General features: G+C 33.0%; 7 protein-coding genes, 2 long non-coding RNA genes and 1 pseudogene across 12 annotated transcripts; 6 read left to right on the plus strand and 4 right to left on the minus strand.

Annotated features, from left to right (window-relative positions):
* The first annotated feature begins 4,033 nt into the window (after positions 1-4,033).
* On the plus strand, positions 4,034-11,742 carry LOC148626079 (calmodulin-like). Of its 3 annotated transcripts, none has more exons than XM_088569706.1 (6): positions 4,034-4,100; positions 5,387-5,476; positions 8,289-8,316; positions 8,947-9,090; positions 10,655-10,900; positions 11,560-11,742. In XM_088569706.1, the coding sequence occupies exons 2-6, from the start codon at positions 5,474-5,476 to the stop codon at positions 11,583-11,585; spliced, it is 447 nt and encodes a 148-aa protein (XP_088425832.1). In that variant the 5' UTR covers positions 4,034-4,100; positions 5,387-5,473; the 3' UTR covers positions 11,586-11,742. The 3 variants fall into 3 exon arrangements, with proteins under 3 accessions (XP_088425832.1, XP_088425831.1, XP_088425830.1); XM_088569705.1 differs by having other exon boundaries at positions 4,067-4,143; XM_088569704.1 differs by lacking the exon at positions 4,034-4,100 and adding an exon at positions 4,105-4,238.
* A 2,097-nt stretch (positions 11,743-13,839) lies between these two features.
* LOC148626080 (neo-calmodulin-like) lies at positions 13,840-20,555 on the plus strand. The gene is made up of 5 exons (XM_088569708.1): positions 13,840-13,906; positions 16,653-16,686; positions 17,788-17,931; positions 18,407-18,649; positions 19,002-20,555. Exons 1-5 carry the CDS (start codon positions 13,904-13,906, stop codon positions 19,055-19,057), a joined length of 480 nt encoding a protein of 159 aa, XP_088425834.1. The 5' UTR covers positions 13,840-13,903; the 3' UTR covers positions 19,058-20,555.
* A 136-nt stretch (positions 20,556-20,691) lies between these two features.
* On the plus strand, positions 20,692-26,059 carry LOC148626081 (neo-calmodulin-like). The gene is made up of 5 exons (XM_088569709.1): positions 20,692-20,787; positions 21,714-21,744; positions 23,536-23,679; positions 24,843-25,088; positions 25,836-26,059. The coding sequence occupies exons 1-5, from the start codon at positions 20,785-20,787 to the stop codon at positions 25,862-25,864; spliced, it is 453 nt and encodes a 150-aa protein (XP_088425835.1). The 5' UTR covers positions 20,692-20,784; the 3' UTR covers positions 25,865-26,059.
* Positions 26,060-35,061: 9,002 nt separating this feature from the next.
* On the plus strand, positions 35,062-41,874 carry LOC148626082 (calmodulin-alpha-like). The gene is made up of 5 exons (XM_088569710.1): positions 35,062-35,201; positions 38,055-38,085; positions 39,200-39,343; positions 40,463-40,705; positions 41,739-41,874. The coding sequence occupies exons 1-5, from the start codon at positions 35,199-35,201 to the stop codon at positions 41,765-41,767; spliced, it is 450 nt and encodes a 149-aa protein (XP_088425836.1). The 5' UTR covers positions 35,062-35,198; the 3' UTR covers positions 41,768-41,874.
* A 5,458-nt stretch (positions 41,875-47,332) lies between these two features.
* LOC148626083 (calmodulin-like) lies at positions 47,333-51,561 on the plus strand. The gene is made up of 6 exons (XM_088569711.1): positions 47,333-47,379; positions 47,616-47,657; positions 48,546-48,576; positions 49,540-49,683; positions 50,461-50,703; positions 51,331-51,561. Exons 2-6 carry the CDS (start codon positions 47,655-47,657, stop codon positions 51,357-51,359), a joined length of 450 nt encoding a protein of 149 aa, XP_088425837.1. The 5' UTR covers positions 47,333-47,379; positions 47,616-47,654; the 3' UTR covers positions 51,360-51,561.
* A 1,048-nt stretch (positions 51,562-52,609) lies between these two features.
* Positions 52,610-59,372, minus strand: LOC148626084 (uncharacterized). The gene is made up of 4 exons (XR_015919985.1): positions 59,313-59,372; positions 56,499-56,646; positions 55,208-55,258; positions 52,610-53,700 (listed from the first exon to the last, which is right to left on the minus strand). It is a non-coding gene; the product is annotated as an uncharacterized LOC148626084 (long non-coding RNA).
* Positions 59,373-70,524: 11,152 nt separating this feature from the next.
* Positions 70,525-76,035, minus strand: LOC148626085 (monocarboxylate transporter 12-like). The gene is made up of 6 exons (XM_088569712.1): positions 75,943-76,035; positions 75,001-75,214; positions 74,663-74,809; positions 74,012-74,176; positions 72,673-72,723; positions 70,525-71,769 (listed from the first exon to the last, which is right to left on the minus strand). Exons 2-6 carry the CDS (start codon positions 75,209-75,211, stop codon positions 71,516-71,518), a joined length of 828 nt encoding a protein of 275 aa, XP_088425838.1. The 5' UTR covers positions 75,212-75,214; positions 75,943-76,035; the 3' UTR covers positions 70,525-71,515.
* A 2,833-nt stretch (positions 76,036-78,868) lies between these two features.
* LOC148626086 (uncharacterized) lies at positions 78,869-95,912 on the minus strand. 2 transcript variants are annotated; one of them, XR_015919986.1, is made up of 6 exons: positions 95,559-95,912; positions 84,231-84,415; positions 82,250-82,413; positions 81,705-81,895; positions 80,926-81,027; positions 78,869-80,817 (listed from the first exon to the last, which is right to left on the minus strand). XR_015919986.1 is itself a non-coding variant. In XM_088569713.1 (5 exons), the coding sequence occupies exons 1-5, from the start codon at positions 95,863-95,865 to the stop codon at positions 80,984-80,986; spliced, it is 891 nt and encodes a 296-aa protein (XP_088425839.1). In that variant the 5' UTR covers positions 95,866-95,911; the 3' UTR covers positions 78,869-80,983. The 2 variants fall into 2 exon arrangements, 1 of the variants encoding a protein (XP_088425839.1); XM_088569713.1 differs by having other exon boundaries at positions 78,869-81,027; positions 95,559-95,911.
* Positions 83,735-90,889, plus strand: LOC148626087 (uncharacterized). Its single transcript, XR_015919987.1, has 3 exons — positions 83,735-84,014; positions 88,846-88,986; positions 90,646-90,889. It is a non-coding gene; the product is annotated as an uncharacterized LOC148626087 (long non-coding RNA).
* Positions 95,913-110,809: 14,897 nt separating the features above from the next.
* Positions 110,810-111,570, minus strand: LOC148626088 (uncharacterized; annotated as a pseudogene).
* Positions 111,571-128,878: the final 17,308 nt, after the last annotated feature.

Here is a 128,878-nt window from a genome sequence, read left to right on the forward strand (position 1 = left end):
ACTTCAGGAATCAATCTAAAAATTTATGAAATAACGAATACCTGACAAAAGTTTAATAGTTCTAGTGAATGAGCAATTTAAATACTGTAATTTTACTTATTTTTGCGTGATTTTAATTTTTACGAATTTTGCGGTCACGTACTATTCGCAACAAAAAGTACACGCGAAAAAGAATATCTACCATTATTCTTTGCACAAAAACTACGATTTCCGCGAAAAGAAGTACCAGCGAATATGTCCATATACTCTATGGATCTACAGTCCTACCACATTATTTGTTACTCCCGTAGTGGTATTAATTCAATGTGGGTCCTGAAAAATTCGAAAGATCTTTTGGAGACAATCAGTTCAAGACTATTATCTGAATATAATAGCATAAAAACCTATGACTTTTCAACACTGTATACTTCTGTTCCCCATACTCAGTTAAAATCCCGACTTAAAAACATTATACATCGTTGTTTTTTCCAAAAAAGATGGTACACCTAGATACAAATTTGTAGTTCTTGGTAGAGATTCCTCATAATTTGTAAGAAATAATTCCAAATCATCTTCCAAATATACAGAGGAAAATGTTTACAAAATGCTGGAATTTTTAATCGACAACATATTTGTCCAGTTTTGTGGACGTGTTTTTCAACAAACGGTCGGCATTCCAATGGGAACAAATTGTGCTCCTTTACTTGCTGACCTATTCCTTCACTCTTATGAGGCTGACTTTAGAGCTGATCTGATCCGAAAGAAAGAATATCGTTTCTCTCAGTTTCCGCTGTATAGATGACGTATTATCTTTAAACAATCCTAATTTCGGGGATTTGATACATCGCATCTGCCCCAAAGAACTTGAGATAAGGGATACTACAGACACTGTAAAGTAAGCCTGATATCTTGACCTACACTTAGAAATCGATGTTAAAGGAAAACTATTGACCAAACTTTACGACAAAGGTGATTCATTCAAAATTGTCAACTTTCCTTTCATCTGTGGCAACATCCCTTCAGAACCTGCATATGGAGTGTTCACATCACAATTCATACGTTATGCCAGAGCTTGCCGAAACTACGCAGACTTTTTGTATCGCGCTAGAACTCTACCAAATAGGCTTCTGGAACAGGGTTATGTTGCTACAAGATTGAAGTCATCACTACAGACGTTTTATGGTCGTCATCATGAACTCGTGGATCGTTATGGTGTATCCATCTGCACCATGAAAACTGATTTATTCAACGGGACATGGTTTTCCTTACCTCGTTTGTCTACCACGGACTTGACTTTTTATGAGCAACTCGGGGAGGGGGGGTGTTTCTAGAAAAGCAGAGGACGCTTACCCTACCGGTGCACTTGGTCCATGCTTCCAGTTTTTAGTGGAGTCCGAGTTGCTCATTTGCTTTTGTTACTTTGTATGTATGATTTTTGTTATTTATGTTCTATGTTGTGCATGTCTGTTTTCTATGTGTGGTCTTTTTCCTTCGATTATATTCTTTTGATTACCGTTATAACCTTGGTTCCCTTGATTACTCTTCCATAGACCAATAATTGCAAAATTAAGTACCCGCGAAAATAAGTAAAATTATAGTATTCGAATGTTCTTCTGAAACTTATCAATCATCTGTAGGATATTGTATTGTCATATATTTTACTTAATGTATGTTCTTGGCAAAAACTGCATAAGAAAGTGCAATGTCGGATTTTGCATTTCCTTAAAAATAATATACTGGAAAAAAATAACAGAGGAAGTGAAAAAGAACAGAAATGGAAAGTGTCATCGATGATACTGAAAACGTATATTTCACCCAATACCTGAGTGTTTGCGTATCACGAATACGCAAGTTAAAGTTGGTCATTTACCCATAAGGTGACACTGGTAGACGTTGATAAGTAAAACAGTGAAAAAAAAAACAGTTCTTACCTTAATATAGAGTTCGACTAACCAAATGAAACAAATTATGTCTGCTTGCATTAATCTTAAAATCATCAAATCACTTAACTGACCTGCATCACTATCTTTGATTGATTGATTGATTGATTGATTGTTGGGGTTTAACGAGCTGCAATGTCTCAGCTATATTCAGACGATGAACATGAAATGGATGATAAAATGAACATGAATGACGATGAAATGAAACAAGGGATGGGACACAAGGATAATAGGATCGACAAATTTTGATTGCCACTAGAAAAAAAGGGGATTGGTAGGGTCGGGCAATTTAGCCTCCTGTGGCGGAGCGCAAAGGTTCCTACTCCTATCGAATACCACAGCAGGGTTCTTTAACGTGCGAGAAAGGTGGCATTTTTCCCTACACGGTGCACCACTATAGTTTGCGGTCAGGTTTTCCGTATTATAGCCTGACCACCCCAGCATGTAACACGCCATGGGTACCCCATTCCACCACCTGAGGCACACATCCCAGTTGATCTGTTGGCAGAGCGCCTAGCCCCGGGCTAGGTTCCTGAGCACAATTTAGTCGCCTTTTACGACAAGCTTAGCGCTGCTGCAGGCCTATTCTTTTGACACCCGGACCTGCACGGGGTTGCATTACTATCAAATTATTTCACGAGGCATATAACAATTTATAATGGTAACTGGTTGCATTGAAGGTAGCTGACGTTTTGTTGGGGAACAAATGCTTTTAGCAAGTTTTGGTAGAATAAATTTGTCACTTGATATTCGACACTCAGAACATTGATATCAATGTTAATTGCTTAAACAGTATTCGAACACAGATTTTAACGGAAATCAAGATGTTATATTCCAGACAGGAAAAACAGACACAAAACGAAGAACATGAAATAACCAAACTACCGTACAAAGTACCTAAGGTAAATGAGTAACCCGGACTCCCCTCAAATTTTGAAGAATGGACCAAGTGGGGTAGGGTAGGCTTCTCAGTGACTTGGCTGTTTTATCTACCTATGTGAGTGCTATTTTTTATTTGCGATGTTACGTCATGGAAGGATGGAATATGAACTATTTGCTATAGTGATTGCTTGCTATGTGTTTGTAACACAAAGTAGATAAAATCTAAATGGTTGAAAGCTACGTTGTGCTGTTTCTTACATTGTTCTCCCGTAATAACTAGTAATGTCATAGACGGAGACGGACAATCGGTAAAATCGGTTTGCTTGGTCCAATCTCACATCATGTTATCAAAATATTCTATGTATACATACTTCCTGTGTTGTTTCTTTCGCATATTGAGAGGGTTTAAAGAAGACTAGTGTGGTGTCAAAACTGATTGCAATGGTTCCGTGAATTATTGTTTGACATAGTTTCGAAATATTAGTATGAGTGGTATTTTTGTACTAAGCTATCCACTCGATAAGCGATGCCAATGTTGGTTGACCTAATGTCCCCAAGAATATTCACCAGCCCAGTGGGTAGGCTTGTCATATATCATACTCTGTTTTTTTTTCTAAATTCACGGTATTGTATAATTCAAAGACGTTAAAACAATCAGACTTTTTTGCCTGAATTTTCTTGGGAAAACTTTTAGGTATTGGATATCACTTTCTTTTTTTCGATACTGTTATAGTTTTCGGGTCCTTTTTGTATACAATTTATTTTTGGATCAAAAGTTTCCAATGTAATTGGTCATTTGCTATTGATAAGAGATTACTCTTTGAAACACGTGTACAACAAACCGCAGTTAACAATATTGATATGAAGGGAATTCTTATTTTTGATAAGTTTCCAAATTCGAGAGAAGTTCGAAATATACCGGTGTTTCTTTTAATTCCCAGTAGAGCTCTTAAACTAATAAAACAGTTAAATCTATGATAATAATATGATTCCTAACCTGGAACTATTATTCATGATTGACATTGAAAAGAAACGATTAAGTAAGGTATTAATGTGTGTAATCATATAGATAATCCTGTTGCAATATACATGTACCCAAGTTGAAGTCTCTCATATAAAATACAATTTTTACCCTAAAAATGTTACATGTGGCATATGTTACTTAAGGATTATGTGCTTCAACAAGAATCACAAGGGATCAACACTATAGATTATATTACGAATAAAAATTTCATACATTTAAATAATTTCAAAGCTGTTCGTCCTATGCAAAGTTAATAGATAATATCGACAATATCGGTAGGTCGGTTTTACAGTGTAGATTTAAAATAAAATTGTGTATGTGAGTATAATCTTGTTTGTATGGATTGATCTCTATAGCATTCAAACATTGCAAGAGTTTTGAATGATATATGATTTCCTTTTTGAATTCATAAGGTAAGGTCACAATAATGATTGAGTCATTCACTTGTCAAACATTATAATAGTTTTGTTTTGTCAAATTGAATTTGATTTATAAAAAAAGATATATCAAATCGAAAGTCTAAGCGCTGCTGTGTAATAAAATCAATAAGAAAATGGTTTGATTAAATAATTTTCATGATGTGAAAAATCGAGATAGTTTAAACAAAATATACTTTTTTTCTTCTTTTAAAATGTAGACATTTTGTAATATGTACAGGCTTGTACATCAATGTTTCTTTAAGTAGCACTCCAGCTAAGGATCATGCAAAATGTGATTCATGGGTAAAAAGCCTGCATATTTTTATTTTTGATATTTTGTTTCAAATGTCATAGTAAACAGAAATTAACATGTGGTTTTCATATAGCTTATGCTCTTAGGAGATAAAATTTATATAGAATGCACTGTAAATTTCAAAATTAAGGGAGATAACTCAGTAAATGACACTCAAATACAATAGAATCTACTGGATTTTCAATGTTGATTATCTCCTAAGAGCAGGCAGATTTGAATGAATAATTACACATTTCATAGTATAGACCCATAAAACAACTTAATTACAAAAATAAAAATAAGTAATCTTTTTGGGGTTGCATCGCATTTTTTCTAGATTTTGCATGATTCTTACAAAGATAACTACTTAAGTTGTAAACTTCAACATGACACTTATCAAACTTTAAACCTAATATAAATCTACACCGGTGATATTATAAAGTATTAGAAATCCATCAAAGTGGAGGAAAAAGAAGACTACAATATATGTTTAACTCTTATTACAAACTTTATCCATATACTGCGTCCATTTATATTGATTTTTCATAAATGTTTTAAAAAGTAAACATAGTCACATATAATTGTTTACGACTGTTAAAGTATTATTGAAATTCGATCTATTGACTGTTATTGTCTATAATACGGTATATTTCTCTATGCGTTTAAATAATTGAAATCATTGGAGTAGACATCGTACAAGGCTAAGGCCTTCGAGGGTAATTTTTAAATGCATAAGTCATCTCAGATAATTGTGTTCATATGCATTATTAAACAGCAAATAAAGAAATATTTCCTATGAATGTATATATAGTAACTGGCTTTGTACTGGTTACACACTTTCTATTTACAGCCTTTCATAATAAGTTTTTTGTGTTATACCCGGAAAAGCCGTTTCCATAGCTCACCATTAAGGAAGTAGAGACGTACATATATCAAAATGGTAAGTTTTGTTCTCTTTACAGTGTATTTTATTTTGTATATCTGCCAATTTAGTCCTTTTTATCTGGCTATATGTAACATTTTTGATCATTATTTCCCAAGACTTCTGACTTCAAGCTGGTCAATCCAAGACTTCATGCTAGTCAATATAATCTTGTTACATGTTTGCTTCTTTGTCAATCAAGATTATTCATACAATTCAGATATTTGGATTAGAGACGGGGTCGTTGGAATTATCTTAGGCGTTGTGTGGAACTTTTTTCTAATGCATTAGTATTTCTTGCTAATTGGATTGTCTTAAGCGAATGTATCATTGATTTTCTTTGAGTCATATTGTATTTTTTGCTGACAATTAATTAAATGTATGTATATTAAATATGACTAGAAAACTGAAAAATATGAAAACAGGCAACAGGGACGATCCCAACATGCGGAACTTGCATATAAAACTGAAATTAGAAAAAAGTATTCTTTGTAAACTTAACACTTATCATAATCTAACAATGCAATCAATATAAAATCGGTTCGGTTTGTTCAACCCTCCCCCTTTTCACACACACACACACACACACTTTTCCATAATTTTTCATCAAAAGCAGCAGCATCATAGTTTTATACAGCCTTATAAATACTCATAATTTTTATACTTGTTCTGAAAACAGATGTGACATATAATATATATATGTTATGAATGTGAAACATGTAATGATGCATTAGACGTCTAAAAATGTCATGAAATATAATAAGTATGGTTTATATTCAACAAAAACGAATTCTACACCTTTACACGCAGATCAATTACAGTTGTAATTACTATAACCGTGAACCTCTTTCAAATGTAAATGGCCGAATTGATCAAAGCGGTCCTCGACATTCTGTTTTTGTTTGTACATCGAATTTCTGATATGCTTTGTTTGTTTGTTTGATTGATAATGTCTCGACCGGAAGGGCAATTACGTTTTTACTGTTTGACATAATGGTCATGGCCTAAATTAGAGTACCAATACACATGCATGTGGTGATCTTCATTCGTGATTGTAAGTTTTTTTTTTGTTTACTTTAATGTATAAAAAAAGTTGCTTTTCTTTTCAATTTCTTTAATGAACTATAAATCTAATGCGACTAATCAAAACTAAGAAGACCTCCTTCCCCTTACTTTGAATTCGTTGGAGTTAATAGTCTGTCCAAAAAAAAAACTAGTACATGTAGATAATTTACTATTTTTACAAGAAAAACGCAAGAAAGAAACTATACAAATGCACCTATAAAAACAAGTCAAATTACTTCTAGCTTTGAACGTTCGGTCATTAATATGCATGTCAAAAATCCACCAACTTTACTTTTATTTCACATTCAGATTCGGTTTCAAACCACATAATCAGTATTGGTTTTCATTTGTATGTTGCTCTTTTGAGAAAAAAATATATAATCAGTACAAGCAATTAGCACTTTTCAAGAGTTATTGTTCTTGATTTTGTTCGATATGGTTGATTTTATTGGGATATTAATGTCTGATGTTCTCAAAAAGTGCAGATTTGAATATGGAAAGGAAAACTATTACGTAAAAATATAGGATATAAAGATTGAAAAAGCACCGTTCGTTCGATGGGTTTTTCTTCACAATGAGCCCCGTGCAGGTCCGGGTGTTAAAGGAATAGGCCTGCAGCAGCGCTAAGCTTGTCGTAAAAGGCGACTAAATAGTGCTCAGAACCCTAGCCGGGGGCTAGGGCGCTCTGCCCACAGAGCAACTGGGATGTGTGCCCCAGGTGGTGGAATGGGGTACCCCTGGCGCGTTACATGCTGGGGTGGTCAGGCTATAATACGGAAAACCTGACCGCAAACCATAGTGGTGCACCGTGTTGGGAAAGATGCCACGTTCCTCGCACGTTAAAGAACCCTACTGTGGTATTCTCCCGGAGTAGGAACCATAGGGCTCCGCCACGGGAGGCTAAATTGCCCGACCCTACCCACCTCTCCCTATTTCCAGTGGCAATCAAAATTTGTCGACCTCATTGTCCTTGTGTCCCATCCCTTTTTCATATCATCATCATTTCATGTTCATTTTATCATCAATTTCATGTTCATCGTCTGAATATAGCTGAAATATTGCTGCTCGGACGTTAAACCCCAACAAACAAACAAACAAACAATCTTCACCACGAATCACTTTATTATGGAGAGTGTCTGAACTTTACATAGCCTGGTACTTAAAAATAATAAATATAGTCTTGAAAAGAACACTTTTTGTACAGTATTTAATACTGTTGTTTCATTAAGTATTGGTATCAGATTTCAAAACAAAAACAATTTTTGGACTTCTAAAAGTCGTGTTCAAAAGACGAAGAAGCAGTAGAAAAAAAAACGTATATGGTGAAACGCAGCATGCAACAGCGTATCACATAAATACAAAATAGTAAAGACATTTATCGATATTCTAAAGGTCTTGAACAAGTGTTAACACACCTTAAAGTAAGATCTTAAAGGCTTCGACACTAGACTCTTCAGTCTGCGGGGTAGTCGATGATCATGTATTATATACACTATAAATAAATACTAAGGCCTGGAGTCCAAAACAAAAAAGAATTTACCTAGCAGAAGAAAATTGGGTATGCACAGAGACTACACACTTTTTTGTGTCTTTATACCGATGGCACAACAAATTAAGGTAATTTCGTAGTAAACAACGGATATCAAAATGAGACTAGATGAGGAATAAGTTGCACAAAGCTACATAACTGAAAACGTACAAAAATATAAACATTTGTTTTGTGTGTACTTGAGTATTGCTACATCTTCTAAAACTTTTTTTTTAGACACAACTGACTGAAGAACAGATTGCTGGTATGGTTATGTTTCTCGTGTTTTATAATAATTATTTTCATCCTGTATTAGAACACTTGCGTGTTGCATGTTCAAACATATGTATAGGAAGTTATTTTAAAAGTAGCACTACAGATAAGAATCATGCAAAATGTGATGTGTAGACAGATTGGAATGAATAATTATACATTTCATCGTATAGACCTATAAAACAACGTAATAATAAAAATAAAAAATGTGTAGCCTTTTTGGAGTGTATCGTATATTACAGCATTTGTATGCTTATTATAAAGACTACTACTTAATTTATAAAATCGTACAATGTTCCTGTAAACATATAGCTGTGCGGAAAGACGTGATACACCAATTAAGAAAAAAACACAGAAAGAAACGTTAAACTGAATGTAAATCACACATATTCAGGAAAAAACAAATTCACTTATTTAAAAATCGAACAATGCCATCATAATCTATATGTGGTCCTTGAAGAGCCGTGTAGACAATAGAGCATGTATTCCAAGATGTAAGCATTAAAAAAGAAGAAAGATGGCGGCCTCCTGTTGTCAATTTCCTTTTATTGATTGTATCAGCAAATTCGAAGTTTAACTAATTAATATCAATGCCATGATGCACTCTGTTTTCTTTTTATAGAGTTTAAGGAAGCCTTCCAAATGTTCGACAAAAATGGTGATGAAAAAATAAGTACAGAGGAGTTAGGAACCGTGATGAGAAATTTAGGTCAGAATCCTACACAGAAAGATTTAACGGAAATGATAATGGAAATTGATACAAACGGTAAGTTAAAAATAGTTACAGTATATCATTTCCTGGTCTTAGGGTTCCGAAATAAAAACTTTCATTGCATTATAATTTTTACTTAGTCATTTGATTATAACGACCATGGCTGGAAGTTTTCTTGTAGACAATTATGGTAGATGGCATCCTCTTCTTCTCTAGTCGTTAATTATTGTATCCTCTCCTACCCTAGTCGTTAGATATTACATCATCTCAACCCATAGCTGTTTGATCTTGTATCAACTCCTTCCCTGGTCATTAGATATTGTACCCTCTCCTTCAATAGTCGTATGATATTGTATCCTCTCCCTGCCTAGCCGTTAGGTATTATATTCCTTCCTTCCCTAGTCGTTAGTTAGTCGTTTGATACTTTAAAGGAGTGCCGTCGTTCTTTTACCCTGAATTTTATTATTTTTGTTGCCGTGGCCTTAGAACTAAGTTGAAGGCGTATTTACAATCATGGAAGACCTTTTGGTGATCTCTGTAAGCATTTATTATTTCTATAAAAGTTATACGATGGTACATTTGTTGTGTTTCACCATATCTGTTCCTTTTTTCTACTATCTATAAGATATTGTATTTCTTCTGTTCTTTTTAATTTACCACCACCTTAATCCCCACCATACTGAGAAATTTCATAATATATCCCCACTATACTGCAGTCAATATATATTTTACAGTAAAACCTTTCCAAACCGAACCCTAAATAAATAGAGAGCCTGCCTTAACACTTCGTATCAGTCTGAATGTATTTGAACCTGAGGTATTTGAACACATGTATAAACGAAAAAAATGTATATCTATTGAGCACAGTCGTTAACAATTGATTGATTGATTAATTAATTGTTGGTGTAATACGTCCAAGCAGCAATAATATCCAGGCGATGAACATGGAATGGATGATAAAACGGAACTGAAATAATGGGGAAATGAAAAATAGGATGGGACACAAGGATAATAGGGTCGACAAATTTTTACTGGAAATAGGGGAGGTGGGTAGGGTCTGGCAATTTAGCCTCCTGTGGCGGAGCCCAAAGGTTCCTACTCCTATCGAATACCACAGCAGGGTTCTTTAACGTGCGAGGAAGGTGGCATCTTTCCCAACACGTGGCACCACTATGGTTTGCGTATAATGGCCAGACTTCTCCATCGTGTAGCATGCCAGGATTACCCCATTCAACCACTTGATGCACACAACCAAGTTGCTCTGTGGGCAAAGCGACTTTGCCCTAGGCGAGTGTTCTCAGCACTTTTCAGTTGTCTTCTTGGATAAGTTTAGCGCTGTTACGGGTCTATTCTTTTGACATCAGGACCCGCACGCGGGTGTACAATTGAGAGAAGTCTTTTGTTGTCGTTATTATAATTTTTCTTCCAACAAACAGTTGAATTAATTGAACGGTTGTTAAAACTCAAGGAAATTATTCTCCAACATCTATAACTCATTCACTTGGAAATGAGGCTAATTGAATATGTCTACGTCAAACCAGTTGGTGCAAGATATGCTTCTGTGACATTCATAATGTTTTGGATTAATTTAAATACGATGATTCTTTTTTTCATCCAGGAAGCGGCTTTGTTGAATTCAACGAATTTGTAGAAATGATGAAAAATAAAATGAAAAGTACAGAAACTCAAAAAGAGGAGCTTCGAGAAGCATTTAAAATTTTCGATAAAAACGGTGATGGATATATCAATCCCGCAGAACTGAAAGTAGCTATGACAAATCTTGGAGAAAAATTGTCGGATGATGAAGCGATGGAAATGATTAATGCTGCTGATAGAGATGCCGATGGAAAAGTTAACTATCAAGGTAACACAGTCGTTAGTCATCTTCTAAATGGGTGAACTTAATTCAAGTGACTTATTGGCTGTTCTTGGACTGTACTAGCTTGGTTTCCTTCGTTATCGTTATCATTGGTGGGCGTTACTGTCTTAATTTTAGACAAAAAACACTCATTACGTCACGATAGTAGTGTTCAGTAAATTTATACTTCCGGCTCCTAATTACTGGTCGTTTAAGTAAGGAAACATTTTAGGAGTGAATAGAGGTTATACACTTACAAAGAACATAGCTCAATTTTATCTGTAAGAAGTAAGGGTTTATACATATAGAATATGTTACATAAGGAAAATGTTTTAGTGAATAGTTAAAGGCATAGTATCTACTGCAATTCTTTACAAAGACAGACTACAAAAAAAAAAAAGAGAGAGAAAAATTGAAATCGAAAGTCATTATGTTTGGCAAAGAGTTTGGCAGATACGTTTTGGAAATCGCAATCCTTAAAACAATTGCACGTGTCGTAACTAATCTCCTCCGCAGACCTATAACCGCTTCCTAACTTATTATGGATCACTCCGCTAACTTATAGGAGGGCTGTGAGCTTTGAGACAAGACAAGTGAATATACTCTTTGCGCAGAAAGCTGTGTCATAACTTGTGTTAAGTTTGCTTCTTTTCTTTATTTTTCAGAATTTGTAGACATGATGACAAAATGAATACCAACGCAATGGATAATAGATACACTATAGAATGAGCAAATGTTTTGCTCTAAAAAACTAAAAACTTAAATATTTATTACGTGTCAGTTATAGGAATTCTTTTATATATTTATACAGTATTTCTGTAAACAATCATTAAAATTGTTGGAAACTACTCAGTTTTGAAGCCATTATAAAAGTTCTACCTTTGCCCGACCGTATGTGTCAATGACGGTAAGTAATTACAGTCAAACCTATCTTACGTGACTATCATAGGGAGAGAAAAATTGTGGTCACAAAAGACAGGTGGTCTTAAAGACATATCCTACTACTGTTTCTGTTGCTTTGAACGTTATTATTTCGCAATACGTCTATATATGACGGTGACGAGATCCGGGGAATGTAGTCGACGTGACGGTCGGACGGCCTATCAAAAAAAGTATAAACCAAAAGTGGAAAAATTGAAAACTGTATATAGGGAAAAGCAGGTTATCATATATATATATATATATATATATATATATATATATATATCTATATATATATATATATATATATATATATATGGATAAGTTTGTATTAATAATTTCAAAAGGGAGATCAGTGTATTTGGTAGGTTTATAAGAAAAATATTGTCGACTTCGAATTTTACGGTGGTAATAAAGAGAAAAGAACTAGAACTAGGGCACTAAAAAAAGATATTTCGATGGAACCAGGGACAAATGAAACAAAAGAACATTGTCATAAAGTATTTCATCGTTGTTGATTTGGATTAATTCATGATGCCCAACCAGTTAAGTTTAAATCTATCCAAATTTCAAACTATTCCACAGCTTTACATTAATCTAACTCAATTACCAACATGACATACTAAGTATAACTTTCTAAAGCGTGGAAAGTTAAGCCTATCTAAGTATGTTCCATTAAAAAGGACTTGGAAAATTAGTACCGATACAGGTGATACAAACAAGTAGAATTTTTAGGTCAAAACAGCATTAAGAATATCAAGGAGGACAACAGATGAATGTCAAATTGTACAATACGAAAAAACTAAAAATACAAACAGGAAAACGGAGAACAGCTTAAACCCCACACAAAACCTGGGATGAACACAGCTGACCCGGAAGTGTAAGCAGTTCCTGCTTCTTGCCAATCGGAAATGGCATGCATGAATCATTTTATGAAGACTGCTACTTAAAGTACATTAGTGAACATTAGTTATATTACTGTAACAGATAAAATCCCACAAACGTCTTCTTAATCTTGACGCTTTGTTTGGGTTCTCTGAGATAAATCATGTAAATTTGTTTGTAAACAATTTTGGTTTTCTTTTTTGTTTTTAATGTTAATAAAGTTCCCTTATTACTCCAGAATTGAAGTATTTTGAAGAACGCATATTTTCTTTGTGCATCGACCATGAAAACTCCATAAAAGATTGTTTTAGGCAAAAAGACTTTTTTTTGTTGCGTCATCAATTTAATTTGTACAATGAAAATATACAACACTTTACAGCACATTTAAGTGTGAGTCTCTCTAAGAATCAGGCAGTGGGTGAAACATAATATGCCAAAAATCACCATTTTGAAAGTTTACTTTGACTACTTTCACTTCTATCATGTTGGTGCATTGAGTTATAATTTCATTGAAATGCACTGAAAATGAATATTTCAGGGGGCAGATAACTCTGTCAAAAGCTTCATTTTTCTAACATTCTATTTAAAAAATTATGAGCAAATCCATTGATGCTGACATCAAACAAAGGTCTTTTCAAATAGAGAAAGCATCCTTGAGTTAAATTATATTGTCAGGTTGGTGGATTTTTGACATGCAGGTTTATTATTTTTCCCATTTTGCTTGATTCTTACAAATACTTACACTTAATATTCTTAATAACTATATTCAGAGTCTCAATATTATGAAATTGTTCATTTTATTCAACGGGGCCTTATGCTTTCAACAATGTTATTATCTGTGTAACAGTGTTGTCGTTATTAATAGGAAGACATCAAAAAGTCCATTGCTATTTATAGAAATTCCTTAATCGAATTTTCGTAATTAGTAACATGGAAGTGTTGGGGTGTCAGAATCTTGATACATGTTCAACTATTTAAGAGAAATTACGAAATATGTCAAATAGACATACATGTACATGTAAATCTCCGCCTTCACACTACATAGTGATTTCATAATACAACAAACAGTCAAAGTTTTGGTTAACGACGTTATCAACACATGTATATTTAAATACCCCATATTCTTTTTCATTGATTTATATATAAACTATAAAGACCACTAATACACATTGACTTTTGTCAAAATATCAGAGAGCTCTAACAATGGTAAGTGATCTCATATTTTTGTTTCAATTCTATTTTGGTTAAATATTATTAAGTTCTGAAAGGTAAAGAAGGGAGGGTTTCGGGAAACCCCCTTTTTGTTGGAAACTTTAGTTTTTTTTGGGTTTTTTTTTTTATTTTGTGCAAAATATGGACAAAAATAGCAAATGACAGCTTCGTACCACCCTTTTTTCTTGTAGACATCTTGACCTACCCTTTTCAAAATCTCTGGATCCGCCCCTGGGAAGTGTGTCAACAATAGCATATTTTCATTGTTAAATAAACTCTTCTTATGTTTTCGATTTAAACATGATTTACAGCTCTAGCCGTCCATTTTCTGGGTGTTCATGAAATAATTATGCTGTGTTTCTGTTAGAGAGTAATCAAGGGAACCACGGTTATAGCGGTAATCAAAAGAATGTAATCCAGGGGCAAAATCAGACATGGAAAACAGATATACACAACAAAGAACATAAAGTAACTAAAATCATAAATACAAAGTAACAAAAGCAAATGAGCAACTCGGACTCCACTAAAAACTGGGAGTATGGACCAGGTGCACCGGTAGGGTAAGCGACCTCTGCTTTTCTACAGTCGTTTGCCATGAATGAGTTCGCAAAATGGCCGCGTCGAACTGTCTTGATAATAAAATCACAACAATACCATGCATATTTCTATTATAAAAGCTTAAATGTACTTACATGAAAACATTCATACTTTGTTATATGTCCATGTGAACTTAATACAGTCCGTACTCTCTTGGGCAAACTTGCGTAAAGGCTTCTAATGTAGTGCAAAGGTAGACGAATCCAAATATCAAGAACCACTCTTTCCATGTCGGCAGCGTTATAAATTTCATTTACCCTTCTTTGAACCCGAGCTTAAAACCACTTCCACACATTTTCAATAATATTGATATCTGGACTTTGAGGTGGCCATGGTAAAGTATTTATATCATTTCCTTGTTTACATTGATTTGACCGCAACGAGACGTGGCAAGGTGCATTGTCTTCTTGAAAAGTCCATCGACAATTTGAGAAGTGCCGAGCAACAACAGGCCACAAAAATTCATCAAGAACAGATATATACTTTTCGCTATAAATGTTTCCTTGCACAGGTGTAAGAGTCCCCACTCCATAGTACGTTATACAGCCCCAAAACATCATTGATGCACGGCAATTAGTCTCCAAGTCACCACGAACACCAACACATTCTGGACGGTAGATTTGCGCCAGACATAAATTTTATTGTTTTTTCCCAATATTATCTTTGTTTCATCACTAAAAATGATTGAAGACCAATTATTTTGAACTGTCCAGTGAAGTTTTTCTCGGCAAAAGCGCCTCCGTTTCTCACGATTTATCACATATATTATGGTTTTCTTGAAAAAGATCCGGCGTTTGTGCCCCTCATGAAGAAATCGTCTACAAACAGTTCTGGTTGACAAATCACATCCAGTTCTAGCATTAAATCTAGCAGTAAGATCTCTTAATGTTTGTCTACGATAGGACTTTACTGACTGAAACAAAATCATGTCGTCCCTCGGTGTCTTCTTCCTAGGTCCTCCACTTCGAGGTAAATTTTCGATGTCTCCTCTTTCTCGCCACTGCTTGAGAAATTTTTGAATTGTTCTGCTATTCAGTTTGGTTGCGTGAGCAATCTTATAACTGGAAATTCCGTCATTTGACATGGCAATTATGATTTCTTTTTGCTCCTTTGTCATTTCTTTTCCGTGCCGAGCCATGTTGCCAAGCAGACGATAAGTCCCCTTTACCAGAGGGGAATAACCAAAATTCGGGTACCTGCCGAGAGGCGATTATAAGTTTAGAGTAGTGCAGGGAAAAATCCATGATGTATTTCGCTATTTAACAAGGAAGGAAGACAAAAATAATGTTGGTGGGGTCTGTGAGTTTTGATGATGTCGCCATTTTGCGAACTCATTCATGGCAAACGACTGTAGAAACACCTGCCGAGTTGCTCATAAAAAGCCAAGTCCGGGGTAGACGAACGAGGAAAGGAAAAGTATGACCCGTTGAATAAATCAGTTTTCATGGTGTAGATGGATACACCATTAAGATCCACGAGTTCATGATGACGACCATAAAACTTCTGTAGTGATGACTTCAATCTTGTAGCAACATAACCCTGTTCCAGAAGCTTATTTGTTAGAGTTCTAGCGCGATACAAAAAGTCTGCGTAGTTTCGGCAACGTTAGAGGACGTTAATGGTTGTAATATACATGTATACGAATTATTTTTTCCGTAAATCAGGAAAAACGGAAAATTTGAAATTTCGAAAAATGACTGGTACATGTGTATAAGTCTCTTTTAAGGCACGTCAGTCAATACGAGTATAATGAATTTGAAACATTTTAACTTAGAACATGGTTGGTATGAACCTCTTTTGTCATATAGCAAAACGATACATTTGAAACATTTTAACTTTTAATGACTCAATGACTGACCAATAAATACTAAACGACTGTTTATATCCGAGCTTTTAATTTAAAGTTTTGTCAAAATGAATTAGTTTAGTAGAATTAAAGATCCTTTCTGAAAGTCCCTTACTCAAGAAAAATCTTTGCAGAAGAATATCATATATCCCACCAAAGTGTGAAGGGTTTGATTCTTCTTTAACCCATCCTAATTAATGTAAAATTGCAGAAAACTCAGATATTAAAAAAACACAAATATATCTTTAAAACAGTATCATATGTATCTACAAATAAAGCAAAGATATTTACTTTTAGGCTAAATATGGATTGACAGAAGATCAGCATGAACGTAAGTATATGATTAGGATACTTGTTGAGCATTCAAATATGATACAACTAAATAAACAAACAGAAATCATAACTTAAAAAATAAGTCTGAAAAGTCAAGACAACCATCACAATCGGAACTACTCAGCCAATTTCGTTACACAGGAGAAAAAACTCGGATACACTAGGCGGAAGAATCGATCCGGAATTTGTCCGATCCGATTCTAAAATAACAGCTTTATTTAATAAACACATGTTGAATGTTTTTCTGCAATACTTTTTTTGTGGCTCCAAATTTCTTATTAGAGTTACTCTTCTTTGTTTATAGTGATATTGTTCAGGGTAACACTACAATGCCGGCAATTAATTCAATAAGAAATTGGCAATTAATTCAATAAGAAATTATCTTTTCTGCATACGAGAATATTTTTAGTGTAGCGGAAATGGCCGAGAAGTACCGGTTGGCAACCATCTGTAGTTATTATAATTATGAGACTTGCATATGATACAAGCATCGATGTACTAAAGTATATGACTTTCATCACATAAAATGTTCCATGTACCAATGTCCAAGAGCGGAAACCCTGTCACATCACTTGTTACGAGTAGCAAAGATAAACGATATGCTACAGCCAAACATGTTTTACTGCCCACCTGTATTCAACAATAACATTTCTTAAAAGACTATGACTTCGAGTTCCCTGCATATCGCATGTGAAGACCGCCCGACCTGTGTGACCAATATTTTACTCTCCCTTGAAAGGTCACTTAAATAGGTTTCACTGTATTTTGGTTGCGTTCTTTGTTATAAGTTGAATCTTATAGTGCTGAAAACTTATAAATGTCTGCTAATTGTAAGTCTCTGTAAGAATCAGGCAAACGGGGAAAATCAGAAACATTCATGTCAATACTCCACTGCTCTGACAATATATGTTTTCTCTATCTGAGAACAGCATTATTTGATCTCTGCTAAATTTTTCAATAAAATGTTAGGAAAAAAAGAAATTTTTGAGAGAGTTATCTGCCCTTTTAATGTTCATTATCAGTGCCTCCAATATACCATATATGAAAAATATTGTCTTACAGAGACTGACGATTAAAACGTATGCTTTTCATTTTTCAGATATTACTGCCACATTTAATTGGTTCGACAAAAATGGCGATGGTAAAATCGACGTCAAAGAAATGGGAATAGCTCTAAGGTTGGAAGGACAGAATCCGACGGAAAAAGAAATCCAAGATATGGTCGACGCAATAGATTTGAATGGTATGTATTATGAAATCAGTATTACAACTGATATTAGAAGTTCTGGTAATTGTCAGGTTAGCACGCATGTTAAATTGATGTTAAATCTATAATGTTGAACAAATACTAACAATGAAACAAAACACAATAAAGCAAAGATGAAAAATGAACGCCATAATAAAATAAGCACCCACAGAACAAGGAAAGAAAAAGTAAAACTTTGCAATGTTTCTTTTTTTTCTTATTTTCCCCCTTTTTTTTTTATAAATATCCTTACTGGAGTGTAGATTCAGCGAGTTTCAAAATGCTAATAAGTAGACATCATGAATGAGTAAAAATTCTATTTCCGGCAACGCCATGAAACAGAACATATTCATTTATGGAATAAGGTGAAAAATATGAAATATTGTATTTCATAAAATCAATAATATTAAGCATATATTTGTACAAGAATTGTACAAGAAAGGACTCAAGTAATATAACTTCTGTTATATAGGGGATGGGCTTATCAGTTTTGATGAATACATGAAAATGATGGCGGAAACGGTGCTTAAAACGGATACTAAGAAAGCGCTAAAAGAAGCATTTAAAGTATTTGATAAGAATGGTGACGGTAGAATTTGTGCCAAAGAATTAACCGAAGCCCTTACGAGAGTTGGAGAAACACTAACGAGAGAGGAAGTAACAGAACTTATGAAAAACGTTGATATAGACAAGAACGGATCACTTTGTTATAACGGTAAGTACATTTTATATTTACATTCTAGGGTTGGATCTAGGGGTTTCAAAAATGTGGGTTTCCAGAGAGGTTCTTAGAACAACGTAGGTTCCAGGCTGTTATTTTCTCATTTTTTTAAAATTTTGCACGAACTTAACTAAAATTATTAACAAAAAGAGGGTCCGACACCCCTTGGATTCGACAATGAATACTATTATATCAGAGTAGTTCATTTTGACGATATTATTACAATTACATTCTTACTTTTTAACGTCATTTTATTTTTAGGGTTACGTTTTTTGGTCGTATACATACATGTAAGATGTTAAATGCAAAATCTATTTTATTTTTCTTATTTTTTTTTCATTTTCAGAGTTTGTCTTGTTGATGACGGATCTACACCCTGATGACTCTAATAGCCAGAAATAAAAATTCAAACTTCCGTTAAATAACCAAAGTTTAACGAAGTGGAAAATTACATACTTCGCTATGGAATCAATTGCCATGTTGCGGGAGCAAACTGCAATGTTATTTAAAGCAAAAGGTCTTGCCATGACAGATCATTTAAGTGTTTGAAAAATTCTGAATAGCAATATTAATATGCAATTTAAATTATTTATCTTTATTGTTAATGTGTGTGTGTGTGTGTTATGATAAATTATTTCATAATGTACAGAAAAATTCTTACTTGTTATTGTTGCAAACCTAAAATTAAAATTTAAACCAAAGCATGAAAGACAATGCCCTTAATTCCGCTGTATGCATAGATTTTCAAAGGCAATATATGGCATAAAGTGTTGGTCACGATACAATTAAATGTATAAATCCAAATCCCTCGGGCATCATGCATTTAACGTCGTTCAACTTATTCGTAACCAGAGAAGAAAATCTGAAAATACACAGACGTTTTGTTCTGTGTTCAACTTTTCAAAGAAAGACATATTTACATTTTGTTTCAAGATTAAAGTCAAAGTTTCCAGAATATGAAATATGGCCTGGGTCATAACACCTAAACAGGTAAAATATTGGTTTCGCATACATACACTGTTTTTATAGTACGTAATGTCGATTTTTATTTTATGTCTGTTTATACTTCCGTTGATTTCTTTGGCTCCCTTTTATTCTCCGCTATTGGTATCGCTTTGTCTAAACCTTATTAAACACACAAGCAGTGTAGTTATTGGAAGCTTTACCTACCCTTGCTAATTGTTTTACGCAATGCATACAGAAATTGTACCAAATGTTGGTTTTTCGCGCTATAAATGCTTGTACCGAGTCGGGGCCATTTCGGTTGTTTCCGACTTCTCGGTTTTTGCCTTGATATTGCCATTTGTTCATTGTCCGTCCTTCTTTTGACAATAGCCTGAAGTTTTTACCAATTAATTCGATCACTTTGTTATTACCATTTATTTTCTTTAACAAGCAAACGTTGTAATTGTAGGCAATTTTTATTGGGTAGGAAACCATATGCCGTACATGTAAATCAAATTATTAACATGAATGATACTGACTAAATAATAAATAAATTATTAGAAACAGAGTCAGTCTCTTACCGATGGTACGGGTGCACCCAGCAATCAATTTCATGGCACATGAAAGCATATGCCTTACATCAAATTATTAGCATTAATATAACTGACTAAATAATAAATAAGTTATCTTAGACAGAGAGTCTGTCTCCTACCAATTGGTACGGATGCACCTAAGTCCACACAGGTAAACGTCCCCATACAGTGGTATAGGTGACCCAAACCTTCAGGAGGAATTTATTTTATGTCCTTAACGTGATAATTAATGCTTTTTTATTGAATGAGTGCGACGTATTCTCATCAAAATAACACATAAACAAAATATAAACTCAAGGTTTTGTATTTTTACTTCATATGTAAGTAGAAACGTGTTTATGAAATAGATGCGATCATTGCCAACATAGCTTAGTGATATGCCGCAATGCAGTTGAAAGTCAAAGGCCGCAATGCAGGTCACAAAACAATGCTTGTTTTAAGAGGTACACAAAGGTTTTGTCGAACATTTTTGTACTTGGTAAGTAAGACTTTAGTCTGTGAAAACCCTTATGTTCACTTTCCATAACTAAAAGCTATTCCGATTTATAGATATGTTTTCAAGAGTTGATACATTAAGAGCACAACCACAAGATGGTAAGTTCAATTTCTTCTTTTTTTGCAAACTAAAATGTATGCTAACTGCAGTATTTAAGAATTGGTTATGATGAAAAAAATTTCATAGCCAATTCTTATATATTAATCTTAAAACATATTTTTGTCTTTAAACATGAGATAAGTAGCTCTGAATTTAACTGAATAAGGGCGTGTCAATATTTTTTATCCATTGAGATATAACAGAATTATGTTAACCAATCAGATTACAATATCTCAAATTAATTTATATAAAATTTATTGGATTTGTAGATTGTTTTAGTGACCAATGTTACATGTAACCATTTTTAAAGAAAAGTTCAATGTTTATGTTAAATCAATGACTGACATATTGTTTGTGCAGTGCTTTATTTGATTCTATTTATACTCCAGAACCCTTATCGTACCCCAATAATATGTACAATTAAATAAAGAAGTCTCAATTTGCAATGCGTGAAGTGTTTTATGTTTTAACATGTATACCCGAAACACAACAAAGTGTCCATCTCTTGATCTGTTTCTTATACCAATAATGTTCCCTTTAAAGGTACTTTGAATTCTAAGAAATCTACTCTGCACCGACTATTTTATTAGCGGGGGGGATCTTTTTGAGAAAAAAAATAATGTTCTAAATTTTGGAGAAAAAAATATTTTATTCATCCCTTTAAATAAATGATGATCTAATAGTATTTCACAAAGCCAAGGCAGATTTTCAAATATATATATATATTTTTTTTTATTTCGGCTGCTGCCTAAACATAAATAATAATTAAAATTGCGATTGCACGAAAATAAAATTCCCTCACACCCTGTCTGAAGATAAAATGGTCGATACCCAATGATAGAAATAGATTAATTGATTTTAAAGATAGGATATTCAATGTGAGATTTACAAAAAAAAACTATTAATTATGGTTCAAACATTGCAGGCTGACGATTTAACAGAAAGTCAAGTAGCCGGTAAGTTTTGGGGTAACGGAATGTAAAGTTATATTGGATGCAACAATAGCGCAAATTGTATTTCATTGCCGAGGATTTGTTTCGTACATGTAGTGTATACGAATTGTTGTCAATCGACAACCATTAGCAATATATATCTGAATCTTTATCTTTATTTTCCATCGATTAATCGTGTTGCGTATATGATATAATAGCTCTTGCGTGTTGTCTATCGATTGGAATTATCTCCCTTTTGCCAAGACAAACATAGAGTTAAAATAGAGTGATCCGATTTACCGGTAAGAACCACGATAAGCACCAAGGGGTCTACAAGGGAACATTGAATGAATTTTGTCTTTATTTCGCATAATTTTGAATAAAACTTATCAGAAAAATCAATATCTGTGTGATTTAATCGTTTTCTTTATTGACGAAAGCTAACATAATTTTAAATGTGGTGACATTATATAGCACCACCAAAAAGAGCGATGCACCATATGCAAGCCTTTGAGCTTTTCTCAGCTCTTTTGTATCCAAATAGTTCGATGAAATATAAACATGACAAATTTATGAAAGTCCATAAAGTGATTTCAATTTTTCAAAAATGGTAAAATTATTTTTCCATGTCACAGCAAACACCACCGAAAACGGACAAAGCACCATAGTCTGTGAGTTAATAATAATTATTTAAAAAAATGATAGAATCAAGTTTTCTTTGTCGTGGTATCAATGTCAGCACCACCGTAAACGGGCAAAGCACCACAGCCTTTGTGACTCCATTTATGGCCCAGACGTCTCCGACCCTGGACTCAAATGGTCTATTTAACAACTGCACAGGCCATGCAACTCAGTCTAAGACCCCATGAGTTCATTATCTCAAAATGGTCAAATTCAGTTTTCCTTTCATAACAATATCTTCATTAGCACCATAAAAAAAACGGACAAAGCACCATAGCCTCTGGGACCCCCATAAATGGTCTAGACCTCTCCGACCCTGGACACAAATGGTATATTAGACCTCTGCACAGGCCATGCGACTCATTCTTAGACCCACTGAGTTCATTATTTGAAAATGATAAAATTCAGTTTTCTTGGTTACAACATCTATTTATTAGCACCACCAAAACCAGGCAATGCACCATTGGCACATGTCTAATGAACCCACTGGTCCATTTATATATCGATTGGACCATTCGCTTCATTCACAGGGACCATGGAGCTAAATCCATTTTTGGCGTTTCATATGCGTGAAATATACGAATATGTATTTACATGGTCCGCTGGGCTCAAGACCCTCATAAAATCCCTGGCACATCTTTAATGGACACACTGGCCCATTTTTGTATCGGTTGGACTATTCGTTTTGTTCACATGCCCCGTGGTGCTTAGTCGGTTTTTGGTGGTTCATATACGTGAAATACACGACTATGTACTTAGACCAATAGACTAACATTTTCCGCTGGGCTCTGGACCTTTATAAAATCATTGGCACATGTCCAATGGACCCAATGATTCATTTATATATCGATTGGACCATTCGGTTTGTTCACAGTCCCCATGGTGCTAAGTCCGTTTTATTTGGTTGTACATCGTAACTGGTGAGCTTCCCCTACCGGACCGGGTCCGGATTTTACTGGTGGTGCTTATCGTGGTAGTTGCCTCGTATCTGTATTACTATTATAAGTCGTCAAGAAATTAACAGAATAATTTTATGATGGAATGATAAACGAACAGCTAAATTAAAAGACAGGACAAACATCGAATTAACATTTTCGGGAAACGGTATATATAATTTCTTTTACTCCTTTTCAGAGTTTAGTGAAGCGTTCAAACTTTTTGACAAGGATGGAGATGGTACTATTACGACGAAGGAGCTTGGAACTGTCATGAGATCACTGGGTCATAATCCTACTGAAGCTGAGCTTACAGATATGATCAATGAAGTTGACGTTGACGGTATGTTAACCAAATATATGTCTAATACGTATACTTTTTTATCCAGTGGCGGGTCCAATGGGGGAAAGGGGTCCATGGGTAGAACTCCTCTTTCGGAAGCCCTGATATTCACGAGTAAAACTTAATTTGCACACGTTTAATACATAATTAGGGATAATTTGATGAATCTTAGAGTAAAATGCAATTATATAAACAAATAAATATACATGTGTCTCATTTGAATTCGAACAATGTAAACAACTTGAAACTACTGTACTCATAGAAAGAATAATCAAGGGAGCCAAGGTTATAGCGATAATCAAAAGAATGCAACCCAGGGACAAAAACCAGACATGAAAAACAGACATACACAACAAAGAACATACAGTAACTAAAATCATGCATAAAAAGTAACAAAAGCAAATGTGCAACTCTGACTCCACTAAAAACTAGGAGCATGGACCAGGTGCACCGGTAGGGTAAGCGTCCTCTGCTTTTCTAGAAACACCCGCCGAGTTGCTCATAAAAGTCAAGTCCGGGGTAGACAAACGAGGAAAGGAAAACTATGAACCGTTGAATAAATCGGTTTTCATGGTGCAGATGGACACACCATAACGATCCATCTGCACCAAAGTAGAAGAATTTTTATCAAACCTCATACTATTAACTAATCACACGTTGAACAATGACGTTTTTTTCCAATTTTGTCTTATCAAACCAAAAAATTAAAAATAAGAATTCAAATAAATGCATGTACATGTAACAACAATGACAACAAATAATATATTCTTAGCTCGATGTCGTAATTATTCATATTGCTATTTCCGTATGGGGGTCCCCACTTCAAATGAATCCGGGTGGAAAATTTTGAAATAAAACTACCATGTCACGGGGAGTTTCTGTCGTAAATTGAGGCTCAAATAGGGGGATACTTTTTTCAAACATCAATTTTCGGTAGTCACCCTTAGCTTTAAAATGCCTATAAACTACATATAATTATATGGGCTGCTGGCTTCCAAATTCGATATTTTCGGTCCTTTACTATTGTACATTGTTTTTCGTGAAAATACCTTTTTTATTATCCACCAATCGTAAATGTTCATATGTTTTCTCCTGGGCTTAATGTTGGGTAAAGAGTTGGCTGACTATTGCGCTATTGTAACTTCTCGTTTATCTTTTGATAGGAAATGGAACAATCGACTTCCCAGAATTCCTCACTATGATGGCGAAAAAAGTAAAAGACAGTGGTGATGAATCGGAAGAGCTTAAAGAGGCATTTCGGGTCTTTGATAAAGATGGGAACGGTTTTATTAGTGCTTCCGAATTGAGGCATGTGATGACAAATTTAGGAGAACGTTTGACAGATGAAGAAGTAGATGATATGATAAAAGAAGCTGATACTGATGGCGACGGCCAAGTTAACTACAAAGGTAAAGATCAATAAAGTTGTATTACATGTAGCATTATCTTCTATGATTACCTTTTCTCTGTCCCTCTTTTGGTTGTGAAGGAAGGGAAACTAGTGTCAGTTTCACAAAAAGTCCTAAGTGTAAAATTGATCGTAAGCAATGACGTCATAAACTAAAATAGCATTGTGACGTCATGAATTACGATCAATTTCACACTTTCGACTTTTTGTGAAACCGACGCCAGGACCGTAACCCTTGGCTAGCGACGATGTGTTTTCATCAGGTGACCTTAATTTTAATGGTCGATTGCTTCTCTTGTACACGTGATTCGAAGTGAAAAATATCAAAATTAAGTACACTCATTAACTATGTTAATATTCAGAAAAATGCCCGGGTTGCTGCATGGTAGATCAACACGAGGCTTTTTATTGTACAGTGTATGTACATCTACATACTTGATTGGACGTTGGTTATGTTAGTCCGAGTGTTTGCCGCTTACCGCGAGTATCGGTGGAAATTCATGATTTTTGTCAACGCAAAAATGGTATTGCATAAGTTCTTTCATTACAAACGATAATAGAAATAAATGAAAGCATTTTAATTTCTCGCCGGGTCCTTTACTTTTGAAATGAGCATTATAAGGCACATATGATAGAAACTGACGGCAATGTCAACCATTACTAAGGTAGCGTGAATCCTCATGGGATCATAAAAATGATCACGCATTCAAGTGGTTACCTTTCTTTGTATATTTTTCCTTATTTTCAGAATTCGTCCGTATGATGACAACGAAATAGACAGTACTTCACGATGCAAAGACACAAGCCATCTAGTCATGTTTCTATACGAGAAGTTCGATCAGGATTGTATAAATAATGTACATTTTTGTCAAGCATTCGATGTAAATTCGTGTTTTTTTGTATGTTTCTAGTCAACAATAAAATTATCTTGATATGATAGATTTGAATAAAATGGAATCATGGACTGGTGAATTCTGTTGTTATCTGCGTTTGTTTCGTGAATATACATTTGTATTTTGATGAAGTTTATTCTATTGAACCTTTGGGTTTTTTCATATATAGTTGGGCAGCAAAGTGGTGGAACTTTGGCTTAAAATCCGTTCGCGAACGAATTTGTCCAGTGGCATAGTGACGCTTACTACCTTCCGTCCGAAACATACTTATCAATTTGTTGCCCGCTTAGTCGATCAGACAGTTAACAACATACACTGAAGTACATTGACGTATACAATCCAAAAACACGTATGACTGACAGGTACGGTCTGAAACTCACAGCATGTACTTGCTTTCGCACTCCTTCTCATTTCCATCAGCGTCCATCTACTCCATGGCTATTTGTATTTTTGTAATCTTTAGTTCTGGGAAAAGTCACATTAAATTCTGTTATTCTAAAATGCGCCGTCTATTGATTTTTCACTTTCATATTGAAGACTTCTATGAAGCCCGTTGGTATACTGGGTAGTTTATATGCAACTTTTTTTTTTGGTTTTTGATCCTTCAGGATCAAAATACCTTATGTCACCGGTCCATCACTGGAACTTCCCTACTATTTCTGAACACAACACAAAAACATAGTCCAAATGTAATTCCTTTCGAACCATTCAATACCTCTTTCATAACAAGTAAATATGTTTCTTGCAATTTATCAGGTCAGTAATATTCTATTATTTATGCAAATAAAATTTAGATCTAGTCTTCATATCAACTCAAAATTTGAGGGACTCCTTTTGGCCTTGAAGATATTTAGTAATAAATTTACATTTAGGGAATTAATTTCTTGTAGTAATGTGTCTGGAAGGATAAAATGTGTTAAATATGTTCATTTTAACACATTAATAAGTCAAATTAGCCATCCTATCATTAATATTGTACCATTTATAAACATGAAGTGAAAAGCAGTGATTTTAACCAAGTAAATTTGGCGGGAAAATTCAAATTGATAAAAGTATATAGTTTTTGAAAATCTAGTATTAAGGAAATTATTTTCTTAAGCTGATTTTGGTTTTATATAAGTATATTGTTATATAGGATAAATATTATGTTAATATAGCTTTTGAACGTAAATGCACATTAACTTTTTGATAGATTTAAAATTGGGGAAAGAGGTAAAACGGAACAAAATATATAAATGTGCGTGAAGTTTGAGCAGCAGTATAGACTGACTTTCAGTTTATAGAAAAATGACAGTTCTTAATAGTATTTAAAATGCAATTTATGATCACAATTTTATTTACATTATATAATCTTTGAAATTTTGTTCATGCTACAATTTTCACAAAAATCAAAAAACCGGCAGTGCTATCAGCACTTTGATTATAAAAACGTGTATCTAACTTGTGGTACCAAGTTATAAAACCATCCTACTTGCAAAACCAAAGTAGTAACAACTTTCATGTATTTTTTTTAATGTTGAAGTAATCTTTCATCCATGAGAGACTCTTCGAAGTAGTTAATAACATTAAAAACTTCCTCAGTCTCCAATCTTAAACTTCAGGTCCTTTTTTTTTAAATTTTGCTTTGATTTTGGAAAGAATCTTTGATAAACCACACTTCCGTATCAAAGCAATGGGAATAACTTTGAACAGTTTTGCTCTGACACAATTGGGAACCATTGAAAGGAAAGGAGAATTGAAATTGGGGAATGGAAGTCGTCCACGATATTAAGTAATTCACAGACTGCATAATATCTTCGTATGGTTTAAATTAGTATCATTAAATAGCAAATTATACTATGTAAATAAGGAACACTCAGGGGCGGATTTAATTGTATTGTATTCATGTGAAGTAAAATGTACCAGTATAATTGTGAGGATCATCTTTATATGTGTGAAAAATATCTAGATAGTTGTGAGAAGCATTTACATGTTTTGCGAAATATCTAGATACTTCACAAAAGCATCTAGATGATTCTCACAACTGTCTACATACTTCTCAAAAGTATCTAGATACTTCTCACATGTATCTAGATACTTTGCAAAAATCATCTAAATGTTTCTCACAACTATCTAAATATTTCTCACACATATATAGATAATTCTCACAATTATATTGGTAAATGTACGTGTACTTCACATGAATACGATACAACTAAATTGTATCAGCGATGTATTTTTGTTGCTGTATACGTATATCTTAATTATACTACTTGTTTGTTTTTTTATTCCCCGGATGAATTGCCTGTCCATAAACGACAGGCTATTCATCCGGTTCCGGTCAAATAGCCACTGCTTAACAATTTTGCATTTACGTGAAAAAAAAAACTTATCCGACATCAAGTCCTAACCCAACCCCCTACCCCCAGGATAAAATATGGTCGGTGCCTAAGTATTCCGCCATTTTCAATATGCGTAAAATATTATAGAGTATCTGACTTAGCCCCCAAATGACAGGTTTGCGATCGTATTTTGTTGGCCTCAGCGTTCATGTAGCTCTCTAAAATCATTGTTTTACCACGATTCCACTACGATCTTCTACAGATAATGACGGTCTTGGAGACAGTTGTGAATCCCGGGGTTGGTGTTACTGGGTTGCTATTTTGCATCATTTGTATGTCAAGTCCGTTAGTGATCCATAGTGGAAAACTATGGTACAGGAAACAAATAAGTATGTCCTCAAAGCAGATATGATAACGCTATATGATCCTGCATTTTTCAATAAGTTCGTGGTGGCGATCATGGCATGTTAGATTAACGACATCATAGCCAAGTTACATCAGCTTATTTTTCAGAACAATGAAACAGTGAATTATATTGGCAGAGACGTCAATATTATTTCAATTTTTTATCCGTTTGATAAAATTTGATTAAATTTCTAGCAATGTCTAGATAGTTGTATTAAGTATTTTAATACATGTGGATAAGGCAAGCATGTAGATACTTGTCAGAAGTATCCAAGTGCTCGTAAAAAGTTTCTAGATAGTTTTGAGAAGCATCTTGAAGCCTTGAAAAGTACCTAGATAGTTGTGAGATGCACCTAGATACTTGTGAGAATCATCCAGATGCTTGTGCGAAGTATCTTGCATCTAGATACATGTGAGAAGTACCTAGATAGTTGTGAGAAATATCTAGATAGTTGTGAGAAGCATCTAGATGCTCCTGAGAAGTATCTAGATAGTTTCGAGAAGTATCTAGATGATTGTGAGATGTATTTTCCGAACGACCAAATATGTCAAGAACTGATGGAGAACAAATAGCCGAAAGGACCTCACCTAACCAGTAGTCAGAGCGAAAATGATCTAAGCACAGAGTTTTGTGTATAAGGGAGTTACTCATTTTAATATTTCATTATTTATGATATGTTTGTTTAAAATTACATCATTTAATTCAAAGTGTTTATCTAGATGTAATTATTACAATCTGAGTGATGTCAATAAAATTATAATACCTTTTGCACAGGACTTATCAAGACACTTTCATTTTTTCGACCATATTTTTCTGTTTGATTTTACAGCAAATATGAAATTTTACCTTTTTGGACCACTTTACTTAAGTCTTACACCTACCAATGTTTGTCAGAACATAACTGTTTAGGCAAAAGACCGCCTGAAATATTGCACAAAGCATTTCTAAACAGAATATAGACAACTCAGGGTACAACACTTCTAAACTAATGTAAAAATCAATAGCAGATAATTTTATTATAAAAAAAACAGAGCATTGCAACCCTCATTTGAGGTAGACATTGGCACACCCTTGACATGTCAACAAATCTGAATCTGAATACCCTACAAATGAGAACTGTAACTTTATTAAATAACACTAAAACAATATAGTTGAAAATGATAGCCCTTTCCGTATATCCGTTACATCCTTTATTCCGTGCATTATAAAGCTAGTACATCGTTGCTTCTAGGAGATAATTCGATTTTCTTTGTGGATATAAACCACTAAAATCCCTAAACATCTTTCGTAGCCAATCATTTGCACGTTAGGAGCGATGCTGACAATCAGCTGACTGTTCCCATACTTGGTTTAATTTTCGTTTTCGTGCTAACATACATGTATATACTCAATACTGTTAGACCTGGATTGCACTCATCTTGGCTATCCTTTGGGGTCTCTCACGGACGGCGTAAAGCATAAAAGCGTTTATACAGTCCCCGGGGCATAGTCAAACCCGTGAATGTGGGTAATTGTGTATTCGGGGAAATTAGTTCTCATAAAACCACGTTCATTCATTACGTTCATTAAAATTAATGCATTATAACGTGATTTAATGTCGATCGGTGACCTAGTGATTCAATTTGTAATATGCACGCTATATACAGTGTTGTATAACCTACAGCAGCATTTGCTGAATCTTTGACCCAGCAAAATATTTTTTGGGATAAAATCAACACTTTCAAGTGCATGTGAGACAGATATTGGTGCATCCCAGTCAATTGATGGGATATTTCCGAGGCCAAAAGAATAATGTTATGTTTTCGAGCACTATTCTAAAATTTTGTAGGGTCGGTAGATAGGGATTTTTATTTTCATTTGAAATTTTTTTATATGAAATAAGTCATCAAGATACAATGAAAACCAAATATGGAAAGACTAAACACGTAATAGACTTTTTGGGATTCGGCGCACGAGTATTGTTTTGACAGAGGTGGTATATACAAAAAAATATCTCAAGTGCCGAATTCCAAAAAGGGATTATCCATGACCAAGAGCACACTCATGGCATGTGTGTTTTCAATGATCTTTTTTTTTCTGAAAGACAATCGACGGCAGAATTTTTATTCTTCAAAATTTCAAATACAAACCTTTGAGTAGAGGTCTGAAGGAGGGTCAGTAGGATGACCGGAAACAGTTTTAGGCCTAAACGGATGGTCTATTTATTTACTCCAGTAGTGCTACAGATTGTCTGGCAAGCTTTTTTCTGACTTGGCTTGGGGTATCCCAACCTCTTACATCAATTGTCTATGTATATATTTACAAATAAAGATTCTAAAGAAAAGTTAATGACAGTTTTGTGAAGTACTGAATGTACATACGCGTTTTGTTGGTTCTGAAACCAAATGATACTGGCAGTGCCTCTTGATATATTTTATGCAACTGCAAAACAACGATACAGTTTTTGTCCAAAGAAACATTTTTCAGGCTACAAATGTATGTGACTATTTAGAATTAGATAAAATTGTTTGATACAAGATTTAGTTGAAATATTGATTTTGGAGTGTTAATTGTGATCCAGTACCGATGGATTTAACTTTAAAATCCTTTATATGCCGGTACTGTATTTTTGTTTCATAAGAATATCGAATGTTTTTCGTTGACGTGACTGCATGTGGGAAAAATTTCCATTATGCAGTTTTATTTTCCTTTGCAAGAGAACTATTTAACTAAGACTAATGTAAAACAAAGACATTATAGCTGTAAATTCTTAGCAAATCATACACTACTAATTTGGTCCTAAGGAAGAGTAATTGACAGGCTTTTTAGGAAATTGAAAATGGAGCATGTCCAAATTCCGACTTTGCCGAGCTTTCTGGGCGATGCAAAAAAAAAAACACATTCAACCTACCGGTGCACCTGGGTCATGCTCCCAGTTTTAAGTGGAGTTTCTCATTTACTTTTGTGTCATTTTAGTTACTTTATGTTCATTGTTGTGTTTGTCTGTTTTCCGCTAGAATTTTGGTTCCATTGATTACTCTTAATTCAACACAAAACGAATGTATGTTAAAATTTGCTCTTTGGGCAATAGCATTCTGCGTCCATACTTGCCGCTCGGGCAATACCATTCTGTGTCCACACTTGTACACTTAACATAAAATCATAACGTGAATCAGTAACATGCAGTGATGGAAAATGTCATGGTGTGTGTAACCCCTCCCCCTTTTGTATACAGCTCGTTTTTAGAGCGTAAGCAATACTTCTGAAGGCACAAGAATCCTAAATTTAACCTATACGCTGGATTTACTGTGTAAAGTTTCAAAATTTTAGGCTGGAGACGCTGTCATATTTTTAGAGTACGCTAAAATCAAAGGTCGGGGTACATCCCCATCATTCATATAAGTAAATAAGCATGTTAAAAACCTATCTGCTTAACTTAGTCATACCTTCTTGTCAATAAAAAGGCATAGGTATTGATTATCTGGATAAGATCAAAACAATGTATAACGAAGTATAAAAATATGACAAAAACACACAAAATATAAAAGCAAAATTTTGACCCCATACGCTACAAGACAAACCCATTCCTCCAAAAAATTGTTATTCAGACTAATACAGCCAATAACAAACCAACCCGTGTCTAGACAACATGACATGTAAAGACATAAGAATGTGTTTTTATTTAAGGATCTTAATTAGAATAACTTTCCGTTTACATAGAGTATATTCTCATGACTTCTTTGCATATCATTAGCATGAATCCAATACCTTCTTCTCAATAATTAAATGTATCAGGAATAATACACCTTTATACATCTGAAATAAATTTTGGTAATTGTGATAGAAGTTTACTCTATCATTTTAAAATTATAGTGCATCATAGCATAGCTTCAATAAATGTAAATAAACAGTGAATTAGAAAAAAAAAATCAATCCAAATGGAGCACATTTTTTCATTCTTTCTGGTTATCAAAAAATAAGCAATACCTGATCATTTAGTTCTTCCCCGGTCTTTCAAGTAAAAAATGTCTGAAACATAGATACTGGAATATATTTCGCATTGTCCAAATACTTCCAGAAAGTTCAAATTGGGAATCCTGAATAACCCTATGTTATATCTATATGTATGTTCCTATAGGGGACCATGGGTAACCCAATGTTATATCTCTATGTATGTTCCTATAGGGGACCATGGGTAAACCAATGTTATATTTATATGTATGTTCCTACAGAGGACCATGGGTAACCCAATGTTATATTTATACGTATGTTCCTATAGGGGACCATGGGTAACCCAATGTTATATTTATATGTATGTTCCTATAGGGGACCATGGATAACCTAGTGTTATATCTATATGTATGTTCCTGCAGAGGACCATGGGTAACCCCGGATTATATCTATATGTATGTTCCTACAGAGGACCATGGGTAACCCAATATTATATCTATACGTATGTTTATACAGGGGACCATGGGTAACCCAATGTTATATTTATGTGTATGTTCCTATAGGGGATCATGGGTAACCCAGTGTTATATCTATATGTATGTTCCTGTAGGGGACAATGGGTAACCCAGTGTTATTTCTGTATTTATGTTCTTAAAGAGGACCATGAGCAAACCAATTTTATATCTGTATGCATTTTGCAATAGAGGACCAAGGGTAACCCAATGTTAAATATATATGTATCTTCCTATAAGGGACCATTGGTAACCCAATGTTATATCTATATGTTTGTTTTTCTTATAGAATACCACATGTAACCCAATGTTACATCTTATGTATGTTCCTATAGAGGACTATTTGTAACCAATATTATATCTATTTGTATGTTCCTATGGCCATGGGTAACCCAATTTTATATCTGTATGTTTGTTCCTATGGAGGACCATTGGTAACCCAATATTATATCTATATGTTTGCTCCTACAGTGGGTAATCCAATGTTATATCTATTCTATATGAATATGTATATGCTCCTACAGATAGAATAAATACTGTCCTTTATAAGCAGTTTACAGCTATATCATCTACTGAGATGCTCTTAAGAATTAAAGTTTCTCACTTTTATATAAAAAAAGGATTCACTTAATAATTATATCTATCGGGCTTTAATCTAATATTTTACATTAATTCAGAAGTAAAGTATTGTAAATCCTTTATTTATATATATGTGTTAGGGTGCGTGCGTGTGTGTAATTATTTAGTGATAACTTTTCGGCAATAAAAAAACTCCTTTTATTTTCTATGCAACAAACCCACGTTTTTTGTAAAGTGGAAGTAGATATAAATAACCTCCAATATGTGTAAATTAGTACGCAATCATCTGGCACTATTTAAGGGGGGATCTCTGGTCATCGTTGAGCGACAGAAATATCCTCGTGCGACTAAAAACCGGAAATTGTAAAGAGTAAAATTCGGAATCGGACGACGGGATTGACCGTCAATCTGAACATTTTTTACTGAACCCAAAATTACCCATTGAGCATTTTCATATTTTTTACCGAATAACTAAAATGGGTATTTAACATACAAAATGGATTTGTTATACACATATTTTTCGAATACATGTAAAAGAAAAAAAAGCAGCACACAACTTTAAAATCTCTTTATTTAGTAATATAGATTTAAATAACACAACATATTCAAACATAGTCTATATAAAATATGGTTTCATATAATAACTAAATATTTATTCAAAAGATTGTTTGACAATTTTGTGTGTTAATACTACTCGCAATTTTACCCCCATCTTGGGTATTTAATTTTGCCGCAATGCGACAAATTGCCAAGGACCATATCGTTGTTGACAAGTCGTTAAGGTTTAAATAGTTGTTTATGTATCAATAAATCCTGATCTTTTGTTGTCACGCATACCAGATCTCATAACATCACACCTGCTTTTATTTTTATTTTCTGTGATAACAAAAATAAAATTCTATCTTTATCACCGTTTTATTAAAAAAAAACAAACAAACAAACAAATCATTCAAGCCAAACCCGAAAAAAAATTAAAACTTTCACTCAAGGACCTTTTATTTTTTTCGCCACTTTTCCCTTGTAGTAAATGAAGAAATTGTTTCTTTTTTATATAATGTAATACTTTATACAGAGAAGTTTGTTTAAACCGAACCTCGAAAAATCCGAAACAAACTGTCTAAACAAGACTCAGATCTTTCTGAAAATAAATTATTTTGATCCTTTTAAAATCACCTTGAACCTAACGTTATGCTTTTACATATATATATATGAATAATTTTAGATGCATGTGGCACAAGATGTTTAAATGGTTTACATAATGAAAATGAATATTTTGATACGAGTATCACCTATCAATATTAAATGTCGTCCCATTAGCTTCTATGCATGAAATGATTACATTCAAAATCAAATCATGCTTGAATGGTTAAATTCAAGTATACAATTAAAGAACTTATGTAAATATATGGTGAAAACTACAGACGAATGAAATCTCCACATTACAGGATTTAAACATCTTGGAAGACAAGCATGGTAAGATTTTGTTTTAACTACATAGTTTTGTAGGGTTGGTTCCATAAATTAATCCAATGAATGGTACCTTCACATTAGATATGGAAGCCATTCGAAAAAGACGATAACTAACAGATGAGAGGTTCTTTTTAATACAAAAGTTTGTATGGTCGTAATCATGAACTCGTGAATCGTTATCATGTATCCATTTGCACCATGGAAACCGATTTAATCATCGTGTCATAGTTTTCTTTTTTTTCTTTCCTATTTCCGGACGTGATGTGTTTATATGCAATTCAGTGGGTGCTTCTAGAAAAGCAGATGACGAGCTTACCTTACCGGTGCACTTTGTCAATGCACCTCAATGTTTAAGCGGAGCCCGGGTTGGTCATTTACTTCTATTTCTTTGTACATATTATTTTGGTTATTTCATTTTCTTTTGTTCTGTCTACTTTTCTTGTCTGGTAATCGTTATCCTTTTATTATATTCTTTCAATTACTGAATCATGGTTCCCTTGATTTCCCTTTCTAATGGACACACCGTAGTTCTAATATACATCTGTACCACACATCAATCGGGAGTTGACGATAATAAGTCATAATAATCTATGGCATGATGATACACTGTAGTATGGAGCACAACAGCAACAAAAATAATTAACATTTAATTTGTAATTTTATGAAAAAAGTCTTTTTAAGTCGCTAATATTGTTAGCGACGTCTTGCACTTTTATTTTCAGTACTTTACGTTCGCATATTATATGCATAATTATAATTTCTACTCCACATTAAGCTGCTGATCGGTGCCGTGTTCACCGTCATAGCTTGGTATTTCTAGTTCCATACGATATCATGATTTACCTCTTAAATATCATACACATGTGTTCTATGTGTGTGTGTGTGTCAGTTTCCGATTCAGACACAGGGGCTCGTTACAATTGACTGTATAGGTCATATACATTATCAGGGTCCCGAATTCTATATATAGCAATTGCCAGTTGTTAAATATGGTTCCTGGTAACTAATTGTTTTGATTGAAAACATTCGGGTCGTCACGGTTACGGAAGAGTTATCATATCAAGGGAACCAAGATTCTAGCGGAAGTTACCCGATTTTAGAGCATATCGTATTTGTGCCGTTTCGCGTCTTGAAAGAAAGCTAAACTCATTGGCATAGAATATTAAACGATTAGCGACTTAGAAGACTTCAGTCTTTGATATTTAAGAGACTGACTTTTTAGCAAGATAAACCAACATCATATGATACTCTTCAACGTCTATTGTCTTTCTAAGTACTAAAGTACTGCTTATTCGGTAATCGACTCAAAGCAAACAAATTACAAATACTTTTCTGTCCAGCATTCCGTGCTCGTATAGAATAGTTATTTAACTCCATGCAAATAAGGATTATAAGTGCTGACTTTTATTAGCTGTGTGTGTGTGTGTGTGTGTGTGTGTGTGAAATACAAACAAAAGGGAAAATCTTTATTTTTTACTGCACAGAAGTAAGTCAGTAAAGAAAAAAAAAGTTCTTGATTCAACACAAAAACATGGAAAGTCAGTTTATTTAAGATATTTTATCATAGTTGACCGATATTTGATTCCTTGTTTCGGTCGCACGATTACATAAACCAAGCTAAATTTTCTTTTCACCATGTAAGAATACTGCTATAATATTGTTTTTCAGTTAAACGAGGCTTCACATTGGTAAACTCAAATTTCATGATATACATTTTGTATGATTCGATTTTTTAGAAAGGTCATTTTACATGTAGTATCACTGCCATATTGGAACTCAATTACACAGTTCATTTTATATTGTAACCGGGAACCGATTGGTCCTTTGTTTAAAGCAATTATGAGCAATTAGCGGTGTGACATTGCTCGCCGTGCAAGCTTCATATTTTCAGTTTGTTGACGGTAATTTGGGTCAAAGTCCCATCAAACGTAGTGTATTTTTACTTAATCTTTATTTTTCAAAGTTCTTGTGTTAAAAACATTAAATGCTTTGATTTTTTGTCGTGCCGTCGCTTATTGCGCTTTATACATGTAGGAGTTTGTATCTCACTTTGAATGGGTTTCGGTAGGAATTCTAAGAGAATGTTGTTGCATGGAAATCAAAATATTTTGATTTTAATTGTCTGTGATAAAAAAGGAACAATATGAATGAAGTAAACCATGTAAATGATGTTGCTTATGTTCTGAATACTTTTTTATTTACAGACGAGATCAGTTCTAACCTCTCACAAAACTTTTAGTAAAACAGTTCTGTTACAGATTTAGAGCAGTTCTCGGGCAGTTCTAGAGCTAGCTCTTCTGACAGTTCTAGCAGGGACAGCTCTTCTGGCAGTTCTAGCAGGGCTAGCTCTTCTAGTAGAACTGTTGTCGTAAAACTGGTTCTACTATTAGAACTGTTGTCGTAGAGCCGGCTCTGCTAGAACTGTCAGAAGAGCTGACTCTAGTAGCAAAACTGTTCTCATAGAGTCTGTTCTACTAGCAGAACTGTTTTAAAAGCTGGCTCCAGAACTGTGCTATGTCACTTTTAGAAATGCCATAGAGCCGGCTATTCTGACAGTTCCCATGAGAAGTTAGAACTGATCTCATCTGTATGTACGAATACGGCAAATAAGCTTAATTTTCCATTCGTGCAGTCACTGAGATTTATTTGAGCAAAGTTCAAAATACGATGTCCAAGTTTTGCTCAAATGTGTTCTTGTTTTTTATTGCTGAGTTAATTGTTACACTCCGATGATTATTGGAGACTTTGACTCGTGTTTCCAGCCTACAATTTACCATACCTGCACACAAATTAAAAGTCCATTTTGAATTTTTAAGTCGAGAATGAAATAAGAATAAATTCGTATTATACTTTCAGGCTGACACCTTAACAGAAGAACAAATTGCCGGTATGTACTCATGCATGTTCATTGATACAATGAAATAAAAAATATATATGTACTTAAGTGTCAGTCCCTGTAAGAATCAGACTGTAGGTGAAACATGGTAAACCATAATAGTGTAATTTGACTATTTGCACCATGAGAATCAAGAAAAACAGACAAGACTTTCCGTATCATGCTGAACCATTGAACTCCAATTTCATTGAAATGCACTGAAAATGAACGTTTCAAGGGCAGATAATTCTGTCAAAAAAATCATTGTTTAAGATTCTATTTCTGAGCAAATCAAGTGATGCAGAGATCAAATAATGGTCTTTTCAAATAGAGAAAGTATCATTGAGTGATATTTTATTGTCAGATCGGTGGGTTTTGACATGCATGTAAAAGATTCTTCCCATTTTACCTGATTCTTACAAATACTTACACTTAAACTACAGCTTGAGAATAAAGATGCATAACAAATTTAAATAACTTGGTGTAAAGTTATTCAGTAACTCATTAGAAAATGTCATTTTAATGTGTTAATTTCCTCACGCACGGAGCATTTGATATTCTGGGGGATGTGAGAATCAATTTCCTCACGCACGGATATTCTGGGGGATGTGAGAATCAATTAGTCTTTTAAAGGCTGAGACAAACTAAGAAAGCTTCCTGTTAAAACGACAAAGTTATAAAAAAGAGTTGTATTCAAACCTAAGGTTTCTGTTGTTTTCATTTCTAAAGACTAATGTTCCGGCGATTGTTTTATCGGCCACATTAATACGTCTCTATCGGATAAATTCAGATAGTTTCGGTTTTGAGAGCTTCTTAAATACAATTAAATTTTGAATTAAGATCTTTCCATATATTTGGTTCTAATGGTGCTGTTTACTCCTTGAAACACGTGTACAGCATATCGAAATTTGCAATATATATGATTAAGCTTCAAAACAAATTATCGGAGCATAGTTATCTTAACCTTGGTGTACCCTGCACTCATACAAATGGTAGTAGCATAACCAGGTGCACTGATCTTATTTGCGCCAAATTAGAATCACCAGGTGTACTGATCGTAACTTCTAATCGATCGTTCATAAACGATAGACAACTGCTATTTATTGGATAATATTGCATATTACAGAATTTAAGGAGGCATTTAGTCTCTTCGACAAAGACGGAGATGGTACTATTACAACTAAGGAACTCGGGACTGTAATGAGGTCACTAGGTCAGAACCCAACCGAGGCTGAACTCCAGGATATGATCAATGAGGTTGATGCAGATGGTATGTAAATTATACAAAACCTACTTTGACCCACCGTTTACAATGGGAATGCCTGTACTAGTTAAGTTTGGGACCATTTCGGTTTATTTCCAACTTTCTGGTTTTGATATTGCCATTTTTATTACATACTCTTCTTTTGACTTTTGCCTAGAATTTATCAATTCGGTATAATTTTAATTTTTTGAATCAGCGGGGATGGAATTCCATTAAAGCTTTCTTAATGAAAGAATAGAATGTTTGTTCTGTCTGAAAGTCAATCAGAGAGTGATTCGTCAACAATTTGATAACGTAGCTTTCGTACATTTGATTCTGTAATTCATCTCTTCATAGCTATATGACACTGAGACATCTTTCCTTTTCAACTTGTTTTTGTTATAATCGTCTACTAAACTAACCATTCATGGACAATTTCACTTGTAAAAATATCGTCTGTAAGGTATTTTGAAAGGTTTCTAAACTAATTATGTTTAGTTTAGTATTTCCTATTATTTTCACTTGTGTATTGTTCGTATCTTCTGTAATGTTGTCTATTTTGACCGAGGTGCCAATCGTGTTGATTTATACGGAAAATAATGAACCTTAATGGAAGTAGGATCGAGTATTAGCGAGCCATAAAACCCGGTATAACCCACCTTCCCTATCGAAAATGCTTTTACCAAGTAAGGACCAATGCAGTGGTTTCCAACAGGTTTTTCCCTGATGTTCCCATTTGTTATACGAACCCTCCTTTTGTCTGTTACGTAGATTTGATGTTTGTATGGTAATTTTGTTTAGTTTATGTAAAATTTATTATTGAATAGCCCATCTTAGCATGATTCTTTGCTGACTAATTTAATCGCTCGAAAGCTTCAGCTTTAAGTGTCTTATTTGTGAAATATAGCTCCACCGCTGTGGATTTTGATAGTAGTACGTAGATATCGTAATAAAATAAATTATGTTATTACCTTTCAAACAGTTATTGAGAAAACATTCCTTTTTGCCTTATTTATACATGTATTACATAAAATGTAGTAATGTTTGTTTCTGCTTTATGTTTATAAACGTCATAGTTTCAGTGATTATTTTGTAAACTGTTGCCATTGGCTGAATTAATTAATTAATCGGCATTTATTATCATAGGTAATGGAACGATAGATTTCCCAGAGTTCCTGACCATGATGGCAAAAAAGATGAAAGACACAGATTCCGAGGAAGAACTCCGGGAAGCCTTCAGAGTTTTCGATAAAGATGGCAATGGTTTTATCAGTGCTGCTGAACTTCGTCACGTGATGACAAATCTTGGGGAGAAATTAACAGACGAGGAGGTTGATGAAATGGTCAAAGAGGCAGACACAGACGGTGACGGTCAGGTTAATTATGAAGGTATATCACTGAAACATTTTTTATTTTATTTTGCTGTTTCCTTTATACAATGTATTAACAGATGTATGCAAACTCTGTATCGACAACATTATCATTTTGAAAATATTAAAATAATTTGTATAACTGTTTTTCAATTTACCAATAGTAACTCGTGTCCCTAAGAACAGAAAGTGAGTTGAGAAACACATATTTATCATGAAAGAAAATAAAAGAATGAAAATATGTAGAATGGGTATTTAAGGCTAATATTGGCCTTAAATGAAACAAAAATTAATCAGCTAGACTTAATCTTAAGCGTGTCAATTGTGAATTGTTTGATCTGAATCCATAACAGCCGAGAAAATGCAAGGACCAGAAACGGACTGAAAAACTATTTCCACGCAGGATATTGATATATTCAGAAATATAGCTTTTGTAAACAGAATTTTAACGAAGGTCGTACCGCCAGGCTAAATTTGATACATGTAAAATTGTTTAAACATGCAATTTATCTTAATTATAAATAATCAATGTTTGTATATTTTCTCTGTTACTATTTATAGTTTATGAGAATGAAGTAAAGTAAAATTACCAAATTTCAGATATTCTGTTAAATTTTGTACATTTCGGTCTCTTTCTGGTCATATTTTCTGGCAAAGAAATGGTATCCACACCTATGAAACAACTTCATATTATTATTACACAGTTTATCATTGACGAAGTAAGAAAGGTTGTTTAGGTTTTTTTTTTTTTTTTTTTTTTTTTTGATATGGCCATACTCTGATTTTCTTTGCGTTAATATGTCATAGAACACAACGAATTTTGGAATTCTGAGCAGTTTTATGTTAACTGACATTTGATTTGTGGCACAACTTTGAAATCTTTGAAATGAACTGAAGCCACACAACATGTAATTATTTCCTCATTTTATTTATTAATTTCCAAAATGTTTTATGTTCATAGACTTATCTTCCTACACCTTTGATCTGATTTTTTCCTGTTAAGATATATTGGTCTTATTTTACATTAGGGAGCTTCATTATTATCTTTCTAGAATTCTGTGCAATGATGATGGCTAAGTAAAGAGGAGAAAGAGGAGTCCAGTGGATGTTAAGACTTACGTATGCATGCATATGTCGTAGTACCTCAAAGTATTAACTATTCATATAAAGAATAAAATCACAACTGTTTGTGACAATGTTTTTTCTTAAGTAGCATTCAGTATATAAATCATGCAAAATGTGATTCATGGTTGGAAAGTTTACAAATTTTTATTTTTTCATATTTTGTTAGAAAAAAGTTTGTAAACTTAAAGTAACATGTGGCTTTTCGTATAACCTTTGTTCGTGGGAGATGAAAATTATATATGTGCTGTATAAGAGAAATAACTCTGTAAATGACACTGAAATACGATAAGAGATAATCCACATGGAAAATCCAACAGTTTCTATTATATTTTTGTGTCATTTACAGAGTTATCTCCCTTAATTTTAATTCCCAATACTGATCATGGTATTTGCTGACACAATGAGGCGTTACTATAAAAATAGTTTTGGAGAGCTCCTTAACACTAGTCCATTTTAAGCATGATAATCCCAATAGCATTTTAATTCCAAATAATGCCATGCTCCTGTCACAGACAAGCAATGAATATGTCTACACTGTTTTATACTCTTATTGGATAAGTGGTTCATTCGCGAAAACCCCAAATTCTTTCTTTATATATTATATACTCTACTAAAACCATACATTTAAGAAAAATATTCCTTATGTAGGACGATAAGTTGCAACCAAGTTGCCATATAGACGACTAATAAAAAGTGAAACATAAACCATATTTGAAAGATAAAAACGGAACCCAAAACAAAAAATAAATAAATAAAACGTGACAAAAGAGTAGAGGGTTGTCCTTATTACGACCTTTGACAGGGGTGAATAGCACTAGTGGAGAGGAGAAACACATCTGTCAATCCAGACGGGCGAACAAGTCATCAAGGGAACCAAGATTCGAGAGGTAATCAAAGGAATTTGTTCCGAGGTGTAGACTAAACAGGGAAAATAGACACACACAACAAATACCATGAAACTGGGAGTATGGACCAGGTGTACCGGCAGGGTAAGCGTCTTCTGCTTTTCTAGAAGCACTCGACGAGATGCTCATTAAATGTCACGTCCGGGGTAGACGAAAGTGGAAAGGTCACGGTTAACAAATCAGTTCTCATGGTGCAGATGAATATACCATAACGATCCATGAGTTCATGATGACGATCATAACACTGGTGTGATGATAAACTTTAATCTAGTAATGAATTTAGACGTAAGGAAATTCAATGTAACAACGTTGTAAGAAAGATGGTTAATGAATTTTAATTCCCAGAAAATTAAGGCTTTGATCATTGCTAAACACTACCTTACGGAAGACTTTGGTAAATTATTTCAAAGTCATCCCATTGAATTCGTTTCGTCTCATCAACGTTTAGGTATTACGTTTAATCCGAACGGGACGTTTTCAACCAATTTAGACAATATTATGCAATCTCCTAGCAAAAAAAATCCGTGCATTCTTGGAAAACTTAAATATATTCGATGTAGAAAATATTTAGCTATAGTTTGTCTAATTTTCATTCATCCAGTCATAGAATATGCTTCAGAAGTCTAGGACGGGTGTGACCTTGTTGTTAGCATTAGTTTAGAAAAATTGCAACTTGAAGCCAGACATGTCGTATAATTTACGCAACAGTGCGGATTATACCATACCCCACTTCAGATTAACTAGTACTGTAAGGTCATTTTTCTATTCAACAATAAGAGACTGTCATCAGTTAAATTTAGAGACAGGAAATGCAGAAAAAACAACACAAGCATTTTCAAAAGAACCACTAAAGGACAACGGGAAAAACCCACAGAGTACTTTAATTTGGTGAAAGGAAAGTTAATGTTATGCATACCTGGCTAAGAAACATGTGCAGTTCCCTAAATGCTGATTTATTCCATATACATGTAGTGCCATCCCCGTCTTGTATAATATAAAAAATTGGCATTGGTGTCACTAAGTGGACGCGAATAAGTGTGACTCTTATCTGCGGTGCACTCACGCCACTGAAAATATAGGAAGTAGCCTCCTCCGGGTATTACAATACTATAATCTTTTACATATGAAGAACATATCCAAGTCAACACCCCTCTCTCCAGAAAACAAAATATAATCTTTTACATACTAAATACATATTCAAGTTAACCCCCCTCCCCCTTCCACACGCATACGTCTGAATATAGCTGAAATATTGCTGCTCGGACGTTAAACCCCAACAAACAAACAAATCCACACGCACACACACATACACAAATCTTGGCACACTTTGTAAGAAACAGAAATGAACATAATGTAATTGTTCAATGAATTACACTAAGATTGTCTCCCTTTTACCACAATTATTAGCCATCGTGAAGAGACCACGTGGAACGGGAACCATGAACAAATAACAAATGAGGATGAGAGGTGGTTGTCACAGTCAAAGATTAGTTCAGTCCAATTGAATTTTATGATACCATAGCGACGCATGTTGCAGTAATACACAGTTAACGAACCGATCTCCCCTGACTATATGACAATTATTATATCCTATGAATTGCCTTGGGTATTTAACTGGATCATCGCGTTGTATCGAGTATTATATGTATTTCAATCTAAGTTAGAAATGTAGCGCAATACGTTCAGCTAAGAACACTCCACTCAACCATTTCTGTCACATCTGGAAAGGAGAGACACGGTACAAGTCATTGCGGAAAAGCAATACACAAAATATTTGTTTATAAGCATTTCCGCCAATGAAATCTGTTACAGAAATTAATTAACCGACAAGGTTGCAATAAATTGCAATTGCAATCCAATCCAGCGCCCGGTGTCATTTGTCCATTTCACTTCCTAAGTAACTTCATCAGGTAATTGATGTGAATTGTGATTGATTGCTGGTTAAAAAACACCAAGCAAATTCTAAATGTAAAAAATTACTCTGCTTTTTTGTGAACCAAGCCACAAACATAAAAAAGTGAAGTCCAGGGTAGAAGAGAGAGGAAAGGAAAACTTTGACACGTTAATGAAATCAATTTTTATGGTGCAGATGGATAAACCGTAATGTTCTTTGTTGTGTATGTTCTGTTTTCCATGTCTGGTCTTTGTCCCTGGATTACATTCTTTTGATTATCGCTATAACCTTGGTTCCCTTGATTACTCTTCCACGAGTTCAGGTTTTCATTTAATAATCAAAGTATATACTGTAGAAGAAAACATTGTAATGTAACTTTTTATTGAAATGTATGTTACATTTAAATATTAACTGAATGCAGGTAAAATTCACAAATAGGGACTTTTGTCAATTACCAAAGTGTTATTTTAGTCCAAATATTGACATTTCAATGGCAAGCTTATCTAGTAAAGGCTTTTGAGGCGACAAGTTATCGGATAAACGATAAAGCATGTTCTGTAAAAGTTAATACCTTGTTTACTAGTTACGGATTTGACAAGTTATGTCGTTAAATAGATTCTTAAAGAAAGAACGCTATTGTTTATTGCAACACATATATTCTGCCTGTGGACAATGTAGAAGCGCACCATTAGCAATCTTCACGATTCAAGGTTACCGATGTATACAAACTCGCGAAGTTTAGTGAGATACATGCCTGACAATGGCAGTGAAATCAGAAACGCAGTTTTATTTCCGTAATGTTAAAAAAACCCAACAACTCGAATGCGAAATATAACACGTGTTTTCTAATAACGGTGTTAACAAAATACGTTACAATCATGTAGTTGTCTGAACTCAATATAGCGTTAGCATTAGCAAGGTTTTCAAAAAACGAAATTATATTTACTTTTTCCTGTTTTTCGATTCTTATTCATTTCTTCAGAATTGGATATTTGTATTTACACCGTGTACTTTGTATAGACAAATTTATATATGATATTAGTTTATCTATTAATAAGAAGTATAGAAACAACGCAATTTTTTATGGTTCCGAACGCAATTCCAAATTTTCGATACAGATTTTTCGAACGCCACTAAGTTATTAGTATTTGGCCAATCGGGGAAAAGAACTGCGATCATATGACTTGCGTTTCAATGGAAGAGCGTCCTTAAGGTCAAAGGGTAAAAAGCGATGCTATAACGGCTGCGTCGGAAAAAGAAAGTCAAAACAAGCTTCTTTTAACCTGGTGTTGCATTAGGTGAAAAATTTATGATTGTCCATACTATGAGTAGATAAAAGAGTGGACATTGGGAATGTGTTAAAGAGACATCCTTCCAAACTGCGATAAAAAACAGCAAAAATCGTATATGGGACTAAAATGAAAGACAGGAAATTTTCCACATACCGAGAATGCCTTGAACTTGCCCATAAAACATTTATTTCGGTTTGGACATCTCAGTAAACCTTAACTATACGAATAAAATTCAAAATCTCACAGTATTTACACAAGATAGAAATTCAGGACTTTTGAAAGACGCAAAATATGCGGCTTTGTTGAACTATTTTGATAGGACATCAATTGTTTCCTTATACCACTAACAAATGTAATCAGTCAAAAAAATACACAGGAAAACACGATAAACCCAGTTCAAGGGGTTTCAGTGCTGTCAAAATAGTGCATATAGCCAACCAAGCATAAAACACTGGACTACTCTATCAGTTACTGGCGTGTCACTCCGAACCTAGATTTAACTGATCGAAAGAATATGCCTCAGCTCAATCATAGCACTTCCTAGTTAAGTGTTTATCTAATTGTGATCTTTCTTGTTTTCTGATATTTTCTTTAATTTTATGTGCAATTGTAATTATATAATTTACTCTGTTGTCTATAGTGAGTATGTAGATCGTCTTTGTTCCTGTTTTCAAGTTTTGGCCATGTCTTTGAATTCTGATGTCTCGGAAATGTACTTATTTTTGTATGCTTTGGTATTCTTTTTGATACTTAGAATGCAATTCCGATGACTTGACGGTTTCTGAAAAATAATTTGCAAAAAAGAGAACGAAGATATGGAGGGAGAAATCTAATGCCGTAATCGTTTTAAAACAAATTCATCTTACACATTTTTTTCTTTGATTTCAGTTTTTGATAGAATTACATAGAAATATTAGAGGAGATATTTTCACTTTGAGAGCTTTTAATGTCCATTAGATCATGTTAGTTATTTTTTTCTTGTTGAGATTATGCAACATAGTTATAAAGAAGCCGAAAATAATAACTTTGAACAGATTCAACACGGCATGTATGACCATACAATTTATTAATTACTGAATTTTTTACCTTTGTTACCGGCTTGCTGGTTGCATACCAATTCAAAGAAAATTGTCGATGATTTTCGAAACTAAAGAAATACATCGGGTTTGAAATCTACGTAATCAGTTCTAGATTGAGACACAAGGCGAAATTACAGCAATACCGTCCGGAATCGATTGAGCAATTGATTATTTTAAAACCTGAACATAACAGCTAGGCTAATTTTACGATGTGATATGAATTATTAACAAATATGATCTGATACACTAAACAGGTTTGTAATCTAACCACCTGCTGTAATCATTTCATTTATCAACAAAAACAAAGCTGAAAACTTCAAAATTGACAGAGGGATAATGACCGCCCAACCACTTACATTGATAGTATTTCAAAATTGATTCATTTCTTCTAAGTAAATGTAAATATTTGATTTATGACCACTCTAATATTATCTTTATGAAAATCACCTCGTTGTAAACTGAAAGAAAAACGCAAAAATATTCGATATCCGATCGTTGATCCATTGTAGCATACCATGTAAAATACTGAATCAATATCGGGTTTAAATCGTTTACAAATGTATTACTAAAATATATCCGGTTTTTTTTTGTTTATTTTTCCGGAACGTTGTGTGACCATTCAATATTTTTACAGTGGCTGTCGGATAGTTCAGTGGAAATTCTTTAAAAAAAAATGGTAAGACATGGCGCTTAATACATTTGGTGAAATTGTTATTGATACTCTTAAAAATTCCAGATACATGAATCTGAATTATTTGAAAACCAATCCATATAAAATTCCGACACTGCAAACATGCTGCATAAAAACATCGAACAAATGGTGCTCTTCTGATTTACATACGCCATATATTTAGGTAACTATACTGAATTCTTTCTGTGTAGATCTGAATTTTGGAGAAAACCATAATTATATTAATAAAACTAATAAATCAGCTAATCCTTATAAAGAACTAGTATTCACACTTGTACGCATGCATTTTTATCAATTTTTATCACATACATTTTCAACTGAATTGAGCAAATAAATTGTGTGCTACAGATTACGCGAAAGAGTAATCAAGGAAACCACGATTCTAGCGGAAATCAAACGAATGCTATCCAGGGACAAAGACCAGACATGGAAAATAAACAAACACAACAAATAAATTAAAATAAACAAAATAATACACACAAAGTAACAAAAGTAAATGAGCAACTCATTCTCCACTTAAAACTGGGCACATGGACTAGGTGTACCGGTAGGGTAAGTGTCATCTGCTTTTCTAGAAACACTCGCCGAGTTGCTCATAAAGTTAAGTCCGGGCTATACGAAAGAGAAAACAAAAACTATGATACGTTGAACAAATCAGTTTTCATGGTGCAAATGCATGGATACACTGTACCGATCCACCGAGTTAATGATGACGACCATTAAACTTCTGTAGTGATGACCTCCATCTTGTAGAATAATATAACCTTGTTTTTTTTTTGTTATTTTTTTTTGTTTTTTTTTTTTTAAATTTTGTAATCAATTTTCGTCTTTGAACACAAAATATAATATAATATGTAATTATCTCTCTTTTAGAACGACCAGTTGTCAGAAGATCAAATAGCTGGTATGTTTATAATACGACTTTGATATAAACGAATATTATACATTTGAAAAGATGTCCAAATGTTTAAATTAACTTCTTATCAAATGAGGAGGATGAAGGTTAAGTGTCAGTCTCAGTAAGAAACAAGCAGTGGGTGAAACATGGTATGAAAAAAAAACCCATCATTTTGATAGTGTAAATTGACTATTTGCACCATCAGAATTAAGGAAAACAGAAAAGATTTTCCATATCATGCTTGACCACTGAGTTACAATTTCATTGAAATGCACTGAAAATGCAAATTTCAAGGGCAGATAACTCTGTAAAAAACCTTATTTTTCTAAGATTCTATTGAAAAAAAATTGAGCAAACCCAATGAAGCACCAATCAAATAATGGTCTTTTAAAATAGAGAACGCTGAGTGATATTTTACTGTCATATCGGTAGGTTTTTGATAATCATGTTTCTGATTTTTCCCATATCGGCCGATTCTTAGAAATACTTACACTTAATAACACAATTACTGAACTGGAAGACAAACACTAAGCAATTGTCAAAAGTAATAGTCAAAAGAAGAACATCCATATGATAAATTGCATTATCAAGGCAAAAATCGGAAAGTTGGAAATACCCGCAGTGGTCTTGACTAAGTACGGAGCATTTCCGATGTAAATACTAGTGGTTGGTTTAAATATGATGCTATATGTCAGCAATAAACACAAATGACATGAAAAACAAGTACTCAACAAACAGAACCCGAAAAATGAAAATACAAAAACATAACAATCGAAAATTGAAAACAATAATATATGAGTGTAAAAAGAACAAAAAAAAAAAGATTTCATAAAATAAAAAAGTACTTATAATTAATACATAGCAATATTTTCTAATTAAAATGATAATTGCGATTTTCGTATCAACTCAATGAAAAAAACGCAAAGTGGATTACATATGTAATCAATAGAAATGTTTGTGTCACCACAGAGTTTAAGGAAGCATTTAGTTTATTTGATAAAGATGGTGACGGTACCATAACAACGAAAGAGTTAGGAACTGTTATGAGGTCACTTGGACAAAATCCTACGGAAGCTGAACTGCAAGACATGATTAATGAGGTAGACGCAGACGGTAAGAAAAACGTCATTGTTGATATATCTTTTTAACTTTATTGAACAAATTCTTTTCATTAATTGTTGTCTTTTTTTTCTTTCAAATTGGACACAAAATAACGAATGGATTTGTTGAACTGTCATCTACATTTACTAGTCAAGATAGATATCTGTCTATAAGGTTGCTCTTTGAAACTCGTGTACAGCATATCGAAATTTCCAGTAATATGGTTTTTATTTTGTGGTTAATAACCACGTTGGCGATGTCGCTTCTGGTAAACCTAATGTCAACGAGAGTATTCTCCAACCCAGTGGTCAGACTTGTCTGACTCCCTATTATATATCAGATTTTATCAATCATATATTTCAAAATTTGCAGTATTATAAATTAAAAAAAAAACACCAAAAATCTGAGTTTTCGTTTTCTTGTATTGCACAAGGTAGAACTTCTCGGTGATGGATTTGGCTACCTATTTCGATAGTTTGGTTTACAGTATTTTTTTTTTATACAATTAATTTTTGGATTTAGATCTTCCTATATATTTGATTCTCATATCCTGCTGACCTTGAAACACATGTGCAGCATATGGGAATTTTGTAACATATGTTTGGTATTTTTGTGTCTAAACCGAACAATAAATAATCCGAAACCTGTCATCCAAACACTTTATAAATTTCTTTATAACAATCTGAATTTATTTCAAACCTTCGGAAACCGAACACTTATCTAAAACAAACGAATTCAAAATTTGAACAGGTTTTATTTTATCTAGTTATAGGCTATTTTTTTCTACAGGGAACGGAACAATAGATTTTTCCGAATTTTTAACTATGATGGCGAAGAAAATAAAGGAAGTTGATAGCGAGGAAGAACTTCGGGAAGCCTTTAAAGTCTTCGATAAAGACGGAAACGGCTATATTAGCGGTGCCGAACTGAGACATGTAATGACGAACCTTGGAGAGAGGTTGACAGACGAGGAGGTCGATGAAATGATTAGAGAGGCAGACGTTGATGGAGATGGCCAAGTAAATTATGATGGTATGTAAATTCGTAACTATTGTTTATATTAGTAAAAATGATTATCTGTTATTTAAAGTTAAAAATAAATGTTTGTAATCTTTATATGCATGCTGCCCTATCAAGATCTCTTGTAAAATAAAACAAAATGAAAAAAAAACGGGTCAGGAAAACTTTGCACAAGGTCGGGTCATTTTAGATAATATATAATGCCAACCTTTTCGTTGAGTAATGTACATGGTCCATATTGCTAAAAGGATTAACTGTTAAAGAATAATTCAATAACAAAAAAGACGGAACTGAGACATTTAAAAAAATAAACACAACAAAAAAACACACAGACCGTGAAATGTAAGTGACAATAAAATAATCGAAAGGAGTCGATGAAAGAATAGAATAAGGAAAGATTCTTGGATCGGTTGAAATAGTTTGTTTTCAAAATAAATGCCCGCGTAGCAGTTATAAAACTATGATGTGATGAGTTTTCACATATAATTTTATGATAAAAAGTCTGCAATAACAACTGTATGTGTGTACTTATTAAGTGATTTGTCAGGTGGTTTGAACATGACAAAAACCTAGATGAGCTTAAGGAGCTTTTTAGCACAGTATATTGCAGCGTACATTTCCATTTGATTTCTGTTTCAGAATTTGTCAAAATGATGACAAACAAGTAACAACAGATCAAATTAAACAGTTTACAGATGGAAGTGAATAATTTATGTGCTGCTGTTGTCAAGAACGTCATCGTATTTAAAGTCAATCACCTAAATGAGTTTTGTAATGTTTTGTTTTTTTTTTCATGTTAATTTTGTCTTTTTTTAATTTAAAACGATTTTGTATAAAATGGTAAAAAATCAATTAAACATTACATTGTTACGCTTATTAGGTTCATTTCTACAAACACATTAGGAGTTTATTTACCATATATGTATATATTGGAAATACTTCAGAAGTATTGGTCATCAAACTTCAGTTACTGGTAAAAAACTTGTATAAAAACATGTAAAGCGACATTTTTCTAAGATACTTGAGCTCGCATTTTTTGTCGCTTTGACATATTCATCGTATCCATTCCCATTGTATTTCATATTATTTTAGACAATGAATGTTGCCCATGTTTTTAGTGCCAATTAAATCTATAAGCATTACAACACAACATTTCTGCCAATCATCTCCCTTTGATTATGTTATTCTTCAAAATTTGATTACAGTCATTTACAAAACACTGTTTGCAATTCAAAACTCTATTTGCTTTTTGGATAATACAGTAAAACATCTATCTAACCCGAATCCTGATTTAACAGAAAACCTTCTAAACCAGGCATTTCTAAGTTTCTGTATATCAATTTCAACATATTTAAAACCTTAATAAAGCTAGCACTTGTCTAAACCGAATCGATATTTGAAATTGGCCGGTTACTAATATACAGTGACTTAAAATGCAGCATCACAAATTTAATTTTTATTTTGTAGCGTCCGAACCAACCATGCGCCAGACCTAAAAGTGTCAAATTACAATACAATTAACTATAAAACAATTGCTTCCAAGATTATCGGCGATTACAATGTCAAAGGGGTTATTGTCATAGGTTTTCCCACTACTGTAACCAAAAAAAGTAGCAGTCCATATAAAATTCAGACACTGTCTATGGTAAGATGATTCATGGTGTATAAAAAAACTTACGAAATAAAAGATGCTCTTTTGGTCTACATATGCTATATTTTTATGTGACAGTAGTCCTTTTTTCTGTATTTAGATCTGTAAATTTGAAAAATCACACTTAAACCTCACACTAAAATCAATGAAATCAAATTATTTACGATAACTCTTGGAAAGTGGTGATTTCATGTACAATTTCAATAAAAAACTGATTATGTGGTCAACAACTGTTTCTGAGCAAGAAATAAAACTGAATTTGGTGGGTGCTTGACGTGCATGAATCACCTCTTGTCTGATTTTTATAACGACAGCTACTTAAGTTAATATAACGTCAAAAAACTAACAAAATAGCAATCATTTTCAAACAGCTTTAAACTAAGCCGTTGGTTTATAAGTGCTATAGTCACCATAATAACCTCTGAAAGTTTTTGTTTTTCCCCTTCCGAGACGATAATTTCTTTAGTATGATACAGTCCATACTTGGAAAAGTACTTACTGAAACTAAAACTAAAAAAATACATGATAAATTCCAAACCAACGCATAATGATAGTTTTATCAATGTTTAAAAGTTTCGAAGGAAATCCAACATATGATTCTGGCATTATTACTATAGCATATACAGAAATATTATATCGTACCAAATAAAAGAGGACGCTTACCCTACCGGTGTTCCTGGTCCATGCTCCCAGTTTTTAGTGGAGTCCGAGTTGCTCATTTGCTTGTGCTACTTTGTATGTATGATTTTAGTTACTTTATGTTCTTTTCTTGTGTATGTCGGTTTTCCATGTCTGGTCTTTGTCCCTGGATTACATTTTTTTCATTACCGCTATAATCTTGGTTCCCTTGATTACTCTTCCATCACAATATAAAATAAACCTATGCAGTTCCAAACTTTGACAACTTTTTGTTTATTTTTCTTTCTTTTTTATATGCGTATAGCATTCTTGCATTATGTCAAAACCGAACCCCTTTTGTTACTTTTAATTGATTCCGTTGATACAGGTGTTTGTCTTTTTCTGTGTCAAAATAAATTAAGCTTTTTTTAATATCCGGTTCAGACAGGTTTTTCGATAGTTCAGGGTTCGATTTAGACAGGTTTCACAGTTTTAATTCATATCAATTGAAGATGGTGTTGATTCATCTATACCTTTCTTTTGTTCTACGCGCTCTGTTCCATTTAGAGGTGAAATCTCTATAGAAACATTGACATCACCAGACAATCTTTCATTAATTATTTTGATTTTATGGTCTTGTATGTTATCCACAGATAGAGTCAATTCTTCTGTTGATTCTTTTGTAGTCTTTAATGTCGAAGTGCCCAATATTACAAGAGATGCAAACAGAAAGAAACAACCTAAAACATAGAAAAAAGACTTAATTAACAAAATCTACCAATAAATGATGTACAGTGAAACCTGTCTAAACCGAACCATAAAAAATCGAAAACCCGTTTAAACCAGACATTATTTCAATAGTCCCTTTGTATTAAATTCAACGTATTTTAAACTTTGGTAAAACCAACACCTGTCTAAACTGAACCAATTTTGAATTTTAAAAAAAGTTCAGATTAGACAGGTTTCACTGCTTATATTTAAGTATGTTTTGTCTCAAAATCATGCAGAAATTATTTCATCGCCTACTAGTTATTTGACCTTATGTAGCACTCCAGCTGGGAAAAATTCAAAATGTGATTCATAGTTGGAAAGCATACATATTCTTATTTTTGAGATTTTGTTTAAAATGTTGTAAACAGAAATTAAAATGTGGTGTTTCATATAGCCTTTGTTCTTAGGGGATAAAACCTATATAGAATATACTGTAGAATTTAAAATTAAGGGAGACAACTCTGTAAATGATACTAATATATAATGGAAACTATTGGATTTTCAATGTGAATTATTTCCTTAGAGCACATATTTGAATGAAATCAAATTATTTACATTTTATCACATGGACCTATCAGGCAACTTGATACCAAAAAATAAAAATGTGTAGTCTTTTAAGGATGTATCACATATTACAAAATTTGCATGACGCTTACAAAGCCTGCTACTTATGAAGCCAAGATAATACAATAGACCCTTAAGATAATTATTTCAATGTTTATCCCTATAAATGCTTAATATGTATAAGTAATCTTTTGCCTGGTTAAAGGGTTATAAGGTGACAAAAATACATGGGAAATTTCTCTGTCCATATCACAGTTTTGAAGAAAATTTTTGCGGTAGGCATGACGCCTTCGTTATTGAGAACATTATCTATTCATCACACAATATTATTTTCAAGCAATATTTTCGAATAACGTATTGTCTGGTTTTTAATGAGTCTAAGGTTGATTATGCACACTTAATTATTATCAATGTTCATATCACAACTCATACGGTATGCCAGACTTTGCCGAAACAACACTTACTTTATGTACCGCGCTAGATTGCTACAATTAGGCTTCTGAAACCGAATTATATTCCTACAATTTTTAACCCATCACTACAAAGTTGAAGGCTCATCACTATGAGCTCATGGATCATTATGGTGTATCTATATGCACTAATTAGTTAAATCGGAGTCCGAATAAAGTTTCAGAGTTGGTTGACATGCCTAACTGAGTGCTGTTGCTTCTACGAGCAAGTATAATAAAGATCAAGCTTAGCGTGTCGAAGTAGTACTAAGATAGTTCTATATGATTGATCAATTTTTCATGTCCTATAATAAATGAAAAATCTGAACTAGGACGTTAAACTATGATAAATAAAGCTATCATCAGTCTATTCACTGTGCAGTCTATCTGTCATTTATTTTGGTCACAATTCTCTAGTTCTATTTAATTATGTAATTGGCAGGTTGATGCCCTTTAAACTCACCACATAAGTAAAAGCTGTACTCATAGGTTCCTTTCTTGTCAATAATAATACCTTCAATTAAAATAAATGTATGAAATCAATAATAAACGCAAAAAAACAATATTCATATAACTGTCATAAAAGAAAATAGGTCTTCACAAACATAATTTCACATCCTAATTACGTATTCAATATATATAGTCATAATCCAAAGATATTTCATTGAATCGCTTTCCCTACTGATTTAAAGTACTCACTAGATGCTTGCTAATACTATTTATGACTTCCCCAAAGGTTTAAATCAGAGAAAAGATAAACCATTGTATAGTTTTATGTTGGATGTTTATCTACGTTGTTTTACTTCATCCAAAATATCAAAGTTAAAGAAATCTTATATTAAAAATTAAACGAAACTGTTGGCAATTTAAATGTAGGATGTGAGGAAAAAAAAGTAAATTTTACAATACCTCAGAATCAACTTAGCACTATAACCTTCATTCCGATCTATATATCAATTATCTATATTACATTCTAGAAAAAAGTTATCATTCAGTTGTATATAACAATAATATTTCGTCTATTTTAGAAAAAACTGTTTATCATTTTTAAACACCATCACTGCCAAATCACATAATGTGCCATACGATGTAATACCATAAAACATTATTTGGTTATTTAAACACAATACCTGTAATAGGAAGTCCTCCTAAGTAGCCTATCCCTCCAAGAAAAAAACACCGTCCCTATACCACTTGCAACTTTTTCTATTCCTAGAATTTCTAAGCAAAGGGGATTCATTAAAGTTGATAATCCACCACCATACATACCAAATATCAATGCAAAAACTATTTGACCACCGAATGTTCTTAAATACCATGGAAAAGGAAAAGTTACAAAAGTCATAATGCTACAAAATCCAAAATTCAACAGTAAAGGATCTATTGTTCCGCTGTTTAAGGCCAGTCCTGTCACGATCCTGCCTATTGTAGATGTTATCCCTGCATATGTTATCAACATTGCGGCTGATTCTCTGGCAGTTCCCTGTACGACAGTAAAGTTTACTAAATGAATCATTATTATAGAAAACGCCATATTCCATAATAAAAACAGCAAACCACAGCACACAAATGCTTTGTCAAGAAATATATCAAAATTTAAAGTGTTTTTGATATCACTACATAACGCATTACTTTTGTTTTCTGTTATGACGGTTTGGACAATATGTTGTGTCACCCATAGTTTTAGGGCGTATTAATGTATCAAATACTACAGCATGGACTCCAAACCCCGCCAACAGCAAAAATGTACCTACCAGCCTATACGTATTTAGAAGATATTGAACAAAGGGACCAGTTATAAAGGTTCCTATTCCTGCCCCGCTCATCGTCACACCAATTGCTATTCCATGCCTCTTCCAATTGAAGTAACTGCATGAGTTGCAAGGAATCCAAGACTTGTCCCTGGAAAACCATTTGAAGAGATCTTGTGAATATAAATATCTATCAAAGATATTCAAGGCTTTAAACGTTACAATGTATATTAGCACGGTGTGTTCAATGAATCTAGAGTTTGCCGAAGACTTATGTTCCGTGCTTATCTTCTCACAGTTAAGACTTAGAGAAGGTTTATGCTGTTTTAAATTTAATGTCCCTATTCTAATATTGTTACATCATTCTATAACTTCGCCACTTTTAAATTGTGTCAATCTCCGTGCAAAGTTGAGTACTCGTTCTGTTCACCTAGTCACTACTATTTTCTTTGTTTTGTTTTGTTTTGTTTTGTTTTTTTTTGCTCCTTTTTTCGATTTGTCTTGAATGTTATGTTGTTTGTACATTGTTCTTCTTCTTTTTGAGTCCGGTTTGCTCATAAGCTTTTTTTGTAATTCAAATTGTACGTTTAACCATTTCTTTATTACATCTGTTAATTTGTCTTTATTAATAAAAGTTTAATTTTACGTTTATTAACTATTTATAGTCGAAAAATATAAAACCTTATATGCCCATCAATATATTATTTTTCGATTAAAAAAGAGTAATCAAAGGGAAACCAAAATCTGGCGGAAATCAAAAGAATGTAATCCATGGACAAAATCTAGACATGGAAACAGACAATCACAACAAAAACATAAAATAGCTAAAATAATACATTCTAAACAACAATAGCAAATGAGCAACTTGGACTCCACTAAAAAAACGAGAGCATAGACCAGGTGCACCAATATGGTAAGCGTCCTGTGTTTTTCTAGAAACGCCCATGCACCGAGATGCTCATAAAAGTCGAGTTCTGTGTAGACGAAAGAGGATAGGAAAATTATGACACGTTGAACAAATCAGTTTTCATGGTGATGATAAATACGGTTTTTTTCTGAATACTACGTAGTTTGCTACCGAAATTATGAAACAACAATTTACAACTAGTGAGAAGAAAAACTTTGGTAATAAAACATATATTTTTATACAATGGTCAAAACACTTTTTAAATGATACCTATAATACGTTAAAGAATAATTCAGTCTTAACGATATTTTTTTAACAGAATTTTGTATTGTGCCTTGATATCAGTTTATATGTTTCTTGAATATTAGTAAACCTAAACCACCTCTAAACGGAACCCTTAAAGTAGCAGTCCACAAAAAATCTTGCAAAATGTGATTCAAGGTTGGAAAGCCTATATATTTTTATTTTTGATATTTTGTTTAAAATATCATGGTAAATAGAAATTAACATATGGCTTTTTATATAACCCTTCTTCTTAAGAGATAAAACATATAGAATTATCTGCAGAATTCAAAATGAAGGAAGATAACTATCTAAATGACATTAGAATACAATAGAAACTTTTGCATTTTTAGTGTAGATTATATCCTAAGAACAGACAGACCGGGCTGGAATAATTATGTAATTCATCATATAGACCTGTAAAGTAAATTAATAACAAAAAAGTGTGTAGCCTTTTTTTGGTGTATCATACATGATTCTTACAACAAAGACTTCTATTAAAAGTTTAATAGAGTTTCAGTTTTAATATATTTTACTGTATAATCACACTATGAGTTACAAATTCTGGTTTGTCAAATGAAGAATATCCTATATGCAAAGTTGACCCAAGCATCACGAACACTAATTTTCAAATGACATGCATTAATTAGATGTTTCTTATACCGGTAAAGAAACCGTAACTTTAAGTGTTTAGGCTACACATGTTTCTTATTAGGGTAAATATAAATGTTTCGGCCACACATGTTTCTTATACCGGTAAAGAAACCGTAACTTTAAGTGTTTAGGCTACACATGTTTCTTATTAGGGTAAATATAAATGTTTCGGCCACACATGTTTCTTATACCGGTAAAGAAACCGTAACTTTAAGTGTTTAGGCTACACATGTTTCTTATTAGGGTAAATATAAATGTTTCGGCCACACATGTTTCTTATACCGGTAAAAAAAAGAGTAACTCTAAGTGTTTAGGCTACACATGTTTCTTATTAGGGTAAATATAAATGTTTCGGCCACACATGTTTCTTATACCGGTAAAGAAACCGTAACTTTAAGTGTTTAGGCTACACATGTTTCTTATTAGGGTAAATATAAATGTTTCGGCTACACATGTTTCTTATACCGGTAAAGAAAAGAGTAACTCTAAGTGTTTAGGCTACATATGTTTCTTATTAGGGTAAATATAAATGTTTCGGCCACACATGTTTCTTATACTGGTAAAGAAAAGAGTAATTCTAAGTGTTAAGGCTACACATGTTTCTAGTACTGGTAAAGAAATGAAATGAGAAACTCTAAGTTTTAAGGCTACACATGTTTTTCATACTGTTAGGATGAGTGTAACTTTTTTGTTAAGTCTACGAAGGTTTTAATACTCTTAGGAGGGACAAATGAATTACCCACCAAAAATATTTGTCCTTTGAGCACTGAAATCATATTTATTTATGATAGAGTTGTCTACCTTTCGATATTGAAATTACTAAAAAATACTTTTTATGTTTGGTTTTCATTGACAACATTGCTAAAAGAACTATCATTACCAGCAACAATCCCATATGTCAGCAAAATATAGTTTAGACTACTAATAACTAAGGCACTTAAACCGTAACCAAGGAAAATGAATATACCACCAACCATTATCGCTACTCGACAACTGTACAAGTTTATACAGGCTCCTGCAAGCGGACCTACAAAAAATAAATATTTCAATTTTATTCTTATGGATTATTTCATTGTTGATAGATTTCTGTTTTAATGTTGTTTTTTTTTAAATAAAAAAAAACGTTTGGAGAACAACGGCCTTTGACGCAAATTGTTATCAAAATATGTATTAGTTATAATGCATCTTATTGCTTTGTACTATTCCTACTAACAGCAATGGACGTATAAGTTTATCATTATTTTAGATTTTATTATTTGTGGTACCATTACAGTAACATCAATCTCCAAACAGCGTCTGACATTCGAAATTTACACCAGACGCTACAACCAACCCTCTCTCAGAAAAATGCAAGAATCTTGCAAAGTCGGGAAAAAAGTGAATGATTCGAGTAACGTCCGAGAATATCGTGAGGCCTGTCCGCAGCTGTTACTAAGAAAGAAAACGAATGCTTGTTGCTGCGTTGAGCTTGCACTTACATCTGTCTAAAAAATCTGTCTAAAAAATTGCGTTACATTTTCAATTATTTACAGTAAGTTGCTCTCGTATTGCAATTTGTTTATCATGTCCCTGTAGCGATTAATCTAAAAATAGTTAGAGAAAATATTTATTTTGGTGTTTTTATATTCAATATGAAGAACGTTATGGAAAGAGTAATCAAGGGAACCAAGGTTATAGCGGTTATCAAAAGAATGTAATACAGGGACAAAGACCAGACTTGGAAAACAGATATACACAACAAAGAACATAGAGGAACTAAAATCATACATACAAAGTAAAAAAGGCAAATGATCAACTGAGACTCCACTAAAAACTGGGAGCATGAACCAGGTGCACCGGTAGGGTAAGCGTCCTCTACTTTTCTAGGAACACCCACCCAGTTTCTCATAAAAAGTTAAGTCCGGGGTAGACGAAAGAGGAATGGAAAACTATGACACGTTGAACAAATCAGTTTTCATGGTGCAGATGGATACACCATAACAATCCACGAGTTCATGATAACGACCATAAAACGTTTGTAGTGATGACTTCAATCTACAATCGGAATACAGCAAAATGTCAAACGTGGCAAAAATGATAATGCGGGTGACCATACTAAGACAAACCTAAGACAAATGTCATTTCAACCGAACCGAAACAAATTAAAGATTCATGTTTGGAATTATTGTAAGTGTATAATAGTCAAACTTTTGTACTATATTTTTTGCTTTGATAACTAACATTTGCAAGACAAATAGCAGTTGTATGATTTAAGATTATTGGTAAAATAAAATTTTACATATTTCAAAACGCTGAGATATTCTTAGGGCTAATTAAATGTACACACCGACCAATGAAAGAAGACTGCTGTTTAAGGAACCAATAAGTGACGTGTAAGCATTGTTTCCCTGGTACTTCTGTAGAAGAGCAAAGTGTATCACCCCCGTACAGTATATCATAGTAGAAGTTATAACCTGGGTCGAGGTTGCTGCGAATAGAACAACCCATGCCCAACCGTGATCTATATCAGGGTCTGTCTTTATGGCTCTTTCTTTCATTGAGTACCTGTCCAATAAAGTATAAACAGTAAAAACTGCTTTAACAAAACCTTGAAAAATTCGAAGTCATGTCTATACAAAACACTATTTAAGTCTTTATTATCATTGTAGGGTCAGTGTCTGTAAGAATCTGGCAATGTGTGAAACATGGTGTGAAAAAAATCACCATTTGAAAGTTTTATTTGACTATTTGCATCTTCAGAATTACGATAAAAAGTCAAGATTTTCAATATCACAATTATAAATTGGGTTTTAATTCAATTCACGTTTATGTGGAGTGATTACACTTTTAAGTGTAAGTGTTTGTAAGAATCGGGCAAAATGGGAAAAAATCAGAAACATGCATCTCAAAACCCCACCGATCTGACGATGTAATATCACTCAAGGATACTTTCTTTATTTGAAAAGACCATTCTTTGATTGCTGCATCACTGGCATTGCTCAGAACTATTTCAATAGAATCTTAGGTTTTTGACAGAGTTATCTACCCTTTAAATGTTCACTTACTGTGCATTTCAATGCAATTATACCTCAATGCGCCAACATGATATGGAAAACCTTGTCTTTTTTTTTTTTGATTCTGATTGTATAAATAGTCAAATTACACTATCAGAATAATGTTTTTTTCATACCATGTTTCACCCACTTCCTGATTCTTACAGGGCCTGATACTTAAAATGCATTGCAAATATATGTTTTTTAAAGGACCAAAGAATGTATGGCTACTTGATTGCTTAAAAAGTCTTTAAATAACATTATCCTATATATATATATAGAATTTCTCAATCGAAAGATGAAACGGGCATATTTTTACATCACTTGACCTTTCGCTGAATACTTTACTCCATGAATCTTGACGCCAATGAATCATAAAGAGGCGGTTTTTATCTATTTCTCGTCGATATACAGTGAAACCTGTCAGAACTCTGAATAGTCCGAAAACCTGTCTATTCTATCATACATGCTTTCCAACATACAGTAAAACATGTCTAAACTGAACCTCCTATAAGTAAGTAGCAGTCTTTGTAAATATCATGAAAATTGTGTAAAATGTGATACACCCAAAAAAAGGCTACATATTTGTATTAATGTATAATTATTTATTCCAATCCGTCTGCTCTTAGAAAATAATCAACATTAAAAATCCAATATTTTCTATTGTATTTTAGTGTCATTTACAGAGTTATCGCCCTTATTTTAAAATTCTACAGTAAAACATTCTATGTATTTCATATCTCTTATGAACAGGGTTATAAGAAAAGTCACATGTTTACGTAAGCATTTTAAACAAAGTATCATAAATAAAAATAAGTAGGCTTTCTATCCATGAATCACATTTTGCATGAATCTTAGATGAAGTGCAACTTAAAGATATGTCTAAACCGGACACTTCAAAAGACATCAATAAGTGAGTTAAAATGTATATTGAATTGTGGTAAACCGAACACCTGTCTAAACCGAACAAAATTATGTCTAAACTGGTTCGGTTTCGACAATTTTCAATGAAGCATTTGTTCGAAAAACTGTTTAAAAAATCATGTGCGGTATACTATGATACTGTGTCAACTCACATATATAAAACTATGTGTCATCTGATCAACCACATACATGTGTATTCATTACAATAAATCGCGCTTCTTTTTCATTATTAAAATATTATAAATACATTTATGGGCTACCATTTTACCTTACTTGGTATTTCTGAAAATAGCATCCAGATTGTGTGTATAAACATATATTCAGTACTAGATACGATGACCTAGAATTGTCTATTTCGATTACAGTTTGTAATGAGGTGATTTTAAGGTAAAACGTGTACTTTACTAGTACATTCATCTTTCGGGTCAAGTAGAGTCACGGTGCTGTGGATAATAACCGTAATACACCATTCCCATGTACAAAACAATAACTACACGATTTGCTTAATCGACATTTTTAATTTGATAACCAACTGTATTTAAGTTGCTGAACTTCAAAATAAGAGGGAAGATTAAAACAGTTTTACTATCTTAAAAACATACGTAGTAGTCCATGTCCTGGGGTATCCACCGAGCACACCCACTCATTAACTCCTGATTATGATGTTTAGGTACCTTAGTGATAGCTCCCATTTACGACTCAATTTACCACCAAAGAATATTCCGAAACTAACCTTTTATAGTCTAAACATATATATTGTATCAACAAAACCCAAGATTTTTGTAATTTCGAAGTTTTTTCACTACATGTATGTAAAATTCGGTCAAATGAATACAGTCATATTTTTATCTCAATGCAACACAAAGTCTAATAATAACTGCGACCCCACGTTTTTTTTTTTTTTTTGTGGGGGTGGGGGTTATATGGAAACTGTACCCCTTTCCAATCCAAAACGCTTAAATTTGTATATATTCCATGTCAAATTCCTCGGAATATTTATGATTCAGTAACAAATTGGTTGTTGTTATTTTTGATAGTAATTTAAAGGCGTACTTTTCACAAACTTTGTCGGTATCTGCTTAATAATGCACATCATATGCATACATGTTAATATAGTGGATAATTTATCTCCAATACCACGGATATGGTTTCATTCAATAAGAATTCTTGCATAATAATAAAATACCTTGCATATTAATGAAAACAAATTTTCACATTAATGAAAAATGTTGCATTATGATATATAACACTGCATTATAATTAAAACCAATCTTGCATTTTAATGAAAAATATTGCATGATAATGAAAATATTTTGCTTAAAAAATAAGAAAATATTGAATAAAAATTGAAAAGTGATGAATTTTGCAACATATAACAATTTCTACACTGAACTGAAAACGGAATTTAAAACAATTGTTGTTGATAGTTCTGGACCGACATATTTCACGAGTCTTGTCTACTGCTTTATGCGTTTACACGTTAAAACAAACCCCATTCCGTATAAGGTTTTTTCGTTTGTGTTTATTTTTCATATTTCTGCACTGCATGTAACTACCTACCTTTATGAATGTATTGTATAAGATGTGGTTTATTTTAAAAGGAAATCTGCAATGCTCTAGTTAAATATTTGTACAGAAATATTTCCGAGCGCTTTTTTACTCTACTCTAACGCCAAGACGCTTTTTATTATGACCGCTCTGGTCGTTGACTAAATCTGACTGAAATCAAAAGAAAAGAATTTCATTCATATATTTTTATTAAGCTATGTACTATGTATTTGTCATCTCAAATCTACATGCTCTACGTCGATCTAGAACTTATCAGCTTTGTTTGAGAACACTAGGACCTGAACAACGTATCATTGATCAGCTGATTCAGGAACAAGATGACTCGGCCTTGAAGTCAGTCGGCCTAACAATAATGAGTTGTTTCAGTATTTAATAAACATTTAAAAATGCTTAAAACGTTCTGCTTACAGAGCGACATACGCATTTTAAACACTTTACTTCAGCACACCGAGTAGATGTAACGCCTGTTTTAATTTGTCAGTGCGTGATCTATGAATTAATTCCGCTATCTATGAATTCGCTGATGTATCCTTATGCAGCTGCTAACTCATAGATAACGGATAATTCGTAAATCAATTCACATATAACGGCATTTTAAATGAACTAACTAGAAATGATTATCATTAGCAAACGGTACTGATAATTAACTTTCTGTAATCTATGGGTTAGCGGGTTGCTAAGCCTTAGATAACGGAATTTATATATCGATCATAGGTGAAATTTTGAGAAACGGTCTATTAACCCATTGATAATGGTCCATGAACCAACAGATAACGGGGTTTTGGTTAATTTCGGGTGACGGATATGTAGCCTTTTTAGGGTGTATTACATATGCTACAATTTGCATGATTCTTCCAAACACTGCTACTTAAATATTTCAAAAAGAAAGACACACTGTTTTCATTAATTGTTGAGATACAAACGAAACAAATCAGTCATTCTTTAGCTAAATAGGCAGTTTTTTTTTGTCAAGGAAGGCTATTTATAGCTTGAACTTGACTTAGAGATCGTCGGCATGTGGGATTCAACCGGAAGTGGGATATTGCCACATGGAACCGCCTATAATTCCGCGGTATGTTCTCTTTACCCTCCCCCTTTTCAACCCTGCAAATTTACGTTAGTATATCGTTCCGCCGATCATTCAATTATCAACACTCCCGTGACAAGTTTAATATGTGATGTTTTATTTTTCGTAAGAGATGGAAGTATTATGACATCAAAGCTTTTGTAATATTTGTTGAATTGCAATATTACTTGAATTATGTGCTTATTTTAAACTATTTGAATTTTGCCTTAGCGAGCAGGACTATATTTTCTAATTGACCTGACGCAGGTCAAACACGGTACCTCCAATAACCGAAAACAATATGGCGTCCCTCCTTTTTATGGGAAAATTGTAATTTTCATGTGTAAAATTGACAAAAATGACAAATAATGTCCTAGCACCCCCTTTTTCTGAGGAACCCAAGCTGCCACCCCTCATTTTCAAAGTGTGTGGATCCGGCTGTGCCAGATAGGTCCTGAAGGTTTGAAATTTTTCCATGTAAAGTGTTTGTAAATTACAGGTATTTTTGTGAAAAATTTTGATAAAAAATATTTTTACATATGCTAAGAGTGTTCAAGCTGTTTTATATTTTATATACATTGTACTGCTAAATGCATGTACATGTACATGTAAATCCTATATATATCATGTGTGTTTGATTTGATGCCAGGAATTTAAACTGCAAGCAGTGCGTACATGTACATAAATAAGCATGCATGTAGCAAACAATATGAAGTATTTAAACTAGAAAATAAACATTCAAATCATGGAATTGTTAAATTATTATGATTTCAAAGCAGAAACATAAACAATGTCTGTTTCAAAGGTAAGAATGAAAGGCAATGTAATTAAAATTACATCTTAATTGCTCCCCCTTTTGTCTATGTCCTATGAAGTCATGCGACAAAGAAAAAAAGAGGAGCAATTAAAATCTACTCTGAATTAGATTGGGATGAAATGAGGCCTTGTGAAGCCAAACAAATGTTTAGAGCATTACGAGTCCCCGCTTATGACATTCCTGCTGAATTTTTTCCGACATATGTTAAATATGATTTTATTATATTTTGATTGTATTAGAAATTGTCCCATTCTCAAATTTTCAATCATTAACATTGTGGCTGACCTGTGATTTAAATACCCTATATCACACCCCTAGGCCTAGACCTTTTTCGCATTCCCCTAGACCTACAATGTATATTGCACACCCCTAGACCTATATGGCATACCCTATATCACACCGCTGGACTATATCGCACCCTTAGGCATACATATGCGCATCATATACCTCCCCTAGACATATATATACAGCATACCCTATATAACACCCCTAGACCTATATGGCATACCATATACCACACCCTTAGACCTACCGGGTATATGGCCTACCATATATCACACCCCTAGACATATATGGCATACCATACATCACACCCCTAGACCTATATTGCATACCTTATATCATATCTCTAGCCTATATTGCATACCCTATATCACACTCCTAGACCTATATTGCATACCATATATCACACCCCTAGACCTATATTGCATACCCTATATCACTCCCTAGACCTATATTGCATACCTTATATCACACCCTACACAGAACACACATGAAGTATAATTAAAATATATGATTAAATGAACATGACATGCCAAAATCTGTATCTGATGCAGGTATCAACCCTTGACCTATATCACCCCGCGACCAATAGCCCTAAGTGGGTTGATATAGGAGTCTTGTGTTGATACCGCATGTGATACAGATTTTGGCATGTAATATTCTGTATGGAATGTACATGTGTATTATATCCATATACATGTAAGTCATAATTGATTATCAATATGGTTCTTTTTTAGTGCATTGTCAAGATATACATTTAGAATGCAGATCTTAACGTTAAATACATATTTTCATGACACATGAAAGTCAGTCAATTAGTTTAGAAATTCTATGTCCATATGTCCATGAAAGTGGATTGAAAATATGATGAATATTAAGGCACCCAAAAGTAGATCTTTCCTAAGAGCTGATTTTCAGGGACATTCATACATGTACAATGTATTAGGTAAGTGAATGTATACATAAATTTGTTCATGTACTTCCAAAATACACAATGATTTAAAATTTTTAGAACTGGTGATAGGTCTACTGTAAACATTGCAGGAAATTTATACTGAAAACTACAAAAATACATGTGCATGTACTCTAACTGTGGTTACTGGCATATGCAGTACAATATTAATCAAAGATTTCATACATGAAATTATGATATTTGTAAAATAATACTGCATGTATCAAATTTGTTATATACTTTACAGTGTGATATTAATTGCTCATAAATAAATGAACATATAGGGAGGGATCCAGATATTTTGAAATGGGAGGTCCAGACATCATTATAAATCATCAGGTAACTAAAAACCATGCATGGGAGAAGCCCTAAACCAATATCATTAGTAAACTTTCCAATTTCTGTATTTAGAAGTTTTGTCTAGTACATCAAATGACTTTAATTTATTGTTTTAAACTCACCACTCCAAACCACTTTAATGATCTTCCTGGTTATGAGGGGATGTTGTTTTAACAATGACCACCTGTTAGTCAGGTGAAAAGTACCCTGTTCTACTCTTACTTATGTTACCTGTTATTAACAGTTATTGAAACAAAGATGTGCTCATGAAGTACACTGAACTACATTTTTGTAAAGTGTGTTATGTCTTATTTAAGATAAATTTGAATTATTTTAGAGAAAGAAGTGTTTATTTTTTTCTTAATTAATACAGCTGATAGAGATATTTTAGGAATAACATTTCAGAACACTAAAATATATATTTATTGTATCAACCAGTAAAAACCTGAAACAATGATAACCACCCAACCTCTTTTTTTGCCTGATTTTGTAAGAATATTTCTCATCAAGAGGAGGTTTCTCTACTTCCATATGATGTGTTAAAATACATGTATATTTTCATGCATTTACATATTGTAACATATTGCAATTATCAAAGGCACTGTTATCATTTTTTCCTGGATTTCTTTTCAGTTGTAATTCCTTTTAAAGTTTCACTAGATGTAGCGAGAAGAAAGCAAAAGCAAAATGGACCATTTTTGTGCTGAGACACTATTTAAGGAGGTAGACCTAGGGTAAGGGACACAATTCTTAAAAATCATTGGAACCTTTATATTCAGCATTTTACATCAATCGTATGTAAGCATCTAATTAACTTGGAGTCATTTTATTTTGCTTCAAACGGAAGTTTTAGAGGCTTTGTTGAAATTGAATATAATACAAACATATCACTGATATCATGAGTTATGTCCCTTACCCTAGGTCTACCTACTTAAGCATAAAACAAAGTTCATGATTCTCAAGTGCTGGTACAAGTCAACATTTCTTAATAATAACTACCAATATGAGTCTGATTTCGTAGCACTTATTTGTTGGCAAAACATTAGAGTTACTTGTATATTAATGTAATACATATTGGTGAAACAATCATGCAGAAAAAAATGAAAGAAATGCACAACATTATTCAAGGCACTGTATAAAACACTCTGTTTAAGTGCAAGAATGATTCATCTTAAAATGCGGTACTCATGGGGTATGGGTTCACTAGTAACCTTTTTTTGTTTTGGAAAGTAGAAAAGATGGATTTATATTCAAAGTGCATTTGTTATAAAGAAAATCATAATATTTCCTGTATTCTCTACATTTCTTTATCCTTGACTTTCTATTTTGATTGGAATCTTAAATTGCTAAAATATATGAGGTACAAAGTTTTTTTTAGTTTAAAGATCTTAAGTAGTTTTGATAACAAGAGTTTGTATCCTTGAAAAATTCCTGGAGAAAGGTAATCATTTATTGTAAAAATAGTGTATAGTTTAGACATTTTCAACTCAGGGCCTAATCTAGACAACAATGACAAGGACAAGTTTTCATAAATTCCGTTTGAAAACGAACAATATTGACATATTTGTTCATTTAATCTATCACAAATCACTGCCAAAGAGAGCACAAACAAGGAGAAGTTTTTTGTTCATTTCTCCCTTTAGATTAGGTCATTGTTCAACCTAGCTCCCCTCGTCCACAGGATTCATTTCTATTTCATGCATCTCCAACCCGAAGTTTCAAAATGTGGATTTATTCTTACCTTGAAAATCCATCAAATATTGAAAGTCAGTGATTGACAGTGGAGCTCATATTTTTGAAGAAATGCTGGTTTAGTTGTAAAGTGTCAAGAAATTTGAGGACAACAACATACACAGCCAGAAATACCAAAAACAATAAAAGAAAAGAAGATCCACAAATACATTAATAAACCAGTAGTATTGATATGCATTCATTAAAATAGTTGGTTCTCTTTACAATGACTAGGTTTTTGATCGGTTTATTTAGCTTGAAATTTGGTTACATGAGGTCCTCCTTGACTCAGTGCCTCAGCACTTTGATTTTATAAGAAGTCGTTATTATGGATATTTATTCTTGAACGTTCTGTAATCCTTTGATTCTTTAGAGGGAAAATAATAATTGACGTATTGCTGTCGTAAAACATTGAATTTACCTGCGTACACATTTAAAATATGTATTTATTATTATAAATTGATATGAAATATAATATTTTATGCAAGAAATTCTCCCCAAAACAATAGATAGCATAATAAGATGATAGTTTTGTTCCAGTAAACAAAGGTATGCTTAACAGTTGTTTTTGGATTTTTTCTGGAAGCTATCTGTAGCATGTAGAGTGAGTATCATGCGTGCTATATTTTTTATTGGTTTCTTTTTGTATAAGTTAGGTCTGGATTCCTACTTCATTTTAGGATAAACCATTTTTTTCTGTGCAAGCGTCATTTTTCAAGAAGAGCGGTCGAAGCAGTAAACCACAGGTTGCATCAGCATTGAACGCTTGCAAGATAATGTGTTTTCAAATAACTACATAAATATCCTAGTTCGTAGAAAAGGAAACAAGAAATATGAATAAGCATGCGTTCGGGGATACTGCTTTGAGTCCTATAGAGTTCCATGTGTTTTAAACTACCATATATATAAACTTTTTATAAATATCGTAAATTTAAATATACTGTATATGTGTTTCATGGACAATACTCTCACCAGGAACATAAGAACTAAATAAATTTGAAATTCGTCCATATATAAACGGTCTGCAAAAGTACTCATACCCAGACGAATCGAAATGGGAAACTTACTTTATTTCAAAGACATTCTATCGTGTGCTCAAGCAGTATAAGGAATGCAATTATGGTGTTTTGGGGGTTTTTAACTTTAAAATACTACACACTTCGGTAAAAAATCGATCATACAATTGAAGTCAAACAATGCTGACTTTAATACACTACTGGACAAGAGTAAGAGTACAACTGTTTCATTTATAGTATGGTAAACACATCCTTTTTAATGTGAGGTGTCATACGGAAAATAATCTGAGGAGTGTAATGGATATGTTTAATAAATTTCTGAAACGTTTATAAACTACTTATTTAGAGCTTTTTATAATAAATATGTGGGAATAGTAAAGCCATATTTTCTCTCCAATCCAGATTTGTTGTATTGAGTATCAGTCTATATAAAAATCAGACAGAAGGTGATACATGCATGTCATAAACCAACCGAATTTATTTTTATTTCTTGTTCAAAAACAGTTACTGATCACACACACATAACCAGCATTAGTTTTTTATTAGGTCGTTGCACTTTTAAGGTAAAAATTATGTAGACTGAACATGAAATTGGCACTATACTTTGGTTTCATTTGGTTGATTTTGGTGGGAGATAAATGTATGATTTTCTAAAAAGTACAGATTTGAATGCAGAAATAATTATAGATATGTGAATGTATAGCATATATAGACTGAAAAAGCATCGTTTATTTGGTGGGATTTTCTGCACCATGGATCACTTTACCATTGGTAGTATCTGAATTTTTTATGGGGACTGTTACTTAAATTAAGACTACGTGATAAAAGCACTTTTCCATTTTATACCCAACATATTGCCACCGTTATTAAAATATGATAAAGAAAAAAAAAAGATTAATCTGTATTTCACTTGTGTTGTGTTGTTGTTTTGTTAGTTATTGCAACAGTAACAATACATTTGGTCATAACAAAGAACTAATATTTTTTACTTCATCAGATGTTGACCAATAAGACTGATGACCTTTCCGTTTAAATTATCCTTACATGAATGGACGAAGTCTTTTGTTCTAAATAATAATCTAAGACATATACAGTTTGCTCTTTCAGTTTTTATATTTGTACGTTATATGTCAGAAACTGTCCATGAATATGGACCCTTTTGTGCTAACTATAGGGTAGTCGATGAGCATGCGTCATGATCAATATACACTTCCGCGAGCAAAATTCTTTTGTTCTACCCAATCCCTAACTCGCGGAAGTGTATATTGAGCATGCTCACCAACTTACTTATTTCGGTGTTTTGCTCATTTTCATTTTTGCTATTACCTGCTGTTCGTCAGTTTTAACACTTATTTATGAAAATCTTGTATCGTAAGTCATTCATTATTGTTTCTTTGTTTTTAAAGCTGATTAAAGTTTCAACATGTAGTATGTGTAAACAGATACTGGTTATGAAGTCAAACTAGTTGAAAATGGCGTTGTCTCATTGATTTCCTCGAATAACCGTTCCTCACACATTGATTCTCTCTGTGGTAATATTTCGATAGAGACGTTGACATCTCCTAGCAATCTATCGTTAATTATTTTTATTTTTGGGTCCTGCAAATCATTTAAAGACAATGCTAGTTCTTCTAAAGATGTTTCTGAAGTTTTAAAAGAGGCTGCTACTAAAGTGGTAAATGAAGCAAGCAGAAATAGGCAGCCTGTATGAAACAAAAACATGTAATAAATCAATAATTTAAGTGCACTACATAATACTAAAATGTAAATTATTTTATTTGTTTAAACTTTATATCATTTATTTATCATCAACGGAAATGTTGCAATCGTTGATGGTTAAAACAATTCATATTGTATTTAATTTAAAAAGAGGAAATTGTCTAAAATCAATATGTTATTCTGAATGTTTACCCAATACCAGTATTTTTTTTTCTGAAAATTGTATAATATACTGAATACTTTTTGATAAGGTACGTGCATATACTTATACTGAACTCAGCTAGAGCTGATTATGCTTAACATATATGTAAAAGTATCTATCTTTTATGTTAAATAAAAAAGGCAAGCATCTAACACCATTGAGGATCACAGACATAGAAGTTTTCTACCGAACATGTCGGATATTTATTTGTCTTTTTGGGGTTTTTTTCCCAGGACCTTTGCTTGCAAAAATGTCTCTTGAATTTACAAAACATCACTACACGTTTTTAATTATGTCACAAACGTCGCGTATTTTATCTAACCTGTCGATTAGACAAGGAAATCTTGCATAACTGAAAATATTATACTTGTCTTAAAAGTAAGAAATTTGAACGTCTGTCATTTGTTGTCGTTTACTTTTTTAATGTTACAATTATTTTTTTTCAAGAGACGCACAAAAAAAATCTATAAAATATTACCGGAAATTGATAACCTCAAAAAATAAATCTGTACAGAAGAAAAAGAAAGAAAAAGAAAATTGAGAAAATATATAAATGAAGCCTACATGTACACATGGGTAGGTGTAGAACTTATCCCACTACATACTGATGAAAATAAAACAACTAATATTTAAAAAGTAGCTAAAAATATAATCACATCATACTTATACAGTGGAATATACTCACCACATAAGTAAAAACTATATTCATACGTGCCTTTGCTGTCTACAATAATACCTGAAACAGAACATTAAAAATCCTTTAATTTTCTATGTACTTTTGTCCTCTATTATAAATCCTGATGTGATAAATTTATAAGGAGAGTAAAACTTCTTTAATTCCAAAACGTATTTCAATCTATGCCTTAAAGAAAGTTTAAATTTTTTTTTTTTTTTTTTTTTTTTTTTTTTGGTTAACTACCTTAAGAATTTCAATAGTCATTCAATCAATGGATAACCAGCTCTAATTTATTAAGTGAACTATTTTACTCGTCTTTAAAAATCCTTGTCATGACCCTAAATCGAGCTAGCATGATTATTCTAAATGAATAATGAGATTGCTTAAAATAATACTTTGTACGTGTTTTTTGACATCATATCAAGGTAAGCGTATGACACCTTTGTATAAATGTTTAAAATCAGTGTAATTCATTTTTTTAGCTGACACTGTAATGTGTCTGCTTACACCTGTGTCAAAATTAACATAAAAGGTTATCTTGTCGACTTTGTCTATCACTTTGATGCATCCAGTCTCTGACTCACACGAGCTCAATCATATAGTGTTAACTTCCTATGAATTTTCCTGAAAAAAACACTTTGTGTAATTTATTGGCAGCTTTGTAATTTTTGTTTTTCCTATCATTCTGTCATCAATTTGTTTTTGTTCAAATTTTTAAATTTGTAACCTGCTATTGGTGGTCCTGCCATATATCCAATTCCTCCTAAGAAAAACAGCGTTCCGATACCACTCGCTACTTTTTCCATGCCGAGGAGTTCCATACAAAGTGGATTCATTAACGTTGATAACCCACCGCCGTAAAGACCAAATAGCAATGAAAATATAACTTGACCTCCAAATGTTCTTGAATAAAAAGGAAAAGGAAACGTTAAGAAAGTCAAAATACCACAAAATCCGAAATTTAAGAGTATAGGGTCTACACCGTTTTGATTTATCGCCAATCCTGTTATAATCCTTCCGAATGTTGACGTTATTCCTGCATAGGTTATAAGTAGAGCTGCAGAGTCTCTTTCTGTTCCTTGCATAATGGAGTAGTTAACCAAATGTAACATGATAATAGAAAAAGCCATATTCCAAAGTAAAAACTGTAAACTGCAGCACATAAATTTTTTATCGAGTAAAATATCAAAATGTAAAATATTTTTCATATCAAAACAAGGTTTTGAACTTTCCTTTTCTTTTTTGTTCTTTTGGTGTATTGACGATTTGTCTCTTGTGTATAAAGGACGCATTAATGCACCGAATACAATTGTTTGGCTTCCAACCCCTGCTAATATGAGGAAAGTACCTTCCAGTCCGAAATTGTTCAGTAGAAACTGGACAAACGGACCTGTTATAAAGGTTCCTACTCCAGCGCCACTCATCATAATCCCTACTGCTATTCCGTATCGCCTCTTGAAATAATAACCGACCGAGGATATGGCTGGAGTAGCAAGGAATCCAAGACCTGTACCTAATAGAATTGTATATATATGTGTTCAATCATAGTTTGAAAATATGCTTAAGCAGAATTAGTAGACTAACATTCATGTGTAGTTACATGTAGAATATTTTTTTTTTCTGCTTCCTAGATATGAATGAAATGCAACAGAAACGTTACAATAACTTTTAGGCTATTTATAATTGTTAATCCAAATTTTAATCTGCATGAAAAACAGAACACATTGATTTTCTTGTTTTATTATTGCATCGATGTATGATTGTCTTGTATTTCTATTTCATTTTTTTAACCGTTAAAATTCATTTTTAAATGTTTTGTCTGCATTTATGATCTTGTGAACGAAATGCGCATTTTTCTATCTTGTGTGCTGTGTATTTATTTATTTTTTTTTTTTTTTTATTTGTTTCTTTATGCTTTGTTTGTTTGTAATTTAAGTTTTGCCAATGTTTGCTTTATTTTCTTTAAAAATGTATATGTTTGTAGTACTGTAACATTTACCAGCCACGATTCCATATGTCAGCAATATATAATCTAGATCACTTGTGACGAAGGCACTTAAACCATAACCAAGGAAAATTATCATGCCACCAACAATTATAGCAACCCTGCAGCTAAAAGCATTTGTACATGCTCCAGCAAGTGGACCTTCAAAACAGGTAAATGATACTGTAGATCATACATGGTATGTAGGGATTTTTTATGATTATAATACCATTGCAATGATATGAGTTCTTGTTAATCATTGAAAGCAGACAATATTAATGCACAGTTGTGATTATCCTTTAGCTTTTTTAATTAAAGACTAAAGACCTAATTGAAAATTAAAGAAAACGTACCAACAAGGGACATTAAACCGCTATTTATTGAACCAATCATTGACGTGTATGCATTATCTCCCTTGAACCTCCGTAGCAACGCCACATGCATTACACCGGTACAGTATATCATAACGGAACAGACTATCATAGTAGCAGTTGCAGCAAACAGTATGACCCATGCCCACCCACTGTCAATGATATCATGGCCTCCTTTCTTGTTATCAGTCATCTTCTGTAAAGTATAAAGTTAGATTGGGATCCTACAATTTTACTCATTCCTCCATACCAGACCTTTAAATACATGATTTAAAGGCATTCAATTATGGCTCTACAGTTCTGTTATTGAATATACGAAACTTGCAATATCTGAACATGTTCATAGAACGGTTGGATTTTGTTACTCTTAAAGTTAAACTAAACTGAAAGCTTGTAATCCGATAAGATATTATAAAATTCTATTTTTGGATACAGTTTTTCCACCACTGTTGGTTTTAGGAATATAATTGATAAACGGATCTCTCTCTCTCTCTCTCTCTCTCTCTCTCTCTCTCTCTCTCTCTCTCAAACCACACACACACACACACACACACACAAACTAGTATATATTTATATGCATTGCATATCATTTAAACGTGAACTATAAAAAAATAAAAAAATAATTGGTAAAATGTTTTTAATTTGTGAACTGGTCAAAGGAAATAAATTGTTATGGTCACCTTTTAATAAAATGATGTGGGCCAGTCTACACTTTTGCAAAAAAAAAACAAAAAAAACAATAACTTCGCATACCTAATAACATGGTGTAGTTCACTCTACACTTCAAAAACAGCTTTTCATACGAAACAACCTGGTGGCCGTCTTCAATCTTTATAAATGTAACCGGCTGCAAACCATGTTATTTCGTATAACTTGTTCAAAAATTTAAAATATTCCCTAAATAAATCTAGAACATATTCTTACCTTATTCAAAACAAGAAATGTCAAATTTAAATGTAGTGCAGCGCACTCATTGATATCAAGTTGCTCTAAACGAGGACAGGATAACGTGTCAATGTTTTACCAGATAAGAGTTTATATATTGGGTTAAAAATGATAACGATTAACATTTTTAAGTTTTTCAACCCATCCAGCTACCTTGTTGTGATCTATTAAACACGGAATAAAACGGTTTTTTTAAATGGTTCAACTCTGCTATAAAAGAAGTGGAAGAGTAATCAAGGAAAGCAAAGTTATGGCGGTAATCAAAAGGATGTAATCCAGGGACAAAGAACAGACATTAAAAACAGACATACACAATAGAGAACACAAAGCAACCAAAATCATACATACAATGTAACAAAAGCAAATGAACAACTCGGACTCCACTAAAAACTGGGAGCATGGACCAGGTGCACCAATGAAACAATGACCATATTTCTAAACTTCTTTTTCTTTCTGTTAATGTGGATATTGATACTGTGAGACATGTCGTAATTGAACAACTTTTCGACTTTAAAATTGGTTTGTTTTATGTATGATTTTACAGAAAATGTTTCGCTTGCTTATGCGTCAGGAATGAAACTTAATTGAGTCATTTCAGATCATTTTTTGATGAATGCCTATCTTATGTCAATAGGTATTTCGCTCTAAAGGCTGAAGTATGGTATATTAGTAATGTTTTCTTTTGTCCTTATTTAAATATTTGAATGATTCCCACATGGATAAAACCTAATTGTTTTTCATACGCGTTTTCTTCCCATATTGAGTATGACATGGCTTCTTCAATTCATCTTAATCAAATTTATATTTGGACAAATAAGTCGATAGACTTCATTAAGTTGAGGCTGCGAAACATTTCCTAATCCCATATAGAAATGATATCAAGGAAGGTAATCTGGATTTATTTAGAAGATAAATAAAAAGAAACATAATCAAGAGACAACGACCAAAGAAGGAAATAGACACACACAGAAAAAAAAAAGAAATTACCAATAATTGTGGCGACAGTAAAACCTTTGTAGTCGTCATCACTTTAATCTTGTAGAAACCTAATCCTGTTCCATTACCCTTATTATAAGAAGTCTTACACGGAGCAAAAAAAAAAACTGTGTGGTTTCGGCAAGCCTATGCACGAGTTAATTGTGAAATAAAAAAAGAAAATGCTTACAACAGGAGTTAAAAGGATGTAGCTACAGATAAAAGGGAAGTTGACATTACGAAACGAGAAGTCTTCGTGTTTACATTTCAATTACATTTCCCTTTCTAAGAGTTGATCAAGATACGAGGCTAACTCCAAAGCGTCTGTAGTATCTCTCCTTTATTGACTATGTTCAACAGGGTCCCTATCTTCGTGTTTAAGATACCATGACCTTACTTGACCAACTGGTAGAATTCATCACATTAATCGTATTACAATTTCACATTTAAACTATCTGTGTATATAATGAAAGTATGAGATGATATTTAAATAAATAAATGATAATTACAATCAATATTAATGACGATAAATTGTCATTTGATAATCAACAATGAAATCTTGAAACAATATACATTCTTATCAACTTACGTACCCTTTAACAACCTTTACTGACTTACTTCGTATATCGGCTTTCTATACAGAATCGGGTAATCAATAAGGTATGAGCACTACCCATTACAAAGTACGAAGCTGTTTCCTTGTACTATACTTATTTGCAATTGCATAGGGAGTTTAGAACTGAACATGACAAAAGTGTTGAAGGTTTTGAAATAGCGAATAAACCTTTTGTGCAGGAATGGAAGTTTGAGGCATTGCTTTATGTATTGAAGTAATAAATTGTTTATCTTTAGTTTACATGAAATTACTTGGGCTTCTCTTAAAACTGGAAACATGGACCAGGTGCACTTGGTAAGGATCATTATTTCACAACACGTGGTACTTTTGTATGCACTTAACAAAATAAAGATACCAGAAGACATGGTAAGAAGAATTATTTTATTGATTGAAACGCCCTGAAATATGTAACGGGTTTAAAAATAAATGCAAAGAAATTAGAAATGTTTTTTTTTCTCAACATTTGTAATACTTCTCATACCCAAAAGAAAGTTCCAGGTCATAGGGATTCCTTAATCCATTTCATATTCAGCCTCTCATTATAAAAAAAAAACTTCAGGGGTTGTTGCAACATTCAGACCCTATCGCGACTGCAAGTTTACATTATCCTTTGTTTTGGGTGTGTGTGTTTTATCATTTGTTTGTTTGTTTGATTGTATTTATGTGTCCTGATGAAATATTGGAGTTTCTGGTTGAAGTATGTATTGAAAATAACAAAGACTCCATGGAAGTCGATAACACAAATTTCATACTGCAAGACGAAAAGAAAATTAAAGAATAATTTGTAACAATGCACCAGTAAGCTCTTCTAAAAAAATTAATTAAGACTGAATAACGACGATAACAACGACAAAGGCAATGTACTGATAAAAGTTTAATAGAAATTTAATGAAGGTCAGTAAACCAATTACACAAAAAACTACATGTGATGCATAAGATATGTTGACAGACAATAACGGAAGAATATAATAAGTCAAGGCATGTACTCAAATTTGAACAATTAGCTGATAAATTGTTTATAAAATGGACTAAAGATACAATGTAATGTCATATTGACTATGTCTTTCTAATAAAAGATGGCGTGATAAATATATGTTGCAATAGTATTGTACATATAAACTGTATTAAGAATTATATTGATATTGAAATCAGACTAGATGTATTTTGTCTGTTGAAAAGCTAGAACAGTGTGTATTTTTATCTTATATAAATATAAACGAAAAGTCCTGACGATGCTGCACAAACAAAAATAATAATACAAGTCTAAAGGATTGTACAACGATACCGATAAAGATTAACACACTATAATATATATGTGTGTGTGTGTGTGTGTGTGTGTGTGTGTCAATACAGGATTACAAAGCTTGTTTTTGGTGAATTGAAATCTAGGAATATTCAAATGAGTTGATGTCACATGACGAAGTTATGTACTTGAATATTCAAATATACTTTCCAATGCTTTGTCAAAAAAAATAAAGAATCAAGTTGAAATCTAAATTCATTTTTGCCACAAGCCCCCATTATTCAAATTTCCTTAGCCATTCTTAACATAGTAACAAAAATAATATGGATCCTCATTCGTTCGTGAATTGTACACAGGGACCGAAATTGTTACAATTGACCCGTGTTAAAAGTGTTTGTTAATTACAAAGATGGCGTGTTAATGAGAATAATAAAACTTTGGCCACAATTGGTGACCCAATTTTTTCCAATTGTGGGTTAGTTGTATTTAATAGTAAATAGAAGGCAAAACTTGTTACTTTGACCATGTATTAAGGAGGTAGCCTAGGGTAAGGGACAAAACTCTTACAAATCATTGGAACGTTTGTATTCAACATATTGCATCCATCTCATGTAAGCATCAAAGTCACTTGGACTGATTTCATTCTGTTTCAAGTGAAAGCTTGATAGGCTTTGGTGAAATTGAAAATGATGCAAACATACCACTGATTTCAAGAGTTATGTAACTTATCCTAGGTCTACTTCCTTAAATCATACATAGAAATATTTGTCTTTGTTAAGATAAAGTTCTGGAAATATTTCCCATAGTTTGTACGTACGGCAGAAGAAATATTTTGACAAATGAACTTTTAAGAATTTTTTTCCGAAGATTAATAAAACTCAAACTTAAAATATTTATATTTATACATATATCATTGTTATAAAACATAATTTTCATTTAGCGTTTATGTCACTATTACATTAAATGTTTTACATATACATATACATATGAAAATGTACACAAATTTTAAAATAAAGATACCGGAAGAAAAAACGTATTGCGAGACAAAATAACAGATATAAAAATAAGAAAAATTAACTTCATTTACTCAACTTTCACTAAACCACACAGTTGAAAACATTGGACTTAGAAAAAAAAACAATGTAGATTTGTTAGAATGAAGGGAACAGTGCTACAACAACCAGGGTGAATTAATGTGCTTCACTGCAACTTAAGTAGTAGTTTTTTTCGTAAGAATCATGCAAATTCTGTAAGATCTATACGATGAAATTTATAATTATTCATACCAATCTATCTGCTCTTAGGAGATAATCCACATTGAAAATCCAAGTTTCTATATTTTTAAGTGTCATTTATAAAGTTATCTCCTTTAATTCTACAGTACATTCTATATATCTTATTTTATCTCCAAAGAACAAGGGTTATAAGAAAAGCCATCTGTTTATTTCTGTTTATTTTAATTTTGTGAAGAAAATATCAAAAGAAAAATATACAGGCTTTCCAATCATGATTCACGTTTTGCATGATTCTTTTCTGGCGTGTTATTTAAAATATGAAATACGTGTTTCGGCTTAATTTTCTAAATCATGTTGTTTGCTTACAGAAACTAAACTTTAAATACTTGAAGATTTTCACAGATTTGTTTACTTTGTTCGTTGTCTTTTTTTCAGTATACTGCCGTTGATTCAAATTTACCTTTAAATTTGCTATCTTCAGTTTGTTTTTATATTTCTCTTATATGTAGCTAACAAATCTGTTTTACACGAAAAAGTAATCAAGGGAACAAAGATTCCAACGGTAAACAAAACAAAATATTCAAAGGATTATAACTAGATAAGAAAAATGGACACACACAACAAAGAATATGTATTACAAAAATAAAATGTACAATAAAACACTTGACTTGACTCCACTAAAAAACCGGGAGCATGGACCAGGTGCACCAAAAGGGTAACTGTTTGATTGGAATTTTTTTTAAAAACTGTCAACCGTAAGCAATGCAATATGATATAAGTTATGCCTATTAAACCGTCAGTTCACATTTGTATGCAAGAGGTCTCCAAGATTTTTTTTTTCAAAGATACTGGTTTCTCAAAGAAACTCCACTCTGTATTTAAGGAAGTTAAACATGAGTAAGAAATGCATGACAATCGATTCTTAACTATTTCTGATGCTGTTTCTATAAGTCATCTCCTGATATATATTGCTAAAACATCTGCTCCTATTCTGTCTGTAAATAAATAAGAGAAAAACCACAGAGGGATAAGATAACAAATATTACGTATGTAGATTTATTGTGCGTAATTTCATTTTTAATCATGTTCGACTTGTTTTTCGTATGATGTGCTGTTGATATTTCGATCCTTGTGCCTTATTTTCATCTGTGTTTATTGATCAATGTGTTATATGAACTATCGTTTCTCCAATTCTTAACCGATGATTAATCTGCACGTGACTTTTTAACCACCGGACGGTGATTAAGGTTTGTAGAGAGTTTTCGCGCGTTTCGTTTACCAAATTTTCTACAAATTTACTGGAGAAACCGATTCTCCTTTAGTCTATTAATAATTATTTCTCAATCTCTATGGTAAAATTAAGATTTTATCATCCTAGCTTGCATTTTTCGGGTAGAGAAATTATAATTTGAGCCACTAATTACTAAAAACAAATCTATATAACAATCGTGATTATATTCAGTTTTATCATATTATTCGCAAAGAAACAAATCATTAACCATATCTCATAGTTCAAAACAAACGTGTCAACTTTTCATTTCAGAATGAAAATGGCCTTTAAATGTTAAGAAGTTAGATAAACATGTATAACATATTATTATTATTATTATTATTATTATTATTATTATTATTTTATGTCAGACGTACACTAAACTGACATTCATTTTCCTACCTGTTGCATAAACGCCTTTCGTGTTATTTGGTAGGTAAGCAAAAAAAGGATATTGCAGTCCTTCTTCATACGGACAAATTGGTGCACCTGTTCCGGTAAGATCTTTATCAAAGACGCACAACCAACCGATATCACCAGGGCAACCATTCCAGAAGGCGTTTATATAAAACATTCTCTGAAGGTTTGAGTTTCTTTTAAAAAAAATGTGATATAGTGTTATGGCGTTTATATTTGTGAATATTGTCCCGAGCAGATATCATATTGGTAGAGCTTGCTATACACTTCATATTTGAAATACTTCAATATACATCTCACTTCCGATTTGTTGAATGACTCAGCCATTTAACTCTAAAACCACTGTTAATTGACATTAATCTCATTTATTTGATATCTATCTGGCATTTTAAACAGCAAATAAAATGCGTTTGAGAATGATCGGCATCTTCAATATTACATTGACACTTAATAACGATGCAATATAATTGGAGTTAATTTTCGGACCAAAACAATCTCATAGAATCTATTAGAATAAACTCAGATCTTACCCCAACATTCCGAAATAGTTGTAAAGTGAATTAGATGTCATATCGGTAAAGGAACTGCTGATAATTTGGTTGGAAGTAAACCAGCTGGTTTTGTCGTCAGTGACTAAGTTACTAAATGTTATGTTGACAACCGATACACTATTTGTGTACAGTACGAACTTTACCTACAATGTACCAAACTTAACATATTACAGGCAGTTAGAGCATGTGTTTAAGTATTAGTCTTTTGAAGAATCAGACGACGATGATATATGCATGTCAAGTATCAGTCTTTCTACAAATCAGACAGAAGGTGCTTCATTCATGTCAAAAACCCACCAAGTTCAGTTTTGTTTCTTGTTCAGAAACAACTACTGATCACATAACCAGTCTTAGATTTTCATTTGGTTGTTGCACTTTTGAACAAAAATCATATAGATTGTACATGAATTTGAAACTTTGAAAGAGTTATCATTCTTTATTTGGTTTCATTTGTTTGATTTTAGTGGGAGTAAATGTATGATTTTCTAAAAAGTAATGATTATCTTTATGTGAAGTATAGCATATGAAGACTGAAAAGGCATCGTTTGTTTGGTGGGTTTTTCTTCACCATGAATTACTTTACCATTGGCAGTGTCTGAATTTTATGTGGACTGGTACTTAATTTTTGAATTGATATACAGCAAAACCTGTCAAAACCGAATTCAGGGTGATCCAAAAACCAATGTAAACCAGACATCTTTTGAATTAAGTCCCTTTTATACACATGTTCAGTACTTTTGAACCAGTTTAAATGGAATACCTTTCTAAACCGAACCAATACCTCAGTCAAAAGAGGGTTCGGTCTGGACAGGCTTCATTTTTTTTGTTTTTTTGTTTTTGTTTTTGTTTTTTTTTGTTTTTTTGCTTTTTGTTTTTTGTTTTGTTTTTGCTTACAATGGTTAAACTAGTTTTTTTAATTATCTTAATGTATAACACAAAATTACTTGGAGTAGAATTCCTTTTGGAATATTTGCAAATCATTATAGATGTACTATTATTCCATACAATGACCAAAGGTACATACATTTAACCTTCTCTCAATATCATATCAAGAACGTTATGCAACAATAAATATTGGCTAATGAGGTAAAGACCTTTTCTTGTTAATTGTTCTTAAAGTGGCGGTAGTTGATGACTATGCGTCACATATATTTCCATAAGGTAGGGATTAGGATATAACAATCCCTTTTTTTTCTCGCGGAAGTGTATATTAAGCATGTTCTTCGTCTTTGCTGAAGACGAATATATTATAACGTTTTCTCAATGTTGTTTGAAAAAAAGATCCTGATGACATTTTTCTTTATTTGTTTGTTTAATCCTGTTTCATGTGGAAATAGCGTTTACCATATGTATTTGTAGTCAGTAATCTTTGTTCTTGATAACTTAGTTCAGCAAAACACATTGATAAGATAAATGTATCAAGATGTCAACAATTAAATATCGACTAAAACCGAGGTGTCAATAATGGGAAATTCAGATACTACATATAAATGAATTCAAAATGCTATTACATGCGCTAAATCTTATCAAATGACAAGCTGCGGTTGAAGTTTTGAAGCATTGAATCATGATGTAATATATCTCAGTAGTCTACATTTTGTATATAACAATACAGATACATCGACCATTTGGCTAAATGCGAGATAATGCGAGATAATGCGAGACTCCATAACACATTGTGTGCGTCTGTGTTACAAGTTCAAACAATCACAACCTTATTACTGGAAACGCCACTTCAGACAGCGTAAGTAACATATTTAAAAAAGATAGCGGACGCAGTGAAATCTTGTAACTTTTTACATTTCTTTTTAAAAATTATAACACACGAGAGACGCAATTTTAGTTTTCGATACAGCTTTTTGAATTATATAAAAATTATTTTTGGCCAATCGGAATTCCGATCAGGTGACCCGTTTCCATAGAAGAGAGTGTGAGTCTGAAAATAGCTATGATAAGTAACCTGTGTAATATGCTGGGCCTGCCAATCGTCAATAACGGTAGAATCTCTGTAATGTGTCATACAACCCAGTGTGTGTGGAAGCTTGCATACATCTGTAGATGTCTGGAGAGTTGCGGTTCCCATATAAGCTGAATATGTCGGTACTCCAATACCAGCCGTCGCCCGAAATATGAGGTGCCATAGTTCTATTTAAAAAATTAAAAAAAAACAATAAATGATATGATATAAATGTATATGGTACAGCCATTTTAAAATTAAATGGTGGATAAAACTAGTTTTTATGGCTAGTTAAAACTCCTGCATCAATAGTAGCCACAAGAGTTCCAAGTAAGTACCAAATGATCAAAACAAGACTGAAGTCTGACTTGTGTAGCGAAAAATCACATATGTTATTATCACATATGTTAATACCACATATGTTATTATTTGTTCTGTTATTACGAAACAATCATCAATTAGATATTGATATCGATAAGATGAGCAAATTCTTATGATAATAAGTCGGATGACAAGATCGCAACTGCTTTTTTGCTTTAGAAATCTATATTGCTTTAGCATAACTTATGGGAAAAGTAAGGGAAATATTACAACCAACCACAATTTTAATATGAGTAAGGCAGAGCCTACAACCGAACATTTCGCTAAATATACATATTGTTGAAGACCAGGTCAGTTTTCTGTTGATCAGTTGCCACTGTTAGTAGCAGAAGACATACGTTTTGCAATAACATAAGCGACACGGAATTTTATTTTTTTTAATTAATATTTGGTAAGAAATTGAACTTCAGAATCTGATGATTAATATTCTTTTCTTATTCATCTCTTAAATTAAAACTATGATTATGACATTTTTCTTGTGTTGTTACGCCCTAAAAATGGAGCGATAGCTGAAATAGGATAAGTTAACGTGTGTCCATTTAAAAAGATAATTTAGGTACCGTGTATAAATACTGTAAAAGATTCTTTTTTCTGTTTGTTTTCTTCGTTTGTGAACTGCATGTTCCAACATTGATTTATATTTAAAGGTTACCTTCACTCTGAATTCATTTGTTTCGACATCAGAAACCATTAACAATATCAATTTGAACATTTCATTGTTTTTAAGGCAATTACAGCACTATTCATACTAAAATGTTTAAATGCAAAAATAAAAGCAACTCAACGATCTAATTCCTTATTTTTTTTATATATTATTAGCATAGATTGTTTGATATTAAACAAATAATCATTCCCATTTACAAATTCTTAGATAGCTTAGTTAAACAATACTTCAATCTCAATTAAAAAATCGATTAATGAGTAGTTTTTCAAAATGATAGTGTTTCATTGAATTGATTGTTTTTATTCTTTTGTTTTACTGTGATCCTCATCTTGACATCTAAAGCTTTGAGTCTTATTTATATAATACGTTCAGACTATTTTCCAAGATGAACATGCATTGAATTTTCTGTTATCCATGTTTTTCTTCCATAGACATTTTTTTTATTTACTAATTTGCTATTGAATTTTACATTAAGTCATTAACGAAAAACATTTATCTGTCTATCAATACCTAATAGGGTCGGCCCATTGTCTCTAAAATAATGACGTTAACTAAGACCAGTATCCCAAGTTATTTCCTGTATACATACAATAGACACTGGAAATCAATTGACCCAACTAAATGACAAACAGGATGACTTTTCATCCTGTCCTGTCAACTTCCCTTTCATCTGTGGTAACGTCACATTCAGCAACTGCGTAAGGAGTTTTTATATTACACCTTATACGTTATTCCAGAGTTGCCGTAACTACGCAAACTTTTTCTATCGCGCTAGACACCTTACAATTAAGTCATCACTACTGAAATTTTATGGCCATCATCATGAACTCGTGAATCATTACAATATATCCATCTGCACGGTTGGAACCGATTTGTTCACCGTGGCATAGTTTTCCTTTCCTTAGACTTGACTTTTCATATGCAACCCAGTAGGTGTTTCTAGAAAAGCAGAGGACGCTTAACCTACCGGTGTACCTGGTCCATGCTCCCAGTTTTTAGTGAAGTCTAAGTTGTGCATTTACTTTTGTTTCTTTTTACACGTTATTTTGGTTCTTTTATTTCTTTTGTTGTATATGTCTATTCTTTTTCCCTGTATAGTCTTCATCTCTAGATTGTATAAATTTGTATTTCCACTAGAATCTTGGTACCCTTGATTACTCTTTTACGTAAAACGTGTGGACAAAGCAACTTGATACATACATAATTCCACAGAGTACCTCTCAATAACAGCATAAAGTAATACGTAGAACGTTCAAGATTGAAAAACAAGTTGAATACCAGAAATACTCAAAACCAAAAATATCGAAATAGGAAGAGAAATCCAGCACCGATACGTTTTACTCGAGTATGACAAAGGAGATACATTGTAATACACCAATGTTTAATACAAAGTACGTAGCCTCAGCGTTTCAGGGTTGGTGAGTACCTGCGCCTATGGCTCAATAGCAGTGTCATTATCCTAGGCCATGGGTTTCTAAATTCAAATATACCAATTACATAAAAATGCAAATTTCGGTAGGCAGTACACATGGTTTCAAGAATTAACCTCTTGTTAGCAGCGTTGAACCCAAATACGAAGGAAGTTCAAGATTCAAAAGTAAATTGTATGCAAAAAGCACTCAAAACAAACAAATGTTGAGTATTACAAATGAGCTACAGTTTGTGATTTTAACGTTCTGTACCTTAAGATGTCTGATTCAAAGCGATGATATCAAAAGTTATAACCGTAAATTTCTTTTAATGGAATCCAATTTGCTCATTTACGTTTGTTACTTTGTATGAATTATTTTAGGTTCTTTGTTGTGTATGTCTGTTTTCCTTGTATGGTCTTTGTCTCTGGATTACAGTCTTTTGACTTCCGCTAGAATTTTGGTTTTCTTGATTACTCTATTACTATTTTGTCCCACTGCGCACGCTCTCAATTTCACAACATAGATGGCTAAACTGAAATCTTTTAAAAGTTTAAAAATTTACGAGAGCAGCAAAATGCTACGCATTTTTATTTTTGTAATTAAGTTGTTTCGTGGGTCTATATGATGAAATGTACTATCATTCATTCCAATATGTCTGCTCTAAGGAGATAATCTACATTTAGAATTTAATAGTTTCTATTGTTTTAGTGTCATTTACAGAGTTATCTGCCTTAATTTTTGAATTCCACAGTACATTCTGTATATTTTTTCTCTCTTAAGAGCACAGGTTAAAGAAAAACAATGTGTTAATTTCTGTTCACTATAACATTTAAAACAAAATATAAAAAATAAAAATATGTTGGGTTCCCAAACTTGATTCATTTTGCATGATTCTTACCTGGAGAGCAACCTTAATATCTTGATGAAAGTTAAGGCACTCTTCGTGAATCTAAGGAAACAATTGCATAGCTTTAATAGTTGCACTTCTAAAATGTGTTTTAACATCGAAAGGTGGCTATTTCATCAAAACGTTTGAAATTTAATTATCTCGAGAGTGCTTTCATTGTAGGAGCATCCTTATTGAATAAATCCATTGATTTACGACTTACTCGTATACACACTCTATAGTTCTACTACCAAACGAATCTTATGCTGTTTTCGTGATCCCGACTTAAAAACACATTATACATCGTTGTTTTTTCCCAAAAAGATGGTACACCTAGATACAAATATATAGTTCCTGGTAGAGATTCCAGTAAGAAATAATTCCAAATCATCTTCCAAGTATACAAAAGAAAATGTTTACAAAATGCTGGAATTTTTATTCGACAACATATTTGTCCAGTTTGGTGGACGTGTTTTTTTAACAAACGGTCGACATTCCAATGGGTACAAATTGTGCTCCTTTACTTGCTGACCTATTCCTTCATTCTTATGAGGCTTACTTTCTGCATAGTCCTCCACGGCATCCATAAGAACTTTAAAATTATAATTTATGGAGCGAGGTTCACGGTACTTTGGACCTTTAGAAAGGATATCACGCAGAGATTCGTTTTCGATGATGGTTAAATTTCAAGTAACGACGTGACCAGAAGGACCATATTTGAAAGGAGAGTTTTTGCAAAAACAGTAAGGTGCAATACCCTTTTATAATCGAAAAATTTTTTGATGCAATGGGTGAAGTATTGGAATATGAAATAATTGGTATGGATTTGTCTTTGAAATATGTGGGAAAGAAACGACAAAGAATTTTTTTAACCAGTGAAATATAACCCGATCCCTGATCTGCAAAGAGTATTAGTACCCTTTTATTCCCTGAAAACAAAAATTTTGTTCGCTTTTTCGAGGAAGCGCTGCCCTTTCTGGAAATATAGTAAAAAAATACGTTGAATTTTCCTTTGTTTTAAATATGACTATGAACGTGCCTTCATTGGTTAAGAGAACGAGTGAAAACAAACGGTCTTGTTCTCATCTCACACGGGTCGTCTCAACTCGCACTGTGATATTTCAGGAAGAATATAATTATTGTTCGAATATTCACTTCGGTAAATCAAATATTTCTCAAAAAGAAAGATGAAATATTACAGCATCATATGATATATTTCATATTGTAAAACGGATGTTTTCTTACCTATCTGATCACTGTTTTGTATTTTACTAGGATTGTTTTCTAACGGCACGCCAGACCAACGACGTTCCGGTCCTTCTGGTACGTCGTCTGAGACAAACTAGTTGTTACAAACAAATAATAGAGTATGAAAATCGGCGGTAAACCGGAACGAATCGTACTACCGCATCCTAGGTATATACACTGCATGCCTTAAGTCGTCGATTGGGATCAATACACAAATCGTTAATTCTTCAAGTATGATCTAAAATGTGTAAACTGTAACTATAACCGTACCAACTTTTCCCCGTACTCAATAATGTATTGCCGATTTTTTTCCATTATTACGAGACATTTCCAGCTAAAGTTTGTACACATTTACACAATTACATGATGGATATGATGGAATCAATCAATTGTTATTCGATTTTCTGTTTTCAAAAGGTCTAAAATCCCCGTATCGTAAATTAAAATTCGCAAAATAAAGTTATCTGTAAAATTTTAATACATGTATATATAAGTCACATTAGGACACGATAATATTATCAAAGTACTCAAAGATGATAAATAAAAAAACCGCATAAGATTCTTTTTATGAGACTTTAAATTGAGGGTTTAAGTTGGTACGGGTACGGGTTACATATTTCAGACCACACCTATTTCAGTTAGATTAAGTATGCAGTCTATCTCAATCTTGCATTTATAATTGTACATTAAGATAATTGGATTTGAGGCAAAGGATGAAAAAATGGCAAAATTCAAAGCTCCAACTTTTATTCCGTGAGGAATTTGACTATGTGCCTTTTGGTAATAAAAAGACTCATTGGTAATTTAAATTGTTTACTACGTCCTTTTTTGTTTGATTATTCAAGTAATAATAAGCATTAAATTTTGCAATCTTGGTGAATTCTAAGAATTAAAATCGTTTAATTCAAAGATGAAACATTTGTGGTTTCATTGTAACATGTTCGCCTTGAATACAACAAGTCTTTGAAATGATCCCCAACCGAATGATACCAAAGATCAAATTGGTAGTCATTGTTTCTTGGTTAAGTGCCTTACAAAAGTAATGACTGGTTGGCTCGAAGTCCTGAAATATATCTGTCATTGAATGTTTAATTTCACACAGTTGATCAAGAACTTGGAAAAACGTATGAGATTTTAATTTACTCCATCAAACTTGGTATGAATAATGAAAGTGTTCATGCGACAACTGAACCAAAATTTGGCCCGTTATACTTAAATCCCATATTAATTAAATCTATGATTTAGATCTATGAAATGAATAAATATTACATACGTTCTCCTATTTGAATAAACCATGTTTAACAGTTGATTCATGAATCTACCAGAAATAAAACCAAAACAATATAAACATGAAATAAACATGTTAAAAATTTACTTGTTTATCACATAGTTATGATCATCTATCTAATTAAAGTATAAAAAAAAACACAAATTGTGTGAGTTGATTGAAGAAATATGCTTATTTATTTATTATTGTATTATTCAATCTTTCTTCTCATCAGTATAATTACCCGCTTTTAATAAATCAGTCTTTGAAATTTTATATATTGCTTTTTTATGATGATTCGGGGATAATTTGTACAGCTTGTACCATTTCAGTAATTCAGATTATTAGCACATCAAAATCTTAGGTCGACTTATATCAAATCATACTATAACGGCTATGATTGTTTTTTTTTTTTTTTTATTTCATATCGTTAATCTTCTATTTTATGGTTGTAACAGGCTTTACTCGTATGAAAAGAGCTTTCGTTCCCTAAATTCAGTTGGTATTCGAAAACTTGCAGAAGTTCCATTCATAATCAAACAGCTTTACATTTATTTCAGATCAGCTTTAAATTGGAGATTTGTCAAGTTAAGCCTAGATTATTTAGTAGCAGTCTATGTAAAAATCATGCAAATTATGTAATATGTGATACATCCTTAAAAGGCTACACATTTTTATTTTTGTTATTAATTTGCTATATACAATGTATTGGTATTCTGCAGAGTGCATTTTATCATTAGAAATGAAACTAATCAAGCAATCCAAATTATTAAAATTATTGCCTTCATTATTATTATTGTTTGTACATCATGCACATGTATAACTATTTCTATATTTGTATGCATTGAAGATAAATATACGCTAAAATTACTATGAAAATAAATATTTTTTGGAAATATAAAAGCTCCAGTATATTTTTGTTGTGCTTTGAACATGGTCTATTTGCAGAATTTCCTATTAACATAATACTAATTATATAGTATAAAAGTAATCAAGGGAACCAATGTGCTAGCGGTAATCAGAAGAGTGTAATCTAGGGACAAAGACCAGACATGGAAAGCATGACAAACACAACAAAAACATAAAATAACCAAAATAATACATACAAAGCAACAAAATTAAATTCTGACTCCATAAAAAAAAACATAATATAAAAGAGTAGGATTTTAGATCTATCATTTATGGATGTAACAAAAATATATTTTGTCAAATGTTAGTATCAAAGTAGGTCGTATCTATGAATTATCGCAGCTTGTCTTTGTCAGTTTAATAATATCAGTAATTATTTCTCCCCGCAGACATTGGTACCTATGAATAAACCAAAGCACTGAACAGAAACTACATCGACCGAACAATACATTCCTTTATTCACAGCAAACAAACCCTTCATGATGGATTTTGCATGTGTTAAAACATTTTATGATGATTTTGCAATATTTATATGATTGATATTGTTGTTTTAAACAACAAACCAATTATGATTTAATAGCTGTCTTAACTCACTTGATTACTCTGTCGATTTCATTGAAACATAAAACAAAATAATGTCAATAATTAATTGAGATTCGCATTCTTTCATTTGACACACTGCAGTGATTCAGATTGATTGAACGTTATTTTAAAAATCAGGCAATTTAGTTTTTGTTTGTTTGTTTGTTGGGGTTTAACGTCAGAGCAGCAATATTTCAGCTATATTCAGACGATGAACATGAAATTAATGATAAAATGAACATGAAATGATGAAATGAAAAAGGGATGGGACACAAAAACAATGGGGTCGACAAATTTTGATTGCCACTGGAAATAGGGAGAGGTGGGTAGGGTCGGGCAATTTAGCCTCCTGTGGCGGAGCCCTGTGGTTCCTACTCCGGGAGAATACCACTGTTAGGTTCTTTAACGTGCGAGGAACGTGGCATCTTTCCCAACACGGTGCACCACTATGGTTTGCGGTCAGGTTTTCCGTATTATAGCCTGACAACACCAGCATGTAACACGCCAGGGGTACCCCATTCCACCACCTGGGGCACACATCCCAGTTGCTCTGTGGGAGGAGCGCCCTAGCCCCCGGCTAGGGTTCTGAGCACTATTTAGTCGCCTTTAACGACAAGCTTAGCACTGCTGCAGGCCTATTCTTTTAACACCCGGACCTGTACGGGCAATTTAGAAAATCAAAAACGTGCATATCAAAACCCCACCGATCTGACAATAAAATTTCATTCAAGGATGCCTTTTCTCTTTTCTTTATTTCTGCATCACTGGATTTATTCAGAATTTATTCGATAGAATGAAAGAAAATGATGTTTTTGAGACAGTTATCTGCCCTTGAAATGTTAATTTTCAGTGCATTGCATTAATATTAAAACACAGTTCACTGAACTTGTCATTTTCCTAAAATCTGGTAGCACAAATAGCCAAAATGCCCTTGCAAAATGGTGCTTTTTGTTCATACCATGTTCCACCCACTGTCTGATTCTCACAGAGAATGATACTTAAGAACTCATGGATATGCGGTTAAATCAACTCTGTGTCTAGAACTTCCCAGTAAACGGCAAATTATAAAGCATACTATAAAGGCTAGATTTTTTTTTAAATTTCATATTGTTAATCTTCTATTTATTTAATTATGTCAGGCCATCCCTGTATTGATAGAGCATTCATATTCAGAAGCTGGGAAAAATTACATATATAACCATGGAGTTCTATATTTATTATAAATCAGCATTAATTTGAAGATTAGTCAAGTTATGCACAGATTAAACATTTAAAAAAAGCACTCATGACCATGAAAGTCATGATTGGCTCAATTTGTAACTCAAAAGTCTGGAAATAAACCTAAACAGCAAAGCTTTAATTGTTCCATTGTCATTCTTTTTCAAAGTAAGTCCTAACAATCAGTTTTGTGTGTTTGTCTTTTGTCTTTATATTCTTCATTAAAATTGTCTTATTGTTCTATGCTCACAAACGTAAATGTCAATAAAACATTTATTTTATTCTTGTATATAGTTATTTAATCCAACTGTTACCGCAGGTCTTTACCCGGTAGAATTAACAACAAAAACAAAAACAAAACGTCCATAATAATAATAATAATAATAATAATAATAATAATAATAATAATAATAATAATAATAAATACCCGTAAATATTGATACAAATGCATAAACAAAAGCACTTGACAATTACTAGGTAGTCAAATTACATTCTTTTATTCACAGTGAACAAAATTCCCCACGATTGCGTTTTCATGCCATTAAATATTTTAATTGGTATATTTACATTATTTTTTGGTTTTTTTTATACAGTATAACAATTATGATTATATAGCAGTTAACTCAACTTATTACTCCGTCGTTTTCATTGAGAGATATAACAAACATTATGTCAAAAAATTATTGAAATTCGCATTCATTCTTCCACTTGACTTTGTATCTCCTCAGTGATTAAGACTAAGTGAAAGTGTTCGTAAGAATCAGGCAATTTTGAACCATGCATGTCAAATCCCCATCGATCTGACAAAATGATTTCACTCAAGGTTGAATTCTCCATTTGAAAAGCCTATTTTTGTATCTCTGCATCACTGGATTGCTACAGAAATGTTAGAAAAAGGAGTTTTTACAGAGTTATCTTCCCTTGAAATGTAAATTTTCAGCGCATTGCAATGAAGTTATAACGCACTTCACAAAATTTGCCTTTTTCATTAAATCTGGTGGCACAAATAGCCAAACTACACTTGCAAAATGGTGGGTTTTTTCATACCATGTTCCACCTACTGCCTTGTTTGTATTGATATTTTTATCTTTCTGTTTATATATTTGTTTTTTGTTTATTTGGTTTTTTCTCTGTTTTAAGTTTTCTTGTACATACTTATTTAACCGTAGGTTTTTAGGAACCAAAAGTAACAACAACAACACAAACAAAAAAAAGGTCCAGAATTAATACAATGTATGGAAATTGAACATCAGTGACATAAATGCTCATTTCAACACTATCTTTTCCATTTCCAGCCTGTCTTTTTTTTATTTCACAAAGCAATTCGAAATGTTTGGGTACAAATTTGTAGTAGATTTGGCATCATAACAAAAAAATGTAATTCAATAATAAATGCGTCTGCTGAATTTCATTTATTAATCGATATTATATCAATTATTGAAATGTAACTAACTTTTACACTCACACCTTTTCCTTTTCATGAGAGGGTAATAGACAAAACATTATCACCCTCTGAGACATTTGATAGAATAGAATATTACCCTCGTATAGAACCAATCAAAATTCAGCAAATTGACATGAAGTATAATGAAATTGTATAGTTTTTGGCCCAAAAGACAAAGCAATATTCAGGCTGTTTGAAAGCATTCAATGTGTCGCAATGATAAACACTAGTGATACTACAGTATTAACCTCATCGAAGACCTTAATCAGCAAAACATTGGAAGCCTTCAAGGATGGTTCAATTGATATCCCTTTACTACGGGTCAATCTGTAATTAGGTAATTTAAATTGTAAACTTAACTCTTGAACCTTAAATCAACTCAAACTGTACAAATTATTGTATTGCAGCAAAAGAAGCGCACTCAGGTTAAACCTATTTCTTCGATATAAGATTTGTATGGGTTTTAAACAAATGATGGATAACTTTAAGGGATCGACTTAGATGAGAAAATATTATTAGTATTCCATGGCTGCTAAACTTTTGAATGTCCCTCTTTTCTTGACCTATTTCGTGTCTAATTATGCATTGTTATATTAGTGTACAATGATGTAAATAGATTAATACAAGAGGGGCAGAATATCTTTTTTTGGGTCGTATAGAGTGATGTTTTTTCGTATCAAAAATTTTTAAATCAGATAATAAGTTTGTCTTTCTTCAGATATTATAAAAAATGTATTAACAGCCCTAAAAATATACATGGTCTTGATATATCTGTGCTTTAAAATTTGAAATAAAATCAGTGATAATTATTATATAGATAGCAGTGATTTACAGATTGTTCCCAGTGTAATTTTGTCTTCGATAATTCACACTGTGAAATATATTCGGTAATTTCACTCCCGCGCTTTCTCTCGCCAACACGAATATCAATACGCCGTTCAAAAAATTTTAAATTTGTGTTGAAAATAACAATGAATAATGGAGAAAATTTAATAAATAGGATCATCAATCGGTTTTCTTGAATAACCAAAAACTGATCACTCGTGCCAAGAACGCATTAAGATTTAACACTCGTTAAATCTAGGCTTTCTTCGGCACTCTTAATCATTTTTTGGTTATTCACTCTTTCCAATTAATTATTCTATTTTTCTTGGTAACTCTTGATGATATATCTTGGCCAAGTAACGAGCGTCAATGTTAATATCAGTTTTACTAAATCATCAGTATATGTCATCAAATAAAATATTACAGAGGAAAGCACAATGAAAACATATAATAGAACACTACAATAGTTATAACTAAGTACAAAACCATACTTACGATCCACTAAATATATAATTTTCCAGTTTCCATCTTCTAAAATGGATGCCGCTTCCTGCATTGGATCAAAAGCATTTAATTCGCATAAATTGAGAGCATTGTTGTAATTAGCTGAAACACAAGAAGTGTCCTTTTGACACTCCGCAGCGCAGCTTATTGTTGTTTCAGTTGTAGAGAGAGAACGATAACTTCCGGAAACTCTCAACCCGTTGAGAATATTATAATTAATCTCTCTGAATTCTTGACAAAAAATCATGTGTATATGTATTGCGAACGTAACTTTTCTTATATCGCTTATAAGACCCATTCTGGAAATACAATTAGTTATGATATAGTTTTCAAATATGACATGTTAGTAATATTATCCCGTTTAATCATAAGTATTGAAATTTGTCAGAATAATAACCTCGCTAATGATTACTCTCAGCAGACATTGAGATACTGATCTATAAATTAAAGCACTGAACAAAACCAGAAAATCCGAGCGATCATATATTTTATTCATAGAGATCGAACAAACACGTCATCTGTGAGTTTTTGTAAATATATTCTTATATTTTTATAAGGGCATTTGCTATATTAATATGATTTTTATTGTTGTATTTAAACAGCAAATTAATTTTTAATAGCCTTTAATCAATAAGTGACCATCGTTTCTGTTGAACGTGTAATCAAGGGAACCAATCAATAGAATATAATCTAAGGATAATGACTAGGCAGGGAAAATAGACATACACACAAAGAAATACAACAACCAAAATGAAACGTACAAAGAAACAAAAGGAAATAAGCAACTTAGACTCAACCAAAATCTGGGAGCATAGACCAAGTGTACCGGTAGGGTAGGCGTCCTTTGTCTTTGAAACACATAACAATAATGGTTGCTACGAAACTATTGATTTTGCAGTCGTAAGGAATGAAATAATTGTTATTTTCAGTAGTAACGCTATATATTACTGCGCGAATCGAATCGTTTAAATACTGCTGGTCCAAACTGGCAAACAATCACTATGTATGTATTAAAAAAAATACTTAACATATAACCAAGGTTTATTTTTCGACTACCAGATTTTTTTGTATCTACCAACAATTTACCTGAAAAATGTGGTCAACATTCGAGGAATACTAGGGAGAAAATAGCAACAAACAAACGAAATAAAAAATACCCTAGGAATTTTGGTATTGATGCACATCTAAATATCCATCAATAATATATAGTGAAGTTCCTGAGTTGGTTAAATAAGAATGATAAATTGGTGAACAGTATCCACGGTTAAATGCGAAATGAAACTAAATTCAACTGAAATAAAGAATGAAGAAATTTCGGCCTCCGTTTATTGTAAGTTTATTTGGGAATATTTGAAGATTTCAATTTGGGAGGGTTTGTTTTATTTGTTTTTGTTTATGTTTTTGTTTGCTTGTTTGTTGTTATAATTTTCTGAGTAAAGAACACCATACTAGATATATGGACCGTTATGGTAATTTAGTATGAGGCAGGTATAACCTGTTAGTATGAGGTAGGTATAACCTGTTAGTATGAGGCAGGTATAACCTGTTAGTATGAGTTGAATATATTGATATTTAAAAAGCAATTATGCTTTTTGCAGTTTTATAACAGCTAGGATTTATTTTCCTCATAATTCAACAAATTTCAAGATGTGAGCTTTAAACAAATGAGCAGTTTGTTTATGTTAAAGATACAAGACTGGTAAGGATCCTTGGTATCAATCGTTAACTTCCTTTCAGACTAAAATCAGGATCTCAGTGCTTCTTAGTTCAAAGATTTAATTTGTAATAATATACTTTATCCTCTATAATAACTAATAATAACTATAATATTAATTTTGGCAGAATCACTTTCATTCAATGAGTAATCAAGGAAACCAAGATTCTAGCGGAATTAAAAAGAATGTGATCCAGACAAAGACCAGACATGGAAAACAGACATACACAACAAAAAACAGTAACTGATCACGTAACCAGTCTTAGTTTTTCATTTTGTTTTTCTTTTGAGATAACAATTTTATAGATTCTACATGAAATTCGCACATAAGTATAGTTTATGTAGACTAAATAAGCAAACAAAGAACATAAAGTGACTAAAATCATACACACAAAGTAACAAAAGCAAATGAGCAACTCGGACTCCACGAAAAACTTGGAACCGGACCAGATGCACCGGTAGGGTAAGCGTCCTCTGTTTTTCGAGAAACACCCGGCCGGCGAGTTCAAGTCCGGGATAGACGAAAGAGGAAAGGAAAACCATGATACATATCAGTTTCGTGGTGCAGATAGATACAACGTTACGATCCACGAGTTCATGCTGACGACCATGAAACTTCTGTAGTGATGATGTCAATCTTGTAGCAACATAACCCTTTTCCAGAAGCCTAATAGTAAGAAGTATAGCGTGATATAAAAAGTCTGCGTAGTTACGGCAAGCTCTGGCATAACGTATAAGTTATGATATGAAAACTCCATACCTATGTGCTGAAGGGGTGTTGCCAAAGATGAAAGGAAAGTTGAAATTCTGAATGAAAAGTCATAACGTTTTTTGTAAAGTTTGGTGAATACTTTTCCTTTACCATCTCTCTCTAAGTGTAGGTCAGGACATGAGGCTGACTTCACAATGTCTATATTATCCTTTATCTCAAGTTCTTTGCGGGTAGATTCGATGTAACCAGGATTGTTTTACTTTAATACGTCATCAATATAGCGGAAACCGAGATTAAAGGTTCTAGCTAAACGATGTTCTTTCTTTCGGATCAGATCAGCAATAAAGTCAGCCTCATAAGAGTGACGGAATAGGCCAGCACGAAGAGGAGTACAATTTGTTCCCATCAGAATGTCGACCGTTTTTTGAAAAACGCGTCCGCCACATTGGACAAATAAGTTGTAGATAAAACATTCCAGCATTTTAAAAACATCTTTTGTATATTTGGAAGATGATTTGGAATTATTTAGAACTATAAGGAATCTTTACCAAGAACTATGTATCTAAGTGTACTATATTTATCAAAAAACAAGGATATATAGTTTTTGTTTCTTGATTTTAACTGAATATGGGGAATAGAAGTCTAAAGTGTTGAAATATCATGCTATTGCATTCTGATAATAATCAAGAATTGAGGGTCTCCAGAATATCTTTCGAATTTGTATTAATGCCACCATAAGAGTAACAAGTGTTGTGGTAGGACTGAAGACCCTCTTTGTCAGCTGTGAGTTTAGAAGTTAAAACTTTTGACAGAGGTTTGATGGTATATTTTGCAGATCCAGATATGTAGCTTTTTTTGTATGGATTCTTGGGATTTTAGGAATCCAGTACATAGGCGGTAAATCACAATCCTCGTTCTTTATTCGAGAGACCAAAAGAGGATATCACAGATTTATGATTTTCCACTATCTCTTCTTTGGAGAGTGTAGTGGCAGTTTTGGTCTTATCACTTATTATTTCATACGTCTACCTCAGATAATAAACATCGGATGTAGTACGTTTAGCAGACAAAACAAACAATGTTGTTTTGTGCTTTGTCTGCTGGTACGACAACATATTTGTCATGTATAGTAGACAATGTTTTTGCTTCATCGGGGTCTTTGAAAACAAATGTAGCATTGACACTCATTGACCTCCTGAAAACTTTCATTTGTTTCAAATTTAAAGACCTCACGGTCTTCAACCACTCTGACAGAGAATCAATGTCTTCTTGCTTCCGTTTTATCCATTTTCTGCATAGGCCACGGCATCCATAAAACTTTATTAAAGTTATTATTCTAATATATGGAGCGTAGTTCACGGTACTTGGGTCCGACCTTTAGAAAGGACCTTACGCAGAGATTCGTTTTCGATGATGCTTAAATCTCGCGTAACGATTCGACCGGAATGGAGAGTTTTTTTTTACAGGAACGGTCAGGTGGTTAAGCCTTGAAGTCCTCAATCTCGATGTTCTGCAATAGCATTTTATAATAGAAAATTTTGGATGCAATAGGTGAAGTAAAGAAATGTGAAATAATCGGTATTGATTTGTCCTTTGAAATGTTTGAGAATTTTATTGGTTACCCTTTTTGTGATGGAGGATGTTAGCCAAATCATTTGCATCCATACCTTTGTTGACAAACGATAGTGGAAGAAATTATCGTGTTTCTTCATCTTGAATATATTCAAACAAAAAATTATTCACATGCGATCATCGACTGTCCCGAAGTTAACATGAAAAGATCGGAATTACAACTACAAGTGTCCTTATTTTGTAAATAATATATGAACTATGTGAACTCACTAAATATAAATCAGAAGATGTTTATCGGCCGGAAATGATTATTTTTGAAGCAATAAAACCGTTATAGGACGATCGTTTACGCTTCGTATCTTTACAAGGTAAAATTATGAACAACGAATACAAAAAAGCAAAGAAATTTAAAATCAAGAACTGAATTCAGTTTGTGGAAATTTTACAACAATTCTACTTGAACTTTTCGGCTATTTCTCCTTTATTAAAACAACTGTAACGAGAGAAGCTGAGTAGTACCGATTGCAATATTGACGGACACAGTTAAGGATCTTCATGAGATGGAGATAGAGAAAAAATAATCCCCTTCTGAGCCATGTGATATGGCAAAATCTGTCATCGTAATAAACCAATCAGAATACAATAATTTGACATGAAGTATAAAATTAGTTGTAACATGGCTGAACATTTTTGTATCCCTATTTGGAATTCTGTATCATTTTCATTTTAAGGTCCCTTGGATAGTTTGTATAATAGTAGGGATACCCTCCTTTTGAAATGTACGATAAGGTGTATATAATATCGCAACCTCTGAATCACATGCTGTCATTATCTTCGGTCGAAGTTATCCTTCGGACCAGAAGCCCTCGTGCTAATATAGATATCTAGGAATGATTGTATTATTCTCTATATGAATATATTAAAAGATGAAACTACTTATAGGGTGTGATTTTATAAATTTGTTCTGTTGTTGAGACTGAACTGGAGTTAATAATTACAACAGAAAGAGTCGCCTTCGTGCTAATAAAAAAGCATTGGAATGATAGAAAGCGTGCTATAAAATTTTGTCAGGTATAATCAAAAATATGAAATGAATAAGTCATTTTTCACAATTACAACATTTTCGTTTGTTTTATTCTATTTATTTTATTGTTTGTTTTGGTTGGTTTTATTTTCAATTGTCTGCTTTTTTTTGTTGTTGTTTGTTTGTTTGTTTGTTTTTTAATTTTCTCTGTTTGTTTTTGCTTCGTTTTTTTTCTAATTCCCTTTTCTTCCATTAGCACTATTTCGGATAAGTATTATTTTTTTATAAAAATATTTTCATTTCATTTTATTTCAAGTTTTTAGCAATAATTTATATGTGGTTTAGATATGTAACTCATTTACAATAATACTTCGAAATTACGTAGGTCTTCTACGCGAGATTATTACACTGTCAATGACACAAAAACTCCCTGTATTATAAGATTCCGGTTTTTTAAGTCTAATGATACGCGTACGTTTTTTGTAAAATATTAAAATCAGTCTTGTAATATATAATAGAGGCGTTATTTGGTTTCAGTCTTACTACTACTATATGTCAATATGCCAATATAATATAAATGATTAAGTAACAGTCTTTGTAAGAATCATGCTAATTCTGTAATATGTATTACACACCAAAAAAGGCTACATTTTTTTATTTTTGTAATTAAGTTTGTTTTTGTTGGGTTTATCTGATGGTATTAGGTATCAATCATTCTAAAAATCAGACAGAAGGTGATTCGTGCATGTCAAAAACCCACCAAATTCAGTTTTATTTCTTGTTCATAAACAGTAACTGATCACGTAACCAGTCTTAGTTTTTCATTTTGTTTTTCTTTTGAGATAACAATTTTATAGATTCTACATGAAATTCGCACATAAGTATAGCTTATGTAGACTAAATAAGCAAAGAACATAAAGTAACTAAAATCATACATACAAAGTAACAAAAGCAAATGATTAACTCGGATTCAACTAAAAACTGGGAGCATGGACCAGGTGCACCGGTAGGGTAAGCGTCCTCTGTTTTTCTAGGAATACCCGCCGAGTTGCTCGTAAAAAGTCAAGTCCTTAGTAGACAAACGAGGAAAGGAAAACTATGACCCGTTGAATAAATCAGTTTTCATGGTGCAGATGGATACACCATAACGATCCACGAGTTGATGATGACAGCCATAAAACTTCTATAGTGATGACTTCAATCTTGTAGCATAACCCTGTTACAGAAGCCTATTTGTTAGAGTTCTAGCGCGATACAAAAAGTCTGCGTAGTTTTGGCAAGCTCTGGCGTAACGTATGAGTTGTGATACGAACACTTTATACGCAGGTGCTGATGGTATGTTGCCACAGATGAAAGGAAAGTTGACAGAATTATGGTATATATACAGTTATAGTTTGGTAAGACAAAAGAATTTTCCTCGCGAAAGTATATTGAGTATACTCATCGACTGTCCCTTGAATAACCACGAAAGGGTCTAATCATTACTTAATGATCATTAACAAACTGTTACGATCGCACTTCACTACTGGATCGCCTGAAACGCATGTACAATTTGCGTGACCGGTGATGCTTTTTGGAGGGGGTAGTTAAAAGTGTTCAAAAGATTGTGATCTTGTTTTCTTGTACAAGTGCTTGCATAACTGTTGTTTTGAAGAAAACCAAAATAAACTGACGTAATGTAAAAAACAAAGGCACAATTTGCTTCTGGAACTTTATGTTATCATTTAATCTGAGACTAACGTTTTACGTAAATAATAATAATATGATGAACAAATACAGTAAAAGCTGTCTAAACTGAACCTTGGGGAATCCGATACTATGACTAAATCTGACACTTTTCAAATGTTTTCTTATCATTTGTAAACTAACAAAAAGAATTTGGTTTCGACAGGTTTCATTGTATTTACATAAACTGAATCAATTTCCAAATAGAAAGGAAAACAAATACATATCCATCGAGAATAATAAATAGATTTGTATTCTCTTAAACAAATCTTGCTACAAAAATGGGGAGGAAAACAACGCATAACAGTTTTAAAATTCCTTAACATTGTATCTACAATATTTACATAGGTTTTACATTTTGAGATATTACCTTTGTAAGTGTACAATTTATATAAAAAAACATTGAACTTACATCATCAGAGGGAGGTAATTCACTTTTTTCTATCATTATGTTGTAACTTTGCACCCTATGTTACTAAAAAGACGAACGAACTGTCGATTCGACTTTTGTAACTTTTCACTATGTGTCCATATTGTCAAATTCGTTTCTTTTTTTTCTGAGCCTGACTCATCATTTTTCATTTTTGCCAGAATCTAACAGATTCCATCCCATAAAGTAACGCAAAAAAAATATTTGATATTTAGAAGTGCCTCGAACATTTGTCTATCAAGGACATATGTATGAAAATCTGTCAATATAATCAGCCGTTAAGGCAGTTACTGCTAGAATTTTACAAAATACCAGTGTTGAATATAGTAATTACATGTTACGGATAAATACGGGTGAAGGAGGCAACAAGTCCAACGTCATGAACAGATAAAAAACCAGTCATTTTTTATTATGGTAAATAGTAATTACGTTTTCAAAATGTGTTCTTTTGTGTCTACCTCACGATATTTATTCTAAATACCAATAATCTTGTAATCTTGACATTTTAATGATTCTGCGATGCACACCAAACATAATTCTTAGTTTTAAGTAAATATGGTTAAATATGAATTAAGTTTTTTTTTTGACATGCTAAAAAACCAAATAAAGCAAAATAATCAATACTTTTATTAATTTACCAACACCCCCTCCATTTCTTTCTGGAACGATCGTTTCTATATTTAGTTCTATATTAACCTTTTAAGGAAGTAGACTATGGTTAGGGACAAAATTCTTCCAAATCTTTAGAACGTTTATATACGGCATATGACATGTAAGCATCAAAGTAAACTGGACTGATTTCATTCTGTTTCAAATGAAAGCTTGATAGGCTTTGTTGAAATTTGATATGATACAATAATATCACTGATTTCAAGAGTTATGTCCATTACATTAGTTTTTCTCATTAAATGTGGTTACGTTGTACTTATTCATTATTAAAAAAAAAGATTGTTTGCACCGAAAATGCCTGTAACGGCTTTTTGTCTTCCTTTCACGCAAAGAATAAATTTACGAGCTCTTTATCGCCCCTTCTCCACCCAATCAGAATAACATGATCGACCAATCTCCTGTGCATATGTCATAAATATATACTTTTCGTTCCTTCAATATGAAATGAAATAATTTAGTTTTAACAGTAATGAATGTGTATTCTGCTGCATTTTCAGATTGGCATAAGTCCATTCAATTCTGTATTAATTTATTTTCAAAATTACATCCATATGGATCAAGCAAATACAAAAAAATCACACACACAACAAACATCAAAGAAGACAATACTATACATCTAGATGTAGCGGAGAACTACTGACCGGTATGGACCTCCTATCAGCAATTCTAAAGTTGCTTATTTATGGCAAAAGTTCAACATTTGGATAAGAAGTGTTTAAGTGGATTGGATTTTTGATCAGCACTAATTAATAAAACAGTATCACTTATCTTAAAAAAAAAGATTCCTCAGTGCTATATTTTGTTCACATTAAAAATGAAACTCATCATCAAATTACATAGTGCGTAATCTATTTTATTTCGGGAATTTCTTATAACGACCAGTTTCAAATGCCAGTGGACAGTAACCTACCATGAATTCGGTTATAAATTGTCTAATTTCAAAACTTGAATTCTTCTATTCTAAAATCTGTTTTTAGTATGTTATACAGAAATACTTCCAACCCTCCTCTATCAGTATCCAAATTAATTAGAGGGGGTTGTCGGGTCAGAGGAAATTCGGACTACGTATGCCCCATCTATATAAAGCGATACACCAAATTTGAATTAAATCCATTCATTTGGAAAACCGAGATTTTTGTGACGAAACGTATGTTCCATCTATATTAATCCACACACAAAATTTGGAATCAATTCATCCATGTGTGTGTGCAACTCGGAAACACCCGCCGAGTTGCTCATAAAAAGTCAAGTCCGGGGTAGAAGAAAGAGGAACGGAAAACCATGACATGGTAAACAAATCAGTTTTCATGGTTCAGGTGGATGCACTGTAACGATCCACGAGTTCATGACGACGAACATTTAACTTCTGTAGTGAGGACTTCAATCTTGTAGCAACATAACCCTGTTTCAGAAGCCTAATTGTAAGAAGTCTATTGCGATACAAAGAGTCAGCGTAGTTACGGCAAAATGTATGAGTTGTAATATGAAAAATCCATATGCAGGTGCTGAAGGGATGTTGCCACATACGAAAGGAAAGTTGACAATTCTGAATGAAAAGTCAACACGTGTGTCGTATAGTTTACCTTTAGCTATAGGAAAAGAAAACTATGACACGTTGAACAAATTAGAATTCATGGTGCAGAGGGATATACCGTAACGATCGACACACGCATGTATTTATTCTTTACAAGTACATCTGTATTTGAGAGACCCCGTGCAGGTCCGGGTGTTAAAAGAATAGGCCTGCAGCAGCGCTAAGCTTGTCGTAAAAGGCAACTAAATAGTGCTCAGAACCCTAGCCGGGAGCTAGGGCGCTCTGCCCACAGAGCAACTGGGATGTGTACCCCAGGTGGTGGAATGGGGTACCCCTGACGTGTTACATGCTGGGTGGTCAGGCTATAATACGGAAAACCTGACCGCAAACCATAGTGGTGCACCGTGTTGGGAAAGATGCCACGTTCCTCGCACGTTAAAGAACCCTGCTGTGGTATTCTCCCGTAGTAGGAACCATAGGGCTCCGCCAGAGGAGGCTGTTGCCCGACCCTACCCACCTCTCCCTATTTCCAGTGGCAATCAAAATTTGTCGACCCCATTGTTTTTGTGTCCCATCCCTTTTTCATTTTATCATCATGTCATGTTCATTTTATCATCAATTTCATGTTCATGGTCTGAATATAGCTAAAATATTGCTGCTCGGACGTTAAACCTCAACAAACAAACAAATGTATTCGAGAGTGGGTTTCTTATATCGGTTGTAAAATTTTGTGAATTATTTTATGAGTTTTATTTCGAAAACCTTGATGTAGTATTTTTTCTGTTATATAAAAATTCCAAGGTAACTTTCACTCCGAATTCAGATTCTTTTTCGACAGCATATAGATAGATAGATTTATTTCGATTAAATATCAACATACACCACATGTACATATACAATACAATAAAAAGCAATACATCACTAGTGAAAGCATGACACTTAAAGGTACAGTGATACAGATTGTTAAAAATCAATTTTGGCCCATAATTGATATTTGACCGAGGATATCGTGAATGCCCTTTCGGCTTATTTCCAACGGGGTCCCCAGCTGAAAGAAATAACTTATCTGTTAAAAAATAATAATGAACAACAACCGGCTCAAGACTTAGGCAGTGCCAATAAATAATCTGGGATTACCAGATATATAAAATCTAAAATTGTATTATAATTTACTATATAGTGAAAATATCAAGAAAAGTTTGCTTCATTTTATCAAAAAGAAAAAAAAATTACCTTAGATTTAATTGCATGTGAGCTTTTGCTTTTTTTTAATATCAGATGGGAGACCATTCCAATCTTTAATGGCTTTATGATAAAAAGTATTTGCTGATAGTCCTTTTACAGATGGTACATAAACATTAAATTCATTGTGCCTAGTGTTATAAGAGGTAACATCTCTTGCTTTAACAAAATTAGTTCTCATATAGTGACATATGTTATAAAATATTTTATTAGCTTGGTTCAGTCTCATTTGTCGAACTCTATTGCTGACATTTAAAAATCCAACACTGTCAAATACATTATAATCAACTCTACGTCTATAATCCAAGCCTTGTAGCTTGCTTTGTAAAGTTTTGTTGATATTATTAAACTATGCTGAACAAGCGTAGTCAAAATGGCATTGTATTAGTGCCGCAGATACCATTAACATTATGAATTTGTAATTTTCATTGTTTTAAAGGCAATTACAGAACTATTTACACTAAAATGTTTTAATGCAAAGAGCAACAATCTTATTTCTTTAAATGTTTTTTTTTTTTTTTTATGATTAGCATAGATTGTTTGATATTTAACAAATCATTCCCATTTACAAATACAGAAATAGCTTATATAAACAATACGTCAATATCAATTAAAAATCGATTAACGAGTAGTAATAAACAATGATAGCGTTTCGTTTCATTGATTGTTTTTATTCTTTTGGTTACATATCTTGATATCTAAGTTTTAATTCTAATTTGTATTATACGTGCAGATTGTTATCCAATTTTTGAATGAACATTGAATATGCTGATATCCATGTTTTGTCTTCCAAAGTAAATTTGTTTTTTTTTTCTAATTAGCTAGTGAATGTTACATTAGGTCAAAAACGACAAACAATCATCAGTCTATCAATACCTAATAGGTCGAAACATTATCTCTAGAATTATGACTGTTACTAGTTTCCAAAGTTGTTTTCTTGTATACATATTTTAGACACTGGAAATCTATTGACCAAACTATATGACAAACAGGACCACTCTGCATCCCGTTTTGTCAAATTTCTTTTCATCTGTGGTAACACCTTCAGCACCTGCGTATGGAGTTTTTATATCACACATCATAAGTTATGCCAGAGCTTGCCGTAACTACGCAGACATTTTTACCGCGTTTAACAATTAGGCTTCTCGAACAGGATTATGTTGCTACAAGATTGAAATCATCACTTCAGAAATTTATGGTCATCATCATGAACTCGTCGATCGTTACAGTGTATCCATCTGCACCGTGAGAACCGATTAGTTCACAGTGTCACAGTTTTCCTTTCCTCTTCCGTCCACCCCGGACTTGACATAAGCAACTTGATTGGTGTATCTTGAAAAGCAGGGGACGCTTACACCTCCTGACACGTGTTACGTTCCAAATCCCACGCACACGAAGCGCACGAAACACGATCCCACGAAACACGCACACGATACACGAAAGCCACACGAAACACGTTGCACGAAGCACGATAAACGAATGATCGTGTCCGCCGGAAGTATTCTTCTCAGTAATTGGTATATTTCGAAATCTAACTTGCAAAACGAAACTAATAATAATTCATGATATACAGTGTACGTGTTCGTCGTATTTTGTTTATTGCTAACATCTTACATGTAATTTTACATTAATGTGTATTATACTTTAATAAACACATTCGATATACACAATTTCAAAATGTCTATGAACAAAGAATGTTCGAATGTTTGAAACCAATTAATTCCTAAAAGTATTTATTCCTGGCAAAATATTGTCTTTTCAATGTAAAAGGAATATTGATCTTGGCATAGAAAACGAAATTACAACGATATTCCGTAAAATTGATCTACCATAGCAGCTATTTTTATCATCTAATCAGAATACAGAACCGTTGCACGAAGAACGAAGTACGAAGTGCGCACACGAAAGGCACACGCACACGAAGCCCACGCTGCACGATACCACGAAACAAGCACACAAAGCACGCTAAAATGAGTTTTTAGTGAAGTCCAAGTTACACATTTACTTTTGTTTTGTTTTGTTTTGTTTTTTGTTTTTTGTTGTTTTTTTTTTTTTTTTTTTTTTTGCTTTATTTTGATTATGTCATGTTCTTTGTTGTATATGTCTATATCTTTTCCCTGTTTAGGTTTCAGCAGCTGGATTGCATATTTTTTTTATTCCCACTAGAATCTTGGTTCCCTTGATTACTTTTTGTCCTAAAACATGTGGAGAAAGCAAGCTGGTGCATCGTGTTGAACAAGAAGCACACTAAAAGAACAAAGGACAAAAAACGTAAAAATGGTTACAAAAGATATCTTTTGATATAAATTTAAAAAATATAAATATTGCACACTTCGGCAGGAGAAAACGTGATTCAAAGAATAACCTCCCAACAGCAGCATAAGCTAATACATACATGTTTTATACAAGATACAAAGCCTCAGTGTTTTACGTTTTTGAATTTATTGCTATGGCAAGTTCGGTAAATAATATATATGATATATACTTAATGGTCAGACAAGTCTGACTACTGGGTTGGTAAATACCTCCGCTTATGACTCAACAGCAGTGTCATCGTCCCATGCCATGTGTTTCTAAATTCAGAATCACATTAAAACAATCACATAAACAATGCAAATTCGGTATACCGTACACTAGGTTTCAAGAATCAACCTCTAATTAGCTGCGTTGAACACAAATAAGCAGGAAATTCAAGATTCAAAAGTAAATTGTGTACAAAAAGCACTCAAAACCAACAAATGTCTAGTAAATAAGCTAAATACAACAAAGTATTCCAAATGAGCTACAGTTTCTGCTTTTAACTTTTTGTGCCTTAATGTACTATTATTATTCCAATATGTCTGCTCTTGAGAGATAATCCACATTATAAATCCATTAGTTTCTATTGTTTTTAGAATCGTTTACAGAGTTATCGCACTTAATATTAAATTCCATAACACATTCTTTATAACATTTAGCTTCTAAGAGCACGGGTTACTTAATATATGAAAAACAATATGTTAATTTCTGTTTACTATAACATTTTAAACAAAATATAAAAAATATGTAGGATTTCCAACCATGAATCACATTTTGCATGATTCTAACCTGGAGAGCTACTTAACTATTTCCAGGAACAGGGACTTATCCAGGGATTCCGCAAGGATGTCATTTTTTCTTTTTCTTTTTTTGTTTTTTTGTTGTTTGCTTTTGGTGGTTTGTTTGTTTTTGTTTTGTTTTTTGTTTTTCGCAATGCAGGTTTTGTAGGAGGTACTTTTCATCATTTTGTTTAATAAAAATGTATGAAATTTTAAAATTCTGGAGGTACTTTTCAGTAGTTTAGAAAAGTAAAAGTACCAGGTACCGCCTCTTAATGAAAGGCCTGAATGATTGACTCCGAGTGTTCGAAACCCCCTTTTCTAGGAAAATTATGTCTATGGCAATCAAAATGTGGGCAAAAATGGCGTATACATACTCCCTATTTCCGCTATTTAACTTGATGACAGTAAATGCAGTCTTCGTGATTCTAAGGAAAAAATTGCATAGCTTTAATAGTTGCACTTCTATGTTCAAAAAGTGGCTAGTTCTTCGGAACATTTGAAATTTAATTTATCGTAAGAGTAATTTATAATTATCAAATATTTACAAAGTATTTATTATGTGCTTTCTTTTTAGCAACATCATTCTAAAATAAATCCGTCGATTTACGTATTAGAAATCTAATTTCAAATTAATATGCTGTAGGTAAAGATTTGAGATTGGGTTATCTTTAAAGTGTTTGAGAAATTCAAGTCTTTTTCACGAGTGGGGCGAAGCAGGACGAGAGAAACGACAAAGAATTTCTTTAACGAGTGAACTATAACCCAATGTCTGATCTGCAACGAGCATTAGTATTGTTTCTTCCGTGAAAACATATAAATTTTTTGTTCGCTTCTCCTGGGGAGCGCCGCCATTTCTAGAAACATAGTAAAAATTACGTCGACTTTGTCTTTTTTGAATATGTCCATGACCCTGCTTTCATTGGATAAGAGAACGAGTTAAGACGAGCGCTCTTGATCTCATCTCACACACGTCGTCTCAACTCGCACGGTGATATTTTCGGAATACTATCGTTATTGTTCGAATATTTACTTTGGTCAATCAAATATTTTGCAAATAGAAAGATGAAATAAAACAGCTTTTATGTAATTATGTACACTTCAACATTAGCCTTTACTTTCTAAATACAATAAAACAAACATAAGTTTGGATACTGAATGGCGCAGTGACCACCTCGATCTTACAATTCTTACCTGTTTGTTTACCTGTCGTAAATCTAAAATCAAACGACCTTTACCTGATTGACTTCTATATACCGTTAAAGAATTTACAACAAAAGGTACGTACGACTCTTCTCTGATCAAATTAGCATCTAACAAATCCTGGATAGCTTTCTCTACAAAATCTGAATTATCAAATGCAGATTTATTGTTTTTCAAAAATATTCTAAACGTTCATTGATAAAAGGAATTTTATAACCAGAATTGATTACATCTAGAATAAAATCTGAAGTATTGATGCTTTTCCAAAATGAAATAGAATGCTTCAGTCTATAATGAACATTAATCAAAGGTGAACCGGATTCATATTCAAAATAATTTTCTAAGCTTTGTACCTATAAAATGTCTGAATTGCGGAAGATCCTCTTGGAGCTGTGAAGTTACTGTTCCCTCCTTTCTTGCATTCTTTGGCCTAATTCCCATACAACCCACACTTGTAGCCGATGTCTTTGGCTTTTGGATTACGGCCCGATGCCCCGCCAACACGAAAGGGTGACTGTGAAACAACTGTACCACCATCAGCTCCACACGCAACTGAAGACGAGCCAACTGCAACTTCAGTGGGTCTTTTATTTTCACTCCAGTTACTACCCTTTGTTACTTTCATCTTCTTCACTGCTCTGGTTTCTGCAGCTCGTATATTCTTTTTCATCTTCTGAATTACTATCTACCTCGTTAGAATGATATTTGTCAACGGTTTTCCGTCCTGCTTCTGACTTGTCCGCTATACGAATCAATTTGTTTCTCTTCTTAAACACCTTTTCCGACTCCTCCAATAAAGAAACGGCCTTAGAATATCTCTTGTGATGCAAGTTGTCTAAAGCGCTACTAACATTGTCTAAAATGTCTGAATTAAGGTCAAACTACACCTGATTTCCTTTGTATCGTAAATTATTCTTCTTGACTTAACGGGCTAAATCCTCTGTAGTGTCAGCAAAATTTCATTGGATCCCCGACAATTTTTTACCAAAGTAGTTTTTCATCAGAGAAAGCATTAGAAATCTCATCTTCAGGAACCCTAGCATGTGAAGCAACTTCAGGTTGAATATCATTCAATAAATTATCAGACTCAATATCGGACATGATGAATATAAACTTCTACCTATATATATTACGTGCGATTGTGTGGTAACTACCCACTGCTCGATAACTAAAAATCCGTGCATTTAACTTATATACTGACCGCCAAACCGGTTAACGACAATAATTATCCAGCTTATAGGAAATCCCCATTAAAAGATTAATGTGCAATCTTTCAAATTCGTTCCGCATACTGCACATAAGTATGAGTTTATATTGACTCAGTTGTATTGTCTAAAATTTATTTATATAACTGTACCCATAACAGTACCAACTTTTCCCCGTACTCAATATATTTTGCCTATTATTTTCATTATTACGATATATTTTCAGCTAAAAGTTTGTACACATTTACACAATTACATGATGGCTATGATGGAATCAACTGTTGTTTTTTATAAAGAGTTTTCGAAAATTTGATTTTCATTTGATTTTTTGTTTTCAAAAGGTCAAAAGATGTGTAAATTCCCGTACCCAATATTAAAATTCACATTAAGTCAGGTTATTTTAGTATATGTAAATCACATTAGAACACAAAAGTATAAAATATTCAAAGACGCTAAATTGAAACCACATCAGATTCTTTTTTATGATACGTTAATTTTTCATTCTGGATACCAAGATCGTATCAATTTTTTGCTGGTACGGGGATCGACGCTAGGTGCAGTACGGAATTCGAACTCCGACACTTCTTTTCTAAAACAGTATCGAATCTTTCAATTCTGAATTAAAGTCTTTTAGTGGCGTTTAATCCTCTGAATGTTTTCAGAAAAACGTAACCATTGGACAGAAAAGTGAGAAATAGTCAATTATTAGTTTGATACTCTATCTCCCGGTTACATATTTTAGACCTGTGTAAAACAGAAAACCGTTCAAGTAATAAATATTTGAAAAATATAAATCGTTTTTATTACTAAGAAAGAATTGAAAAATACTTTTGCACATCTCATACAATTGTTAGAACTTAAAAAATCCGTAGTTATGAATAATACGGCAGAACATTATGTGGGTATGGGGTAAAGTTGGTACGGGGACGGGTTTCATATGTTAGATCATACCTTTTTTAGTTAGGTTAAGTACGCAGTCTGTCCCAATTTCGTGTTTATAATCGCACATTAAGAAAATTTGATTTGAGGCAAAAGATGAAAATTCAAAGTCTAAATTTTCATCCCCTGAGGAAGTTGACTATGTGCCCCTTGGTAATAAAAAGACAGGTTCATTGCCTTAACAGTTTAATTTGTTTATTACGTCCTTTTTGTTTGATTATTTAAGTAATAATAATCAATAAATTTTGCAACCTAGGTGAAATCTAAGAATTTAAGTCGGATACTTCAAAAAATAAACCTTGGTGGTTTCATGGAAGCATGTTCGCCTTGAGTGCAAAAAGTCTTTGAAATGATCCCCAACCGAATATACCAAAGACAAAATTAGCATTGCTTCTTCGTTAAGTACGCTACAAAAGTTATAACTGGTTGACTCGAAGTCTTTTGAAATTTTATATTTTGCATTTTTTTTTAAATGATGATTCGGTGATAATTTGTACCGCTTGTATCACTTTAGCAACTTTAGATTAAAAGCACATGAAAATCTTAGATCAACTTATTTCAAATCATACTATAAAAGCTATGACTTTTTTCCATTTCATATCGTTAATCTTCTATTTATCTGATTGTAACTGGCTATACCCATATAAAAAGAGCTTTTGTTCCCTAAATTTAGTCGTTATTTGAAAGCTTGCAGAAGTTACATCCTTAATCAAACAGCTTTACATTTATTCATATCAGTTTTAAATTGGAGATTTGTCAAGTTAAGCCTAGATTATTTAGTAGCAGTCTATGTAAAAATCATGCAAATTATGATTGATTGATTGATTGTTGGGGTTTAACGTCCGAGCAGCAATATTTCAGCTATATTCAGACGATGAACATTAAATGGATGACAAAATGAACATGGAATGATGATAAAATGAAAAAAAGGATGGGACACAAGGATAATAGGGTCGACCAATTTTGATTGCTACTAGAAAACGGGGGGATGGGTATTGTTGGGCAATTTAGCCTCCTTTGGCGAAGCCCTATGGTTCCTACTCCGGGAGAAAACATCAGTTGGGTTCTTTAAAGTGCGAGGAACGTGGCATTTTTCCCAACACGGTGCACCACTATGGTTTGCGGTCAGATTTTCCGTATTATAGCCTGACAACCCCAACATGTAACACGCCAGGGGTACCCCATTCCACCTCCTGGGGCACACAACCCAGTTGGTCTGTGGGCAGAGCGCCCTTGCCCCCGGTTAGGGTTCTGAGTACTATTTAGACGCCTTTTACGACAAGCTTAGCGCTGCTGCACGACTATTCTTTTGACACCCGGAACTGCATGGGGTCATGCAAATTATGTAACATGTGATACATCCTAAAAAGGCTACACATTTATAAGAAGCAATCTTTGTAAGAATTATGTAAATTCTGTAATATGTTTTTTTCATACCATGTTTCACTAACTGCCCGATTCTTACTGAGACTGACAGTTAAGAACTCATCGACATGCTGTTTAATCATCTGTGTGTCTAAAACCTCTCAGAAATAAGCAAAGTGCAACGCATACTATAAAGTCTTGGATTTTTTAATTATTTTTATTTAATTATGACAAGTCATCCCTGTATAAATAGAACGTTCATATTCAAAAGCTTGCAAAAATTACATCCATTGCCATGGAGTTCTATAGTTATTTCAAATCAGCTTTAATTTGAAGATTGGTCAAGTTATGCATCGATTAAAAATTTTAAAAAATTCACCATGAAAGTCAATATGTAACTCAAAAGTCTGGAAACACACCTAAGCTTTAATCACTAGAATTGTATTTGTTTTAGACACGCTATCCTAATTTATAATGTGTTTTGAAAACATTTAAAGTAGTTTGTTCTGATACTTAGGGCATTATTATGTATTTGTTGCCTTGGTCTCAATTTTAACACTAATTTCTGCATGTCATTTTACTTTATTTCTTTTTATTAACCTTTTCCTGCATGTTTACAGTCTTAACTAAAAGACATTAAAAGGGGGAAAGGTATAAAATTTTAGGTATTTTTTCACTTTACGATAATGCATGATATTAAGGAATGTATAAAACATACACTTTTAAATCGGGAGGAAACTGTTTTCAAATGCTACTATTTCATTGAAGACTACTTAGGTCTACTATGATTTATAGTTTGTCAAAAATATCAAATCAGATATATGACATAATCGTATAGTCATGGGTCCTAAAGTCCCGAGCGTCAATGTTAATATCGGCTTTACTAAATCATCAGTATATGTCGTCAAATAAAGTTACACATGCTATTGCGGCTATGTCGAAAAAAACACACCTATGTAAACTATAAATGACTATTGGAAACAATCAAAACTGTGAATATGTGAAAGCTGTATAATGTCGGAATCAGGGCAAATTATTAGTTTTGGATATATGTCACATATGGTACTTCTAATGCTTCATAATCAATTTAACTTTCAAAAAAAACCCCGTAAAAATCGTCAAAATTCCGAATGTCAGGTGTAACAAACTATAGGTCCAAACAAGCTAAAATAGTGACTTCGCTATTGCAGAGGGTACGAAATTCGCCAAATTTGCATGGAAAACACACATACAAAACAAAGAACTAACTAAAGTAAGAAAGTAACTAAAATCATACATACAAAGTAACAAAAGTAAATGAGCAACTCGGACTCCACTAAAAACTGGGAGCATGGACCAGGTGCACCGGTAGGGTAAGCGTCCTCTAACATATTAACACAATATTCTTTTCCGATTCATATTTCATATAAATGTACATACTTTCAACAATTCTACGTCGGCGTTTGATAAAATTTTCAGTACAAGCAACAATGTTACGTCTTTTTGAAAATGTCTAGGAAAATGTCAGATGTCAATATTTTCCAGGTTCGTTGAGAAAATTTCATGCTCCGACGCAATTCTACAATCAATTGGAAATTTCTTATATGACATAATGATATTTTGTAATTGTACATACACGTAGGAATACACATATTTCATTTTTTTATGATTTAAACTGATTTTAAAACGGATAAAATTCGAACAAAACAAATGTCTAGCGATGTGTCCAACTTTAACTTTTTGAACGTTTTAGAACGTTTTCCGTCGATCGGGAAATGGGGAAATAAAACGGAAATAATCTCCGCTTTAGAAACAGAACCCAGACACTTAAAATCGTCTCTGCAATTACCAGTATATGCAACCAGAACATGCAACTGAAAGAGACACAAAATCAAAATCGATGGGATACAAAAACACTATTTTTATTTTGTGTTATTAACAAACGAAAGAATATTAATCAACCAAAAAGAAATTGAATAAATTTTTGGTTAAGAGGAATTCGATCGGAGTGGAATGACTAAAACGCAACATAGAGTTGACAGAACTTTAAAAAGGTATAGAAAAACAGAACACAACTAGATCGAATGAAAGTAGAAAAGAGAGTCATAAACATTTTTTTTTTTCGGAAAGCGCAAATGAGCAAATGAAATAAAAATCTTCTTCAATGAGCGGCTATCTAATGGGTTTTGATGAAAGCCCGATTTTCTGATGAATAAGAAGCTCTTTCAATCGAAATGCTAAGTTAGGTCAAAATTCTGCTATTGGTACATGTAACATAAAATCATACATGTATATCAAATTGCAAATTTTAACTTATCGTAGAAGAAAGTTGCAATGTTCCTTCCCTAGACAGACAGAGTGTGCATATATGTTGCGATTGTATTCCACGCTGCGGTGCATATGCATGTGCAAATTTCATTTACCGGTTGTACTGATAATCAATTTAATTACTATTTTCGATTTTCTAAGAAATGTTCAAGATGTTTCAATTGCTATCAATAAAACATTATTGTATATTTCGCTATACTGTACACTTGTTTCAATAAGCAATCAAGCAAGAAACGAAAAGTGTCGACAAACGTCGAATTCCGACGTTACCGCATGTGCCGCAATAGCGTGCGTAAAGTCACAGTTGTCGAAGCAATTTTAAAACATTAATAAAATATTACAATAGTTATTACTAAGTACAAAACCATACTTACGGTCTACTAAATATAATATTTTCCAGTTTCCATCTTCTTAAATGGATGCCGCTTCCTGCATTGGATCAAAAGCATTTAATGCGCATAAATTGCGAGCTTTGTTGTAATTAGCTGAAACACAAGAAGTTTCCTTCAGACACTCTACAGCGCATCTTATCATTGTTTCAGTTGCAGAGAGAGAACGATAACTTCCGGAAACTCTCAATCCGTTGAGAATATTATAATTAATCTCTCTGATTTCTTGACAAAGAATAATGTGTATATGTATTGCGAACGTCACTATTCTTATGTCGCTGATAAGATTCATTCTGGAAATACAGTTAGTTATGATAAAGTTTTCAAATATGACCTGTTAGTAATATCATTCTGCTCAATCATAAGTATTGAAAGTTGTCAAAATAATAACCTCGCTAATGATTACTCCCAGCAAACATTGTATTTATAAATTGGAATTATAACTTTAAAGTTCTTATGGATGCCCGTCGAGGACTATGCAAGAAAAGGGATAAAACGAGAACAAGAAGACATTGATTCTCTGTCAGAGTGGTTAAAGGCGGTGAGGTCTTTAATTTTGAAACGAATGAAAGTTTTAAGTAGGTCAATGAGTGCCAAGGCTACATCAGTTTTCAAAGACCACGATGTAGCAAAAAACATTGTCTACTATATACATGACAAATATGTTGTCGTATCAGCAGACAAAGCCGAAAACAACATTGTTTTTGTCTGCAAAACGTTTTATATCCAATGTTTATTATCAGAGGGAGACGTAGAAAATAATAGCAGTGATAAGACCTATACTGCTACCACTCTCTCCAAAGTAGAGATTGTGGAAAACCATAAATATATGCTATCCTCTTTTGGTCTCTCTACCAGGGACGATAATTGTGATTCACCGTCTATGAACTGGATTCCTAAACTTCACAAGACTCCATACAAACAACGTTTCATAGTTAGATCTGCAAAATGTACCACCAAACCTCTTTCAAAACTTTTAACTTCTATACTCACAACTGTCAAAGAGGGTCTGCAGTCCTACCACAAGACTTGTTACTCCCGTAGTGGTATTTATTCAATGTGGATCCTGAAAAATTCAAAAGATATTTTGGAGACAATCAGTTCAAGACTATTATCTGAATATGATAGCATTAAAACCTATGATTTTTTCAACACTGTATACTTCTATTCCCCATACTCAGTTAAAATCCCGACTTAAAAACATTATACATCGTTGTTTTTCCAAAAAAGATGGTACACCTAGATACAAATATATAGTTCTTGGTAGAGATTCAACTACTTTGTCAGAAATAATTCCAAATCATCTTCCAAATATACAATGGGAAAAATTGTGCTCTTTTACTTGCTGACATATTCCTTCACTCTTATGAGCCTGACTTTATAGCTGATCTGATCAGAAAGAAAGAATATCGTTTGGCTAGATCCTTCAATCTCAGTTTCCGTTATATAGATGACGTATTATCTTTAAACAATCCTAATTTCGGGGATTTGATAAATCGAATCTACATAAAAGAACTTGAGATAAAGGATACTACAGACACTGTGAAGTCAGCCTCATATCTTTACCTACACTTAGAAATCGATGATAAAGGAAATCTATTGACCAAACTTTACGACAAACGTGATTACTTTTCATTCAGAATTGTCAACTTTCCTTTCATCTGTGGCAACATCCCTTCGGCTTCTTCGTATGGAGTGTTCAACTACGCAGACTTTTTGTATCACGCTAGAACTCTAACAAATAGGCTTCCGGAACAGGGTTATGTTGCTGCAAGATTGAAGTCATCACTACAGAAGTTTTATAGTCGTCATCATGAACTCGTGGATCGTTATGAGCAACTCGGCGGGTGTTTCTAGAAAAGCAAAGGACGCTTTACCCGGTGCAACTGGTCCATGCTCCCAGTTTTTAGTGGAGTCCGAGTTGCTCATTTGCTTTTGTTACTTTGTATGTATGATTTTAGTTACTTTATGTTCTTTGTTGTGTATGTCTGTTTTCCATGTCTGGTCTTTGTCCCTGGATTACATTCTTTTGATTACCGCTATAACCTTGGTTCCCTTGATTACTCTTTCAATCACTGAACAAATGTTAGAAAGTCTGATCGATTATATATTTTATTCATAGAGAACAAACACTTAATCTTTGAGTTTTTATAATTATGTTCATATATTTTCATAATTGCATTTGCAATATTTGTATGATTTTTTTTATTGTTGTATTTAAACAGCAAATCAATTACAAATAGCCGTTTAATCAGTAAGTGACCACCATTTCTGTGGAACGCGTAATCAAGGGCACCGATCAAAAGAAGAAAATCTAGGGATAAATACCAGACAAGAAAAATAGACACTTCCACAAAGAATATACAATGACCAAAATCTGGGAGCATGGACCAAGTGGACCTGAAGGGTATAGCGGTCCTGTGCCTTTGAAACATATCAGTACGTGGGTCTATATAACCCCCGTGTACCCCCTCCCCCCAACTCATCAACCAAAATTTTTTGGCTACTTTTTATACCTCGTTGAGGCAAAAATCAATTTGTTTTAAGTTTTTTTGATTCTACGAACTTCGTCTTGCTACAGAACAAAGTATACTGACATATGTATTTATCATCATATAGCCCAGTATCTCAGCTTTACAATGGTACCAAGAAAGTTGATGAATGTTGGCGAATTTTGTAGTCAGAATTTATCAAAAAAAGCGAAAAATGAGATTTTCGATTTTTCGGTCAAAAGTCACATAAATTCGACTGTATAAGTTATTGCTCAATCAAAACGTCTCAAATTTTGTATCATTCGATATATTATTTAATCTGCTACATAAATAAACCATGAAAAACTAACTTTCAAGAAAGGATTTTCCAAAAATGTTAAAAATATTACCCGTACCCCTGGAAAACTGGTCTCAGTATCAAACAGAATTCGCATTCACAGTATACCGACCCCGTAAAACTCAAATTTTAGGTATTCATAAACAAGTTATTAATGTTCCCAATATATCTGATTAATTTAGATTTTCCTTTTGGGGTAAAAATTACTATAAAATCGGAAAAAACGGGAATTTTCAGAATTTCAGAATTTTCTTCTATGTCACCCGATATTGTCTTTTTTCAGAATACCGTAGTTTAAATAAGTTTTTACTGTGATATGGTACATTAAAATGATGTCTTAGCTTCAAGATGAGCCTACGCAATAAATATTTGAACTTTTCCAAGTTAAGTGGAAAATTGCCACCCCTACCCATGAAAAAAAATGCCTTAACATGAACTAACATGTTAATTTTTGGAATACAAACGGTGTACAATAGTCATGTTGGGTACTATTGTCTTAATTATCGATGTATTTAACATATCTTCTCATTTCAGGTGCGTATTTTTCAGTTTCAATGTGACAATAATGAGTTATTCATTAAAAGGGGACATTCATTTTTCCTTCCATTTCACCTATAATTGGCAATTTTTTTTTCAAAAACCGTACTTCAAATAAGCTTTACAATTATATAGTGTCTTAGCTTTGTGATGAGCCCGAGTAATAAATATTTGAACTTTTCCAAGTCCAAATAAGTGAAAAATTGCCACCCCATCCATGGATAGAATACGCAAACATGAACCAAAATATTAATATTTAGCTCATAATCGATGTCAAAAAGACGTGTTGGGTACTATTGTTGTAATTATCGATGTATTCAACATATGTTCTCATTTCAATTGTGTTATTTTCAATTTCAAGCTGACAATAATGAGTTTTTCGTAAAAGGGGCAATTTTTGGATTTTCACATTTTCTTCCATTTCACCCGTAATAGGCAATGCTTTTCAAGTACTCTACTTCAAACAAGCTTTTGTATATTCAAACACATTCATGTAGCATCTTACCTTTCTAATGGGCCAAGGCAATGCACAATTTAACGTATTCTATGCCATTTGGATGAAAGGATGGTACCCCTATCCACTAAAATTTGCCCCAATGTGAAAGAAAATGATCGTTTATAGCATACACGAACTGTACGAAATGAATGTCTGGCATTTAATATGGAGCAGTAATCAAAGGAACCAAGGTTATAGCGATAATCAAAAGAATGTAATCCAGGAACAAAGACCAGACATGGAAAACAAACATACACAACAAAGAACATAAAGTAACTAAAATCATACATACTAAGTAACAAAAGCAAATGAGCAACTCGGACTCCACTAAAAACTGGGAGAATGGACTAGGTGCACCGGAATGGTAAGCGTCCTCTGCTTTTCTAGAACATTCACCGAGTTGATCATAAAAAGTGAAGTCCGGGGTAGACGGAAGAGGAAAGGAAAAGTATGACACGTTGAACAAACCAGTTTTCATGGTGCAGATGGATACACCAAAACAATCCACGACCATAAAACTTCTGTAGTGATGACGTCAATCTTACAGCAACATAACCTTGTTTCAGAAGCCTAATTGTATGAAGTCTAAGGCATCATAAAAAGTCTGTGTAGTTGCAGCAAGCTCTGGCATAACGTATGAATTGTGATATTAAAACACCATACGCAGCTGTTGAAGGGATGTTACCACAGATGAAAGGAAAGTTGACAATTCTGAATGAAAAGTAATCACGTTTGTCGTAAAGTTTGGTCAGTACTTTACCATCGATTTTTAAGTATATGTCAAGATATGTGGCTGACTTCACATTGTCTATATATAGTATTATTTTTCTCAAGTTCTTTGGTGGTAAATGCGATGTATCTAATCCCCGAAACTAGAATTATTTAACGATAATACGTCATCTATATAGGCGAGACTGAGATTAAAGGATGTAGCTAAACGATATTCTTACTTTCTTTTGGATTAAATCAGCCATAAAGTCAGACTCATTAAAGTGGAGGAATAGGTCAGCAGATAGAAGGGCACAATTTATATAGATTCTTGATGAATACAGTACATAGACGGTAAATCACAATCATTGTCTTTGGTTGAGAGACAAAAATAAGAAAGCACAGATTTATGGTTTTCCACTACTAATGGTCTAATCACTGCTATCATTTTCTATGTCTGCCTCTGATAATAAACATTGGATGTAATACGTTTTGCAGACAAAAACAATGTTGTTTTGGTCTTTGTCTGCTGGTACGACAACATATTTGTCATGTGTAGTAGACAATGTTTTTCTACATCGGGGCCCTTGAAAACTGATGTAGCATTGACACTCGTCGACCTACTTAAAACTTCCATACGTTTTAAAATTTAAGATCTCACGGCCTTTACCCACTCTGACAGAAAATCAATGTCTTCTTGTTCTCGTTTTATCGATTTTCTTGCGTCGTCCTCCTCAGCATCCATAAGAACTTTAAAGTTATAATTCCAATATATTGAGCGTGGTTCACGGTACATGGAACCTTTAGAAAGGACCTTACACAGGCATTCGTTTTCGAAAATGCTTAAATCTCCCAAAAAAAAAACGTGACCGGAAGAACCATATTTGAATGAAGAGTTTTTGCAAGAAAAGTCAGGTGGTTTAGCCATAAAGTCTTTAATCGCGATGTTCTGCAATAGCCTTTTATAATTGAAAATTTTGTATACAATAGGAGCAGTATAGGAATGTGAAATAATCGGTATTGATTTGTCCTTGAAATATTGAGAATTTGTTGGTTACGTATTTGTGATGGAGAATGTCAAATGAATTGCAACTATACCTTTGTTGGCAGACGATAGTGGAAGAAATTACTGTTTTTCTTAATCTTGAATATACTCAAACCAAAAATTCTTCACATACGATCATCGACTGTCCCGAAGTTAACACGAAAAGGAATAACAATTACAAGTGTCCTTAATTAAAATTTTGTAAATTATATATTAAGGATCTTCAGGAGATGGAGAAAGAGAAAGAAATAATCCCGTTCTGAGCCATGCGATATAGCAATATCTATCATCGTAATAAACCAATCAGAATACAATAATTTGACATGAAGTATAATAAAACTTATTATAACATGGCTGAACATTTTTGCATCCCATTTGGAATTCTGTATCTTTTTTCGTTTTAGGGTCCTTTGGATAGTTTGTATACTTGTACGATAAAGTGTATATTATATTGCAAACTCTGAGTCACATATTGTTATTATCCTCAGTCAATATTATCCTTCGTACCAGGTCTCGATTTCACAAAAAGTCGTAAGTGTAAAGTTGATCGTAAGTAATGACGTCATAAACTAAAATAGCATTGTGACGTCATGATTTACGATCAATTTCACACTTACTTTTTGTTAAACCGACGCCAGAAGCCCTTGTGCTAATAAAGATATATAGGAATGATTGTATTATTCTCTATATGCTTAAAATAAAAGATGAACTATTTATATGTTGTGATTTAATAAATTTGTTTTGTTGTTGGGACTGAACTTGAGTTCAATATTAAAACACAACCAGATGCCCTTGTGCTAATAAAGATACATGGGAATGATATAAAGCGTGCGATAAAAAAATTGTCATGTATAATTAAGATTACTTCCTGTCTAATCGATATATTTTATGGATGTAGAAATACAAACTATACATGGTAATCAAATTAAACTAACCATGTATGATTTATTGTAACATAGGCTCTGTTATGTTTTAATAAAAATAATACATGTTCGTTAATTATTGATTGCGTTCGAGAGGCATAGGTATCATTCAATATGTTTGCATCCGAGAATACATTGATTATAGTTAAAAAAACATTCATTATATTTAAGGCTTGGACGTTTTTCATGGATATTTTTCTTTTACCTTTTTTTCCACATCTAAAGGCGTCACGGTTGCTGATCAATACCCTTTATTGCTTTCAAACAAACAGTGTTTCAATTTCCATCGTACGACTTAAATAAATGAGACAAAATTTGATGGAATTCTGCATTTGAAAGCAGCTTTAGAAATTCAAAATCAATTGTACTTGAAGGCCTGTAACCCAATTGATATATATGGCATCAATGAACAAAAAAGATTAAATATAAAAAAAAAAATTCATAATAATAAAAGATTCTTGCATTTTAACAAAAAACGAAATCTAGCATATTAATGAAAAAATCATACATTTTAATAAAACAATCTTGCATTACAATATATAATCTTGCATATTAATGAAAAAATCTTACATATTTATGAAAGATTCTATCATTTAAATAAAAATTTTGTATTATAATAAGATATCCGGCATACTAATGACAAAAATTTTGCATATTAATAAGAAAATATTGAAAAAAAATTGAAAAGTGATGAATTTTGCAACACATTACTTGTTAAAGATATCTTCCTGTTTTTTTTATAATGATTTTATTTAAAAATTAACGTTTTCGTATTGATTTTATAATTATGAAATGAATAAGTTATTTTTACACAATAACAATATTTTTATCTGTTTTATTGTATTTTTTTTTTTTTACATTTTTTGCTTTATTTTGTTGTATTGTTTGTTTTTTTTCCTTTAACACTACTTCAGAAAAGTTTTTCTTAAATATTTTCATTTCATTTTATTTTCTATTTTCTGCAAAAATTTATACATGTTAAAGATATGTAACTCATTTACAAAAATACTCCGTAATAAAGTGGGTCTTCTTCGCGAGATTATTACGCCGTCAATGACACAGAAACTCCTTATATTATAGGATTCCGTTTTTTTATTATATCTAATGTTACGCGTACGTTATTGTGACATGTTAAAATCAGTTTTGTAATAAATCATAGAGACGTTAATAGGTTTCTTTCTTAATACTGGTATATGCCAATATTATATAAATGATCAAGTAGCAGTCCTTGTAAGAATTATGCGAATTTTGTAATATGTGATACACACCAAAACATTTTTATTTTTGTAATTAATTTGTTTTGTGGATCTTTATGGTAAATTCATTCATTCTAATCTTTCTGCTCTTGGGAGATAATTCACATTGAAAATTCAATAGAGTCTATTGTGTCTTCTTATCATTTACAGTTTCACCATTAATTTTGAATTCCATTGTACATTATTTGCAATTTATAACTCCCATGAACAGGGGTTATCAGAAAAGCCACATGTTAATTTCTGTCTACTATAACATTTTAAACAAAATATCCCAAATAAAAATATGTAGGTTTTTTTTCAACCATGAATCACATTTTGCATGATTCTTAGCTGGGGAACTGCTCTAGACTGGGCAAAATACATTTACAGACACTTTAATTACCTATACAATTAAACCTTGTATTTTGCTTTATGTTTTATCATTCGTTTTGACCTGATGGTGGTACATATACATGATTGCTTTTGATATTTCTTGTTCGGAGTCTGTTGTACCACATCCCTGCAAAATCCGACCTGTCCTCCTGTCGATCTTCAATAATAGAAGCATAATTTGTCGGAGTGCATGGATCTTTCTGAATACAAGTGTCACTGAATAGCGCAGTATCGGTTTGTATACCAAAAGTTTATATTAACTAATATCAGAATGTGGATAACCGTATAAAGTATATTCTTTAACAAGTTCAATAAATAATTTAAATTTTACTCTGGGAAAAGCCTCCCTAAAATTTGATTCAACTCTACATACATATTGTTGAACACTTTCATTCTGATACGTAGAAATATTTCTCAGTTTCATTCTACAAATTTCAGCACTTTCATTGTCACCAAAACGAATCTTCGGAGCAGAATACAAAAGTGAAAAATCATGAACAGTTTCAAATGGCAAATATGAAATATACTGTTAAGTTTTACTTCTCAGAGAAGTAATTAATTAATAAAGCATATCATATGGTGACCAATTGTAACGATTAGCAAAACTGGAAAATTTCATACAAAAACCTTCAAAACGATTACCGTCAAAAACAGGCAATCCGTATGCATATATGTACCTATCTGTATTCATATTGAAATATTACAAGTTAGACTTAAATTAGAATTTCAATTTTTTTCATAAAATCTAATACTACAAATACATATTTTAGGGAATCAAGTACGTACCTTAGATTTAACTTACAAAACCAATTAATCTTAGTTTTCTGTAAACCTTTGATGCTCAATAATCTATAGTATTCGCACTTTGGATTTCAAACAATCCTTAATGCTCGGAACGAAAGTAAAACATCAATGCTTCTCCATTCTCTTCATCCCTCTTTTAAAATTCTCCGGAAACGAACACTTAGTATAAACAATCGCTCCAGAATGCGTTCTTTATTGCTCACCATCCGACGTGGATACGTTTTTATTCGTTGCCGCCAGTGTTTTGGAATCGTGTTGTGTTGCATTGTAACAATTATTATCATCCGGGTCGAGCGGCGTAAAAGTTGAAGTCCAATACAGAAAAAAAACATAAACGTTTATTCGGATTTATCATCACATCATCAACATCCCTATCGTATACATAAACAGTTAATTTCGACATATTTCATTCAAAAACACACTGATAAAAGAGTCCACAGCATACAAAGGCCTTTTACATTCTCTCTCAACGTCAACGTAACAAACATACAACGTCAATAACAAAATACGGGAAATAAAGTATAGACAAAACAAACAAAACATAGACGAAAATACTAATTCACAACACACTTTCTAATTTCCCATTCCATGTTGACATAAACGGGAATCTTTCAATATATTTGTTTTTATGTGGATTTACTGTATCGTTTTAGTAACCTAGAAAACTAAGGATGTCATCGATGTGTTATTTAAAATTGTTCGATGGAATTGTTGATGCAGTGAAATTTTGTCTGTTGTTCCCTACCATCTATTCTGTGTTTTTCTACTTGTTTATGATTTTTGTGAGCCAATTCCCAAGAACACAAAATGTAAACAATGTATATTATTGTGACAAAAATAATTAGCATAACAAGTCTAGGCCATGTTTCAGATTATTGTCTGTTGTTGATGGAGGGAAAATAAATTTTTATAGTGTGTTTTTCTTAATTTTTTTTCACCATTTATCTAAATATTTGATATAAAAGAACGCATATGCAAAAGGCGAGGAGGAGTGAAACAATGCTGCTCCTCGTTTCTGTGTGTACCTTTGGTTTCTACCCACTATGTTACCTCTTTGAAAGATAGTCATCCTATTTTGTGGTGTTCCAGGATGTTTTTCCTCGTTTGTCATCTTTATTTGGTGTTTGAATGTTGCTCGTTTAGAAATAATTTTTCTAGATAAAGTCACTCATTATTTTATTCATTGCAAAATGGCAACTTGTAATCATGTTCAACATCACCAAATGATGGCAAAATTTACATTGAATATTTCGGATAATCAATATCCTTCTTCAGCATTAAACTAACAAAGTTGAAGATGAGAAAAAGCAGTACAATCGTTGAAAAACCGTGACGATATCTATATAAAACTAGCAGACAAGGACAGTGCCATAGTAGTCATGGATAAAACTAACTACATCTAAAAAACGGTGCGTCAACTTTCGGACGAAAGATTTTATAAGAAGCTACCCAGCGACTTCAGTACTGAACAAAATGTGCAAGAACAGTTATAATACCTAAAACTAGGGGATCCAAGAACCGGACGTGTTTACCTTCTGCCAAAATTCACAAAAAAATATTCGTGGACGGCCCATAGTTTCCGCTAATAGTTATTTGACGGAAAATATTTCTGAATTTGTTGATTACCATCTCAGACCCCTTGTTCGATAGCTCCCGTCATATTTACAAGACACCAAGGATTATTTGAGAAAAAGGAATCTTTGAATCCTCTGCAATGATGTCACTTCACTCCATACTAATATCCCACACGATGACAGTATAGAAGTTTGTAGAGAAGCTTGGGACTCACGAGACATTTTTGGACCCCCCTACTGACTGTCTAGTAAATCTACTCACTTTAGTTTTGAAGTGTAACAACTTTACTTTCGACGACGAACACTACCTCCAAATCAATGGTACAGCTATGGGAACGAAAATGGCTCCTTCATATGCAAACATTTTCATGGCCCTTCTTGGTTTCGATTCATCGATGATGTCGACATGAAATTGATTGAGTCAAAACAAAATTTAGAAAACTTTATCGCACATGCCAACAACGCTCATCCATCAATCAAATTCACCCATGAAATTTCTCACACTAAAATTACATTTTTTTGGATACTACTACGTCTGTAAGAAATGACGAAATGTCAGTTGATCTTCACATCAAACCCACTGATAATCACCGATATTTGTCTCCCAACAGCTGTCACCCAAAACATTTGCTCATCTGATGATACCACTAACAAACGTCTAGATGAACTCCTTAGTCATTTGTTATCGCGTGGCTATAGATCGGGCCTAACAACATCAGCCGAAATGATCTCCTCGAGTAAAAACCCAAGAAAAAGAACAAAAGGGGTTCCTTTTGTGCTAACCTACCATCCAGCCTTTGGGAAACTTTCCCAGTTACTTCATTCGAATTGGGAAGCCATTCAAAAACATCCTAAGCTCTCCAAAGTCTTTCCTTAGGCACCTGCTCTGGCATTCAGTCGACATAGGAGTCAAAGAGATGCACTGGTAAGAACAGAGATTTCATCTCAGCCAAAACAAAATATAACGGGCCAGTGCCAACCATGTGAAGATAGGATATGTAAGATCTGTACTCAGATAATGCATATTCAAACGTTTAAAAGCTGATGCACTTGAAAGCAATACGCCATTTTTTTTTTCAATGTGACTTACAAAACCGAAAACACCATATACCTTCTCCAGTGCCGATGTGGTATGCAATACGTTGCCGAGACGGAACAACCTTTCAGCAGGCGAATGAAAGGTCATCGCAGTGACTACAAATGTAAACCAGTCCTCCCTCTAAGTCGCCATCTGATATCTGCAGGAAGATCTCCACAACATTATTGTTACGATCATAGATCACAACTGGTCAAAAAATAAAAAAAGTGTCTCGTGAAAGCTTTTGGATAAAAAAAATTACAAATTTCTCCAGATGGAATTAACGAATTAGGTCGTGGTCTAAAGCTGGTACAGCACTAAGCTATACAGCAATACGCTGTACAACTATAATTTGACTTTTCTTAATTATTTTCCACATATAATTCATTTCTAGATTTTGATTAACACACTCGGTCTTGTTCTCATTCAGATTCCTCATCATATGGTTATGTGTGTATTTGATCCACGGCGTGATTACAAACTGATATGGTCGCACTTCACTACTGGACCACCGGAAATGCATGTAAAATTTGCGTGACAGGTGATGTTTTTATTTGGTAAAGGTAGTATAGAGTGTTCGAA

Source organism: Perna viridis, chromosome 2 (genome assembly GCF_037379345.1).
Source record: "Perna viridis isolate PV_CMFRI_1.1 ecotype Kerala chromosome 2, ASM3737934v1, whole genome shotgun sequence".
Classification (NCBI taxonomy): Eukaryota; Metazoa; Mollusca; class Bivalvia; order Mytilida; family Mytilidae; genus Perna; species Perna viridis.

Bases quoted from the DNA above. Each gene is read 5' to 3' on its own strand.
- LOC148626086 (XM_088569713.1), bottom strand. From the start codon at position 95,865: ATGGGTCTTATAAGCGATATAAGAAAAGTTACGTTCGCAATACATATA. The intron at 84,416-95,558 runs GTAAGTATGGTT...TTTTTTAAATAG, and splicing joins AATTATATATTTAGTGGATC to AACTATGGCACCTCATATTT. The intron at 82,414-84,230 runs GTTACTTATCAT...GGTACATTGTAG, and splicing joins AGGCCCAGCATATTACACAG to GTAAAGTTCGTACTGTACAC.
- LOC148626081 (XM_088569709.1), top strand. The intron at 23,680-24,842 runs GTATGTTAACCA...ATCTTTTGATAG, and splicing joins CAATGAAGTTGACGTTGACG to GAAATGGAACAATCGACTTC. The intron at 25,089-25,835 runs GTAAAGATCAAT...CCTTATTTTCAG, and splicing joins CGGCCAAGTTAACTACAAAG to AATTCGTCCGTATGATGACA.
- LOC148626085 (XM_088569712.1), bottom strand. From the start codon at position 75,211: ATGACTGATAACAAGAAAGGAGGCCATGATATCATTGACAGTGGGTGG. The intron at 74,177-74,662 runs GTAAATGTTACA...CAATTCTATTAG, and splicing joins GACATATGGAATCGTGGCTG to GTACAGGTCTTGGATTCCTT. The intron at 71,770-72,672 runs GTGAGTATATTC...TGTTTCATACAG, and splicing joins ATATAGTTTTTACTTATGTG to GCTGCCTATTTCTGCTTGCT.
- LOC148626079 (XM_088569706.1), top strand. The intron at 9,091-10,654 runs GTAAGTTAAAAA...TTTTTCATCCAG, and splicing joins AATGGAAATTGATACAAACG to GAAGCGGCTTTGTTGAATTC. The intron at 10,901-11,559 runs GTAACACAGTCG...TTTATTTTTCAG, and splicing joins TGGAAAAGTTAACTATCAAG to AATTTGTAGACATGATGACA.
- LOC148626080 (XM_088569708.1), top strand. The intron at 16,687-17,787 runs GTAAGTATATGA...TTCATTTTTCAG, and splicing joins GACAGAAGATCAGCATGAAC to ATATTACTGCCACATTTAAT. The intron at 18,650-19,001 runs GTAAGTACATTT...TTTCATTTTCAG, and splicing joins CGGATCACTTTGTTATAACG to AGTTTGTCTTGTTGATGACG.
- LOC148626083 (XM_088569711.1), top strand. The intron at 49,684-50,460 runs GTAAGAAAAACG...TTTTTTCTACAG, and splicing joins TAATGAGGTAGACGCAGACG to GGAACGGAACAATAGATTTT. The intron at 50,704-51,330 runs GTATGTAAATTC...TTTCTGTTTCAG, and splicing joins TGGCCAAGTAAATTATGATG to AATTTGTCAAAATGATGACA.
- LOC148626082 (XM_088569710.1), top strand. The intron at 39,344-40,462 runs GTATGTAAATTA...TTATTATCATAG, and splicing joins CAATGAGGTTGATGCAGATG to GTAATGGAACGATAGATTTC. The intron at 40,706-41,738 runs GTATATCACTGA...TTATCTTTCTAG, and splicing joins CGGTCAGGTTAATTATGAAG to AATTCTGTGCAATGATGATG.